General features: G+C 34.2%; 4 protein-coding genes, 1 long non-coding RNA gene and 1 pseudogene across 10 annotated transcripts; 2 read left to right on the top strand and 4 right to left on the bottom strand.

Annotated features, from left to right (window-relative positions):
* Positions 1 to 6966: 6966 nt before the first annotated feature.
* Positions 6967 to 12850, bottom strand: LOC147410166 (dehydrogenase/reductase SDR family member FEY-like). Its single transcript, XM_086432406.1, has 8 exons — positions 12592 to 12850; positions 11236 to 11353; positions 9897 to 10014; positions 9613 to 9749; positions 8991 to 9092; positions 8669 to 8767; positions 7905 to 7953; positions 6967 to 7406 (listed from the first exon to the last, which is right to left on the bottom strand). The coding sequence occupies exons 1-8, from the start codon at positions 12795 to 12797 to the stop codon at positions 7204 to 7206; spliced, it is 1032 nt and encodes a 343-aa protein (XP_086288532.1). The 5' UTR covers positions 12798 to 12850; the 3' UTR covers positions 6967 to 7203.
* Positions 12851 to 41171: 28321 nt separating this feature from the next.
* Positions 41172 to 61606, bottom strand: LOC147410165 (putative disease resistance protein RGA4; annotated as a pseudogene). The gene is made up of 5 exons (XR_015175651.1): positions 58389 to 61606; positions 56884 to 56936; positions 51225 to 56117; positions 49609 to 49739; positions 41172 to 41904 (listed from the first exon to the last, which is right to left on the bottom strand). The product of XR_015175651.1 is annotated as a putative disease resistance protein RGA4 (transcript).
* Positions 61607 to 68285: 6679 nt separating this feature from the next.
* LOC147410164 (guanine nucleotide-binding protein-like NSN1) lies at positions 68286 to 77978 on the top strand. Its single transcript, XM_086432402.1, has 9 exons — positions 68286 to 68457; positions 68598 to 68842; positions 69597 to 69705; positions 69822 to 69995; positions 70666 to 70901; positions 74328 to 74592; positions 75690 to 75869; positions 75982 to 76193; positions 77386 to 77978. Exons 1-9 carry the CDS (start codon positions 68439 to 68441, stop codon positions 77773 to 77775), a joined length of 1830 nt encoding a protein of 609 aa, XP_086288528.1. The 5' UTR covers positions 68286 to 68438; the 3' UTR covers positions 77776 to 77978.
* A 438-nt stretch (positions 77979 to 78416) lies between these two features.
* Positions 78417 to 79296, bottom strand: LOC147410163 (uncharacterized). The gene is made up of 2 exons (XM_086432067.1): positions 78963 to 79296; positions 78417 to 78880 (listed from the first exon to the last, which is right to left on the bottom strand). The coding sequence occupies exons 1-2, from the start codon at positions 79294 to 79296 to the stop codon at positions 78417 to 78419; spliced, it is 798 nt and encodes a 265-aa protein (XP_086288193.1).
* A 6286-nt stretch (positions 79297 to 85582) lies between these two features.
* Positions 85583 to 108311, bottom strand: LOC147410162 (uncharacterized). Of its 3 annotated transcripts, none has more exons than XR_015175655.1 (4): positions 108059 to 108308; positions 107839 to 107976; positions 102221 to 102323; positions 85583 to 85718 (listed from the first exon to the last, which is right to left on the bottom strand). It is a non-coding gene; the product is annotated as an uncharacterized LOC147410162 (long non-coding RNA). The 3 variants fall into 3 exon arrangements; XR_015175657.1 differs by lacking the exon at positions 85583 to 85718 and adding an exon at positions 100003 to 100185 and having other exon boundaries at positions 108059 to 108311; XR_015175656.1 differs by lacking the exons at positions 85583 to 85718; positions 102221 to 102323 and adding an exon at positions 103255 to 103331 and having other exon boundaries at positions 108059 to 108296.
* A 2990-nt stretch (positions 108312 to 111301) lies between these two features.
* Positions 111302 to 120545, top strand: LOC147410161 (25.3 kDa vesicle transport protein SEC22-1). 3 transcript variants are annotated; one of them, XM_086432404.1, is made up of 7 exons: positions 111302 to 111502; positions 113048 to 113225; positions 113391 to 113620; positions 113795 to 113955; positions 114085 to 114231; positions 118183 to 118259; positions 120087 to 120545. In XM_086432404.1, exons 3-7 carry the CDS (start codon positions 113433 to 113435, stop codon positions 120168 to 120170), a joined length of 657 nt encoding a protein of 218 aa, XP_086288530.1. In that variant the 5' UTR covers positions 111302 to 111502; positions 113048 to 113225; positions 113391 to 113432; the 3' UTR covers positions 120171 to 120545. The 3 variants fall into 3 exon arrangements, with proteins under 3 accessions (XP_086288530.1, XP_086288529.1, XP_086288531.1); XM_086432403.1 differs by lacking the exon at positions 113048 to 113225 and having other exon boundaries at positions 111304 to 111502; XM_086432405.1 differs by lacking the exons at positions 111302 to 111502; positions 113048 to 113225 and having other exon boundaries at positions 113365 to 113620.
* The last annotated feature ends 783 nt before the right edge of the window (positions 120546 to 121328 follow it).

Here is a 121328-nt window from a genome sequence, read left to right as displayed (position 1 = left end):
CAATCCTTTGGGTTCTACTTGTTGGGTTGCTATATTATCTTTATCTTGGTCTTCTTCGTCATCTTCTGAATCAGAAAGTTCATTCAAATTTGATATTTCTAATTCATAAAGATATGAATCATCTGATTCTTCTCCTTTTTCTTCACTAACAAGTTTATGGCGTTTTGTTGATCTTCTCCTCTTTCTAACTGTTATGAATATTCAGAATCAAGAAAGAACAAAGTTAATTATAAGAAAATTAAATATAAAAAAAAGTTACAATTATATCAATAAGAGTACAAAAAGAGATAAAACAAATACAAAGTTAAAAGAGATTGAGTGAAATTTGTTATTACCATGACGTTTTGATTTCTTAGACAATCTGCAACCCATCACTTTCACGGTGCTCTCAACAAATAAAATTCCAATATATATGTCCAGTAATGGAGATGAGAGTATAAAGTTGCTATTTTGAGTGAGGAGAGATTCTTTAGCTTTGTTGCCATCTTTGGGATTAAACTTATTATAGGAGGTTTTAGATTTCATTTTAAGTGAGAATGCAAGTTAGAATTTATTCAATTAATGCTTATTAATGAGAAAATATTAACTACGAGTTATTGGTTTAGGAATATTGGTCGATAAATGGAAAATAATTAAATAAATACCATGCACAAGATTTTAGTCGAACCCGACTTTAAAGGAACCCATTTTAAAGTAATACACGCGTTCATACTTTTAAAGTTATTTATTATTAGGGATCAACTAGTTGCACACTACCTACTACTAATTGCACTCCATCACTTAAAATTTTCACTTTGCACTCCATTTGGTTTATTGCACTCAAAACAAAAATAAAAATATTGCACTCATTTTTTTTTTATTTTTTATTTATAATTATTGTCGGTTCAATAATTTTTCTAAGAAATATTTGATCACATAACAAGCACGGAAGACGAAGTAACGATACCAATAATGAAGTGCAACTAGTAGATTAAAAAAGAGGGTTTAAAAAATAAGGTTGTTTTTTAAGTTTGGTGTGCAACTAGTTGGCCCATTATTATTATTAGTCTGAAGACAAGTGCATTAGGGCATTTTTCATTTGTAATGATCGTGTATACCACAAGCATTCATCATGAAAGGACTGAGATATCCCAAAATCAACACTACCAAATTGAGAATGGGAGGCTTCATTCAAACAAGAGCAATTCAAAATGATTTTCATGTTTTAGTGGTGAAGACCCAAGAGGTTGGTTCTATCAAGTGGAGCAATTATTCTCTTATCGTTATAGTGATCTCGATCAACTCATAATAATCATAATCTCCTTCAATTTGGATATAAAAGTAGTCAAGGTCCAAGGGAGGGTTTCAAACTAAATTACCAATCTAATTGAAAAGTAGGGAACTTCGATCGCTATTTCAAATTATGATTTCCATCTTGAAATCCAGAGCTATCATTGTATTTATTTTTCCTCCCCGTTCCACGCCACGCTACTCCCCGCCCTACCTCTTTCTTGCTAGCAACAATGGTGGGGACTATGAAATCATACATTCCCTCACCAATACCCCCCAAAACGATAGAATGTGTAGGACCCATCGTAACATTTTGACGATGATTGAACAAATTAAGACTGTGATTACACAATAATGTTTTTTTATGTTTGGATATTAATACATCCATTACAGATTTAAGATGTTTATTAAAAAGGAATTGATTGGAACAAGATTAGACCTTGTTCTAATCTAATATAATTTATTAGATCAAGTCCTTATGAAGTTGTTTTAGGATTTCCTACTGATTTTAACCAGTAACAATTTGATGCAACTCTTTTTGGTTAATAATATCATGACATGATGGACCAAGATAAGCCCACTAAGCCCATGATCAGGAATAGTTTATTAGCTTTTCGCCATGTTCAGTCCAATAAATACATTCAAAGGACTCCTGAAACAGCTGTTGAAGGAGTAAGCCCATACATGGTCCATAAAAGAGGCACATTTCAAGGAACTGTGTTAAAAGAGAGCCCTTGAAAATAATCCTTCAAGGAAATAAAGAAGCCCATAAAGCCCTTGAAAATAATCCTTCAAGGAAACAAAGAAGCACCAAGAAATGGGTCAACCTAAACCTTTCTAGAGTACTCAAGAAAATAATGGGTCAATTTTCAAAGTTTCTCGCTTTCTTTTGAAAACAAGAGAATTTGAAACTTTCGAAAGTTTTTTTATTCACTTTTTTTTTCTTTTATAGTAAGTAACTAAGATTTAGAAGTATTTAATCTTTAGTGAGGCAAGTTTCTTTTATATATAGTTTGGATTAAATACAATTTATAATTTTAATAAGATTATTTTAAGTCTTTAGTGGGTACAATTAGAAATTTCTCATGCTTGAAACCTTGGAGTTTTGGGTTGAAATTTATATGCTTTTAGGTATTTTGAAGAAGTCTATAAATATGTAAATGGGAAGGAATAAGAATATTAGCTTTGGGAATTAATAAAAAAAAAAATTTCTTCTTATGAAGAAACCCCTTCACATGGGTTATTAGCAGTTTATATCACAATTCAATCCGAAATTGAGCGGATAGGGGATCGGTTTGAATCCAATAACTTATTTGATTGGATTCTTACCATATCTCAAATTTGGATCCAACCCAGTAACAATCAGATCTACTCTAATCTAACAAACAATAAATACATGAAATGTGTATATTTATATATTTGAACATAATTTATATATTTTGCAAAAAATAATCAGATCGTGCCATTACATATTGAATAATGGTTGATCCAAGACCATCCGATAAGATATCAAATTGGATCTTTATTAGATCCCAAATCTTCAATTGAACCCTAAGTTCTTTGATTAGGTTGAATCACATTTTATGGTCTATTTAATATAAAAAATGGTGTGACACTAACAGAGAAGACTAATTTACCAGAACTGTACAGTTTTCGAAATTAATTACCAAAACGATACATTGTAGCAATTAATTCCGAAAATGGTAAATTAATCGTTTTCGGAATTAATTTTTTTTACCAAAACAGTAAAAAGGTAAATTTTTGTACCGAAAATACCCTTTTTGTTTTAAGTATGCATTTACAATTATAACCTTCACAATAACTCAAAATCCAATAAAATTTTAGGATTCACTCTCTTGGTCGACGGTAAAAATAGGAAAAAATCTGAACTTCATCTTCTCCATCTCCCAAATCCACAAAAAATCCAACAAAATTTTAGGATTCACTCTCTTGGTCGACGATAAAAATAGGAAAAAATCTGAACTTCATCTTCTCTATCTCTCAAATCCAAAAAATCTAAACTTGGATTTACTCGTCTTCTCCGTCGACATAAGGATCTTGTTTGACAGCATTTTGTCTTCTCCATCTCTCAAATCCAATGGAGAGAGAGAGAAAGAGAGAGAGAGAGGTTGCATACCTCTTCGATGTCTTCGATCTCTTGCGGAAGTTATTCGAAGGAAAATCCATTACAAATGAAACCAGAGAGATATTTATGAAAAAGGAGAAGATTGATTCGTAATTTCAGTCAAAATTCCAAATTAAGAAAATGGTATTTTCGGAAATTTTTTTTTTACTGTTTTATCGATTTGGTAAAAAAAATTAATTCCGAAAACGGTAAATTTACCGTTTTCGGAATTAATTGCTACAGTGTACCGTTTTGGTAAATTTTCGTAATGTTGTGTATATTTTCGAAATGTTATGCATGTTTTTGAAATGTTGTACATATTTTGGTAAATCTGCCTTCCTTTTAAGTGCCATTGTGTAAATGGATTTTTTTCCCCCCTGAAATAATTGAGTTTTGGTTTACTATCATCAAATACGGCTAATGAAAATTACTTAACAACCAACACGAGATTATGAAATCAATAGTTGATTCTAAATCCTAAATTATAAAATTAGTTAACAAATGATCTCTTGTTAATGTCATTAGCATATTTAAGTTAAAAGGGACATACAAAGGGGAGAGGTCTTGAGTTCAAACCCTCTTGTCTGGCACAAGGATTTATCCCAACTTATTTGGTGTATGTAGTTTGTAAGGTATGGCATGTACTCGGGAGATTTGAGCAAGATATTATGCTCTAATATTGTGTTTGGATTGAGAGAAATGGAAATAAAAGAAAAGAAAATAAGAAAAAATAAATGAGTTTCTCTTCATTTTTCTTGTTTGGATTGTTAAGTGGGGAGGGAAAAAAATGTGAATTTTTTTTCTCTCCAGAAATGAAGAGAAATCCTTTTAACATATTTGATAATTCTATCTCTGACTCTAGATTTCTTTTAAGATAATTTAAAATTTTAAAATTGTCCCAAGTTCTCTCTTATCAATTCAAACATGATGAAGAGAAATTAAGTTTCTCTTCTCTTCACTTCTCTCAATTCAAACATAACCTAAGAGGTCGATTGCCTCACCTTGGACCTATGGGTCTGGGTCATAAAAATAATAAAATAAGAGGGACATAGATATTAAAAGCCACACAAAAGAAAATCATGGTTCGAGCATATCTTCGATACAAAAGTCTGAAAGAGCTGACTGGGTATCTATTCAACTATTTGTGGTTAAGATAATGGAAGATAATCATAAAAGGAAAAAAGATGTTGCTAAGCATTTAGTGTTTTATTGGCTTGTGTTTTTTGTCAACAAGAACATGTACTAAAGACCATGCAAGCCACTATTGGTTGAATGTAAATATAATATATGGAAGATTGACTTTATCATGATTATGAAATATAACTAATTGGGTATCTGTCAAGGGTTGTGGATGGACGAGTCTATTATAACGACTTGATACAGTCCACGGTATTTGGCTTTCAATAGATTTGTTTTGAATGATAGAATATGCTTTTTGAAATTTTCTGTACTTTTTACTCTGATGGGAAACTTTTGTTTGACATTTTTTTGGAGGATCGGGAATATCCCCACGTCTGTGAGACTAAGTCTCGTAGGTGCCCTCGTTGAAACTGCAACCCCTTGTGCCAGTTTTATTTAAGCACTGCACTTAGTTTCAAACTCACGATCAAAAGGAGAAAACTCTTTTCGCTACGTCTTACTGCGGAGCCACACCTTTGGTGGGTAGTTTTGTTTGACGTGAAATGTTTGAAATCCAACTTTAAATGAAATTATGCTCTTTTTGAACGAAAGAACTGTTGGATTTTTAGAGGATTGAATTTGAAAATCACATTTTAATATTCATTCAATGGGTATTGATGGTATTGTTCTTTTCCTTTATGCTCTAATTGATTCGAGTACTCTCTTTAAAACGTTGATCGTTGTATCTCGGAGAGCGAATGCCTATAGATTGGAGTATTATATCAGAGATGAAATTCACTTTAGGACAGTGCTTTGTACGTGCCTTAACCTCTAATTTACAGTTAAGTATTATTTATTACATTCAAATCCGAAATCAAGAATTTATCAATCTTCTTCTCTTTCTTTTCATAAGAAACTAGTACCATTTTCCATCAAGAACGCATAAAATGAAATTATGCTCTTCTCATCATCATTCTTAATTGTCCAAAAATTCCTAATTGAGGGATGATTGGCAAAGTTTTTGGTTGTACGAATCCCCATCATTAAAGCTAAAAAAAAGTTGTTGATTTAAATAAGTGTTGCTTTAGACTTTTTTAAGAATGGTGGGGACACAAATAGTTTGGGGGATGTCCATATCACGAGAAATCATGAAAGAGAAATGCATACAAACATAGAAGAAAAATAAGGAATGGTGTTTATTGATGAAGTTTATCTTCTATGGCTACATCTATGACCAAAGATTTAACGATGTTAATTTACTAATCTCAATTGCAGTACGAATTTTTCTCATCGTACTTTGGTCTATCTCATGATTTTAAAATTTTTAGAGACTATGAGATCATCAATTGCATGATTTTATTGTTAAAAAAATAATGTTGCTTCGTTGGACTCCATATTAACCTAATCTTTGTTATAATAATAATTACTTGTTCAATAAGGTGATGTTGATGGTGCACCGGCCTATAATTGCTTAGGTGACTTTCAAAGTAATTATTGATTGATCAATGATTTGGATGTATTGTCAAAAAAACAAATATTTTTAAGAGAGTGGTGATAAAATCCATCAGAGATTAGCGGAGATGGCAAAATTGAATGGATTTGCTCTTCAAGTCATGAATTCAAATCTTTATATCATCTTTCATAAAAGTAGTGACTATTTCATTATTGTACCTGTGTCGGATGGGATGGAACATGTGGCCCAGAAAACCAAAAAGGTGTGCACCCGAACCAATGAGATGAGATCTCGCCATCCTTGTAGGGGATTTTTTTTTTCCCTTGGAACTCAAGTCTAAGTTGGTGACCATGACCCGCTCCTTACACCCAGATTGTGTCATCCCAAAGTTGCAAGTAGTTCGTGAATAAGGTAACATTAAAGAAACTTATAATATTTAAGCAACTCGGTCACTCCTTATCCCTAAAATCATGAGGCTATCACAATCCAAATTAATATACCAATAATCCCATAAGAAATAGGAATTTAAAAGAACATACACAGAGTGAAGCTAATTATAAGAAGCAAAATGCTGCAGTAACATTGAAATTGACATTGTTTCACACATTGCTGATATGGATGTGTGTTCAAAACTATTGATACTTTTCATCGAGATATGAGTAAGAAGCATCTATGGTTCTGTGCACACCAATGTGTGAAACAATGTCAATTTCAATGTTACTCTAGCACAACTCTTAATTATAAGAAATGATACATTATTCTCTCTCTATCAAACCTCTAAGTAGGGGATCGACGAATTTGGTGCAACTACCCACAAGGCATTCGTGCACAAATCTCAAGAAATTCATCAACGAAATTCTGAATCCTCAAGGTGGATCAGAAAATTGCATCCACAACGCATTTGGTACATTGGTTATGTTTATATCAAATGGCATTCAAGGCAACATCATATCTTGGATTAGAATATTGGAAGAGACCACTTGGAGAATACAAAAAGAAAGATACAAAAATAAAAACCATCACATAGTGGGCTTGGCTAGGTTAACCAAGTGTATATAAAATTGAAGACTTTAAAAAATTAAAGTTTAAGAACTTTTAATTATACAAAGTACTACATTTATTTTTATTTTTTTTTCTTTTTTGATATCGTTGGTATCCCCACCCTCCAGATGGGACTAATTCCATGGTCACACGCACCACCCTCTCGGAAAATAAAAAGTAGTACATAACTGAGCTGTTAATTTAGCACATTCGACAGATAATTAGGGTCTAATTGCAAAATCTCTAATGTTTTCTGCAAGACCTCAAAACAAGCATCCATGTCGACAGCTTTGGGTGATATTCTATCTGGCTTACAGGTAGATGTATAATATGCAAAACCCTTAACCAAGTTGTTCGTCACGTCAGCACTTGTCGCACAAAAGATGACGCTCCTTGCTCCTGTCATTAAAAATGTGTACCAATATCAGTTCAATTTGAACACAATTGGTCTAGTAAGAATCAAAATTGGCTGAATTGAGTTTGTCAAATTTCAATTTGACTCAGCATTGTAACTCGTCTTAAGTGATTCATTGAGTACGAGTTTTGGAATTGTATTGAGTCATAAAAATTGACCCAGTTACCCGGTTGTATTCAATATTTTTTCTAAGAGAATTAAAATACTTTTTTATAAGTTATGGTGCCTAGCACACATGCATCCTCTTTGGGGTTAATAGGAGTATAACAAGGAAGGCGATAAAGTTAGAGAAATATTAGACACTAAAGAAAAAGATGAAAGACAATAAAATTTGAGGATTTTCTCATAGAGAAAAGAAAAAAAAAACACAATAAAGTTAAAAATTATTTTCAATATGCATTATGAGATTAAATCTCAACTACTCTTTGTGGGGTTATAAAGATGGGGAGAAAACTTTATTGCCTTATTATATAGCTTATTACCTTCAACCGCATCAAACATGAACAATGACTTCTTTGGCATGCCAGGAACCTGCAAATATAAAGACAACATGACATTCTAAGCCTTGAGGGTAGATTCTAAAAATATATATATATTTAAAGAACTGTATGGAAAATTAGAAAAATTTTGTGGCAGTTGGCTCTACCATGCCAAAATAGAATAAATTTCCTTTTTAGAAATGGTTTTTAGGCCAAGTGGCTTAGAAAATTTTCCTTGGAAATAAATTCTATTTTAAAGAAATGTTTTGTTTGGAAAAAAAAGTTATAAATTTCAATCGAGGGACCTAATTGACTTTTTTTTGTCAAAAGAAGTTTTACACTCTATAGAGGCCTTAATGAAGTAGTTTTAATTTTTTTTCCAAGTTTTTAAACTTTTATACAGAGAATAAAAAGGAAACTCATTGATTTGAAAATTCTTTGAAAAATCATCAAAAGAGTAGAAATTCACGTCTAGGTGCCAGCTAAGTTAGTTGGTAAAGTCTTTGGGTGATGATACCAGAGACCTGCGTTCAAATACCATTCATACATGACATTAGTTTAATCGTGCTATTAACGTGTATTATAAGGGCACATGATAAATTGCATTTAATGAATCTCCAAAGTATTGTTTTCTCTTAACAAGGAAACACCCTCAAAAGATTATTTTGGAGGTGCATTAAATTCACCTTAGCATATGCCCTTAGTACACACGTTAATAGGAACTTAATTTATGCCGAAGAGAATTTATGAGTTTAACAATAACTGACTATGTTGGTCGAAACAGCCCCGGGATGTACTGCAATGGTGTGGATGGAGTCCTTCTTTTGTTCTAAAAGCTTACTGGCTAGGGCTTTGAGAAACATGAGCTGCATCAAAACAGTAAAAAAACAAATAAATATATTAAAAAATAAATATTGATTGAGAGACTATATATTTTTTTTATTTTTTTTTTGCTTTGGTGGACCGCACATACCAACCACCCTAGCACGCGTCAAAGGAGAGACTATATATGTAGTGTATTAACGTGTATAAAATTAATGTCAATCGTAAGAGTTATTAATATTGGGTTAGATGTAGAAATGCTTTTACATGTGCAAGTTTGCTGGCCCCATAGGCTTTCATTGCATTGAAATTGTGCTCCTCAATCTTGCTTTTCCAAGAATTTGGCTCCACTATTGCACCACGATGAGCCTATATGAAAATGGATGAGAATTAACAAGAAAAATAATTACATTAGTAATAATTCAAGACGAAAGAGAGGAAATTAATCAAATAATCTGCAATGAAAACCAAAAATAAATAAATCTTGTTTAGGAAATTTAATTTTATACAAATTTATTTTTAGGAGATTTACTTGTATTTCCATACCAACATATTTTATCACACACCAATTATTGAAATTATGTATAAAACATCAGATAAAAAAAAAAAAGGTGTTAAAGAAAAGAATAAAAGGGAATAGGTGATGGTAATTGCCAACTTTCGATTTCTCATTGATCAATCTCATAAACGATCTCTTTAGAGCATGGAAACAAAAGCTCAAATTGAAAGGCTTTTCAAAGACGAAGAAATTGAAGAAAAAAAAATGTAATCTTTGAAAAAAAGATTGTTATTTGCTTTCAAACACTACATTAATTTTATTGTTAGGTGTGTTATAAGAAGTCTATTAGTGCGACATTATTAGATTTGTAGGGAAAATGGGTTCAATTACCACGGAATTGACATTGATGATACGCGATGAGGGAGCTTTGAGTAAGGAGGGTAAAAGGAGAAGGGTTAGCAATGCTGGAGCGACATGGTTCACATGAATATGTTGCTCGAGTCCATCATCCGAAAACTTTTGTGGCTCTGCACAAACCCAAAAAAAAATTAAAAAAAAAAAAAATTGATTGAGAAATCAAAGTATTTTCTTAAAACTTAAATGACAAAATCAATGTCCAAAAATACAATTTAATATACTATATAGGATTGAATTCTTGTTTGTTCAAAATGTACCTCCTCTGAGGTAGATTCCTGCATTGTTGATTAGAATGTCCAATGGCTCTCCACGGTTCTCCCACTCCGCCGCGAATTTTCGAACAGAGGAGAGAGAAGAGAGATTTAGCTCCATGACCTGCTTATTTTTTCAATTGTCAACATAACACAAATAAAATAAATTCTAGCATCAAAAGAGGTTCAAACAAATCGCTAAAATGGGAGGGTACTTGTAGGGGTTTCGATTGAGTCCATCGGGTGGCTAGCCAAACCGCTTGACAAAACAAGGCCAAGGGCCTTCATATTGAGCCCGCAAAGGTAGGGCCTGACTTAGTAATTGTTAGCCCATTAAATCAGGGTTGGGCTAGGGCTTTATAGTGGCCAACCCGGCCCACCACTTAATCTTATAGAAATATTTATAATATATTTTAATAAAAGTCAAATATGGTATTTAATTAGTATTAACTCTCATACATATAACCTTTATAGGTTAATAAGACATTAATTTTAATTTCAATTGGATAGACATCAAACATGTACAAAAATAAGATTATTTAAAAACACAATTTCTTCATTAAAAAATATTGAATTTTAGTCGTTCAATTTGGCCCGAGTCAAATCCGAGCTTGTTAGGGCTAGGCTAGGGTTTAGTTGACTTAGACCAGATACTAGTGTAGCGTTAGTCTCGGTAGAAGTTGCCTTTTTAGGGATGGATTAGAGCTCAACCAAACCTAATCCAAACCCACCCATTGACATCCCTAGGTAAATTTGTCTAAACTACATACTATAAGAAAGTTTTTTTTTTTTTTTTTTAAACCCTATTACTGAAACCTTATAGTGACAATTTTGTCTAGCAATCGCTCTATTGATGTTGTATCAATGTCTCTGTCTCTAAAGGTTTATGTGATGGTTTATCAAACCATTGCTAAAAATGAATGTTGATTCAAAATTTAAAAACCTACACTATAGATGTTGTTGGGATGAAAAAATAAATTATCACTATAAAAAAATATTTATAGTGACGATTATGGATAAATCATCGCTATTAACTTTTAACTATGAAAAATTAAAATCGTTGTTAATTATTATCAAATCCGTTTGCTTATAATAATAGATGATAATTTGGTGTCTATTATGGACTTTTTAACTACAATTTTAATATCGATCATTAAAAGACAAGTTTCTTGGGGAGATAGATTCCTAAAAAAATATAATTATCTGTGTTTGTCTTTCCATCTCAAAACTATGTTTGATATTGTCCTTAAAATCTCATTTGAGGTTTTAAAAATTCCAACAATATTAACAAATTGTGACATAAATAACCTTTCTATGGATTATTGGTCATAGAGGTGCAGGTTACCTCAACATTAGGGATTTTGCTATTGTGCGCCTCTTCTCTCCACGAGTACGCTATCTCATTTGCAGCCTTGGTATTTCTGCAGGCCATAATCACGTGGGCCCCTGCCATAGCCAGTTCCCTGTTGTACGGACAGATTTTTTTTAAAAAAATTCAATAGTTGTTGACTTCTTCGGCACGTAATAAAAAAACAGTTCTGTGATAATTATGGCATATTATTTAAAAAATTTTGAATACTTCCAAAATGTTATTAATGTTGAAAAGGAATCGTATAATGTTGATAATTTAATAATATTTTATTAATATTATGTGGTAGCAGTGTCAACACATGTAACACTTTCGAAAATGGGTACCTATCAAACTTTCATATACCTTTCAAATTTAAAAATTAAATTAAATGATAAAAAATAATTTTTTTTTTTTTTCAAAAAAACTCATAGAATTCCATCCCCTGCCATCATGTAGAATTGGATCATGTTTTTGAGCCCACATGATTTACCACAAAGACAATCCCACAACAACTTTCTAGATTTCATGAAAAAATTTAAATTAAAAAAATAAAAATAAAAAATATATATATTTTGAACTTCATCAAAAGTGTTAAAAATGAATGCAACTAGCAAATTTAAAATTAAATATCTAAAATAAAAATATCATTTATTTGACAATTTAAAAAAAAAAAAATTATTAGAATTTTGTTCTATAGATCTTTGTGGCATCAGAGATACAATGTGAGCCTCTATATTATATATTAGATAAATAAATGCAGTATAAAAACAACCAATTTACATGGATAAGGGTTAAATAGATCTTCATGGGCTTTCAGTCAAGAGTTTGAATTGTATGTATACACCCAGTGATAAGCCTTCAAACTCCATTTCAATTCCACACATCAAATCTTGTCACATGGATCTCCCATTTGAAGAAAAAATTTCTTTTTTTATTAGATTAACTGAGAGATCTATGTGGTAAGATGCGAGATTTGGGTATGGGATTACAATCATTCTTTTAAAAATCCGATTGTTCGATCGAGTTCAACTTGATTTAAAGATGGTTTTTGAGAATTATCCTTTTATATATAGGTATTTTAAGAAAAATGTATAAATAACTTTAAATAAATTACATTCATCAATCCAACCCATTTGAACCATGGTCAGATCAATTCGGCGAATATTCGGTCTAATCACCGATTCAGCTTTTAAAACATTATTGGTTTCAATTGATATTTCTTTGCAAAACCATAATATTAGTACATATTAAACATAAGTTGATAAATCACATTTTTTTTTTGGCTGTTAATAGAACAAAATTGAGAAAGAAACATATATATATGGGAGAGAGAGAGAGAGAGAGAGATACCTTGCAGTCTGGAGTCCAATTCCATTGGTGGCACCGGTGACTATGATAGAGAGACCGGACCAATCGGTGGGAAGAAGAAGAGAGGTAGGGAGATGGTAAGTGAGGAACTTCTGGCATAAGAGGTCTCTCATTATCTCCCAATCACTTAATGACTCAGACGAACTTAACATCTTCCAAAACTTACTTACCCATGCCCTCCACTCCATTTTCTCTCTCTCTCTCTCTCTCTCTCTCACTCTGTGTGTGTGTGTTTGTGTGTGTGACACTCTGATCTGTTAGTTTTATACTAGTTTTCTTGGTTAAATTGAAAACCGTTTCACATTAAAAGAACATGTGCAATCTTGTTTTCTACAGGAAATGTTGGTTGATGTTTTAAAACTCCTCAGGTCGACTTTACTGTTTGGCAAGTCAACTGTATTTCGAGTTGACTCGGTTATTAAACTTATTTTAATTTCTAACCACTTGCCTAGTCAACTTGAAAACTCAAGCAATCTGTTGGATTTTTTGTAGCTGAGGACTTTGGTTGGTGGGGTTAGCAATGAGTCGGGATGTGTAATTTTTACCCAATTCGGACATGTTTAACAATCGTGTAAAAATCTTAAACCAAATCTGACCCGTTTGATAAACAAATTGGGTTGTTGTGTCCATGAACACAACACAATTACCACCCGAATATGTATACATACGTTTATGGTTCGAATCGAACATGAATACAAACACATCTACAGCCCAAAAACAGTTACCATTCGTGTCCACCAGACTACTACCCACATAAATTATCTTGAAACATAACTTTCACCACCAAAAAATGTAAATAATGATTAAATGGATTGTAAAAGGGTCGGGTTGTACGGGCCATCTACAAGACAAATTAATGTCATGATAAATAAATGGGTCAAAATGATTAAACAATTGATGCTCCTAACTCGAACAAGTCTTGTTAATAATCAGGTTAGATAAATCAACATGATTACGACCCAATTAAAAACGATTAGCCTCAATCCATACCCATTGTGTCGTTTTCAAGTCGTGCTATGAATTGCCACCCCTAGTTGTGGGTATTTTGATTAAGAGAAATTCCATTGCCATGCCAATTTTGGCTAATATGACAACAACATTTTCAAATTAGATATATATGAGTTGTCAAGATATGGATGGTAAGATATGTTGGGATTTCATTTATAAAATCTGTGTTTGTTTAAATAATTTTTTAAAGGGTACAATTATTGGTTTCTTTTATGGATAGTTACAAATATTGAATTTACATGAATGGATATACTTATTGGCTTTTCATAAAGAGACATTAAGAGTTCCTTAATGGAGAGACATTAAGAGATATATCAGTGTTTGTTTAAATAATTTTTTAAAGGGTACAATTGTTGTTCAAGTGTCTTTTATAGAGAGATGTTTAAGAGTTCCTTCAATCTCTATAAATAAGATTGGCTTTTAAGAAAAATCAATCAAGTTTTTTCAACAGCTCAATCAAGTGCATTATTTTCCCAAATTATTAAGTCAAAGATTACATGTTTCGTAGGAGAATTCTCATGTTTGTTGCTTGCAAATTCTTATCGTGGCTTTGTTATATCTAGGAGGCTAGTTTGTTGGTAACCGATAACAAACTCTTGTACGAGTGGGGACAAATACAGTCTTAAAGAAAGCAAACTTTCACGGCTCAAAGTCCCAAAATTCAATTTTTCTATTTTTTAAGACTCCATTTTCCTAACAATTTTAAGACTTTATTTTCACTTATGGAGTTAGAATCTAGCATGACTACAATCAAATGATGAATTAAGATCTGGTGAAATTAGATCGATTTTGTGAAATTAGATTGATTTGATGATACTAATTTATCTCGTTGGCAAGACAAGATGATGTTCCTCCTTACCGCCCTCAAGATCTCATATGTTCTGGATCTGAAATTCTTAATTCAAAAATTGATGACATTAATGAGATTAGAGAAGATAGGAAGAAATGTGAAGAACATGAACTTCTCTATCATTGTCACGTCATGAATACATTATTCGGTCGTCTCTATGATCTTTACACCGACATCAAAAGTCCAAAAGAAATATGGAGTGCTTTGGAGTTCAAATAAAAGGCTGAAGAAGAAGGTACGAATAAATTTCTAATTGCCTAATATTTTAATTTCAAGATGGCTGACGATAAACCTATATTTGAACAAGTTCAAGAGTTACAAGTTATTCTTAACAAGATTCGGACACTTAGAATTATCCTTCCTAAAACTTTTCAAGTGGGGGAATTATTGCAAAACTTCCAACCGCATGAAATGATTGTAGGAATAAGCTTTTACATAAGACAAAATATTTCACCTTAGAACAAATTCAAAAGCATCTTCGAATTGAAGAAGAACATCATCTTAGAGATAAGAAAAAATATGTGCAATTTAGTTCAAAAGTAATTTTGGTGGATAAAAGCGACGCAAGAAATAAGAATTAAATTCTTCAAATTAAGAAGAATGAAAATTTCAAGAAGAACTCCAACAACAATAATCAGAAGAATAATGGTGCATGTTATGTTTGCGGTAAGAAAGGGGACTATGCCCGAATTTGTAGAAAACAAGTAGATAAAAAGAAAAAAAAAATGCAAACATAGTAGAAGAAGAAGGGTTTGTGACCATGCTAATCAAAGTTATGAACGTGACAGACTTACTGTCTGCTTGTTAAAGACAATGTACTATTCAAAAACTATGTTACTGATGGCCAGGAAGTAAGAATAGGAAATCATGATCGTGCAAAGGTTATTAGTAGAGGAACTGTTGAACTTGATTTAACCCTCCAAAAGAAACCCATCCGTGTTAATGTACTCCACTTCCCTGACATAAGAAAGAATTGAGTTTCAACTTTTTTGGTGTGTAAATAGGGATTCAAAGTTGTATTCGAATCCAATAAGATAATCTTGTTGAAAAATGATGTTCTAGTAATGAAATTTTCAAATTAAGAATGAATGAAAATGTTCTTCTTATGCTGTTGAGTCATCTTCTCTGTGTTATGTGAAGTTTGTATTAGATCCAGAAAGCCTATGAAACATTTTCAAAAGTCGAAAGATCTTCTAATACTTTGGAATTAATACATTCTAATATTTGTGAAATGAATGGTACGTTAACTTGTGGTAGTAAAAGATATTTCATTACTTTTGTTGATGATTTTTCAAATATATATATATATATAAATCAAAGATGGGGCTTTTAAGATATTTAAAAGATATAAACCTGATGTAGAAAATCAACTTGGAAAGAAAATTAAAGTTCTCTGTAGTGATAAATGTGGAGAATACTTTCCAAATTAATTTATTTATTTTTGTGAAGAACATCATATTGTGTATCAATGTAAAGTCACATATTCACCTTAACAAAATGATTTAACCGAAAGAAAAAAATCAAACTCTTGAAGAAATAGTAAATTCTATGATTTTAAATGCAAAATTGCCTATGAATTTGTGGGGAGAAGCATTGTTAACTGCTATTATGTGCATAATAAAATACCATCTACAATTTTCAATACATGTCTATATGTAAAAGTAGAAAGCCAAATTTGAAATACTTGAGAGAGTGGAGGTGTCTTGCTTATTATAGAGTTCCAGAACCTAAAAGAAGAAAGTTAAGTCTTAGAGCCAAGAAAAGTATTTTTGTGGGATATGCAGAAAGAGTCGTGATAATCTAATGTTTTTTTTTTTTCAAACGGTTCTGTACGCCCCCATCCCAGAATCGTAGATCCTTTGCTTCGAGATGCACAAGAAAAAGATTTGTTGTTCTGTAAAAAAAAAGCAACAGATTATCATTAGTTATGCAAAAATTAATAAAGCATATAAACTTCTAGACTTAGAGTCTAATGTAATTGATGAGTCTTGAGATGTAGAATTTTTTGAATCTAAAATTTTATTTGGTTTTAAGATTGTAGATTAAGATCCTCAATTTCATGATTTTAATGTGCACATAGAGAAAAATTATCATAAAATAGAAAGTGAATCTTCTACTCGTCTTGAAGTGCTTAGAAGAATTCAAAAGCAAAAAAATAAATAAATAAAATTTCTGTCAAAATTTTATTTCTTCCCAGTCCATAATTTTTCACGATCAGGAATGGAAACTTTTCCTTTAATGAACTCGAGGAGATCTTGGCTTTCAATCAATGATAGGAATTGAGTTTCCTATAGTAAATGATTTGTTTGTGTTAACTTCAGTGACACAAAATTTGCATCATTAAGATGTGATGGGTATGGATATGGTGATAAGGAAGAAGAAGAAGACATGATGTATAGAAGATTTGGGAGTATCTTGCAAATCTGAGAAGATTTTCTTGGTTACTACTCTGACATAATAAAGAAACCTTAGAATATGTGAAGTTCCCTATTAACTTCTAGGGAGAACATGGGCTTTCATTAAATAGAAATATGGGATCATGTTTGTTACAGCAAGATGAGTTTCTACTCTAACAAAAAGATATAAAGATCCTACACGTACATAGATTAAGTCAAAAGAAAACCTCAAGAGATTGAATCAAATCCTTGATTTTAGCATTGTGTGAGTTGTTGACTCAGTGACATAAGGTATTAACTCATCAACATATGTTATATGGGACTGATCAAATTGGTGCTGATCTAATTCGCCTGATCTAGAGGCTTTGATACTAGTTACCTTCTTTCTTCTTTTTAATATTGATGAATCATCTTTGGGTAATCCGGGCACATCAGGTCTAGGTTGCATTATTAAAAATGAACAAGGCGTAATAAGAATTCTAATTTTATTAATTCTTGAATACTCCTATCATTACAACATTTTTTATCTACAGCGTTGGATTTTTCCGCCGCTACGGGGTATTTTTTTTCATCGATAAAAGCTATTGCGACGAATGAGCAACGGAACCAAGATTCGACGTTTTTGCCTCGATCGCTAAATGTAACAGCGGATAACTTGTTCCGCTGTTGCAGGTAATACCTTTAGCGGCGGATATTATTATACACTGCAATAGATAAATTTTTTCATAAATAGAATATAATACATATAGCGGCGGATATTAATATCCGTTGCAATAGGTCAATTTTTAACAAATAGAATATAATACATATAGCGGCGGATATTAATATCCACTGCAATAGGTCAATTTTTAACAAATAGAATGTAATACGGTTTGAGTTAAAGGTATTGTCCGTTAATACTTGAGGCAAAAGGAAAACAAAATGATATCTCTAGCATTAATTCCATAAAATTATGGACAACGGAGAAATAAATGGTACATTTAAACCTGCACATTTGAATGGTTTGAAGCGAGGATATGATTTGACTAACTTATAGATCAATATATCTAAAGGCACAACACAGTTTCCATCTCGCAACCATGGGTGAGCTGACAACATAGAAGTGTTTGTTAATTTCCAACATGCCATAAATAGGCCATACCCAAATGGTGCCACTAACAATAGATATCCCGAATGTTCAACATTTAGCTGAAAGAATAATTAAGACCAAGAATAATATGTTAAACTTACAAATTTAAATAATTAAGATGTCAAGTATCAAAACATAGCAGATAAACGTTACTACTCAGTGTCAATAGAATTATGGAACACTTTCAAGAAGTGAATTTAATAGTAACGAGAATCATATAAAAGCAGGATTATAACTAGAAGAACTAGGAACTTCATTTTCCATAGTTTCACCGTTAAATTTAGCAAAATACAACGTTCAATCAACGACTAGAGTCATTAGAGAGTACAAAATCTTGAGACGAAAAGTAGGGGAAAAAGTATAACTACAATTGAGTAAAGATATGATAGTATGAAGAAAGCAATAGCTAAAAATCTGAAGAAAGGGACAACAATATGAGAAATTAAGAATTATTCATGCATTTAAGTAGAAGCGGGTAGCTTACATCAGCGTGGTGTTCTAACAAAACTTTCACAGTGTCCTATTGTCCATGGCCACCAACCCAAATCAGCGGTGTACCCGCATCACTTTGCAATTCCACATCAATCCCTTTGGAAAGTAAATATCTAAGCAACTCAATGTGTCCTACAAACATGATGGTTTCTTTAGAACAACGAGCATGAATAATAAGATTATAAATAGAAATAAAACAACAGAAGAAAAACAAACTTAAAATAAAAGGTTAAAATTGACATGAAAGAACAGGAACACACAAACACCCCAATTTCCTAGATGTGATGTACTCGTCATTAGTCGTTAGTCTTTCTTCAAGATGAGTATTAAGAATAAAAAGTTCCTGATATATTGTGTGCCTTCCATTTAATATTTAAAAAATAATAAATAAATAAAAATAGAAAGAGTGCCCACAATTTCCTTACTAGATTTGTTCAGCAAATGCTTAAATTAATATCATTGTCATAGTACACGAAAGATTTTTAATTTATAACTGTCAAACAGATATGAACTTATTCAAATATCAATTTTCACCAAAACATAATCATAGTATAGGACCTATGCATAACAGAACAAAATGGATAAGCCTTTAAACAATAAGGAAAGAAACATTTTCAATTATCTTATACCTTCAGAGTCCACGTAATAATTGAGCAATAAGCATTCAACTATTTGAGCACCTATATGTGTTATAACATCTTCTATAGGAATGCTTACTATGAGAAAGTATTAACAATAACCCAAAAAGTACTTAATTTAGAGAAGTTCAAGAATGATGGATCACGAAGTTCTTTTGATATTTTATGCATTAAAGCAATCAACATAAGCTTCAATTCCACAACATTAAGCCTTCAACTAATAACTGACAATTGGACAAACTCATAGTTGGAAAAGCATATAAAAACACAAGTAAAATCCAATAACTACTATAATCAACTAAAAAGATGGACATACAAAAAAAATAAAGAATAATGGACTTTTAACATAAATTTGTTGGACTTTAAAGCAGATTAATGACAGAAACTAGACGAATCTAAAAAGAATAATTCACTTCACTTTTAGTCATCCAACCCAATATAAAACATCATCTAAAATAGAAATCAGTTTATAATCTATCAGAAATCAGAAAAAATAAAATAAAATAAAATAAAAAATATTTTTCATCGCTATATTAGGTATCCAGATAATCACACTTCAGGTTGTTCCCTATATTTGGTTAGATTTTCTGTTTCAGTCTTTTAGGTTTTCTAAGCTAAATTACGTAAACAAGCATAAAAGCTTTCAATCGCATAAAAAAACCATAAAAGGAATCAAATTATTGCAACTCTACAATGTCAATGTTAAATAAATTTTCATGGTAGATGAATTAACTTGATTTGTAAGTCAAAAAACCTTGGTTTCTAAAATCAAATAAAAACATAAATCCTAATCTATCAATAAAATCGATGCAAAGGGGACAACTTGAAACTAACCTCATTCTCCAGAAGATTGAAGGGGTTTCGAGAACGTAGTTGTAAATCAAGTGAGATGGATTCGGGCTTCCTCACCTTATTAACATCTCCACCTCTTAAAAATGAGTTTCCCATGGATACTTACAAGAATGTTAAACTTTTTTCTTCGAATAAGTTGGAACTAATATGAAAAACAACAATTCTTTGAATCCAAAATTAATAAAAAATAAGAGTATATCAACATCTTTTATGAACTTAAAAAAAATGAAAAAAAAATAATTCTAGACTATAAACTATTTTAATAAAAATACAAGAAAATCCCTTTATCCCCAATCACTAACAATAGATTCCTGCAAAACTAAAAAGATCCAATCTTACTCAAATATGAAATTAAAAATGGAAGAAAGCAAACCTTTATAAGCAATTCGATAGAGAAAGGAGAAAAATCCTAGGGTTTACTTCTATGGAGTAGCTTAATACCCTTTGAAATCGCAGAAATCCCTTTGATAGAAATTTACCCTTACAAATTGCGGAGTTTCTGATCAAAAATCTTGAAATCGAAGGGTTTCTACTTGAAATCGTTGAGAAATATACCTTTTGGAGGTGATGATACCCCTTGTAAGAGCTCCAAACGAAAAACTAGAGAGAGAAAGAGTAAATTCTTTTCTTTATCAACCTTCGAATCAAATTTCTTTGAAGCTTTGTAACAAGATCGAACCATCGATCTCATCAAATCAAGCTTCCAAAAATCTGACAGCTTATAGCACACAAACCACGCCATCAAACTTGAAAATTTTCATGTAGTGAGAGAGAGAGCAGAGAGTAGAGAGAGCAAAGAGTGAGCGAGCGGAAAAAGAGAGAGCAGAGAGACAAAAAAAGACGTCTCTAAACAAACTTTTCATATATAAAAAAAAATTAAATTTTTTAGTGGTGGATATGTTTTTCTGCTGCTCTATGTACATAAATCAGCAGGAAATTATTTAGCACAATTTTTTTTCACGGGTCCTGTAGCAACGGATAAAATTATCTGCTACAACAAATATGCCTATAACGTCGGATAAAATTAGCTGCTGCAATAAATGTACTTATAACGTCGGATAAAATTATCCGCTGTTATAAACTGTCGTTGTAGATAAAAAATGTTGTAGTGATAGCTACAAAAAATATAATCCACTGTTATATTCAATTTTAAAAAAAAAATTGATAGAGAGAACTTACTAAATTGAGTTTTTTATATAGATTGTACTCTACAGCTATGAAAAATATAATCTGTTGCTATATTCAATTTTTTTAAAAAAATTGATAAAGAGAATTCACTAAACCGAGTTTTTTATATATAAAAAATTGATTTTTTTAGTGGCGGATATATTTTTCTGTTGCTATATGCATTTGAATAAGCAGGAAACTATTTAGTGTGAATTTTCTACGTATGCGCGGGTCCCTATAGCAACGGATATAATTATCCGTTCAAAAAAATATATCTATAGATGCGGATAATAGTATCCATTGCAATATATATAGTGTAGGATAAAATTATCCGTTGTTATAAACCTGTAGACACCCCATTTTTGCACTCGCCTGATTAATCAATTCGTCAACCCAATTGCAATGATTCCCAATGATAGATGTTATTTTCATTGCTTTATTTTGTTACCAGAAATGTTTCAAAAATTCGGATGAGGTATCTCGAATTGATAAAACCTTAGAAACCACGCTACGCTAGGAAAATACGACTCCCGAAACATAGAAATCATCATCTTGCAGACCTAAAAAAAAGTTTCACGATAAAAATCACTAAAAAATTGACCAAATTATCAAAATACCCCTAACATCAAAACAACCCTAGAGCCTACATTACGCTTAGGAAAACTCTTTCGAACACATAAAATAACAAATCAGAACTAAATAAATCATTTCACCAATTTTCATAGAATTCGATAAAATTATAAAAATACCCCTCATAAAGTTCACGACCATTTCACACAAAAAATTTCATAAATAATACAAACTAATATTTCCATTGAATTCGTTATGAAAAATTGATTCTAAAACATCCTATAACATTAAAAATCGACTTAAAACGTGAAAAGTCCTCTTCGGGGGCAAAACGATAATTTCACAATTTTCATAATTAAAATTTTCGAAATTAATAAATAAAAAATTAAATAATTAAAGTGAAACATTAATAAAATTAATTTAAAATTTTGAATTAAAAAAATTGATCAATCGGACTTTCAAGTAAAATTGTTGAGGGTTCGTGAGATATTTCTTTAAGGACCCCTCCATTTGGGGGTCCAAAGAATTAAAGATATTTTAGAGGGGGGTTCTCCAAAAATTTAAAGTCAATCAAGAAAGACTAAGGTCAAGGTATTAAAGTCAATCAAGTGAGACTAAAGTCAAAATTAAAGTCAATTAAGCAAGACTGAAGTCAAGATATTAAAAGTCAATCAAGTGAGACTAAAGTCAAAATATTAAAAGTCAATCAAATAAGACCAAAATTCAAAATCATAATAGAGTTCTAATTAAATAATAACTCTATTAATAGAGTTCTAACTAAAAAATAATTTCACCTAAAACAATTTTAATTAAAACACAACCCTACCTAAAACAAGTCTAACTAAAACACACCTCTAATTAAAAAAAACTCTAATTAAACACTAACTCTATCAAAATCAACCCCTAAAAAATTCTATAAATAGGGGTGCCCACACCCTATTTTCGATTAAGTCATAAACCCGAAGAGAAATAGGTCTAGAAGCCCCCCTAGCCTCCCATAAACCCTAGTTTTGGAGCCCCAACTCCTTACCTAACATCCCTCCTTTGATTTTAGCCTAAAGAACACCTAAAAGCCTTCCAAAAACATCTCAAAATCCATAATAAACTCGAAGAGTCCAGATTCAAAAATAAGGAGATACCTTGCCTCAGAGATCCGAAATCAAATCCGGAGACAGAATGAAGCAAGGGAGTACGGTACAAGGAGCTATTTTTGTCGGATCTGAAGGAACAAAGTCTTTGCTATCGGAAAGGTATAACTTTTTTATTTATTTTTATCTAGGTTTTTAGCAATGTAATTTATTTGGGAAGTTAGTAGAGATCGGCTTTGGTCGGGCGGGGTTAGTGCCTAACACCTTCCAACCCCGTAACATGATCCCCGAATTCAATTTTTTCTGTTTTAGATTAGTCTCTTATCTATTTAGAGTCATTGAACGGTTCCTAGACCGTAATGACTAGGTGGCGACTCCCAAACCTCAAGGGTCAAAAGCGGATTCGCTCACCCCGTGGATCGAGGGCGCTTTCAGTGGCGACTCCACTAGGGACATTGAGGATCAGACTTGAAAAACCCCAAGTATGGGAACATTGCCAAGATGACCTAGTTTTTTTTATTTTTATTTATTTTTATTTTTTTAGTTCAATTTATTTTGTTTGTTTATTTGTTTAATTTTCTTTGGCTCGATTATTGATTATTTGCGTGGACTTTGAGTGTTTTGTTTTGGCATGCTATTTTTTATGGCTCAATTAAGGGTTGTGTAGAATGACCCTAAATAATTAAAGAGATCAAGAGGTTTAATTGAGGATGGAGTGATGACTAATAAATTTTGCAGTGTTAATTTTATTATTTTTGGGTTCTATTTTCAAGCATTTTTTCTTTTTTTTTTTAAAAAAATATAAAAAAAATGAAATTTTTATTTAAAGGGGTGCGATGTGTCTTTCAACAACATTTTTTTTATTATATATATATATATTTGTTTTTTTGTTAAAAAAAAAAATAGAAAAAATCGATTTGTTTTTTAAAAAAAAAAAAAATTTGTTTAGGTGATGATGTCCATTGACAGCAAGGAAAACAAAAAAAAAAGTAATTAAAAAAAAAAACAAAACTTTCATTTAAGGGTGTGCCATGTACTCTTTGATAACTTTTTTATATTTTTTTTTTTTTTTTTTAAAGAAAAATTAGCTTGTTGTCCATTGACAGCAATAAGGAATTGACGAAATTGTAAAAAGAGAATGTTTTTGAAGGGTCTGTCAACAGCAGTAACGTGCTGATGTACATGGTGTGCCTTGAATAAGTTGTTTTTTTTTTTGTTTACACCACATGATGATGTGTTTGGTGTGCCAAACATAAAACAGCTTCTTTTAAAATTAACACATCGTCTTCTTCCCCATTTAATTCTGTTGGCCTCAACAGAGAGGTGGGAAATCAGCTCCCCAAGGGTTCTTAGCCCATGTTTCAGTTTGTGAAGATCGATGGAGAGATCTGTTGGGTGAGTTGTTCTCATCCTATTGCTCCTCGATTGAATGGATAAACGATGAACAAAGAGGACAGCAACCACACGTTCACAGCAAGAGAATTTTAGACGGAGAGAGAGAGAAAGCAATCGAAGCTTTTCTCTGTGATCCGGAGATCCAACGTTTGCTCATCAAACGAATTTGATTCTCCCTCACATAAATCGTCTTCTCCGAAGAATCGAGATGTTTTGAATCTCTAAAACATGTGACTATCGTTCTAAATTTCCACACGTTCCTATCTTTTCCAAAATCGGTTAGCTTCATGTATTTAAATTTAGTACAAACTGATTTCTACGATTTGTTTTGCTGTTTGGAAAATTCCTGAACTTATGGTCTTAATTCCAAGAACAAGATGGGTTTAGATTTGAGATTTGGCCATGTCGTCCATGGCTGTTTTTTTTTTTTAATTTGAACCCACGGACTCCATCTCCTTCGCCTCAAAGATTGATGGTGGGGGAACTTTCTTGCTTTCTTCATCATCGCCGATGAAACGTGTTTCGAATTTCAATGATGGAGGATCCGATTTGGGTCCAGTCTGGTATGGAAGAGGCAAAGATTTTAGTAGCTCATTCTTCTCAATATAGAAATCAGAACTCTGATCTTGTTAGAAAAAAAATGCGTGTGTTTTTTTTTATGTTCTTTTTATGTGGAATATTGGGTAGTTGAATATTCTGAGTTTTTTTTTTGGAAATCTTGGGATCGAAATTAGGAGGTCAGTTGAGAAATTACAATTAAATAAACATATTTTTTATTAATCTTTGTGGTCGATTTGGTTGATCTCATCTTGGGCTAATCTTAACCCGTCAATTTTTATTTGCAATATACCGGTCCGTATTTAAACGATTATTTATTGGTATGTTGTAAATAAAGGTGGGGTGTTAATAATTGTTTGCTAATCTCGATTTTTGCAAAGGACATAGCCCTCTTTCACTAAAGGGATCGTTTTTTTTTATCACGTCAATTTTTCTCTAAAACTCATCGGCATTTGTTATTTATAGAGATTGATGTGGCAATAACTTTTAGAAAAATTGTTTTTGAAAGAAATCTCCCCACCCCCAAACATCACTCTATCTTCAATTTAATGTCTTTTGAAATCCTAATTTGTTTTAGGATATTCCGGATTAAACCTTGATTGGGCCATATAAATTTTTGAGACTTGGAACTGTGGGCTTATTTCAATGATTCGGACCATATTATTAGTTTATGTTAATTGCCTATCTAACATCCCATAATCTTGTTTGAGATACATGTTTGATGTTGATCATAATGTTGATGTAATGGAATGTGATCGGATTGGTATTTAATATTCATGTGATATCAATGTTGTAATGGTTTGATCAGGGCCATCGGCCCATTTGTTGGGAAAAGGCCCTGGGCACACCCCACCCTGTTTTGCACACACCACATGCACGTTTACTGTTTTGAGCACTTACACGTCCCATATAGCTAACGTGGCACTAGTGCGTGGCCCGGTCTCTTCGGAGATGCGACGTCATTCATGAAAACCACAACTCCAGTCACGTATCTTAGGGTATATCAAACTGGGGCATCAATACTGTCTAATCAGGTGATTCTGAGAGGTATATTGATGCACCCAGGCTGGAGCGACCTGAGCCTTTTACCTATTGTGAGCCACACAGTCACATGTCCCGATTGCCAACGTAATACTAGTACGTGGTCGATCCCCTCGTGGGATGCCAAACCATTTATGAAAGCTACAACTCTTGACTCGTACCAGTAGGTATAAAAGATAATCTAAGTATATCAATTGCACTTCTTGGTCAAAACCGGTGCCTAAGCAAGATCTTGCCCCGATGTACCCTACTGTACGAGGGGGATAGACTACGTCTATTCTAGACGAGAGGTATTTAAGTAGGCCCTTGCTCTGTATTGTGCGCTACCTCTCAACTAGAGATCAAACTGGCTGTTTTTTACTTCAGAGAAGTGAATTGAGGTTTTAGATTATCACCTATACGGTATATCAAATCAAGTCATCACGTATCGAAAGGTATATAGGTGTGCTTGGGCAAGGGTGGCCAGATAAAAATGCATTGCACGTAGTAAGCTTAGAGTCTAGAAATCTTCCCTATAGGCCACGACTCGAACTTATCGTGGGTGTTCCCGGGTTGTTTATTGAATGGAACCTTTTGATTGGTGAATGTATGCGAATGATGTGAAGGATGAGATCAGAGTGTATGATTGCCCTCAAGGATCAAAAGTGTTGTTTTTGAAAATTAAAATGGGTGCACCGACCTAATAAAGAATCCATTCTTTTACAATAATGACCCAGTCCATCCCGATCCAACAGTCATGATGGACCGGGCCATTTAAATCAAAATGAAAATCGAATTTTAAAGAAGAAAAGGAAAATATTTTCCAGAAAAGAATGTTCTCCAAAAGAAGTGTTCTTTAAAAAAAAATGTTTTCCAAAAAAAGTGTTGATCTCTAGAAAATATATTTTCTAAGAAAAAGTGTTTTCTAGAAAATATTTTCCATAAGAACAAGATTTTCCAAGAGAAAATGCTTTCCAAATAAAAAACTATTTTTCAGAGAAAAAATATTTTTTTCAGAAGAAAAAATTTTCCAAAAGAAAAGAAAATGAAGGAAAAATGATTTACAAAAGATCTATTTTTGCATGAAAAATTTTTGAAATATGTTTTTTACCAAAAATTTATTTTTCGCATGAACCTTATAAAATTATCAAAATATGTTTTTCTAAAAAGAAAATGATTGCAAAAAATAATCAAAATTGTGAAAATTGTTATTCAATAAAAATATTATTTTCAAAAGTGCAATAAAATTATTTTCCTTCTAAATAATCATTGAATGGATGAATTGTTTAATGGATTGGTGCACAGAATCCAATAAAATCTCAGGGTTCATTTAAAATATTATCAAGGGGGTGACACTGAAATTGGTTAAATTCACCTTCAAAGAGGTTTAAGGGTTATCATTGTATCTAAGCTCAATCGTCCATCGTCTAGCTAGGGTTGTAAATCCGGTCAGTTAGAGTAAACGTCAATATCAAGTCAACAGTCAGAAATGACCTCAAAATTTTTAAACATCGTCCAGTTGTTCTTTGAAGATTATAGTGCTTCAATCCTACCGGTTGTAAGCAATATCTCAGTCCTCAGTCCTAATCAAACTCGTGTGGGTACTTGTCTTGAGTTTTCGTGAGTCATTTGAGTTAGCTTGAGTCCTTTTTTCCAGCAAGGTCATGTCTTCCTTAGATTGAGTTTACTCTTTCCTATTGAGTCAAGATAGTTCGTCGAGTCTATAGAGGTGTCTGTCGCCCCTTCTGAATCTGATTAACGAATTAACTAATAATCTAGCTTCAAGGATATATTTTTCTCCTAAACAAGAAGATGAAAGTTGGGCTCAAGAAAACAAAGGTCATTGACCGTGGAACATAAATTAAATCCTAAAGAGATTCAAATAGAAATCATCATATCCCTAGAGGAACACAAGAGGATAATGAATTTTCTTAGAAATTTCAAAAGACTTGTTCGCTTGGGCCTATGAGGATATGTTAGGTGCAAGTTTGGGTGTTGTCTGACACGGATTATATATTGACTTGATAAAAGGAGATCAAGGAAGAGGTTATAAAATGTATTAGTGCTAGACTTCTCAACATGGTAGAGCTCCCAGAATAGATTACATTCTCAGATTAATGAAATAGTTGAAGCGGTATTAATATTTGATAATGGGTTGTACATCAAAACTTAAGTTGTTACTCTATATTTAAAGTTTAAGATCCGGCATCGCAAATCATCTCCCTACGTTCTCAGACTAATGGAATGGTTGAAGCAGCCAGTAAAAAATCTCAAAACAATCATCAAGACAATGCGTCAATCAAACCAGGATTAGTTAGAGAAGTTACCATTCACACTAGGGGAAAATCATACTTCAATGCAGTCTTCTACTAGAGTTATTCCCTTCTTTCTAGTATATGGCATGGAAGCAGTCTTGCTAGTTGAAATGGAAATTCCGTCCCTTAGGGTCTTGTTGGAAAGTTAGTTGTCAGAAGTAGACTAGGTTCGTCATTGGGTATGAAGAGCTAAACTTGATTGAAGAAAAATAACTTAGAGTTCTGTACCACATGCAAACTCATTAAAAAAGAGTCACTCTCACGTTTGATAAGAAGGTTATGGCTCATTACTTACAAGTCGGGGATTTGGTACTCAAAGAGAATCGGGCACCTATCTTTGACCCTAGAGGGAAGTTCAAACCAAATTGGGGAGGTCCGTTCATCATCAAGGAAATACTACCAGGAAAAGCTGTCAAGCTTCAAGATCATGATGGAATCGAATTACCAGAACCAACCAACCTTGACCAAATCAAACGGTACTACATTTAAGGAGGCCATCTTTGGACGAATCAATTCTCTTATTACCTAGTTCAATATATCCTCTCTCAACCCCTTTGCAGCCTTTAAAAAAAAAAAAAAGGGAATAATATATATATACTTTTCTTTCTTAGCCTGATTACCTAACCTAGGGAAGGGAAAATTCGAATTACGTTTTGGTCTGATCCCAAAGATCTGGGGCACGTAGGCAACCTGAGAAGTTACTTCAGGCCCGACCACATCAAAATAAAAAAATAGATTCCTCAACAAAGAAAAAAATCTAAAAAGAGAGAAATTCAAAAGAAAAAGAAATATCTTCAAAATGGGAAAAAAATTCAAAGTAAAAGAAATGCCACACAAGGGGCATTCGGGTTTTTGAGCCTCAAAATCCCTTTCTTTTTATACCCAGTCCTAAGCTCACCCATGAAAGTCCTCCTAAGTACCGTGCGAAAATTCAAGGAAGATAGCAAAGCATGATCAAACAACAACTCCAGAAGTTCAGATAGGAAGAAAAGAAAATGAAGATAAAAAAATGATGAAGCCTGCTAAGTTGAAAACCTGAAAATGGTGACTTAAGCAAAAATTAAGACAAGCTCGCAAGTTTGAAAATCTGAAATGACAACTTTGGCAATAATCAGAGTCAGAAAAAAAAAAAGTTCGCTAGATTGAAAACCTGAAAAGGCGATCTAGGCAAAAGTTAGAGCAACAAAAAAAAATAGAAGAAAATCCCAAGCTGAGAGCAGTCCGAGCTGAAACATCAGAAGTCCGAATAATCAAGTTCAATACTTAGCTTAAATCAGGCATAGATTCAGAAGCTACAAGTACCTTGTCTACGATCGATCCGAAAATTCTTACTTCCCCAAGTGAACCAAGGGAGAGAATGATGAATTCTATGATGAGTCTCAAAAGGAAATATTTTGTTCTTTTGAGCCTGACTTAAAATCTTCAATAAAAAGTCAAAATTAAAAGTTAAACCTTTATTGCGCTTGTGGTAATCAAGGATTTCAAACTTTCATAACAAAGGCACTTCCTTTTTCTAAAGAGTATAGTTTCCCCCCTTACACTAGGGGCATTTGTTTTCATATTATATTCAATTATCCCTAGTGTAATATTCCCTGTCAAACTAGGGGCATTTTGGTTCTGAAGCCTGGTCAATTTCAACCCCAAAGGATAAGGTGAACTTTGAATTAAAGGTTACCTTCTTGATAGCAATTTTGAAAACTCCTCAGATTCAAAGAGAGTTAAAATGTTTACCAGACCTTCATAAAATCCAACTTTTTATTTAAAAAAAATATAAATTCAAATGTGAGGGTAATCCCCTGTTTGTTTCCCAAAATAATTAGTTCATTACTCTTTCACCCTGGGCAGGTAGAGTAGGACTCTCAAAAAGCTTAGTTCATTACTCTTTTACTCCGAGTAGGTAGAGTAGAACTTTCCCAACAAAAAAAAATTAGTTCATTACTCTTTCACCCTGGGCAGGTAGAGTAGGACTCCCAAAAAGCTTAGTTCATTACTCTTTCACTCCGAGTAGGTAGAGTAGAACTTTCCCAACAAAAAAAAATTAGTTCATAACTCTTTTACTCTGAGTAGGTAGAATAGAACTTTCCTAAAAAATTAGTTCATAACTCTTTTACTCCGAGTAGGTAGAGTAGAACTTTCCAAAAAAATTAGTTCATTACTCTTTCACTCCGAGTAGGTAGAGTAGAACTTCCAAAAAAAATTTAGTTCATTACTCTTTCACCCTGGGCAGGTAGAGTAGGACTCCCAAAAAAATTAATTCATTACTCTTTCACTCCGAGTAGGTAGAGTAGAACTTCCCAAAATAATTAATTCATTACTCTTTCACCCTGAGCAGGTAGAGTAGGTGTAGACACCCACCCCATTTTTGCATCCGCCTGATTAATCAAGTCGTCAACTCGATCGCAAAGGTTCCCAATGATGGATGTCTATTCCAATGCTTTATTTTGTTACCAGATATGTTTCAGAAATCCGGATGAGGTATCTCGAACTGACAAAACCTTAGAAACCACGTTACACTAGGAAAATACGACCCCAGAAACATAGAAATCATCATCTTGCAAACCAAAAAGAAGCTTCACGATAAAAATCACTAAAAATGATTAAATTATCAAAATACCCCTAACATAAAAACAACCCTAGAGCCTGCATTACGCTTAGGAAAACCCACTCAAACACATAAAACAACAAATCGAAACCAAGTAAACCACTTCGTCAATTTTCACAAAATTTGATAAAATTATGAAAATACCCCTCATAAAGTTCACGACCATTTCATACAAAAAACTTCATAAATGACAAAAACCAACATTCCCATTGAATTCCTTACGAAAAACTGATTCCAAAACATCCTGAAACATTGAAAAACGACTTAAAACGTAAAAACTCCTCTCCGAAGGTAAAATGGTAATTTCACAATTTTAATAATTAAAAATTTTGAAATTAATAAATAAATCATTAAATAATGTAAAGTGAAACATTAATAAAATTAATTATAAAATTTAAACCAAAAAATTGATCAATCAGACTTTAAAGAAAAATTGTTGATGGTTCACAAGATATTTCTTTAAGGACCCCTCCATTTGGGGGTCCAAAGAATCAAAGATATAATAGAGGAGGGTTCTCCAAAATTTTAAAGTCAATCAAGCAAGACTAAAGTCAAGATATTAAAGTCAATCAAATGAGACTAAAGTCAAAATTAAAGTCAATTAAGTAAGACTAGAGTCAAGTATTAAAGTCAATCTCATAAGACTAAAGTCAAAACTCCAATCTAAAATAATCAAGTCAATCTCATAAGACTAAGGTCAAAACCCTAAATCAAAACCCTAATCTAAACTAATCAAGTCAATCTCATAAGACTAAAGTCAAAATCCTAAATTAAAACCTTAAAGACTAAGTCAAAACCCTAATTGAAACCCTAAAAGAAATCCTAATCAAACCCTAATGCTTCTAAAAACTTTATAAATAGGAGCCTCCACACCCTATTTTCGTATCAAATAAAAAAACCCTAGGAAAAGTAGGTGAAGAAGCCTCCACAACCTCTCCAAAATCCTAATTTTGGAGCCTCAACTCCTTACCTAATACCCCTGCTTCGATTTTAACCGAAAAAACATCCAAAAACCTTTCAAAAACACCCCAAAAATCCACAACAAATTCAAAGCATCCAGATCCAAGAAGGAGATACCTTACCTCGGAGATCAGAAATCAGATTCGGAGATAGAACGAAGTAAGGAATACGGTACAAGGAGCCGTTTTCACCAGATCTGAGGGAATAACACTTTTGCAGATCGAAGGTAAGATTTTTCATTATTTTTTAATCTAGGTTTATCATTAACGATGTAGATTTATTTGGGATAAGTAGAGACCGGCAATGGCCGGGCGGGATTGGTGCCTAACACCTTCCAATCCCGTAACATGATCCCCGGATTCAAATTTTCTGTAGTAGATTAGTTCATTATCCGTTTTAGAGTCAGTTGGTTCCTATACTATAATAACTAGGTGGCGACTCTCAAACCTCAAGGGTCAAAAGCGGATCCGCGCACCCCGCGGATCGAAGGCGCTTTCAGTAGGACTCCCAAAACAATTGGTTCATTACTCTTTCACTCCGAATAAGTAGAGTAGAACTTCCCAAAAATAATTAGTTCATTACTCTTTCACCCTAGGCAGGTAGAGTAGGACTCTCAAAAATCTTAGTTCATTACTCTTTCACTCCGAGTAGGTAAAGTAGAACTTTCCACACAAAAAAATTAGTTCATTACTCTTTCACCCTGGGCAGGTAGAGTAGGACTCCTAAAAAATTAGTTCATTACTCTTTCACTCCGAGTAGGTAGAGTAGAACTTCCCAAAAAAATTAGTTCATTACTCTTTCACCCTAGGCAGGTAGAGTAGGACTTCTAAAAAGCTTAGTTCATTACTCTTTCACTCCGAGTAGGTAGAGTAGAACTTCCAAAAAAAAAAAAAGTTCATTACTCTTTCACTCCGGGTAGGTAGAGTAGAACTTCCAAAAAAAAAAAAATTAGTGCATTACTCTTTCACTCTGAGTAGGTAGAATAAGACTCTCAAAAAAATATAAATTCATTACTCTTTCACCTAGAGTAGGTAGAGTAGGACATTTAACTTTCTCCCAATTTTTGCTCAGATTTGTCTCAAATCTCATTCAAATTTTCTCGAGTTTGTTTTACTCAGTTTCACACAGTGCACACATTGCACATTTGTTTCATCAGTCAAGAAGAATTTTCTAAAATTCAAGGATCTGACACTGTCAGTGAGAGTTTGTACTCAAGGACCTGACAACCTTTTAATTCGGGGAGAGCTTTACCCTCAAGGATCCGAACACCCTGACGAATTGCTAAATCAGGCTGCAAAATGAACTGTCACTAGCTTTGGCATTCAGATATCGCACTATCTACCAAAATAGATTTGCTATCTAGGTTGCTTCAACCCTCTCCCAAAGAGGGCATCTGTAGACACCCCATTTTTGTACTCGCCTGATTAATCAACTCGTCAACCCGATCGCAATGATTCCTAATGATGGATGTTATTTCCATTGCTTTATTTTGTTACCAGAAATGTTTCAGAAATCCGGATGAGGTATCTCGAATTGACAAAACCTTAGAAATCACGCTACGCTAGGAAAATACGACTCCCGAAACATAGAAATCATTATCTTGCAGACCTAAAAAGAAGTTTCACGATAAAAATCACTAAAAAATTGACCAAATTACCAAAATACCCCTAACATCAAAACAACCCTAGAGCCTACGTTACGCTTAGGAAAACTCTTTCGAACACATAAAATAACAAATCAGAACTAAATAAATCATTTCAACAATTTTCACAGAATTCGACAAAATTACGAAAATACCCCTTATAAAGTTCACGACCATTTCACACAAAAAAATTCATAAATAACACAAACTAATATTTTCATTGAATTCCTTATGAAAAAATGATTCTAAAACATCCTATAACATTAAAAATCGACTTAAAACGTGAAAAGTCCTCTCCGGGGGCAAAACGGTAATTTCACAATTTTCATAATTAAAATTTTCGAAATTAATAAATAAAACATTAAATAATTAAATAAAATATTAATGAAATTAATTTAAAATTTTGAATTAAAAAAATCGATCAATCGGGCTTTCAAGTAAAATTGTTGAGGGTTCGTGAGATATTTCTTTAAGGACCCCTCCATTTGGGGGTCCAAAGAATTAAAGATATTTTAGAGGGGGGTTCTCCAAAAATTTAAAGTCAATCAAGAAAGACTAAGGTCAAGGTATTAAAGTCAATCAAGTGAGACTAAAGTCAAAATTAAAGTCAATTAAGCAAGACTGAAGTCAAGATATTAAAAGTCAATCAAGTGAGACTAAAGTCAAAATATTAAAAGTCAATCAAATAAGACCAAAAGTCAAAATCATAATAGAGTTCTAATTAAATAATAACTCTATCTAATAGAGTTCTAACTAAAAAATAATTCCACCTAAAACAATTCTAATTAAAACACAATTCTACCTAAAACAAGTCTAACTAAAACACACCTCTAATTAAAAAAACTCTAATTAAACACTAACTCTATCAAAATCAACCCCTAAAAAATTCTATAAATAGGGGTGCTCACACCCTATTTTCGATCAAGTCATAAATCCTAAGAGAAATAGGTCTAGAAGCCCCCCTAGCCTCCCATAAACCCTAGTTTTGGAGCCCCAACTCCTTACCTAACATCCCTCCTTTGATTTTAGCCTAAAGAACACCTAAAAGCCTTCCAAAAACATCCCAAAATCCATAATAAACTCGAAGAGTCCAGATTCAAAAATAAGGAGATATCTTGCCTCGGAGATTTTAAATCAAATTCGGAGACAGAACGAAGCAAGGGAGTACGGTACAATGAGCTATTTTTATCGGATCTGAGGGAACAAAGTCTTTGCTATCGGAAAGGTATAACTTTTTTATTTATTTTTATCTAGGTTTTTAGCAATGTAATTTATTTGGGAAGTTAGTAGAGACCGGCTTTGGCCGGGCGGGGTTGGTGCCTAACACCTTCCAACCCCGTAACATGATCCCCGAATTTAGTTTTTTCTGTTTTAGATTAGTCCATTATCTATTTAGAGTCATTGAACGGTTCCTAGACCGTAATAACTAGGTGGCGACTCCCAAACCTCAAGGGTCAACAGCGGATCCGCGCACCCCGCGGATCGAGGACGCTTTCAGTGGCGCTTTCAAAACCGCCGCTGTAAATCAAAAATATTGCAGTGTATAGCATAGTAATTACGATTTTTAATGTGATTCAACAACTTTAAAATATTAACTTTCTTCTTCTTCTTTTTTTTAAAAATTTTTGTAATTGTTAATTGTTAAAAATCTTCTGGTAAGATCAAGTTTTCACTTGAATGAATCATATTGAGATAAAAAGATCACAAGATAGATGTAAGGATGTATTAGGTGTATTCTTGATGGCTTAGAAGTTTTAATTTTTATTTCAAGACTATTCATTTGTTTCTTTATATGAAAATGTGGAAAACTTGAATATTTACATAGTTTATGTCAAATCTCTTTTACCACAAGTGTTTCTTATTCATTTTTAATTCAATCCCCATAGATTGGCCTTGGACTCCCAAGTGTTTTACTACTCTGTTACACACTACACCATTGAAGTTGTAGCATATTCTTGAGAGATAGAGAAAGATCCAACCCATTTCCTTTTATCCAAATGATTTTCTTCAAAAGAAAGAAATAAATGAATTTTTGTAGAATTTCATTCATTGAGAAAACTTTAAATCTATTAAGAGAGATATCAAACCCATTTCTTATCCCAAAATTACTATCTGAATGTTTCATTCATGGAGGACTTTTGAAATCTAAGGAGTGAGAGAGAGAGAGAGAGAGAGAGATCTTAGCTGTTGGTGAAAATTTAATTTGAGGCATTTTATCTCAAACAGTTGCAAATTGTAAATTTTAAATTTTGATCTTTAAAAATATTTGAACCTTTGTACAGGCAGTTACAACAATTGCCTCTAAACATCATATTTGTGGTGGTTCAAAAAAAGTGTCATCTATTGTGATATTTTACTGTAGATACGTAGATTTCGTCATTACGACGGTCACATCTACTAAAAATTGGAGTCGCCATCATTCATGTTGTAAGTAGATGTGAATGGTCACCCGATATACATTTTTGGCATTTTAATGACTCACGATGGATAAGGGATAATCAGACCTTAAGATTCAGGTAAACGGCTCGGTTGGAGAAAAGGGAAGGTGTTAGGCACCCCTTTCTCCCCGCCATGTGGCGGTAACTTCAAATAACTCGATCATTTTGATTTAAAAAATTTTAAAAATAAAGTGCCACATGTCGTGTATTTTTACCCTAGTAGGGATTTATTTTTGGCTTGATTATAGAGTCATCCCATTGATGGAGATGACCTTTTTAGATCCTTAGCCTTGAGGTTCATTTATCCTAAATCATCTAAAATAAAATGAAGTGGAGAGGGGATAATAGAAGAGAGAGGAGGCGAGGGTAGAGAGGAGAGGGGGTATGAAGTTTTGAACCCACCTTGAAGCTTCTCTTCTCTTTTTTCTTTCTTCTTCTATGTCTTCTTGAGTCATTAGTGATTTAGAAAGATGTAATTTTTCTTTGTAGAGGATTGGTATGAGATTGGAAAAGAGATGAGGAGAGAAGATGATTTTTTTTTTTTTGTAAGACTTGGTGAAACTTGGTAATCATTTTTGGAAGGAGGGGAGGGGTATTTATAGGTGTTGGGAGAGTATTTGGGGGTATAATAGGGTGAAAGGTTGAAAAGATGGATAATGGCATTTGTTTTAAAGGGGAATCGTATGAAATTTAAAGTCGAGATGAGGGTAATTGTGTAATGAGTGGAATGAGTTGTATGTTAATCCGAATGATTTGTATTTTAATCAAATCCATTTGGGTAGAGTGTTTGGTGGGGTGAGATGAGTGATGGTTGATGAGGGAATGAGGGTGTAAGAGGGTTGTTTAAAGTATGAGTGTTAGGTTGGTTGAAGAGGTGAGGTGTGTAGATTTAAGAGAATGTGTTATGTAAGAGGTTGGTGGATTGGTTTTTGGGAGGATTAAGGGGATAAAGACATGTGGCAATCATGGTGAGAGGATGAGGTAATGAGATTGATTAATTGGTTGATGGTGATTATTTGATTAAAGAGAAGGGTGTGGGTTAGTTAGTTGATGATGAGAGGAGTATGGGTTGAGGTGATTTTATTATAATGTTTTAAGGAAGATGATGGGTAAAGATATGGGTTGTGATGTGGGTGGTTGATGATGATAGGTTAGGGTATGTAGAGTATGAGTTGTTGATGATGTTAGAGAATGGAGATAGGTTAAGTTAGGGTAGGGTATGGGTTGAGGTGATTTTTGAGGGAAGTGATGTGGGTTAGATGGATTGTTTAGAGGATGGTAATGGGGGTAGGTGATTAGATGAGGGAGGTGAAGGGTGGTGATGACATGTGTCATCTTTTGATGTTGAGAAGGTGATTGGTTGATGTGGGTAATGGATAATGGGTTAAAGTTGTGGGTTGAATAGTGAATTCGATATGGGTAGGATTTTATAGGCTTTGAGGTGTTGGGCTTGGGTTTTGAAAGTGGTTTTGGATTTTAAGAATTGATTGGGGTTATTTTAGAAATGATTTTGAGAAGGTAGGTTGGTTTTAGATTTTAGATGATGTGGGATCGATTTTTAGGTTAGAGGTAAGGTGAGAAATTGATTTAGAAAAGGGTTGAGGGTTTGTGGGCTTTGAAGTGTTTTAAGGTGTTTGCGGATTCGGAGGTGGAACAGTGGAAGGTAAATGAAGGGTAGGCATCCCCAGTCTCACATTTTTTTCATTTTTTATCATTTTAGGATTTTTAGAAATTATTAGATCGATTAAAATGCCACGTGTTGGCGAATCGGGCTTTTTAAGCCCGTTGGAGAATTTCATCGAGCGTTCGATTTTTCTTGGATATAAAGAAAGTGCGGTGAGGTTGAACACGTGTAGGATGGGTCACAACCCTTTTGTAGGTCCCCTAGACCATTGGGAGGTCTTAGGAGCCTCGGTTTGATAAAACTGTTAAATTTCGATGCTTAAAACCTTCAAGGCCCGTTGGCCCAGTTTATTGGAAAATTATTGTTTTTGGACCCTTTCGAGTGAGGACCCGTTCAAATTGGGGTGTCTACATTTACAAAATCAAAGTTATTACATTCAGGGGCGGAGCTAGGAATTTGCCCACGTAGGGACAATTAAGAAGGGAAAAGTTATTTGTGAGAACAATTAAGAGGGTAAATTTTTTGGGGGGCAATATAAGTTGCAATGGCTCATAATTTTCTTGACTTTTAAGATTTTTGTGTGGGTGGGGAGCGGGGGCAAGTACCCCCACCGCCCCCAATGTAAATCCACCCCTGATTACGTTAAAATGGCCCTTTTTAGGTGGTTTTCAAATCGTTGTTAAATAAAGACACTTTTAACTCACGTGGAAAAAGTAGATGTGAAAAAAATCATAGCAAAAATTGTTAAAAAGCGTATTATATATATCGTCATTGATTATGTATAATATAACCAACCATCTCTAAAGTGTGACTTTTAATGACATTTTTCACGTATCCCCTAAAAGATGCAATTTTTGTACTGAAGCCATTACGGAGGATTTAAAGAATGATTAAGTGATTAAAGTTATAAATATATAATAATGATCAAGTATATTATTATCATTGATGATTTGTCAGTAACAAAGTTGACTTATTTTATAAATTGATATGTATGCATATATCATGAAGTTAGGCATTGACTGATAATATGTCTATTACGTGAGATTTAAACTAGTTGTGATTAAGCACCACATATATGATCGCGTGAAACATGTAAACTACCCTACAAATCATTTTGTTTGAAGACTTCAAACCATTGTAGTAAGGTTTGGGATAGCGCCACCTTTCTAGGTTGATAGTGATATTCGTGATTCGATATTAAAAGATATATCTTATAAAATTACTATTCACCATTAACAGATATGGAGTATTTTTTGCTCACAAAATTTCTCGTCACAATGCTCAGAGACTCTCTAGCATGTGCAACGTCAAGCCTAATGAGAATAATTTTGTAAATTTGAGATGCCTTTCTATACCTCATGTGAGGAAACAAATCTTTTGTTGGACACGGTACCTGTAACACACTTTCAAAAGATGAGAGAGGTACTTTAAAAAAAATTAACATCTCAGTCTTTTGCATTCATGACTTAGATCTGATTTTTAAAAAAATTAAAAATAAATAAATTTCTATGCAGATCCATCTCTTTAAAAATGAACTGCTACTGAACTCCCCATATTTTAAGCTGCGTGATCTAATCTTCTTTAACCATTAAAAGTATGTTACAGGGTTACTATAGGAACCATGATGGGTGTCCTGAATTATGTGAGCACAATGAGCAAAAAAAAATTAATGGGTGAGTCGACGTAATCGATTATAGTGGTAATTGTTTATATGGTTTGATTGAACACTGAAGATTTAGATTGAGTTATTATTTGATTTAAAACTACAACGACGTCAACTTAAGAACTAGATATTCAATATTTGATATATTTAGAGAAAAAAACTGTACATTCATAATTTAAATTATTAAATGTAGTTTTAAATATTATTAAAATTAATATATATTTCTTTGACTTTTTCCCAAGTCAACTCACAAATCATCGATTTGCAAGATTTGCTGATTATAACAAGCCAAGTGGAGTTTCGAAGTTTCTAAACCAGGTTTTGCATGGAAATTGACCTTACTTACCACGTGGCACGTCATTTTGACCTAATTACACGTGTAATACTATTACTTATCTTTAACTCAGCCACATAAAAGACTTACGTACCAAAATTCAGCCTCATTACAGAAGGAAATCATTTCTAGTAAAATGCATTATTAAATGGGCTGTTGGTGAAGCCCAAGCCCAAGCCCAATTTGAAATTTCTTGAATGATGAATCTAACGTCAAAAATCAAAAACATTCTTCTCTGGATGGGCATTTGGATATTTTTCATTATTCTATTAATAATTAAGATTGTGCTTAAGGGAGGTATATTTTTCATAATCTTCTAAAATTAGTCGTAATCTTCAAACTCTAAAGTAAATAAACTTTAATCTATTTAGCCCTTTCTTTAATCCATGGTTTTCTACCTTAACCCATGTTAGAAAATCCTAAAAAAAATTCTACCAAAATTTCATCATTTTATACTTTTGAAGAAAAAAAAAACCTATATCTTACCTTGAGGTTTGAAGTTTGAAAGATAGAATCTCAAACTAGAAGATTTCAGGGTTGATCGAATAAATATTAAAATACACTTACAATAGAGGTTGAAGAGCTTGAAGATGATTAGTTTTAGTAAGAAAAATAAAATAGGATTTATGAAAAGTAGAAAATAATGAAATTTTGAGTAGAAAAATCTAAGAGTTTTTGCAAAGAATTAATATTGACTTGAAAACGATTTAGCGGGTAAAGTCGACTATACTCAAAAATATAGAACAGGGCAGGGGTGGAACTAGTAAGGAGCTGGTGGGGGCAATTGCCCCCACAAAACTTTTGAGTCGCCTATATTTTCAACTAATTACATGCCCCATTTGTCCCCACTCCCTCCCGCTCTCCCCATTTGCCCACCCAACCCCCTTATTTTTTTTTGTTGATGACATTGCCTCTTGACCGGCCTTCTCATATACTAATTGGAAATGACCTAAATGTCCTTTTCTCAAAGATATGATGAAAACCTATTATGATCTTTAGGAAAATTGTGTTTTCCCTCCCTTTTACACATCATAATGGCAATTCTATCAAAAATTCATTAATGTAAAAGGCGGTATATGTTAAAAATATTGGCCACTATTGTCCCCATAAAAAAATTTTACTCTTATTTGCCCCTACAAAAAAAAAAAATCCAGTCTTAAATTGCCCCCGAGTGGTTAAAATCCTGACTCCACCCCTGGGTAGTAGCTTAGTCTTGATCGAACTACTATAGTAACTCACCACTTGAAAATGCTTGATATTCAACGGTCCAAAGCCATCAAATTCTAGTATTCAACGGCCTTGCACATCAAATTAGCCTGACTAATTGGTCCTTGTTGATAATGTAGTTGACGGCTCTAAGGCTGTCAGGCTTGGACCATTGAATTATAAAAAAATGGCCGCTTTGGACCATCGAATATGTAAATTCGACAGCTCTCAACCATAGAAATCTGAGAACTGACGATGAATACGATGGCTCTAGGTCGTCACAATTTTGTTGGGCAGAAATAGAGTTATTTATTTGTCAGGGCTATGCCCAAAAATGGTCTTCAACCAGCACCTGCCAAATCCCTATATACACATCCAATCTCATCCACTCATACAATCGCATACACACTAATTAGCATTCAATCCATACTATGAAAGAATAATAAATAAAAAAACAACAATCTAATGTAACATAAAGGTTTGCCACATCACATCCAAATCCCTATATTCATATCTAATCTCATAGACAACCATATCCAATCACATCTACACTAATTAATATTCAATCCATATTATGAAAGAACAATATAACAAAACAAAATAAAATGTAATGCGTTACATAAAAGTTTGCCTATTTAACTAATATAAGTCAAAATTACATATGAAAATGTATAACAAAAAAATTCACAAAACAGGAATCTTAAAAGACACCGCAATGACCCCTATGTTAGAGAATAAGATGCATGAGATACACTGTATCATTGTTAGTGTATCTCATCACAAATGGAAGGTTGTGATGGAGGATATTCTAGAATATATATTGATAGTTAGAATATATTAATTAGGATATTCTAGAATATTTATATTAGGAAGTTTTTATATATCTTGGTTGATGTAATGTCTATAAAAAAATCGAATTCTATTGAGATTCTTGAATGATTAGTACAAAAGCCCCAGTAGGGTATTTATAGACATTACATCAACCAAGATATATAAAAACTACCTAATATAAATATTCTAGAATATCCTAATTAATATATTCTAACTATCAATATATATTCTAGAATATCCTCCATCACAACCTTCCATTTGTGATGAGATACATTAACAATGATACAGTGTATCTCATGCATCTTAATACAATGCATCTTATTCTCTAACACCCTAAACCATCTAATCACCTCACCAACAAGAATATCACCTAATGTACCCTTAGGACCATCTCTATCCATTAGAGTCACAAAACGATCAGAATTTGAAGCACATGTACTAGACGAGCTCGGATGACTATCTCGTGTAGGAGTCGAGGGTGTCGAGTTTTCAAAATCCTCCATCGACGACATAATTCCTGTATGGAATAACATTAAAAAAAAAAATAGTATAAATGTTAGAAAGCAATAATATTAAAAATGAAAGCAATAAACCAAATATTGAGTTAAATAATAATCAAAGCAGAAATATTACACAATATCGACAATGAAATAACAGTATATCATTACTATTATGACACACTAGTTTTCTAGTGGGTGACGGGCATACTCAACTTTGGCTTGGCACCATTGACAAAGCCAAAACCAGCCAATAAGATGGCTTTGGCTTATAATATGACTGCTTACAACCATGACATCAGAGAGGAATGCACCTCTCCAGGCTTTTTCCCTATGTCCTATACAAAGTTCCTAGATTTCATTAAGAGTTCATTGCCAGAAACCAGCACTCAAGCTGAATGTTAGTGTGCACCATATGGAGGGGTCAAATGCTCAGTTTGGTATTTTCATCTTCCTCTTGAAGTTGGGTGATTGAGAAAGAAAGGATTTAGAGAGAGAAAGAGATGGCAGGCTCTTCTCTTCGTCAAGAGTCATGAGACTAGAGTAGTAACCCTTGAGACTTTATGGTGAAACCATTGTTAAATATTTTCAAAATAAAATAAGGTTTTTTATGATTTATTGATTTGTTTTTTCTTAAGTTAGTTTTTGAGATTTTTGTGTATATAAGATTTAGTCCCACATCGCTCACAAGTAAGAAAGTGGTGTACCTTATAAGTAATAATCAACATAGTTAATTGTATTTGTGTCACACCTTTAGACTTTGATCCAGTACTTCGAGGTGGTACGACGTGCGAAAGGGAGATTGGGCGTTTAGGATGCATTGGGCGCTTTGAGGCGCACTTTGCACTTCGCACGTACGCGAGGAGCTGTGGAGCCTTAAAATTTTCGGGATACGAAACCATCCAACGGTTGTGGTTGATCCGTCATGTGTGATGGATCGGGTGCGATCAGCACCGCACGATCAAGTTAGTATCCGATCGGATACGATGGATCGAAATAATACCGGATCGAGAACGATCCGATACGTTGGATCAAGGTAGTACCTGATCAGAACGATCAGGTGCGATGGATCAATATAGTACCTGATCAGAAACGATCAGATGCATTGATTCATGATTGTACCCAATCATAATCGATCAGGTGTGTTGGTTCATGATTGGTATCCGATCAGGAACGATCGGATCCGTTAGATCAAATGGCAACTGATCGGACGCGATCAGAGCCACTAGATTGAATAGACTTAACGAAAAGGTGTTAGTTAAAAGGCATGAGACACATACCTTCGATAAGGTGCAATCTGGATCGTTAGATCTCAGATAAGACACAATCTAACGGCTATTAGACCAAGAGACATTAAATCATGATTCTTGATCAACAGACACAAAAATGACTATAAAAAGCCAACCAAAATTCAGATTTTTTCACTGAAAAATTCTGTATTCTCCTCTCTCTAAACTTAAGATCTAGGCATCATCAGTTTCTTATTTTTTCAAGTGTTCTAGGCTAAATCAGATCGTACATAATCTGACTTAGTAAATTGAGTTAAGGCTTCTTTGTATCCTGAAGGCATTTGTTCATCGATCCCTTGTGTACTTTGGTTCAACCAGTAGGGGAGAATATTTGTCTAAAAGAGATCGAATCTTTTCGAGCCTAGCAGTTATTTTTCTTCCTTCATCGAATTACTCCCGTTAATTTTTTTTTCCAACAGTTTTAGACAAATATCCTCTTATTCGATGGAGGCTTCGACATTTCATTCTCTCCAAATGATGAATCAAGATATGTCACGTCTTGATCGTTTCGATGGACAACACTTTACTAGATGGCAACAAAAAGTGTTGTTCTTCTTAACTAAACTAAACATAACCTCGTTCTAGATGATAATCTAGACAGTACGGAATTGAAATAAAAGCGTAAAAAACAAAAGGCGGATGATTTACTATGCAAAAACTACATTCTTAATGCTCTCTCCAATTCGATTTACGATATCTACCGTACAGTTAACTCAGCTAAAGATCTCTGGAAAGCATTAGAAAATAAATACAAAATAGAAGAGGCAAGTAATCAAAAAAAAATTATTAGTAATTATTTTGAGTTTAAGATGTCTAACGACAAACCGGTTCTGTCACAAGTACATGAACTTCAATTAATCGTTGGGGATCTTAAGATTGTCGGAATCGATCTTCCAGAAGATTTTCAAGCAAAGCTTCCTCAATCCTAGAAAAGTTACAAGAAAAAGATGAAGCATGAGGAGAAGAAGTATACTTTGGAATCACTACAACGTCACCTTCGTATAGAAGAAGATGTTCGTAATAGAGAACATAAAGATGAAGAAATAGAGAAAATCAAAGTTAACTTGATTGAGAGTGATAAGCCTAAGAAAGTTGATTTTAGGTTAAAACCTAAGAAAACTTCCTCCTTCAAGAAGAAATCTGATAAAAACAAGAAGAAAAACAGTAAGTGTTTTTATTGTAATAAGACTGGTCATTATGCACAAGAATGCCGACATCAAAAGAAGGAATTCAAGAAAGAAGCAAATACAGTAGTGATAGAGGAACCAATGGTTGCAACAGTTTCCCATACTAGTTCACTTGCAAATGTTGTGTCAAACAAAAGTGGTTGGTGGGTTGACACTGGAGCAACATATCACTTCTGTAATGATAGAATTCTCTACACAAGATATGAACCTTGTGGTAAAGGTACAAAAGTGAAAATGGCAAATGGTTCTCTTTCCAACTTTTGCGGAGTTGGGACTGTAGGTCTTAGATTCACTTCTGAAAAAACTGTACTTCTTTTCAATGTTTTCCATGTTCCAGAACTCTCTAAGAATCTCGTGTCAAAAGACTTGCTTAATAAATCAGGTTTCAAGCTTGTGTATGAATCGGATCGACTTACCTTGTCCAAGAACAATGAATTTGTGGGACATGATTATTCTTGTAATGGCATAATACGCCTAAATTTATATAATGAAATTTCTTCTGTTTTGTATATTGTTGATTCATTATGTTTGTGGCATGGTAGATTAGGACACGTTAATTATGATTCAATTAAACGTATGATTAATCTAGAACTTATTCCTAAGTGTAACTTCGAGAATATTTCTAAATGCCAAACATGTGTTCAATCTAAGGTAACTAGAAAATCCTTTAAATCTGTTAAAAAAACTTCTACTATCTTAGAGCTTATTCATAGTGATGTATGCGATCTTAATAGTAAAACACGTGGAGGCAATAAATATTTTGTTACCTTCATTGATGATTATTCAAAGTACGCATATATTTATTTAATGAAAACTAAAGATGAAGTTTTTGATAAATTTCGAATCTTTAAGGCAGAAGTTGAAAATCAACTTAACCATAAAATTAAGATTTTACATTCTGATAGGGGTGGTGAATACTATCCAAATGAGTTCATTAAGTTTTGTGAAACTCATGGCATTATCCATCAAGTTGCGGCTCCTTACACGCCGCAACAAAATGGAATTGCAGAAAGAAAGAATAGAACCTTAATTGAAATGGTAAATGCTATGATTATTAGTTCAAGATTATCTTACTCGTTAGTGGGTGAAGCAATTATTTCTGCTTGTTATATTTTGAATAGAATTCCAACAAAGAAAAATAATGTTACCCCTTATGAACTCTGGTTCAAAAGGAAGCCTAATCTTAATCGACTCAAAGTGTAGGGGTGTCTTGCCTATGTAAGAAAACCCAGTCCTAAGAGACCAAAGATAGGAGTTAGAACCTACAAATGAGTATTTATTAGTTATTCTCAGAATAGCCTAACTTATCGTTTTCTAGATCTGAAAATTGGTGATATCATTGAATCTGTAGATGTAGAATTTTTTGAGAATTTGACTAAGTCAAATCCTCATGATCCAATTTCTGAAAATTCTATTCCTAAATAGATTCATCAACATGTTCAAGATAACACTAGTGGTGACCCAAGTTCTGATCAACAAGATCCTGAACTTAGGAGAAGTAAGAGAGCTAGAATTGAACGCACATTTGGACCTGACTTTCTAGTTTATCTTAGTGAAGGAGATAAATATGAAGTCAAGAATATTACTAGGTTCTTATTAAATGTAGAGAGAGATAAACCCTCTACATTTTCTAAGGCTATGAACTCTAGAGATTCATTATTTTGGAAAGAAACCATTAATTATGAGATGAATTTGATTATTTCTAATCAGACTTGGGTTCTCTCATATTTACCCCCAGGTGCGAAACCTATAGGGTGTAAATGGATTTTTAAGAAGAAATTGAACGCAGATGGATTAATAAATAAGTTTAAAGCTAGATTAGTTGCTAAAACCTTTAAACAAAGACACGGGATAGACTATTTTGATACATATGCTCCAGTAGCTCGGATATCATCTATTCGACTACTTATTTCTCTTGTTTCCATTCATAAAATGGTTATCCATCAAATGGATGTAAAAACAACTTTTCTAACTGGTGATTTAGAAGAACAAATTTATATGGAGCAACTGGAAGGTTTTGTTAAACCTGGTCAAGAAAAGAAAGTTTGCAAACTTATTAAATCTCTTTATGGTTTAAAGCAAGCTCATCTTCAATGGCATGAGAAATTTGATAAAATAGTCTTATCTCATGGTTTCAAAGTAAATGATGCTGACAAGTGCATTTACTGTAAATTTGAAAATAATGTTGGTGTCATTATTTGTCTCTATGTTGATGACATGTTAATATTTGGAACTAACATTGAATATGTAGAAGAAACCAAAGATTTCTATCTACTAATTTTGATATGAAAGATTTAGAGGAGGCTGACGTAATGCTAGGAATTAAAATCCTAAGGAAAGACAATGCAATGGTTTTGTCACAATCTCATTATATTGAGACAATTTTAAAGAAATATGGTCATTTTGATCATAAACCAGCCCCTTCCCCTATGGATCCTAGTATCAAATTAATCAAAAACACTCGTCGTGCTAAAGCTCAATTAGAATATGCCAGTGTTATTGGGAGTCTTATGTATGCTATGCATTGCACAAGACCTGACATTGCACACGTAGTAGGTGTGTTATGTCGTTTTACTAGTAATCCAAGTACCGAGCATTGGAATGTTGTATCTAGAGTTTTAAGGTACTTGAAGGGGACTTTAGACTATGGACTACATTATCAAGGATATCCAAATGTACTTAAAGGGTACAGTGATGCAAGTTGGAATAATGTCGAGTCAAATTCAAAATTTACAACTGGCTGGATCTTTACGTTAGGTGGAGCTACTATTTCTTGGGCATCTAAGAAGCAGACTTGTATTTCGGACTCTACCATGATATCAGAAATGATAGCATTGACAAATTCATGTAAAGAGGCAGAGTGACTTAAAAATCTATTAATGGATATACCATTATAGAAGAAACCCACTCCAGCTATAATGATCAATTGTGATAGCCAGGCAACATTGTACAAAATTAAAAGTAAAGTGTACAATGGAAAATCAAGGCACATAAGCCTTAAACACAATTTTGTGAGACAATTACTCAAAAGTGGAGTAATTACAGTCGACTATGTGAAATCCAATAGGAATTTAACGGATCTTTTAACTAAAGGACTTCCAAGAGATATGATATCTAAAACTTCTAAAGGAATGGGGCTAAGGTCTATAAAATAAATCAATCACTTTTGATGGGAACCCAACTTTTGTCTTGAAATAGATAGACAAAGTTCAATGGGTACAAACAAGTCAAATAAGTGGTTTAGCAGGACACTAAAACTAATTTACCCCACTTTCTAAATCTAGTGTTGGTTTCTGCAAGATAAAGGATAGATGCAAATCCTTAATAAGTTCTAAAATTTTAACTAATGACTCGCAGAATCACTTAAAGTGAATTTACCTATATGAGTGAGGAAATCAGGTCGTTTCCTATGAAAACTAGACCGTTTCTAAAAGCACTCATGAAAATAGGATATAGCGCATGGACATTAATGTGCAAAGCAAATAGAAAACTCAACCTCATGGAGAAAAGTATGTGTGAAGAATCCGGCTCGTCTCTAAGGGTCATTGGTTCAAGATACGTTCACCACAGCACCTTGACAAAGCTCTGAATATTTACACTAAGTGAAGATTCAAATCCAAAAGATACCTCTCATCTATGTACTAATCTCTACGATGATGCCAATTTTTTCTATAAACTGATGTAATCGTTTAATCGTTCTTTAGTTGTAAGAACTACAGAAGCTTGATCCCTATTTGGGTACGTAGGCAGCCACTTAAGTGGTGCAGCTATTTTATATTATATTTATATATATATATATATATATATTTAACTATTTATATTTTGAAATAGTGGGGGATTTGTTAAATATTTTCAAAATAAAATAAGATTTTTTATGATTTATTGGTTTGTTTTTTCTTAAGTTAGTTTTTGAGATTATTGTGTATATAAGGTTTAGTCCTACGTCGCTTACAAGTAAGAAAGTGGTGTACCTTATAAGTAATAGTCAACATAGTTAGTTGTATTTGTATCACACCTTTAGGCTTTGATCCAGTACTTCGAGATGGTGTGAAGCACCACCCGCGTACGCGCACGTGCGAAGGGGCGATTGGGCGTTTAGGATGCATTGGGCGCTTTGAGGCGCACTTTGCACTTCGCACGTACACGAGGAGCTGTGGAGCCTTAAAGTTTTCGGGATACGAAACCATCCAACGGTTGTGGTTGATCCGTCACGTGTGATGGATCGGGTGCGTTCAGCACCGCACGATCAAGTTAGTATCCGATCGGGAATCGATCGGATACGATGGATCGAAATAATACCGGATCGAGAACGATCCGATGCGTTGGATCAAGGTAGTACCTGATCAGAACGATCAGATGCGTTAATTCATGATTGTACCTAATCAGAAACGATCAGATGTGTTGATTCATGATTGGTATCCGATCAGGAACGATCGGATCCGTTAGATCAAATGGCAACTAATCGGACGCGATCAGAGCCACTAGATTGAACAGATTTAATTAAAGACGTTAGTTAAAAGGCATGAGACACATACCTTCGATAGGGTACAATCTGGATCGTTAGATCTCAGATAAGATACAATCTAATGTTTATTAAACCAAGAGACATTAAATCATGACTCTTGGTCAACAGACACAAAAATGGCTATAAAAAGCCAATCAGAATTCAGATTTCTTCACTGAAAAATTATGTATTCTCCTCTCTCTAAGCTTAAGATCTAGGCATCATCAGTTTCTTATTTTTTCGAGTGTTCTAAGCTAAATTAGATCGTACATAATCTGATTTAGTAAATTGAGTTAAGACTTCTTTGTATCTTGAAGGCATTTGTTCATTGATCCCTTGTGTACTTTGGTTCAACCAATAGGAGAGAATATTTGTCTAAAAGAGATCGAATCTTTTTGAGCCTAGAAGTTATTTTTCTTCCTTCATCGAATTACTCTCATTAATTTTTTTTTCCAACAACCATAACTTCCACCTCTAAAGAAAAATATTCAACATTGTTTTGAGTTCAGATACTAGATCGCATTCAGTCGTACTAGAATCAGTTATCACAAAAAACTCTAAGCATGTAAAAGTCACATGCTTTTGCTATCAGCGTATGTTCGAACTTCAAAACATATCATATCATTAATAATATAAGCTATCCTTTCTTAAAGACTCTATAACGTCAATCATGATGAATAATGAGAGGAAAAGAGTTCAATGTGGAAATAATGAGAATTGTAAACAAATTGAAGTAAATAATACCTGGTGATAAAGTGGTGACTGAAACTTAAAATCCACTAAGAAATAAAAGTCACAAGCTCTTGGAACGAGTCTGGACTAAATTCCCAAATGTCAATCGAATGGTTGAATAGACTACTTTGTGACATTGTTGTCTGCAAATAATACAAATTGAAGGATAGGTTTGCAAAAGTAGTATTGTCAATGAGAGCAACCATCACCAAAATAAACTGATACACAATGTCTATTAACCTTCAATAAATAAAGAAGGGATAGATTGTAGTAATATAAAGAAATTTTTTTAAGCTAGCTAACAATTTATTTTGTTTTTCATAATTTAAATGACCACTAAAGAGTCTCAAAGAGAGAAATGGGCAAGATAGAGAAAGATGGATAACTTTGAATATAGTTTTAAAGGCGACCAAATCCTAAAATCCTAATCTGATAGCCTTAAAAGTGAAATGCTCTATATGAGATTATCTTGTAAATGAATCAGATCAGACCCAAAAATCTGATCCAGTCAATCAAATAACCCCAGGTATGGATCAAGGATTTGGGTCTGATAAGGACTTGTTGATGATGGATTTAAAGTATAAATGATGTTTATTTTATGTTTTATTTAAATAAACAATATGCAATATACTTTATACATACTTCTATCAAATCACAAATACTGATTTTCTGGATCAGTGGCAATTTAGTCGAAGGCTACATATACATTTAATATTTTTATTTTAAACTTAATAGGAAAGCAGATTAATATAGTTGACTTAATTCCTCAATATACATAATAAATTTTCACGGCATTGCACATTAGCAATCTTATCTGCAATATCAATTGAATTGATGCCACTTCTCCTTGCTCTTATTCAATGGATTAGGTCCCATTATTAGTTGAATAAATTACAAATGATAAGGAAAAAAAGTCAAGGATGTAAGACACTTCTCCATCCTTCCAGATCAGACAATTGGAGCCCAACACTAGATAATGGGACATTCTTCATATGAATAGTGCTGAAGTGACCTCAGGCTGGAACCTCATATCACACTTCTTGACGTGAAAGTGTATGGGAACCATAGATGATTTTCATCAAGATACGGGTGAAAAAGCATCTATGGTTCCTATTCACTTTCACGTCAAGAAGTGCAATATGAGATTCCAGCTTGAGGTCACTCCAGCATGACTCTCTTCATGTAGGACCCTTTCACATCCATTTTTGGCATGAGAGACTTTTTAGATGACTCTCCCAGCTTCTCCATTGAATTTAGTGCAAGAATACAATTTTTCAAACAGAGATGATCATCTACATTGTACGCAGTGAGAGTAAAAAAAGTTGGATTTTTGAGACTTATGTGCATTTGGGTTCTTTGAAAGTTTTATTATGATGGGAATCAAACAGAGATGATCTTCTATATTGTGTATTGAAACTTCATCACACTTTCGTTCATTTCAAAATCGACTTACTTACAAGACACCCTTACATACCAAATATAACCTAAAACACTTGGGTTCTCTTTTTGTATAGAACATTTCTGCATATTTTCTATCGTCATAAAGCAGTGCAAATTGATTTTGTGAAATCTCTCTTCACTAAGCATAATTCCAGCCTTACACTGTTCTAAATCAGACAAAGAAATACCTGATGCCTGAATGAAGCCAATCTTGCTTATAGCATGCCTTTCTTCCTTTGAAATCTTTGGCAATCTCTCTGAATGGAGCCTGATGTTATCCATTGCTCAATGCAAGAAACTATAAGAATTGACATGAAACCATAAAAATTATATAGGGGAAAAAAAATTCTACAAAACCTTTACTATGATAATTTTAAATGAAAATGTGAGAAGCACTTTCACTCTTATTTGGAGATATTTCCGTAGAGAAATAAGAGAATAGCAATGGCACCTCACAAGAAAATGAAAGAAAAGATAAGAATTAAAACAGAGTTTGGAAACAACAAAGGGCCTTTTTTATCAGTCAAAGGCCTTAAATAATAAATAAATAAATAAAAACTTATTTGACATCTAAAAGCATTAGAATGTCTGTCAAATAAGAGCCCCAACATACAAGGAAGCTATGCCAATGCAATTTCTAAAATAAGCAATGATGGACTGTGAAGCACCAGTTTTGGAGATGGAGGAGTAGTATCCATTAGTAATCCTCAATGATTCTATTGCATATTTTAAATCAGAAATATTCTCTATTACAAGGAAATGCTTTCTAAAGTGAACCAACTAAATGCTATTACTTCTATAGTTGATGATAAAAGGAGATGATAATTTTCTTATAGAAGGAGTATGTAAAAGTTGGATATGAAAACTAGTACAATCTAATTAAGTTTTTACCTTGATTCTACCACTGTTCTTGAACAAATCTAGAAAAATACAAGTGTCATTTGAATAATCCTCCAACAATTCTAGGAATAAAGTCAAAAAATAACCAAAATAAATAAATAAAGGAAAATAGAAGATAAATCAGTAGAAATTATGGTTAAAAAAAAAGTATAAACCGGCTCAAACTAGAAGGGACCTTTTACTAGTTGCAAATCAGAGGCTTAAAAAACTCTTCAAATAGTTAATAAAGAAATATATAACTTCAAGCTTAGAAGAAAATTCTAATTATTTTATACTTCCTATTAGAAAATGCTATCAATGATAATCTTGAATTGAACATTTTAATTGAGGTTATACCAACTCAATAGAGCCCCCATTCGACAAAACTTGCTATCGTGGTGATCATGCACACATAATGGTACAATCCAACTCATCCACCTTAGTATCTACTGATTAATGTTGGATCTTCAAGACTTTTTTTTTCTTGAAACAACAATAAAGTACCAGAGATAGATTATATTGTTAGTGTTTTTTGGGATTCTTACTGGAATTTTATTTTCAATCTGTTGTAGCCATTTGTACTTCACTTCTTCTTATGCCAAAATAAAAATATGATAGATTGAGAAACCTTAACATACATATCAGGAATACTAAGGTGTCTGTAGCTATGATTTAAAAAGAGTCTCATGATCATTTCAATAATTAATTTACCTGAAAATTATACTCCAGCTGGACAATCCTATAGAGCTCTGACATGGTTCAGAATCTTTGATAGTAGAACTTGATTTTAAAAGATTGTTAAAGAAGTATACAGGATTAGAAAGTATTGATGTAGAAATGGGATCCATTGATGTAACTGTCCTACGAGAATCTAATGGGTAGGATATGGGCAATCCCCCTCTATGTTCATATCTGTGGGAATCCAAAATGTCATGGAATCCCAATATAGAAGCCTGTAAATATGAGAGTATCTACCCTTACATATCCTCATGCACTTAGTCCAATCAATCAAAACAAAGCAAAATACAGTAACAACCAAAATAGAAAAAGTACATGTAATTCTTGTTGTGTGTGTGAACACCTTAGTGAAGCTCACTTAGTAATTTGATCAAACACTTCCTGGATATTTCACTAAACACCTCTTATGCCACACCTTCCAAGACCTTGTTTAACAATGGCAATAAAGGATAAACTCAATCTATAGTAGCAAATCAAGAAAAAAACAATCACCTAAAGAAAGAGTAAGAACACAATACCCACAACACGAGAATTTACGTGGTTCACCCAAAGGTTACGTCCATGGAGGTATGAGCATTGGAGCTCAATTTCACTATGAAGAAAAACGGGACTAATCGATACAAGGAATCACCTCTATAACTTAGTTTCGCTTTCTCCTAGATCTCAATCTTCTCAAACCTCTCATCTCTTGAATTTTCTTTCTTTCTCTACTCTCTCCACTAGAAAATACTCAAGACTTCTCTCAAAAGAAAATAAAACCCTTCTTTTTAGTTCTCTTTCTATCTCTATTTCTACCTCTAGTAAGAATGTAATTGTTAAAAATTTATAATAAAAATGGCACACCAAAGAAGTAAGGATCACATACCTAGGATCAAAACCGTGCCTTGATCTGCACAAGTACAAGTACCTCCAAAAATATAAAGAAACATAGCATTAATCTTACCTAATGGATAACAAGCAACATTTCCAGAAGGTCCCTTCCGCTTTGTTACAGTTTTGAAGTCCCCAAGACACTAATTCACATATCATATATTATTGAATAAACAGGAGATTAGGTCCCATAAAAACCAAATAAGAAGAAAAATAAAAGATGAGAACATGCCAAAATTTACCCTAAAATGAAAACTTGTACAAAATACCATGTGTCTAGTGTCCACAACTGAAAGTGGAGTTGGAGCACCACGGAAAGAGGGTTTTTTAGTCAATTTAGAAAGTTTTTGGTGGTTTATTTCTCAATCTGCAAAGATATAATATTAGAAATTTTCATAAATTTTCTCAAAGTAATGTGACTACCCTCTCATACCACTCCTTGCACATCTAGGATTGTTGTGCTTTGATCAATCTACTTTTTCATCAAGTTTCTTTCGAATTCCTGTAGTGGTATTTCAGATACCACTCCATAGTTGTAGTGTCTTGCAACACCTTGGTAACATCAATTTTACAAAGTTGTTCAATGTAAACTGGTCACCCATCCTTTGGTTCTTCCTTCAATAAACAACCACAAAATGATCAATAAATCAAACACATCATCTTGTTGTGTATGTGAACACCCTTGTGAAGCTCACTTAGTAATTTGATCAAACACCTATTGGGTAGTTAACCAAACACCTTATATGCTACACCTTCCAAGACCTTGTTTGATAATGGCAATGAAGGGTAACCCAACTAATAGTAGCAAATGCAAAGAAGATATACAACCACACAAAGAAAAGAGTAAGAACACAATACCCACAACACGAGAATTTACGTGATTCACCCAAAGGCTACGTCCACAGAGGTATGAGTGTTGGAACTCGATTTCATTATGAAGAAAATAGGGCAAATTGATACAAGGACTCCCTTTATCACTTAGATTCACCTTCTTCTAGATCTCTATCTTCCCAAACCTCTCAACCTCTCCTCTTTTGGGTTTCTTTCTTTTTCTACTCTCTTCTCTAGAAAAGACTTGGACTTGAAGTTAGACTTATTACAACAAAAGAACAAAACCCTTTTAGAAGCACCACATGAGTGGGCCACTTACATAAGTTACAAGCACAACCCAAATTACCTTGGACCGACCCAACAATACACACACTCGGACTGGGCCTAATTGATTTTTAAGCCATACTTCAACACATCTAAACCTTCTCCCTCCTCCTTTATCCGGGCTTGGGACCGGCAATGTAAAACGTTAAGTTTTACATTGGCGAGTTAAAAAGGTTTTTACCAAACAAAGAAATAATAGTTACTAATTAAAACTAAAGAAAAATATACTCTAAGTTCTATACAAAGATTAAAAAAAGTAATAAATCATGGGCAAGCATAAGTTTAAACAAACAAGCATATAGAAAAAGTCTGATTCTGGCATTTCAACTGGGATTGACTAAAGGGGTTGTCTGGTTCTGATCCTCATTGTACTCGTCTCAAGTCAACCCCTATATATTCATAAATAGGGGACTCCTATAGTGCTTTAAGAGAGTAGTTTTTGGGGCCTAAGTACTGATATGAGCTAAGTTTCTTCCCTTCTATTATTTAATTTATTGGTATTAGATACAATATATATTTGCTAAGAAGGCAAGGTGTATATTATTATAAAAAAAAAAAAAAAAAGGCAAACCCAATACATCACTCTCAAGTTTGGGAGCCCAATCAAGTCTCCCTTTTAAATTTGGAAGTTTAGTAGCCATCCAATTTCTTTACCTATAATTGGCTATAGTACATTATTGGTGGTGAAACTTAGTTTTAATTTATGTTTATAGACATTGATTTATAGTTTTGTGGCTTTATTTTTACTAATGGTATTTATTTTTGGTGGTGGATATAGAACTTACTTTTTTTCACTTAAGATTAGAATTTTATTGAACGGGTAACACGGGTCAGGTCAAGTTACCTATTTAATAATTGTGTCAGATTCGGATTTAAGTTTTTGACATCATTATTACCCATTTACCGTTGCCTCAACACAACACGAATAGAATCCGACCCGACCGGACCCATTGCCACCCCTACTTGTATGCTGGGAATGTGCGATATCTTAGGCCAACCCAAGATATTGCACATAGTAAACCCATGGACCTAGGAAATAAGTAACAAGATTGAATCACAACAAGATATGTGTATCAAACAAAGAGAGTTGTACCACCCATAACTTTAAATTGTTCAATTTATGAGTAATAAAACATAATCATGAACGAAACTCAAAACATTCAACAAATGTGATTCATGTTTGGGTAAAATTCACCATGCATACTTAACAAATTATAAACTAAAACAAGCACTACTCACCATGCATACTAAACAAATTAAAAACTAAAACAAGCACTACTAGTAGTAGAAATGATCTTTAATTTAATCCTACTACTTGATCTTTATAACTGCATCGAAGTCCAAAAGTAGCAAGAACATCAACAGTTTTCATATTTGATGATTTGAAATCAGAAGCTCGACATATTCGTAATTCTTGAAGGGGCTCTTTAGTTGACAACCTGTAGAATTCAAAGGTATTCAAGTAGTAAAAACATAATAATTGAAAATCACATGACCTATTTATGGATGATCTAGGACATAAGAGTTAGGGTCGTAACGGATCAGATTAACTTGAAGGATCGAGCTACCCAATCTGGTCGAGGATCTATTCAGGTTAAGAATTTTGGGTTGCCGGATTGGGTCAGGTCAAAATTACCTATTAGATGTTAAATGGGTCTAGTTGGGATTATGAGTTTCCAACCTGACCTGACCCAACTGAGTGAAAGAATGGTGGGTCAGGTCAAGTAAGTTTTGGGTCCTAGATTGAGTTGGGTTTGGGTTGTGGGTGGCAGATCAAGTCAGGTTCAAATCATGGGTTGAGATAGCCAAGAAGGTTAGAGTTGACCCAGACCTAGATTCAGTCAGAAATCACCTCATTTCCAACATTAGTTATTAGTGTTTTAAAAAGTGGATTGAATCAGTGGTCAACACAGTGATCTCAATCCAGTCCAAATAGAACTAGAATTTTTTAAAGGATTGTTGATTTTTATCAATGGTAAAACCATTGTTCCAAGTGAGGATCAATGAATCACCAATTTTTTGTGAACATTTTAAAATATAAAATATAAATTTTCATCTTTTTTCCCAAATAAAATTTTGGGAAAGCAAACTTAATTTCCTTAATGAAAAGATCCTTCAAGAATCAAACTTCAATAATGCATATTTGATGTTCTACATTTATGAAAATAAGAGAAGATAACTTAGGGCAAAATTGAAGCAGAGTACCTATTGAGAATCACTTGAATCATCACTTGTAGAGGTAGCATCATGAATGAAGCCTGAAAAAATAAGTTATTAGCTAATGCATGACTATGAACATACATGCAAAAGTTATTGCAAAATTATAATTTAATGATATGAAAAATTGAGAAATTCAAAAAAAAAAAAAAAAACAAATTCTAATAAGACTTGCTGCCATCAACAAATCAGTTAAACCTACTTATACATGTTTTACTTCCCTAACTTATGCAAAGAAGAGTACCTTTAAACTTGCTACCATGCATCAACACACCAGTTAAACCTTTTTCAAAAACTTGAATCAGTAATAAAAATAAAAATAAAAAAGAAGAAAGAAAAGTACTGCTAAAAGTAGAGAGGTTACATTAACACATCAATTTTTTTACTTGTAACACACCAATCTATATGTAGAGTGATCAGACATTCAATTTCAAAAGGATTGTTGTGTTGTAAGTAAAAGTTGGTGTACCAATAGAATCTCTCTAAAAGTACCTGTTTATGAAAATATAAAAAATAACAAATAAGATAATTTAGGTGGACCAGACAAATACCTATTGGGGAACCAGTTGCATCATCATAAAATTTCAAATTCTCTTTTTTTTTTTTTTTTTTTTCCCAAATAAATATTTGGGAAAGCCAAACATAATTTCCTTAATGAAAAGATCCTTTAAGAATTAAACTCATTAATGCATATTTGATGTTACATATTTATGAAAAATAATATATACAATTTAGGTAAAAATTAAAGCAGAGTACCTATTGATCACTTGCATCATCATAACTTAAAGAGACATACGTTAATTTACCCCTGAAAAAGAAAAGATCCATGTTAAACTGACTCTAAAATAGATACTCAAATACACTCAATTGACGTGGCCTGTCACAGAAACATAGATTTTTTCCTCGATATACACAAGGAAAAAAATCCATGGTTCTGTGCACATTTCACCTCAGTTGAGTATATTTGAGTACCTTTTTTTGAGTCCGTTTAGTACTATTCAAAAGAAAATTATTAGCTTCAATTGTAGCTAATGACATATATACAAACATATATGCAAAAGTTATAGAAAATTATAATTTGATGACAAGAAAGTTATCTGGTGTGTGTATATAATAATAAGACTTGCCACCATCAACACATCAGCTAAACCAACTTACATGTTTTCTTCCTAAATTAGGCAAATAGAAAAGAATCTTACACTTACCCTAAACCTGTTTAAAAAACTTGAATTACTATGTATTAAAAAAAAAGTAGGCTGACAGTTGGCTTGATCAACGTTTTAAAAACCGGACTGGACCAATGCTTCGACTGGGTCAGACTAGAATTTTAAAAAAAGTCGGTTCCACCAAGGGTATAGTCAGTTCTCAAGAACCGATTCTTAAAAAGACAGTCAGTAGTCCTACTCCTAAATTATGTGCTGGAAATACCTCCCAAATCCCAAAAAATAATAAGTAAATACATAAAATAAAAAACAAAGGGTAAAGAAAGATACCCGCTATTGTAGAATCACAAAATCGTATGTTGGGGATGTGCGATATCTTGGGCCAATCTTCACCACTCTCCTCTTGGCACCGTTGTGTTAGCAATGGACATCTGGAAATGTTGAGAGATTGAAGCATGGTGGGTAGTCCCTCCTCTGGCAAGGTTGCTAGTCTTTTACATTCCGTGATTTCCAAGTGCTTAAGGGAGATGAGGTTTTTCATTCCATCTGGTAAAACCATGAGTTCAGGACAACCCGATATGTGTAAACTTTCCAGAGAGTGGAGGTCTTTCCAATCTTCATCATCATCCTCTACCAATGATACCAACTCATGGCACCAAGAAATAGAAAGCCTTTTGAGCATTTTTAGGTTCATGAATGTCCCACTGGGAATGATCTTTAGATTTTCAAAGCTCTCAATTTCCAAGGAGGAGAGACTAGTCAAGTAAGACAGAGAACTTAATATACTCTCATTGCATTCCTTCAAATATAACTCGCAAAGAGATGTCATAAACCTTGGAAGAGCAATCAAACTCTCGCAATCCATAATAACAAGTTTACGAAGGCAAGGAAAATCTTCTTCTTTAGCGCCACCACCCCATTCTACTAAATCTGGGAGTGTTTCCATAGAAAGCTCTTCCAATGATGGAAAAGCAGGCTTAGTAATCATGATGCCATCAGCACAAAAAACATAGCTCACTTTAGCCATTTCCCCTATTGTAAGTATCTTGAGGGAAGGTAGCAGCCAAAGAGGAGGGAAGGTTTGACATGATTCACAGTCCCACAACTGAACATTCACCAGTTTGGAGAATGAAGGATCCCCAATCCAGCTTGGAAATCTTTCACCATTGTAACTCCAGATACTTAGCTTTCTGAGATTGGGATGAGGTTGGAGCCTTTCAAGTATTTCCTCCGCAACACTTGCATCGCGATCATCATCATTATCATACTTCCATGACAAACACAACTCCTCAATGTATTGTTTATTCTTCAACACATCTTCTTTTGCATTGACCACATTTTGGAGTCCTGAAACATGCAGCTGACCTCTAAGATTAATCAATCTCATCAGCTGTCCTATCTCACATCCACTCTCTTTACCAACAGTGAAATCTGACAGTGTCCGTAAACATGTTAATCTCCCAATTCCCTTCGGCGTTATAATTGGACAATCGAAATCATTTCGTACAATAAGATGTCGTAGGTTAATCAGATTTTGTGTATTCTTGGGTAACTCAACAAATCCATCACACCACCGAACATCTAATGTCTGCAAATTAAAAAGTTTGCTCGTCGATTCAGGCAATCTTTTGAAATTTTCAGAAGAGAGGGCAAGGTAACGCAACCGTTTCAAATTGCCAATTGAATCAGGCAATTCTTTGATTCCATTTCCAAGATTTAACTCCAACACGTGGAGGTATATTAATCGTTGGAATAGATTATTGTGGGTGGGGACGATTTCAATCTTAGCTCCCAGTAGAGTATGTAGCCTTTCGCATGTGAGAACCTGCTTAAAGATTTCTGGATCAATTTCTTTATGAGGGATGGATAATGAATATCGAGCCTTTTTAGAAAAAGTAAATACTTTATCACCATCCATTCTAAAACATTCACCTTCTGAGACTGATTGTGCCAGATCATGAATCAGGTCATGCATCTTATACGTCAAATTGCCATATTTATCTTTCTTACACTGAAAGAATGACCTCCATAACAACTCCTCAAAGTATTCACAACCCACATCTTCTATTTCCCTTTCCCCCACCTCGAACGTGATAAAACCTTCTGCCATCCACAATTTGACCAATTTATCCTTTTCAAATTCATGATCCTTGGGAAATATGCTACAATACATGAAACATTGTTTTATTTGTGAGGGCAAATGAAGATAACTCAATCTCAGAGGAGCTAAGATATTATCTTCTCTTCCTTGTGATAGTTTCCATATTTCACTATCCAATATTTCTTTCCACTTTTTTTCTTCTCTTCTACCCTGTAAGAGACCTCCAAGAGACTTTGCTGCTAAAGGTAAACCCTTGCACTTTTTTGCAATTTCCTTGCCAATTACCACTAGATCTCGATGCTCATCCCAATCCCCATTTGGAAATGCTCGTTTTCTAATCAATAACCAACAATCACCATCCGATAAAGTTCCCAATGGATAACCATCGATAGTTCCCATGACCCGTGAAACTTCTTTACTTCGAGTGGTAACAATAATTTTACTCCCCTTTGCTCCAAATCGCAAGGGAGCACTTAAGAGCTCCCACTGATGGAAATCTTCGTTCCAAACATCATCTAATACAAGTAGAAATTTCTGCCCACTCACTATTTTTTGAATTATTTTAACAAGTGAGGTTAACTCCTTATGATTAGATATTTCCTTGGAAGTGTTCTCTATAATTGCCCTCGATAGTCTTTTTAAATCAAAATCTTCAGTTACACAAACCCATGCTCTCATATCGAAATGCTTCTCAACCCTCTCATCATTGTAAATGAGCTGAGCAAGGGTTGTCTTGCCGAGTCCACCCATACCAACTATGGAATAACAGAGAGTTCATTTGCAACTGACCCATCAGATACCAACAAATCTATTAACTTCTTTTTATCGTTTTCTCTACCGAAAACATCTGATTCATGTATCAAGGAGATGGTTTCAGGTCTCTTCCAACGTGAGCCTCCTCCATCTCCTTCACGAAGATGGAGATTATTTCGTTCTTTTGCAATCTCATCTAATCTCTCATTAATCTCCTTTATCTTATGAGTTATCTCACATCGAAGTAGAAGTGACTTTAAACCAAAACAAGACAAGCAGAAATCCCATACCTGCTTCCACTTGCTAGTTTGATTTTCAGCTTCCACTTTGGATCGCAAAGCTTCGGTTGAAAAATCGTCCAATACGTCTTCAGCATCATAAGCGGCATCTTTAAGCTTTCTCATCCAATCTCTCACCTGGCGAGAGTGGATTTGCTTTTCCTCGGCATCTTGGAGCACTGATTCAATTGATGACAAGACACTGGACAATTTTTGCAAGTCTTTCTCAAGACCCCATAATGATTCAAACTCTGTTACAATTGAAGAGCTCAGCTTCCCTAATGCAGGTTTGAGAAAAGCAGATACAAGTGATTCTGCCATGAAATGGCTATTATGCTATCTCTCACACTCAGGGAAGGTGATCTGATCTCTAAAACAGAACGCCCCAACACTGAAATGGTTATACTTTATAGACTACAGACAGTACAGACTCTACAGAGAGACTAATGTGAATGGTTTTAAAACTCGTCCGAGACCGAGACGTATTTCCCGAGTTAACTCGGTATCCAAGCTGAACGAGACCAACTCACAAGTCAATTTTTTGACCGAGATTTAATACCTCACGTTCAATTTTTTTATTTTTTGAACGAGACATCTCAAACATATTGAAAAACTCATCCGAGACGACTCGATACTAAACCTGAACTAAACGAGATGTGAAATTGAGTTTTAAAATCATATGTAATATTAAGCAATAGCAAATTAATTTCAGAGTAAGGATCTGTAACGGTCTCTCATTCCTAACCAAGGTCAGGTGACACCCCATTTTATGGCACATGAATTTTTTTTTTTTTTTTTACCCACTCACCATGGGGTCCATCCCTTGGTGAATTTACATACAAAACATCAATTTGATTGGTGATGTGCATCTATTGATTATAGTATTGTATTAAGAATGATTTCTAATCACTAGATTTAAATTCTTTTTCAATAATTTAATTCTAATCCATACTAATTATTTTATACTATGATTTTTGGTATGTAGGTCTACCAAGGGATGGTTTACATATTCATACAGTCAATGGGTCTCAAAAATGCCACGTAGTATAAAATGAGATGCCACTTGACCTCAGTTAGCAACGGGACGCTGTTCGGATCTCTGCTCTTAGTTCAAAGGTCCCACACTCTTGTCAAAGAGGACTTCTCTAGCTAGCAGCCTCAATAAATAAATAAATTAATTAATTAATTCTAAAGCGGTCCACATGTTTTAAAATAAGGACTTTTCTACCGACCTCAATAATTGAGTGCCCGACTTTAAAGCGGACAGGCCTCTTCAAAATTTCAAAGAAACCCATCTCGTTACAAGACACGAGGGGTTTTGATCTATTTAACGGTCTTACATTTCCGTTAAAATTAAAATATTAGTGAAAATACCATGTGTAATTTAATGAAGAGGCTTTCTTCAAAATTTGGAAACTGCTTGTCTGTGTCTTAAAAAAAAATTTCAATAATTAGTATAGGGGAAAAACTTTAAAGTGGGTAGTTGGCTTCAAAATTTTGAAGGAGCCCTCTCCATTGGATTACATGTGAAAATTTTAAAGGTGGTATTTAAAATTTAAGTGAAGATATAGGAGCATAAAATAAATTCAAAACGCCATATGTCTTGTAACGAGGAGGATTCCTTCGTATTCTAAAGTGGGCGGCCCGCTTTAAAGTCGGACTTATATTATTAAGTCTCAATAGAAAACACTAAACTCTATAAAAAACAAATGAGTCCGACTTTGAAGCAAGCGGTCTTGTTCAAAAAATTTGTAAAACCCTCTTCACAACATGACACATGTCATTTTGTATTTATTTTACATCCCTACTTCTTCGTCAATATTTGAAATACCACCTTGAATATGCCACCTGTAATTCAAAGAAGAAGGTTCTACCAAATTTTGAAACGGTTCGCTTCAAAGTTTTTGCCAAAACGAATATGTCATTTTTCTAGTTTTAATAATAATAATAATAATAATAATGCAGATTTAATATTATAATGTAATGTACATTTCACCCATTAGATAATTTTAAAATTAAGGAATATAGAGAATTGTTTAAGGGTGTATTTGATTATATGAAAAATTAAGTAGAAATTGAAATTCCGTGAAAATGGCAATTATTCAGTGTTTGTTGGGTCAAAAACTCTAAATTTGCACAGAAAATGATTTGCCAACACTCCTGATTTTCCTTCATTAACAGCAAATCATTTTCTTACTCTATCCCCTTTGAAATTGATTTGCTAGCACACGACAAATCAAATAAAATCAATATTTTTTTAAAAATGAAGTTAAACAAAATAAAAGGCACACAAAAAATGAATCAAACAAATCATAATTTTATTTATAAAATAAATATTTAAATTGTTAAAAATTAATTATTTTTATTAAAAAAACTTATCTAATTTTTTTTTTTTGTAAATTTCTGATTGAATAATTAATTATAAATTACATCGATGTTTGTTTTATAAATAAAGTTATAGAGCTGTTATTAGCACCCCAAATTTTATTGATTACACCCCAATAAAAAAGAAAAATAATAGGTGAAAGTTTAGATGCCAAAAGAAACTATCTTATTATTTGCTAGATTTGATATTCTTTTTTTTGTTTAGGATCTTAGATGAGCCAAACGATAATTGTAAACAACTATTAAAAGTGCTTGAACAAATGTTATAATTAGAGCCAAACATTTGCAATGTTTGAAGAATGTGTTTTAATCTTTAATTGGGTTGTGATAAATAATTTAAGAAATTGGGGTGGAATAACTAAAACGTAAGGTTACAATAGTAACTCTCTAAAAAAATTGGGGTGCCAATAGTAGTTCTCTAATAATTTAAGAAATTAGAGTGTAATAATTCAAATCTTTCCCAAAAAATGATTTTTATCATTGTTTTTTTATAATTATCAGAAAATTCAAATTAAAATAATATTTTTTATTTTTTTATACAATTTAAATAATAAAAATAATTTTTCACAAAATTTTTCATGTTGTATCCAAACAATAGAAAAGGATTTGCCTGACAAATGGCAAATCATTTGTCAACTAATATTTTCTTTGCAATCAAACACGACATCAAGAGTTTTTGGAAAATTATAATTTTTGGTTTGATGATGATCATGAGTTGATTCACAGTTAGTGAGTTATTTGATCAATTAATCAAGGAAGTTGAAGAAATTGGACTATGAAATGGAATTATTTGCACCCAGTGGTGCTATTTGAGTTGTAAATGTAATGGAAGCCCTTCTTACATTTCTAAGAGATAAGAGAGAGAAAGAGAGAGACTTTATTATGATTCTCTGAGAAATCCTAGAATCAATTTAGCCTAACTAACTTAGTAAGATTTCAAATCTTAGTAAGGCCCGTTGGACTCACATAGATTACCACATTGGTTATCCAATACTACAACCTCTAAATTTCATGGAAAAACTAAGATTAAAAAAAAAAATTCATTTTATTTTTTATGTTTTTTTTACTTGATCCAAGGTTTAATTTTGAAATTGAATGACTATCATATTCCAAAATTTAAAATTAAAATTTCAAAGATGAATAAGGAAAGCTTTCTTGAATCACCTTGTGGCATCTAGAAACATGATTCAATGCCACAAGAATGTCATTACATGGAAAAAAAAGGGATTAAATTCAATCGATCAAATTTGGGCGGATTATGCCCAAATTCAACGAATTGTGAAGTTGAATTTTCCCATTTTTTCAAGTAATGCGTAGAGGATAAATTTTTTTAGAATTTCGAATTTACAAATACGATAGTATAGTCGATAAGAGAGTTGAGGAACACACCAATATAACCACCTCAATTATGAAAAATCGATATTTCAAATCACTATCAGTGTGAAACTCCATCATTTACATCTGATTTTGTGGTTGGTCGATGTTACCATGCTTAATTGGCTATATATCCAGCTCATAATTGACCATTGACCAAGGTCCAAATACTCAAACTAATTACGTCAATCATTTTTTTAACTACTACAGACTAATAATAGTCACTAACTATTCTAGGAGTGAACTCCCAGCGTCTAAACATATCAAAGTGCAATACATGTGAACATCGATTATCTCTATGTTATACAGATATTGTCTTTACACACAAACGCCCCCTATACATATAATTTGTTTTTATAAAAAATACAAATATTGGTAATGCCCTTCAGTCATTTATGTCAATACATCCATCCATCTATCAATACATCCACCAATCAATCATATCTTTGGAGTCATAATCGCATTCAATTAGGGGGGAGCTTAAGTTCTCACTATCCATCCATTCATCAATCGATCAATCATTTATTTTCTTGAGTATCAATCAAAATATATATTTTTTAGAAGATATTTATGATTCAAACGTATCAACCAATTCTACATGATAGTCTTGGTTGAGTAGGAAAGAATCGAAAAACACGATAAAAAAATACATAGTTAAAGTTGTGAAAATTTGACTAATGTTGAAAAAATAAAATTTCAAAGTTCTTTAAAATGTAAAACAAGTTTTTGAAAATAGAAGTCTTATAAATGATATTTGATATTATATAATTTTGAAGCTTAATTCGAAGGGAGATTAGAGAAAACGAGGATTGAAACTTTTGCAAAAATGCCGAAGTTCACATTTTATTCTTGAATCCAAAACAAAGATTTTGATTTTTAAATCATTTTCATTATTTTCAAATGGGGGTATTCCCTTATTTTTATCAAATATCTTAAAGTAAATAAAACATTTTTAATGAAAATAAGCTGTATGAGTTTGACATTATGCTAGAATGTGTCTGATACTGTGTTGAAAACATGTTTGACACAAAATATAACGATTTTGATAAAAACAAATAGTAATTTTGGTAATAGCAATTTTTTAACGTAACGACCCTAGTTGGTAGTGTTGAAACCATGGTAATGATGTGGAAATGCATAGTTTTACCACGATTTTCAAGTTGTGTCTGCTTGGGATTGAAATATTATGTGGGTCTCATTAAAAAGTATTATAAAACACAGTAAAAATGACACTTTTTATGTGCAGAAAACTTTACCGTGTTGGTTGAACCTCCTCACTCTCTCAAATCCAACGTAGGGTCTTCTTCATCTCCTTCTCTCTCTCTCTCTCTCTCTCTCTAAATATCCACATCACCTTCTCCAATCTCTTCAAACCCAAATCACATCTCTCTCTCTCTCAAAGAACAACTATGGTGGTGTCCTCTCCAAAAAAAACAACTATGGTGCTGTGTCAATGGATATAATATAAGGAAGGGGGAAGAAGAAAAATGGTTTTTCTTGAAAAATAAAATTTTGAGCTATTTGATTATTGAGCTACCTTAGTTACCAAAAAGCCTATGTTTTGTGTTGTTCATGAGAATTGGTGATGATCACACTAGATTGGAGCCTAATCTTCAGAATCTTACCATGAGATCTAGTACCAAATTCAAGTACAGGTAAGCGGGCACAAACAATCAACACAAAAGTGTAAGTGAATTTATCATGAACAACACTAGACTGGACCATAAATTTATAAAATGAGATTGGTTCTTAAAGAAAAGTGCTTCTAGCATAACCTTTTGATCATGGTGTTCCATATGCACATATCTGGGTAGTTAATTTAGGTGAAAATTTTGATGGAGTAATTGAGATCTGAGGATTTGGAGAGAGCGAGGAAGGAGATGAGTCTGCTTACAAAGATGAATTATTGGAAGATGAGGAGGAATGAGTGGGCTTGCTTGGTTTTCATGATAGTGGTGCACTGGTTCTTCAACTAATTTAGGAAGAGAGGTTTGATCATCCATTTTGAAGGAGAAATCATTACTCATGCCCTTGTTTTTCTTAAAAAATAAAAAAAAATAAAAAAAAATTGGAGGGTCTATGTGATAGTAAAGGAAAATGGTTTTTCTTGATATATTTTTTTTTTTTTTCAATTTTGAGGTATTAGATTAATTTTTTGTGTGTGATGGATTTGAGGTATTAGGTTATTGAATAGGTTTCAAGGATGTTTAACATTTTTTTTACGATTTTTTTACATTCAATGCGTAACCAAACAATTGAAAAGTTTTATATTGACCATATAAAGGTCTACCAAGCATTGTAATTGCAAACAATCATGAAAGACAGATAATGCAAAATGTTGCATTTTCTTGTCTTTTACTAGATACCAAGAAGGGCCAGTAATTTGTTGACAATAACAATTTTGAAGTTGCTATTATAGCGACCAGACCACTATAACAATCTAAGGGGTGAAACATGTGATCTTCGGAATTTCTTCTTGAATTTTTTCAAAACTAATTTTATGCTATTTTCTTTTCGAAAACTTATAAGAAAATATAAAAACAACTCATTTAACATAAAAAGAAGCAAATCTATTGAATCAAACATCTAAAAATGTATGATTTAGAGTGAAACTATCCTGAATAAGAAATCCTAACAAAATCCATTGGATAAATCTATGTTTCTTAGAAAATCTAGCAACTAAAAAGTAGAAGGGAAGATTTTTTTATTGTTTTGCATCTTCTACGGTACGTTTCTATAAAGATCAACTCCCAACAATGCTTCTTGTTTGAAGTCTCAAATTGATATTTTGTTTCCAACAAAATCTATTTGGCTTAAATTGAAGATTTCGACAAGATGAATATTTTTCTCTTCTTCGTGAACTCTTGATTTTCACTTTCGAGCGGTTAGATCGTCACTTGAAGGTGTAGGGTTTGGGTGACTTACCTTGGTGAGGAAAGAAGAAAAAGAACGAGAAATTTGAATTTCTCTCTTAAGTTTATTATTTATGTGATAATTTATATAATTTTTTTTTAATAATTTAACTCTCAAGATTTTGATTTACGCAAATTTATAATTTATTTTGAATAATTTTTTGATACGAATCTAATAGTGTCCTTGAATTTTATTGAAACGACTTATATAAAAAATTTATATTTTAATAAATTATTTGCACGTTTAACGAGGTATATACTAATTTTTTGTTTGAACTCTAACTCTCATATATTTATAATTTGAAGGAGGGGGTGTAACTTGCTCGCTTTGAATTAGTTAGATGTCAAATTAGAATTGAACCCACATAAGTTGGTTCACTGAATAATAAGAACCAGAACCGAATCAAATTCCATAGCTGAACCAACCTAAAGCGAATAAAAGTTATAAACCCTATATAGCCTAAAGCCTTTCCAGCCTCGCTCTTTCCCTGCAGTTGACCTTTCACAGTTGACACAAAAACCCTAAACTGGTCACAGAAACCCTAATTAACCAAAGTTTCTCACAGAAACATCAGACATGGTGAAGAAGAGCAAAAGTAAGCAACTCACACTCTCTCTCTTATATATATATCAGTGGATTATTTTCTTGTATATTTCCATGATTTCTTCGGACATATTTATAGTTTGGAGTTAATTAAATTATTTATTTTTTCTTAATTTCTTGAACTAAATGTAGAGAGTAAGAGTAAGAGAGTGCCCTTGAAGAAGAAACACAAAATCATAAAAAAGGTGAAAGAGCATCATAAGAAGAAAGCCAAAGAAGCAAAGAAGCTCGGTTTAAATAAGAGGCACAACGTTGAGAAGGACCCTGGTATACCCAACGATTGGCCCTTTAAGGAACAAGAGCTCAAAAACCTCGAAGCTCGCCGAGCCCGAGCAATCGAGGAATTGGAGCAAAAGAAAACCGCCCGCAAGGAGAGGGTATGGTTTTATTGTGTTAATTTTGTTGAATTTTTTTTATTTTATTTCAATAATTAAATTAGGTGGATTATGTGTCTGATTAATCTTGATATTTTCAGAAATTTGGCGATATTTTAAAAAATCGTAATTAAATTGATGATTTATGGATTCTCCCCCCCCCCCCCCCCCCCCCCCCTCTCTTCAAATTGATAATTTTTGTCACATAAGAGTATGGGAGCTGGTGTCAATTCATTTTTTTTAATTGATCACAATTTTGCATTGGTATTGTTTTCTTAGCTACCCGAAGTTTTAGGAAGCAGCAGGGGTGTCATAAAAAACTAGAAATAGAACTATTTTATTTCCAGAAGTAGGAGTGGGATTATGGAGTGGGGATGGCATGTTGGGTACAAGATTCCTGCTACTAGGATGGATTTGGAGTGGGGACACCATCATCATCCACACCTTATCCCAAAAATTTGGATTTAGGGAAACATGTTCAAAGAAATATGGATTTAAAGCTTTTTCCCATAGGTAGCCAATATTAATTCTCCTATTTTTTTTTTATTAGAAAACATGTGGATAGGGTTCTATTTTGAGTGGAAGTGTTGGAAGATGGTTAAATGGGGAAGGAAACATTTGGAAAAAATTTCAAATATTTGGTAAATAAAGCAATTGAGAACTACATGTTTTCTTTCATTTGTTTTACTAACAATTAACTTGCGATTTCTATTTTTATTTATGACCATCAAACGTATGGGACTTCCTATGTTTACAGGCTCAAAAGAGAAAGTTGGGGCTGCTAGAGAATGATGATATAGCCAAACTGAATAACATAGTAGATCGAAATGGTGGTGAAGGACTGTCAGGAATTGCTAAAAGCCGGGGTAAGTTGATACAATGTGCATGCTAGGTTTTCTAACTGGATGAGAGCTTCATTTTCTTTGTCATGTTCCTTTCCTTCTTTTCATTATTTTTAACATTTTTCTTGAAGTGTTTACAGATAATTCAGAGAGGGCATTCTACAAGGAGTTAGTCAAAGTCATCGAAGCGTCAGATGTCATTGTGGAAGTTCTTGATGCACGTGATCCTCTTGGTTCTCGCTGTGTTGATATGGAAAAGATGGTGTTGAAATCAGGCCCTGATAAGCATCTTGTCTTACTTCTCAATAAAATAGGTAATGGCTCTGTCGGTTTCCCTCTCTGAATAGAAAGCACATTTATTAAATGTAAGCTCTTGTATTCACATGCTTGTTTTATACCTTATAACATAGTATCTATGTTTGTCACCAAATGTTACGCTATCTAAAAGTACTAGAGTTTGCCCGTGCCCTAGGCATGAGCGTCCTCTTTGGGGTTCATGGGGTAAAAGAGGAAAGATCGTAAAGTTAGAGGGGTGTTATTGACAAGGGGGTAAAAGAGGAAAGATAATAAAATTGGGGGGATATTATTAAAAAAGGGGGTGGGGGTGGGGGTGGAGGTGGAGAAAAGACAATAAAGTTGAAGGGTGTGAAGAGGAAAGTCAATAAAGTGAAGCAGTGTGAGCCCCACTCCACTATAGCTGTAGTGAGACATTTGTCCCCCATAAAATTGTAGTAGTGGGACCCACATTTGTGTTTTGTTTTATAGATATACAGAATGAAAACTGCATAATCTTTGTAGAAATGAATAAATACTGCTGATCTCAGTTTTTTTTTTTTCTACAAACCACCAATAAGAACAACATGAATTAGCAGTTCAGTGGACATTTGTTTTAATAAAATGTATCACAATTATAATGCTTACAAATGCTTCACTGTCTTGATTGCCTCTTATTTTACTGATTTTCTATTGTATCTTTTATCTCAGATCTTGTTCCTCGAGAGGCTGTTGAGAAATGGCTCAAGTATCTTAGGGAAGAATTGCCTGCAGTTGCTTTCAAATGCAGCACCCAAGAACAGAGGTCAAATTTAGGTTGGAAATCTGCGTCAAAGGGCACGAAACCGTCAAAGAGTGCAAAACCAAGCAATCTTTTGCAAACCAGTGACTGTCTCGGAGCTGAAACTCTGTTAAAATTGCTTAAGAATTACTCAAGAAGCCATGAGGTATGTTTACAATTATTTTGGTTTCCTTCATTATATATAGTAATTATGCAATTGATTAAATGGATAGCTATTGGGAGATCCCTCATGATGTTATTATACATTTTTATGGCTCTTTAATGAAATGCTAGGCCTGAAAAATATTTGTCCTGTTCTTTTGTGTTCTTGTGGCCTATTGTTTTCCTCCCAATTATTCACAAAGCCTTATCCCTACAATTTGAGGTTGACTAAATGAATCATGTTTCTCCATTCCACTTTGTCCAGGGCCACATCTTCTATTATTGAAAGTTTGTTTATATGCACTTTCAACATCGATCCACATTCTTTTGGGTCTTTCTCTCTCTTTTAGAATATTGAACTTGAATGTTTCTTTTAACCAGGGTTGTAATCGGCCGTTGAACATCCCCAAACCATCTCAGTCAATTTTCTTTTAGATTTATCGCCTATTGCAGCTACTCCTACATCTCTCTCGAATGCTTCATTCCTAAAAGAATTGAAAAGGCCCATTCATGAACAAGAAATTCAGGGAAATGTAGTAGTAGCTCAATATGTGATCCACTAAGAGAAAATTGAGGGTTTGGACATGTTCAGAGAACGCCAATTATAGCCCCAGCCATGTAAATCCTTTTTTTTTGTCATAGTTCATTAGGATACCTGTCGAGTGCTGTCCTTTGAGCTTAGTTGAGTTTATGGAAGTAAAAAAAAAAAAAAAAAAAAAAAAAACATAGGCAAGTTGATCATCAATCCATTCACTTGATTAAAGGGCTCACAAATCAGGTCGATCAACTCAAGCTAACCTTTCCCAAGTCCATAAATTTCTAGGAATTTACGGAACTGCATCCAATAATGCTTATAAGAATGTTACAACACACATGAAGGCGTACTCCAAAATCCTTCTAGTCATGCTAGATGCTACTCTAAAGAAAAATCAAATGATCAATATACACACTAATGGATATGAATAAGGGACTTTCAAAAAGTCGTGCACGTGTACTGAACCACATGATTGAGAGACAGTTAGACTTGCATATGCAAGTGTTATTGAAATTGAATGTTTTACTTATTAAGCATTAGTTGAAAACTTGTAAAAACAAGCAATTCTAAAATTTACTTCCCTGTTCCGTGATTCCTATTGCCTATTACATAATTCTATGTGGATATGAGAGACTTTTTTTTTGATAAGTATGGATATGAGAGACTTAAATATTCTTCTAGTTGTTCTATGCACATCTGCTATTGTTGGTTCATGTGATTTTGATTCTAATCCTAGTTATATGAGTTATTGTGCATACATTTGCATTTGACTTGTTTTTGAACTAAAAAAAATTGTTGTCTAGAGAAATCTTAGCATCGTTGAGTTCATTTGTACATTTAATTTAGGATTTTTGGAGAAAATTTTGTTTCCTAATATTTATGTATGCCTTATCTCAAAGTTTCATAAATGTTCATAGGTTTCCTAATTTATATTGTATCCTTCAAAGACAACTATTTCCAGCATTTTAAGCCTTACATGGACTCCAGAATTTTCATCGAATATATATATATATATATAGGGTAGTGTTTGGTAGACAAAATTGTAAGCAACTTTCTAGACAAAACGCTTTGTTTAGAATTTTGTCTCTTGAACCCGACCTACATGTATGGAAGCATTTGGCGGCCCTAAAGAGAGCCAAATATTGTGGCAAGCATTTTTCAAAATAGGGCTAGAAGTTTCAGAATGGACTAATATTTTGTGAGGATGATCACTATGGTGAAGAGATCATTCTCACCAAAAACCAGTTCATTCCGGAACTGCTAACCCTAGTTTACAAGATGAAAAATCGTGGACCGTCCGATTTTTGTAAACCACTTTTGATGTGGTTAGAAGTTTCAAAATAGGCTGATTTTTGGTGAGGATGATCTCCTCATCATAGATATCATCCTCACAAAAACCAGCCCATTCCAAAACTTCTAACTCATACATTGAAAAATGTTTGATTCTCTTTAGGGCCTCGGAATGCAACCCATATATATACAGGTCCGACCCGAGAGAAGCATTGAAGATTGAAGTTGGAACATAAAAATAAATTGTGCAAAAATCCAAAGCTTCATATTTTTTTTCTCCCTTTTCTAGATTTGGAAGAAAAAAGAATGAAGAATAATTAAGAAATGATAGTTCTATACAATATCTCATAGGAATAGAAATAGCCCCTGTTCCTATTGTTGTTGATTTAATATTTAAAAAAAAATATTGATTTCAAATCATATATATAGGGAAATGTTCAACACCCAACCATTTACCCAACATGTTTTGTCCTACATGGGTTAGAAGTTTTGAAATGGGTTTGGTGAGTATGATCTCTACGGTTAGAAGATCATCCTCACAAAAAATCAGCCCATTCCAAAACTTCTAACCCCATGTTTACAAGTTGAAAAATTGTGAACCGTCCATTTTTTGTAAACCATTTGTGATGGGGTTAGAAGTTTTGGAATGGGCTGATTTTTGGTGAGGATGATCTTCTCACCATAGACATCATCCTCACCAAAAATCAGCCTATTCCAAAACTTCTAACCCATGTAGGACAAAACTTGTTGGGCAAATTGTTGGGTGCCGAACGGGACCTATATATATATGGGGAGCGTTCAAGGGACATAAGTAAAAACATATACATATGTAAAAAAAATCATTTTTCAAACTATGGGTCAGAAGTTCGGATTGGGCTGATTTTTTCTGAGGATGATCTCTATGATGAGAAGATTATCCTCACAAAAAATCAGCCCAATTTGAACCTTCTAACCCCATCAAAAGTGATTTAGAATGTGGACCGTCAATTTTTTACCAATAATTTGTAAACCACTTTGGATGGATTTATAAGTTTCAGATTGGGCTGTTTTTTGGGAGGATGATCTCATCATAGAGATCATCTTTACAAAAAATCAGCTCAATCCAAAACTTCTAACCCATATTTTGAAAAAAGATTGTTTTTACATATGTTTTTACTTATGTCCCATGAACCACCCCCTATATATATATATATATGTATATATCATCTATTTTCACTGCCCTAAAAGATGCTCTTCTCCCGTCAAGTATTTAGCATTCTCTCTTATTATCCTTTTATGTATCAAGAGGGTCCAGACTTCCTCTTTTTGAAGAGTGCTCGTTTTCACTTCAGCATTTCTGAAAGTTTATTCTGTTTTCATCGCTTCTTCCGTAAGCATTCCTGTGATATTGACTTGAACTTAGGTTCTGATTTGCAAAGCAGTGATTCATCTTTTGTCCTATTAAAAAGAAGAAAGATCTGATTTGTCTGTATACTTTCTTTTTCATCTTTGTGCGGTCTTCTTGACTTTCTGCTTTCTTGTTCTTGTATCATTTTCCCTTTGCTTTATAATAAATCTTACACTTAAAAAAAACTTAAATTTATTGGGTACCTCTGTCTTTGGCAGATAAAAAAGTCAATTACAGTGGGTGTTATTGGGCTTCCTAATGTTGGTAAGAGTAGCCTGATTAATAGCTTGAAGAGATGCCATGTTGTCAACGTTGGTGCGACTCCAGGATTAACAAGATCAATGCAAGAAGTTCAGTTGGATAAGAATGTCAAATTGTTAGACTGCCCTGGAGTTGTAATGCTCAAGTCTGGAGAGAGTGATGCATCCATAGCTCTTCGAAATTGCAAAAGAATTGAGAAGTTAGATGACCCTATTGGCCCAGGTAATTGAACTCTTCTGTTCTTTTTTTGGTATAAATAAATTCATGGATCTTTTTTCCTTCAACTGTTGATGTCTTCTCTCTAAAATTTGAAATTAAATGATGCAAATATAATACAAAAAAAAATTATAACTTGGTTAATCACTTTTTTTTTGTGTGCTTTTTGGGCTTGGGCTATCTGTTTGCATTTATTGTCTTCAATATTACTATATTTCATGCTACAGTATTTTGTGCTGGGTTGGTTTATGTTGAGGAAGGTTCTGTGATGTTGGAAGCTCTTTGTTTGATGTTTTAGTGCCAAATGCATTGGCCATCTGTTTGAAGAAATTGATTGACTTGACTACCTAAGAACTAATGTCAGTTCAGGATGGTGTGAATAGAAACTTCCTTCACTATTTTTTTTTTTTTATTGCACTACAATTTTCTCTGGTATTAAAAGTTTCTTGTTCACCATTAATATTTATTTTTGGTAGGCCTGGCCATTAAAATTATTAATGTCATGGGGGTCTGTTTTATTAGAACCTGGTTATATTGATCTTGCTTCAGTGCCTTTCTGATAATTTTCAAACTTCCATTGTATGGTTATGTGCAAACGATTGTTGTTGTTAAAAGTATCTTAGATTGTACCTCCTGAATGGATATGACCCTTTATATATTTGTATTTAGTTGGTTTGCTTTGAAATCAAGCTGATGTACAAATTTGGATACCATCTTGTTATTATTTTAGTAGCTAATGTGTGTTGTATAAATTGCTTCAAAAAAGAGATTTTCAAGAAGCAAGGATACTCCAACTTAACATGAATTGTTTGTCAAAATTTGCAGAAGACATTATGGGAGATTCAAAATTGAATTAGGGTCGTAAAGACGATTATATGATTTAACTGAAGCTTTTCTAAATATCATTCCTTTTTCATTATTAAATAACAACTAGTGTTACAACAGTGATCATTAATGAACTCTCATAATCAGTGTTATGGGTCTTTTTATTTGCATCCAGTTTTGTCAAATTTATTAATAGAAATAAGCAGCAGTACTAATCTCAGAGACCAACTTTCCAAAAGTGGATAGATACTAAGTTAGCTTATTTATGAACTTTGCAGTAAAAGAGGTTCTCAAGCTTTGCCCTGCCAAAACGTTAATATCTCTATACAAGCTCCCAAGCTTTGATTCAGTCGATGATTTTCTCCAAAAGGTGGCTACTGTTAGAGGTAAGCTAAAAAAGGGTGGCGTTGTGGATGTTGAAGCTGCTGCAAGAATAGTCCTCCATGACTGGAATGAAGGTATATCTATGAGTGTTGGTAGAGTTAACAGTTCTAATACGCTGAAAAATGAAAAAGGAAAGAAAAATAATGCATCTCGTGCGACTAATTCTCTATACTTGATCCGTTTCAGGTAAAATTCCATATTTTACAATGCCCCCATCTAGGAGTCATGGAGAGAATTTGGAGGCAGCCATCGTATCGGAGCTTGGGAAAGAGTTCAATGTTGATGAAGTCTACAATGGTGAATCTTCTTTCATAGGCAGCCTTATGTCTGTTGAGGATTTTCGTCACGTTGAAGTTCCACCTAGTTGTCCTCTAAATTTTGATGAGCAGATGCTAGAGGTTTGTGCTTTCCGTACTCATCTTTGATCGTTTGAAAAGAATCCTGGATGTCGAGTCTGTTTTGTCATGTTTGAGCTCATTTAAACCCGCCAAAACAGTTCTCTATGGTTTCACCCAGAATTTTTCTTGAGAAAATCTACACAAAAAGACCATTTATGCTGTTTGTGGTGGGAACATTATAGAATTTCGGTGGGCAACTATTGTATCTGGCCCACCCCTGACCCAACAGCAAAAATTTTGTGAACTATTTTGGGTAGTTTCGAGAAAGGAAATGTTTTCCGGCCCTATTACGAGAATGACATATAAAATAAGGCTCTGTTTGTTTCGCATCATAGGCTTCGTGTAGATGGCAAAGTTTTTACACTGGCCATGACCTGCGATCTCCCCACTGCCCCTTAAACTTGTTAAAGAAACATCACATAAACGTAGTTTTCACTGCAAAAGGTGTATTTTCTTCAATGATTAAAAATACTTTTTAGCATGGTTGAAGACACCGTTTTGTTTATTTATGTTTTGGCCGAAGCATCTCGGTATTTTGGTATTTTAGAACAAAACAATGTAACTTATTCCGTACTCATGTATTTTTCAACATGCTTCTATCTATAGGTTGTGAATTGTCCGGTAGTATTGATTTGTCTTGCTGTACACAGATACAATCAAAATTAATTCAATCACTGTCCCATCTTCAGAAAAAAAAAAGCCCAATAGAACATGAACCATGCCCAAACTGTGATTACGTCAGTTTTTTTTTTCGAAATGTTTTTATTTCTTCTAGGTATTTCTGTGGGCTCAGATAGATTTAGACCCTGCTTTTAGACCATATATGCTGCTAACCAAATAGATACCAAGTGTCATATTATGTGATTCTATTTCTAGAAACTGGGCCTCATTATATAAAAGTTCTCCATAGAAAATGTTATTTTCTAAAATATTTATAAACTTTCATCCATGCCAAAGTTGAGGATATTTTCTAAATTAAGCCAACTGTATTCTGAGTTCTGTGCATTTAGAAAGTTCCCACTTTGTGCCTTGTAACTTATATTTACATAATGACAGAAATGTGGTCATTGCCAACTTGACATGAAGTCGTATTTATTTATTTATTTTGTGAATGTTTTCCAAAGAAATTTTGTGATATGGATTCTTGTTTCCCTTCCAGACGAGTCCTTAATATCATGTGTTTTGGCTTTAGGATGATTTACAGCCCAAAGCTCTAAATCAAGACGATGAAAAACCCAAAGAAATAGCTGAAGATGGTGGTGATGAACTCATGGTTTGTGATGAAAACAACTCGAGCAAGGCCAATGCCAAAACTAGTACTTGTAGGCAAAATGAGAAGCTATATACAGCTGAAGGAATACTCAATACAAAGCTACATAAAGCAGAAAAGAAGAGAAGGAAGAAAGCTAACAAATCATCCTCAACAAAAGCTATGGATGCTGACTATGATTTTAAGGTAGACTACACAAATAAAGGATTTTCCATGAACTTCGGTGATGAGAGTGATGAGGCTGATGATGATGATGCGGAAGATCAGATTTCGGGTGAGGTGCCAATGTCTGGCATCGAATTGGGTGAGTAAGGTAGGGAAGATAGTGTTGGCTGATTGTGCCAAATTTTTTCCCTGTCTCTGGTTGTTGTCATGCTTTACTTTTATTTATGAGCAATAAATAAAAGATAGGAAAGTACTGGTTTCATGTGGAAATTGGTTTTATTAAAATCATTTAAAAAGAAAATTTTGGCAGCTGAATTTGGGTTTGATGTTTAGAACATTTTAATTTGTAATTCATTTTTGATAGGATTATAGGTTTCATGTTTTGATTGAATTTGGTGAGGATCTCTTCATTCACACACAAAATTAGTTTTGAGACACATGAATGTTAGGGTATGTTTGGTAACACTTCTGAAGTCTGAAGTCTGAAGTCTGAAGTCTGAAATCTGAAGTCTGAAATCTGAAATCTGGAATCTTATTCTGGAAAAGTTGTTTGTTTATAACTTTTAAGAGCTTCTGGTTACAAATAGAATTTTAAAACATAATGGTCATTTTGACAACATTACCCTTTTATAATTCTAATAAATTGTTTTTACCAAAAACCATAACATGTTACGCATAATGAAACTATCAACATATTTCAAATTAAATAATCCAAAAGTATTGTTTTTAAATTGAATTCATACTTGAGAAATTACATTCTAACAAAGTAATACTCAAACAATAAACAATCATTCATTTTCTAGTTGAATTGCAATTTGATCACGTAAAGTGATCATATCAGCTTGTGCTTGCGATGAGAATATGTCATTATAACATGGTGGATCATGTGATGGTTCGGATTCTACTAAAGAATTACTCTCTTCGTCGACATCAACTTCATATTGTCGAAACAACTCATCATGGAGAGAAACACGACGTAAGAAATTGTGTATTGCCATGCATGCAATAACAATGTCCCGTTGAGTGTGATAATCATATGAAGGCATTCTGTTCAAAATTGGGAATCTTTTTTTCCATACACCAAAGGTCCTCTCAATGACATTCCTTAATCGAGCGTGTGCATGATTAAATTTCTCCTTTCTACCCATTGCACGCGTTCCTCGATATGTTCTTAGCCAATAGCGTGTGTTACGATATGGAGTCATAAAACCTCTAGTGTGTGTGTATGCAGCGTCGCATAAATAATACATATCTGCAACAAATATAAAACATATGTAAAATTTATATTATTGATTATAAGATTAATTTCAAAAATATAATTTGAAAATACATACCTAGAGGAGGTATTGGAAAATTGTTAATCGGGTTACGCAGTGTTTCATTTAATACCCTCGAGTCATGTGCAATTCCTTCCCATCCAGCCATCACATATATGAACTTCATATCAAAATCACACACCGCCATTACATTTTGAAAACATTTTCCCTGTCCCCTTCCTCTAAATGGGACTTGTTGATCAAGCGGAATGTGCGCATCAATTAGTGTGCCATCTAATGCACCGACAGCACCCTTAAATGGCCCTTCTCTCAAATGTACATGAGATCGAATTTCTCCCATTGGCTTGTCAAATGCTGGGGGGACTATTATCTCTCGTGCAAACTGTATCATTGCATCCAACACTTCATGAAAATACCTACTTACGGTTTCTCCAGAATGTTGGAATCGATATTTTACTAATCGATTCCGACAATTATGACATATTGTCATAAAAAACATTGCCATTTTCTCTTCTACGTCTATATATCTACTATCATTTAACCAATTTTTATCTCGAAAATATTGACATAATTGTACAAAAGCATTCTTCTCCATCCTAAATATCTCGTACATTTGTGTTGAAGATCCTTCCAAAAGTTCTCGCACATATGCCTTGCCAGAAAGTGATGATGTGCACAACCTTTGTCGAACATTCATACGATTTTTAAGTTTAAGCATAAAAAGTAATGTTACCAATCTCATCAACAACCATTGTTTTGGCGTCATTATCACTAAACACAATGAAAAATTAAAAAAAGTTAGTATTAATTGAAGCTGTAAAAAAAGATTTTTCAAACATGCAATCTATTTAGTAAGTTAAAACATGCATATTCGATTAGGTAACAAGATAATAATTCCAATTAAACAATCAAAAATTTCATAATATCATCAATGATAATAACTCCAAAAAATCATCTATATTAACTATAAAAAAATATCAAAATTTAAAAATAACCATCCACAGTAACTATCCAAAAATATCAAAATATCAAAATAACCAATACATCATTGGTTTTTATTAAAAAAATGTTTGACTTCAACTAATTATTTACAATAAACTCCAAAAATTGAACCCTCTCTGCTTCATTATCCAAGTCCATAAATGCGTATTCCAATTTCGGTAGTTGTGCAAATTTCAATATAGCAACATGATAAGTATGAATACTTATCACTCCTAAGTTCTTCAAATCCTTCATAACTTCATTCACATCTTTAAAACAAGGTCCCTTGTTAGCCTCTTCTTTATTAATCTGTTCTTCGATGACATTAATAAGCCTTTCCAAGTTTTTTTCAATAGTGTCACCACTATTCGAATTCCTACGTTTCTTCTTCATCGGACCTTGTGATGTATTCTCTTCAAGTGGGGTATTAGGGGTGCCTTCCACACTTACACCTTGGAAGTATGTATCCCCTTCTCCTAAAAATGAGTCACCATAAGTGTCTTCAGCGTCCAAATTTGTGTACTCCATAGGTTCAGGACCATTCACATCGCTATCAACAGTAGGGCGTGGGATCGATGAGAAGGGGCTCCATGCTTTATCGCCATTTGAAAGAGTACTTTCAAATACACCCATCATCAATTCAGCATCTACAAGAGGTTTGTTCCTAAACTTCTTAGCTTCGGGAATTCTCTATTTCAAACAATAATATAAAAATAATTAGACTAAGTCTAGTTAATCAAGTTAAAAATATGTACGTAAGATTAGAGACTTGCCTCTAAGACATCATCCCACTTCTGCGGAGGCCAATTTATAGTATTGATATCCGCACTAAGCCCATGCCCGGACAATCCAACAAGTTTTCGCCATATGTTGTAATCAGCCCTCAAGTAATCATATTGATTCTTGAACACTTTATGACTAAAATTCACTCCCCATGCCTTATTGAATTCAGATTCTAATCTTTTCCATGAAGCACTGGTAAGAGATACTCCTCTGTACCCTTCCTTGTTCACCTCACTTAAGCACAACTCAAGAAAGTGTTTCCTTTTCGATTGGTCTGTAGAAAAGTCTGCTCTATCAACACTCTTTTCTTTATCTTTATTTTTGTGAGCCATATCTATGAATAACAATGAAATGGAAGTATAAATCAAATGGAGCCAATACCACAACAATATATCTAATGACCGAGCTTTATGCAAGAAGAAAAACAAAAAAGAAAGAATGAAAGATGTTAAAAAGGGTTCGATTTCTACTTTTTATTTGATTTCTCCATAATAAGTTCGGTTGGTTGTTTGAAATTTGGGATTTTGTTGAAATTTTGATTTTTGTTATTGTTTCATTATTTCACAATTACAAATCTTAGAATATTTTTATTTTTAATAGATCTTTGTTTTAATTTTTCATCGTAAATTTATATATGTGGGGAGTTCAAACTTTAACATGATGATCTCAACAAATAATAGATATTGGAATATAGGAAGAATCCCAATAATATTCAAATTTCAGGATTAATTTATATATGTGAGGAGTGTAAACTTTAACATGGTGGTCTCAACAAATAATGATATTGGAATATAGGAAGAATCACAATAATAGACATGCACATTATCATAGATGATTTTCACCCATATATTAAGAAAACACATATGTTTTCTATGTATGGCACGCAGCCCATACATATGTCAAGCCGTTTTATATGTATGGCACGCAGCCCAATATGTTTGTTTTTCCAATAAACACTGGTTAAAAAATCTAAAACTATGGTTACAAAACCTGAACTATGGTTATGGTTAAAAAATCTAAAACTATGGTTAAAAAATCTGAAACTATGATTAAAAAAATCTAAAACTATGGTTATGGTTAAAAAATCTGAAACTATGGTTAAAAAATTTGAACCAATTCTTTTTGATTGTTTTCCAATAAATACTGGTTAAAAAATCAAAACTATGGTTAAAAAATCTGAAACTATGATTAAAAAATCTAAAACTATGGTTATGGTTAAAAAATCTGAAACTATGTTATGGTAAAAAATCTGAAACTATGGTTAAAAAATTTGAATCAATTCTTTTTGGATTGTTTTCCAATAAACACTGGTTAAAAAATCTAAAACTATGGTTACAAAACCTGAAACTATGGTTATGGTTAAAAAATCTGAAACTATGATTAAAAAATCTGAAATTATGGTTATGGTTAAAAAATCTAAAACTATGGTTAAAAAATCTGAACCAATTCTTTTTGAATTGTTTTCCAATAAATACTGGTTAAAAAATCTAAAACTATGGTTAAAAAATCTGAAACTATGATTAAAAAAATCTAAAACTATAGTTATGGTTAAAAAATTTGAAACTATGGTTAAAAAATTTGAACCAATTCTTTTTGGATTGTTTTCCAATAAATACTGGTTAAAAAATCTAAAACTATGGTTAAAAAATCTGAAACTATGATTAAAAAATATAAAACTATGGTTATGGTTAAAAAATCTGAAACTATAGTTATGGTTAAAAAAATCTGAAACTATGGTTAAAAAATTTGAAACAATACTTTTTAGATTGTTTTCCAATAAACAATGGTTAAAAAATTTGAAACTATATGATTGAAAAATCTGAAACTATGGTTATGGTTAAAAAATATGAAATTATGGTTAAAAAATTTGAATCACTTCTTTTTGGATTGTTTTCCAATAAACATTGATTAAAAAATCTGGAAATATGGTTAAAAAAATCTGAAACTACATGGTAAAAAATCTGAATCAATTCTTTTTTGATTTGGTTTTCTCAATATTAGATTCACATGGTGTGATTAATCAAGAAAGAACAATAGAGTGGTGGTAGATGCACATACCTGCGTAGGTCTTGACGGCCGAGTTGGAGAGGAAGGAGATGAAGAAGAGAGAGGAGGTAAGGGTTTAACGTTTTTTTATAAGGGATAATAAATAGAAATCTATTTTTTTATAAGGGTATTTTAGGTAAAAATATTTTTTTAAGAAATCAGAAGTATCCTCCAGCGACTTTCTATCGCTGAATTTTTTCCGCTGAAATCGACCTCTTTTTCTAAAATCTGAAATTTAACAAACAAGTTTAACAAAGCTGAAGTCTGAATTTGAGCGGTGGACCACCTCCATTCAGACTTCAGAACTGTTATCAAACACAGTCTGAAACTATAGTTATGGTTAAAAAAATCTGAATCAATCATGTTTTGATTGAATTTGGTGAGGATCTCTTCATTCACACACAAAATTAGTTTTGAGACACATGAATGTTAAACATTTTATTATTATTATTATTATTTTTTCTTTCGGATTTTAGTCATTTGAGGCAAGCAAAATTTTTCTCCCATACTTTCGCCTCTGTTTGTCGGACCGAGAATGATTAATAATCAAAATTCACAAATTTTCAATGTCAATTGTGTAGAGGGTCTCTTTTATGACTTGCAATCCAATGGACACTGTCCAATGGTTCCAAATCCTGTGATGAATTTCGAGTTTCCAATGATAAAGTACAGGTTGAAATCATGAATAAGTTATTAAGAGAAATTAGATAGGATACAAACATAATTGATTTTTTTTTTTATCATATGTAAAAGATGACATTAGACAAATTCACAAAGTCCATAAGTGGACCCATGATTTGTCCGTAATTGTGATCCATGACCCAAAGCCAAGTCTGACCCCACAAGGATTTGCAAAGAGTGAATGAGACAAATAAAAATAAAAATAAACATACCTTTTATGTTTTATTGAATATTTGAGATAGCTGACTTCAACTTGATGACAAAAGCCCTTGACCTCGGTTTACATTGGAAAGACCAATAAAAAACAGATTAAATACCCTTATTTGTCCACGTCTTGCCAACCCCCTTGACCTCTCTTTTTTTTTTTTTTTTGGGTTAACGGGGGTATCCAAACTTACTTCTGACTAGTGGAATCAGGTGAGCCAAGGTGTGGACCAAGGCATATGGGTCTCTCCTCCGGGCACATGCAACACTTGCACATCACACGCACCAGGTAAGTGAATGTACACCCTCGCGGGTGGCCTCGAGGAGCCATTGCTCATACTGGGCAAATCCCCCTGACTTGTCTTTCAAAAATATGCGATCTTTATGGTCTTGAAGCTCTAGGATACATTACTTTGAATTTTGTTCAACCTCATTTTAAGTCATTGTATGAAACCTCTTCAATAAAACCCTTAATTTTTATTTTTTTTCTTCCAAAAGTATCCATCATCTTCTACTTCCCACAAATCCTATCTTGTCCGTGATGTTTGAAAGGTGAAGGAGATAAAATCTTAACTTTGAGGACTATAGAGGGTAAAAACAGTAAATAATTTGAGCCCTACATATGTTCGAATAAGAATGAAAGCCAGAGCAGATTAGAGGAGAGTCTACTTAGAGTGAGTGGTAAACAAGATCTGCAGCTCAACACTGTCCAAGTAAATCCAAACGTTAGCTCTGCCCAGATGTAGGTTAAAGTTAACATGGGTGTCTACCTTGCGTACAAGGCAGGCCAGGGCTGAGTCTACAAATCCAAGTCTGTCTTTTACTTTACTGGAATAAGGGATAGATCCTAAGAATCTATGAGCGATTGATGGATTCGATTATGTTCCTTCTAAATCAACTTAATTACCTTCTTGGTGAGGACTTTCCATTATCTGATCCTTGGATTGAAGGGATCGAGGGGAAATCATACATAAGGGAAGAAATCGATAGAGAAAAAGGGGGCTTTTCTTGTAAGGCTAGAGTTTAACTTACTAAAGGATTATTTCCATTATGATCTAACTTGGGTGTCAGATGATTCTTGGCTACCAGACAACTGGAGGAGCAAGGATCTATCATTAGAGTTGCATATCGAGTTGTTAAAGGTAAGCCCAGAATTACCTTTACATCTTTTGCGCCATCCTTTGGAAATCAAGAAACAGTAGTGAGATCCACATGTTTTGGTGAAACCAGTCAGATGTTACCCCCACCCGCTGCTTATGCCATCGAAACATTGTTGATGGCTCATATCGCAAAGATGAAAAATGGGCAGAATGATATGCAGTTTAGGATGGATGATCTAGCCATTGAGAATCATACTTTGAGTTTGGAGGCATAACAGAAGTAGAACAAGATCCATTGTTGTGCCAAGTTGAAGACGTGTATGATCATATTTCTGAAGGAAACAATGACTAGGTCCACTAAAAAATAGAGGAAATTGAGATTGCTATCACAACATGGTCAGGAAATGGAAAGAAGTGGTGAAAAGCATCGAGGTGGGGTAAGCAGTAGCACAAGCGGTTAGAGGAATCCAAAGATCCCCTTTGACAACTGAAATCTTTGCAGTAGAGATGCCAATGAAGTTTGTAGTGCCACAATCCACCCCTTCAGTGGTACAAAGGAACCTGATAGAGTCAGCTACAATTAAAATTCTAACTAAAGAAAATATTCATTGATTGTATTCTTTCCCACAACTTTTACAATCTAAAGATGTAAAACTCAATGGTTCCTAGCTCTACTCCTCGATAGAAGGGATGAGGTTATTGACTTAACAACTTCTCCTGATACACATGAATTGACTCAACAGAATTAAACATAATGACTCAACAGAATTGAACTAATCTAAGGGGGCAGATGACACATGGCAATGCATAGCATGAGGATCGTAACATTACACCCTTGTGGTTTATCTGACTTGTCCTCAAGTCGTGAAGTGTGGGAAACAAACTACAAAATCGTCATAGATTTCCCAAGTTGCATCCTCGGTTGACTGGCCTTCTCATTGGATAAGTAACTTGGTGACTGCCCGATTGTGATGTTTGAAAATGCCACTGATAAGTTCCCAATAAGCTGATTTTGGGACTGTAATTCCACAAAGATTTTCAATGTATAAGTGTTAGTCCCTTTAAATAATAGTGAACTATATTAAATTATCAAATTAACGAAGCTAATCGGAATTCCTTACTATTTGCAGGTGAAAAGGGTACATTTGGAAACTAACAATTTATGTAACAATCTTTTATTACAACATGCGAGCAAAAAGAGAGCAACCAACCAAAGTTGAGCAGCAAAATCTGCCACGTCACCGCGCCGCGACGTTACCCTAGTGCGCTGCGGCCTTCTCGAGGAATCATGCCTTGAGTTTCGAGCTGTAATTTCAAATGCTTTGATCGTTGTAACAGAAGGCTCTTCTCGAAATAAATCAAGCAAAAATCCGACCCAACAATTCGATTAAGAAAGCTATAAATTGAGGGGTTGTCCCAAAGGAAGGGTGCCTCTCTGTCCATTCTCCTTTTTGCAATTCTCTGTAATTCTTTTGTTTGAGAGGGAAAATCCTTGAGTGTAGTGAAAACATCAGAAGTGTTTCTCTCATCTTTTCTTCTTTAGTTCTAATTGTAGCTCTATTGTGAGATCATCTAAGAGGAATCAAAGTGCAACATAGTTTCTTCATCTTCCTCTCTACCACGTTCTCTTTCTTTTACTATTGCTGCAACTTGCTCTTTGCGATGATTGACTAGATTCTCCTTAGAGACATCAAGGATATCGGAGCAAGTTCATCTTAATATTGTTGTTCTAATTCTATATCTCTGCTTTGAATTGTAATATTGTGAAGCCTCTTAAGATGAGATCATCCAATTTGTACCTCTGATTCAAGCTTTGATGATTATTTCTCAGATAAGTTCAAGAATAATCATGCTCTGTGATGAATTGAGATATAAATCGGGAAATCTCTTCAAAGATCAAGATTCACATGGATATTATTTGGTTACAATTAATTTTTAATTGATTTATCTTTCGATCCACGAGCAATGACTTGTTACGTGGATCAAGTTAAAATTATAATTATTCAGCAATATGGATGACTTGCAATGGTTGATTTGAACTCTCTAAGTCCTTTTTCATTATTTTTCAATCTCTATTATCTGTTTCAATTTCATTTACAAATCAGCTATCATTTTCTATTTTATTTTTACAAATCTGTTGTCAAACTCTATTTTGATTTTCAATTCGAATGAGCATTTGAATCACGATTGTCCCTGTGGAACGAATCCTACTTACCCAAGTTTTATTCTAATATTTGTTCAATCTACATACTTGAAAATTTCTACAAAAGTTATATCGATTAGCCACGGTCTAAAATTCTAGTCGGTTGCCGCTTTTATGCTTCTATGTCAACATGTGAGAAATGGTTTGACTGGTACTAACGGAGTTGCCCACCTTTCTTTTCAATAAAGAGATGTGAAAAACTGGGTGGATTCGTGATTTTAGTGGTAACGCAAATTTGTAAGCTACTTGTCCAATGCGGCCAATGACTTGGAATGGCTCATAAAAATGTGGGGTAAGCTTGTAAGCCTTGTTTTTGCTCATTGACGGTATGAATGAAGCTTTAGAAAAACCCAATCATCCACATCAAATGTGTGTTCTGTGTGATGCTTGTCAACTTGCATTTTCATTCGATTCTGGGCTGAAAGGAGATTTTCTTTTAACATTTGAAGACCCGATCTTGTAGTGTTGTATCCACCATGTGGACATTCATCGTACCCAAAATATATGTATCAATTGTTGGCGGAGTACGACCATAGACGACCTGGAATGACAACATTTTAAGTAAGTTATGGTATGAGGTTTTGTACCAGAATTCTGCCCAAGGTAACCACTTAGTCCATTGGTGAGGGTGGCAATTTACAAAACATCACAAATATTGTTCCATGGAGCGGTTTACAACCTCGGTTTGACTATCTGATTGCGGATGATAGATGGAACTTTTGCATAATTTTATGCCTTACAGTTTGAAGAATGCCTCCTGTAGACGCGTGATTTCGTCATTACGACGACCACATCTACAATGGTTTGGAGTCGCCACCATTCATATTATAAGTGGGTGTGAATGGTCACCCGATGTGCATTTTTTGAAAAAGTGACATTTTTGACGTTTTAGCGACTCTCGATGGATAGGAACTAATCGAACATTTAGATTCGGGGTAAGCGGCTCGGTTGGAGAAAAAGGGAAGGTGTTAGGCACCCTTTTCTCCCCACTAAAGAGTGGTAACCTCAACTAACTCGGTCATTTTTTATTTAAAAAAAAGTGTGAAAGATAATGTGCCACGTGGGTGTATTTGTACCCTAAATAGGGGTTCATTTTCGGCTTGATCATAGGGTCATTCCATTGATGGAAATGACCCTTATAGACCTTTAGCCTTGGGGTCCATTCATCCTAAAAAATAAAATGAAGGGGGAGAAGGGTGATAGAAGAGGGAGGAGGAGAGGGTGTAGAAGATAAAGGGGGGGGGGGGTTGCTTTGAACCCACCTTGTATCTTCTTTCTTCTTTTTCTTTGAGTCTTCTTGAGTCCTTAGTATTTTAAGCAAATACAACTTTTGTATAGTTGAAGGAATAATAGAGGAGATGATGATGTAGTGGTTTTTTTTTTGTGTGAGACTTGAGGATGATTAGTGAGAGAGAAGTGGTAATCTTGGTGAGAATTGGTGATGGTTGTTAGTAAGAGAGAGTGTTGGGGAGAAATTTTGTAATGAAAGTTGGGGGCCATTTTTGGGAAGAGGAGGAAGGTATTTATAGATGTTGAGGAGTTATTTTAGGGATATAATGGGGTGAAGTGAAGAAAAAGAGTAGAATGGTTATAAGTTTGAGAGAGAAGTAGGTGTAATTTAGAGGAGATTGGAGGGTATTTAGGGAAGGGGGTTTTAAATGGGTGAGTTTTGACCTAAATGGTTTGGATCCTACCTAACCCATTGGGTGGGTGGTTTGGTGAGGTGAGTTTAAGATGGTGGTTGTGATTAAATGGTATTGATTTAAGAGAATGGAGGACTTAAAGAGGTGGTTGATGATATTTTGGGAGGGTGAAGAAGATGATGCCATGTGTTAAAGTGGGTGGAAATGAAGGGTTGGGATAGGTTGATGGGAGAGGTTGAGTGTTTGACTTGAGAGGATGGTGTAGGTTTAGGTTGTAGATATAGGTTTTGTAGGGAATGATGAGGGTAGATTAGGGGAGGTATAGGTTAGGGGTGTGGTGGTAGATGTGTTTGATTTGAGAAAAAGGTGATGGGTTGATGTGTGGGTAGATGGGATTTAAAGCAAATTAATGGGGTAGGTAGGTAGTTGGGTGAGGGAGAGTGAGATGTGGGTGATGACATGTGTCATCTTTTGATGATATAAGAGTGATTGGTGATGTGGTTGTGGTTTATGGTTTAGGGTTGTGGGTTGGATAATGAATTGGATATGGTTAATGATTTGTGGGCTTTGTAGTGTTGGGCTTGGGTTTTAGAAATGGTGTTTGGGTTTTAGGGTTTGGTTGAGGGTTATTTTGGAATGGGTTTTGAGGGTATAGGTTGGTTTTAGATTTTAGGTGATGTGGGATTGATTTTAGGCTAAGGGTAAGATGAGAAATCGATTTAGGAAAGTGTTGAGGGCTCATGGGCCTTAGGTGGGCCTATGGTTTTTTGCGGATTCGGAGGCGGAGCGGTGGTAGTAGAGGAGGGGTAGGCATCCCAAGTCTCACATTTTTTAATTTTTTTAGATTTTTGCAATCATTAGTTTGATAAAAAATGCCACGTGTTGGCGAATCGGGCTTTTTAGGCCCGTTGGTGAAATTTATCGAAAATTTGGCGTTTTTATTTTGGAAGTGGAGCGGTGAGTGATATTGGGAAGACGTAAGGTAGGCCGAGTCCTTTTGGTAGGTCTCCTAAACTATTGAGAGGTCTTAGGGGCCTCGGGTTGGTAAAAATGTCACTTTTCAATGACTTGGGCCTTTATGGCCCGTTGGCCCATTTATTTATAAAATCGATATTTTTGGGCCCTTTCGAGAAGTGGCCCGTTCAAATTGAGGTGTCTACACCTCCCAAATTTGATTGGTGAAGATTGGGTCGCGGTCGCTAACAATTGACCATGGCATGCCTTGTAATTTAGCAATGTCACGCACAAATGTTTTGGCCACACTAGATGCTGTGTGAGGATAAGCTAATGGTGAGAAATGTGCATACTTACTAAATCAATCAACTACCACCATCATTGGAGACATACGACTAGAGAGAGGAAGTCCATCAATAAATTCCATCAATATGTCAACCTAAACTTCAGCAAGAATCAGTATGGGTTGTAGCAGTCCAAGTGGAGCCATTGTTTCGGCTTTCGCACGTTGACAAATATCACATTCAGCCACATACTTCTTTGTTGCTTGCTTTAGTCCCTTGCAATAAAAATTTACAGAAACTCGTTTGTAGCTAGGAAGGAACCCGGAATGTCCTCCCATCGGGCTAGTGTGGAATTTGTGTAGGATTTTGGTACACCATGAAGAGGTTGGTTGAAGTATCATGATCGTATTTCTTTTAAAGCGAGGTCGTGCGGCACAAGGGGGTCAAATCCACTTGCAAGCTTGTAAATAAGATTGTACACACCAAACGTAGCTAGCAAACAAGTAAACGAGGCAAAGCCCGTAGACAAATTTTTTGATATAATATTGATTACACGGGATAACGTGTTACAAAAATAATAAGGTGCGTTACAAGTAATAGATGATCCTATGACATGCAGGACTTCCACGGAGTTGGGCTTGAGGGCTTCAGTCAATGTGGGTGTAGGCCGAGGATTGGGAAGCACTAGACACCCTTCCTACAAAGAGTACGCCAAGTCTTTCCTAGGTTTTCAGAAGGAAACATCAAAAGTGGAGGTTGGTCATACTCCCTTATTACAGAAATGCCACTAAGTTAACAAGTATGCCCTGGTACAGGGCTGACATGTACCTCTAAGCTAACAGATATGCCTTGGTACGGGGGCTGACATGCTTCATAGTGAGCCTTACATACTGTTACATGGGTGCTCCCAGGTAGCTCCGGGGCGAGCTTACACCTAACTCTAGGTGACAGATGTTATGGTCGTTACAGACTCCCCCACCTATTCTGCAGACGTCTTTGTCGCATTGACCTGGCAAACTCTTCAATCTTCTGCTTGAAAGGTTGTAGGTTCTCTGCACTCTCTTGTGTAGCTTCAAATTCTGGCATGTTCTCCTGTATGACGAAGTACTCCACGTGTTGCTGTTGCTGGATGGAACTGCTGTTGAATTGACATCTTCGAGAATTTTGTCGACAACACGTTTTGACTGAATAGATGAATGAGAAGATGTATGTGTAGGAATGCTGCACGCGGGATCTCCTGGATCTGCATGGTACGACTTGAGACTTCTTGCATGGATGACATAGTGAGTGCTGTATTACCTGTACGGTAACCAGAGTTTATCAAACCTATACGTCATTGGTCTGTGTCTCCTATAGCCTGAAACAATAGTATGAGAAGTTAAACACTGTTGGCCTGTGATAAATTCAAAACTACTCTTGTTGGAGAAAGAGTTCTTCTAAAAGGTAGAATTGAACAAATTCGCCCAATTCTCATGATCGGCATTGGCAAGATGCCTAAAATACTTCAACGCAGAACTAAATTTTTTCGTTGGCCAATCTGATTGCTGATGTCTACTGGTTGGAAAGTTAAGCTGGAATCCAAGTAATCTGCACGGTCCGTCCCATAACTTTCCTGTGACTCTTGAATCTCTAACGCTGACAATACTCTTGAGCACATCCCAATTCTAGTTGACACTCTGATGTAGTACCTGAGGGGCTTCTTCTGCAACTTGAATCTGACAGTAACCTGATCTCTGACCCAATCTTGAAGAGTACTTGACTGTCCCAAGTTTATCATACAAGTCAAAACCGAATGGATAGGATACCTGTTCTTGATGTTGATCTTCTTTGATGCTCGACAATTGACACAACATCGCAAAGACCCATACTGTTGCTTGTTCAACTCAGCTAGTCTTGGAGGATTCCTGAAAGGCCTCTCTATAAGAGGTCTGGCAACATGTAGCAATTCATTTTGATGATTTATCGACCTACGTGGCTGCAGTATCTTCGGAAGCTCATTCGATATCTCGTCATCAACTTCTGCTAAAACCTGTGTAACTTGCGTGGGAGTTGAACTATGGTCCTATTCTTCGAATTCAACTCTCAAGGAAGCAATGTACAGTTGCTTACCTTTCTTCAACTGAATGGCTGAAATCAATTTTTCCTATTCCTTGCCTGTGGAGGCGGGAACAAAACTTGGACATTTACCTAGTATGCCCAAGGTGTTGGAAAATGGCATCGGTACAACCTTGTTCTATCTTATAAAATTCATCCCAATGACAACTTTGAACTCATCGAGCAGAACTACGAGTAAATCAAGCTTACCCTTCCATGTACCTATCTTGACGGATACTGACTTGACCGAACCTTGGATAGGAGTGGCTTGGGAGTTTACAACTTTCATACAGCTTGAACCCTTATTGAGCCGGATATTGAGGTGCTTCGCCTCTGTAGGGGTAATGAAGCTATGCGTTGCTCCTGTATCAACCATTGCCTGGGTGGTCTTGTCACCAACTTCAATATCGATATACATAAGACCCTTCCGTTTTTTATTATTTTGAGTCTCAGATGTCTGCTTCATTGCATTCAATAAATGCAAGGCTCCCATGTGAGAATAATCTTCATGATCTCGCCCACTCGTACTCTCGTGACTAGGATTACTCTAGGATGCTAATAGTGCAATCAGTTTGGTTCGTTGTAGGCACTTAAATATCTTGTGAGGCTCACCACACAAAACTCATACGTGTTTGTGACGATGCTTGACTGGCGAGGTATTTCTGCTCTGTGAAGGGGAGGAATTCCTTGAGGATCTCGGATTAGAACTCTGTCTGTGTCCTCCATTCTTACCATTCGAGAACTTCTTTGTGTACTCAGATTGCTGGTACTAACCTTTCGATTGAGGGTATACATCCTATTGACTCCCTCCCGCGGGAGTATAATTAGTCAACCACTTGACTGTTGTAATTGCAGATGCGAGATCTTCCACACGTTGTCGTTGGAGCTCTGTTTGAACCCAAGACTTGAGTCATTCTTGGAATGAGAACAACTTGTCTTTCTCTGACATGTCACGGATATCAAGCATCAAGGCGGAAAACTGCTTGACGTACCTGAAGAAACCTTGCCACCTTACAAGAACAGATTACAGAGCTCACTACGAAGGTAGGTTTCCTGGTTCTAGCCGTCGCTAATGATCGGCCTACCAGTTTTGAAGCACCTGATGAGCAATTTTTTTGATGTTATCATCTTTGGAATAATTTGCAAGAATGTCCTTCGTGGAAGTGAAAATTGGAGTAAAGATGGCTAACAGCTTGGGTAGGCGTGAAAGGGCATCAGCAATAGTATTTTCCTTGCCCTTGTGGTAGATTATTTCGTAGTCATACCCAAGTAGTTTTGCCCTTGCGATAGTTTTCCATGGTGGTCAGTTGTTGGTCCATAAAATATTTCAATGTTCGATGGTCAGTGAGGACCTTGAAATGTCTGCCCAATAGATAATGACGTTATTTAGAGATAACAAAGACTATTGCAAGCATTTCTTTATCATAGATCGAGAGGTTCTTGTGTTTTTCGGCTAAGGATTTACTAAGATAAGCTAATGGTTGACCGCCTTTTGTGAGTACCGCCCCAATGCCCGCACCAGAGACATCATACTCGATGATAAATTCTTTAGAGAAATTAGGCAATGATAGTGTAGGAGTAGTGGATAAAGCTTTTTTGAGAGTCTCAAAGGCTATTTCTGCATTAGGTGACCAGTTGAACGAGTCCTTTCGTAACATGTGAGTTAATGATGCAGCGATCTTGCCATAATTCTTGACAAACTTTCAGTAATACCCAATAAATCCCAAAAAACCCTATAGTGCCTTGAAAGTAGACGGTTTAGGCCACTGCTTCATGGCTTCAATTTTTGAAGGGTCCACCTGCACTCCATTGGCTGAAATTATATGCCAAGGTATTCAACTGAACATTGGGAAAAATAGCATTTTTCCCTCTTGACAAATAATTGATGTGTGTGTAAGAACTGAAATACTTGTTTGAGATGATCTAAATGCTCCGTCAAACTTTTGCTGTAAACGAGGATGTCGTCAAAAAATACCAACACAAACCATCGAAGGAAAAGCCAAAAAATCTCGTTCATTAGACCTTGAAAAGTGGTCGATGCGTTGGATAAGCCAAAATGCATGACGAGAAACTCGTAATAACCTTCATGATTGCGGAAAGCAATTTTTGGAATGTTGGCTTCAATAACCCTTATCTGGTGGATCTAGATTGTAGATTTAGCTTAGATAATATGGTAGTTCCATGTAGCTCATCGATAATTAGGATGGGATATTTGTCTTTTACAGTAATTTTGTTGAGAGCGCGATAATCCACGCCCATTCGCCAATTGCCATTCTTCTTTTTGACTAAGAGAATCGGAGACGAAAAATGGCATGTAGTAGGCCGAATAATACCAGAGTCACGCATTTCCTGCACGAGTTTTTCAATTTCACTTTTTTAGAAATGCGGGTACCGGTATGGCCGAAAGTTTGGTGGTGAGCTGCTTGGTAATAGTGGTATGTGGTGGTTGTGACTTCTAGATGGAGGTAACCCGTGTGGCTGCTCGAAAAGAGTTGAATACTGCTGGATCAAGGAACAAACCTTTAGACATAGCTCTTGTTGTGGGGTAAACTGAAATTATGTGAGGTGGATGTAGAACCCGAGCGTTTGCTGTAATACTAGTTGATGAAACTCATTTGAGTTCTTCACTATACCAACAGTAGGTGTTATACCAGTGAAAATGACTTATTACTTGCCTTAGTTGAACATCATCTTCATTTGATTAAAGTCCTACGAGATCACTCTAAGTGAACGTAGCCATTCAGCGTCTAACACAACATCATAACCACATACAGGTAGTAGGTAGAAATCTAAATAGAATGTATGTCCTTGTAATCTTAGCATGACACAATTACAACGACCAAGACTCTTCTCCGTAGTACCATTGGCTACCTGAACCGATATAGGTTTGGACTATGTGATCTCCAACCCACAACGCTTTGCAAGCTTTGGGTGGAGCAAGTTATGGGTTGCACCAAAATCAACCAGAACCCTTAAAGAATGTCTTTTGATATTGCCCAAAATACACATAGTTTCTGGACGGTTGTTGCCATATAAGGAATGAGGGGAGATTTCCACAGTTGACTCTTTCGCTATGCAAGTGGTAAATGCATCGAGGAAATTAGCATTATCATCAACTTCTAAGAGTAGCAGTTGGGGCTTTTGATAATGGTGACCAGGACGATATTGCTCATCGCAGTTGAAACATAGGTTTTTGGCCCGTCTTTCTTTTTTTTAGCAACACTAAAGCGCTTAACTCTAGGTGGAATATTTGTTAATAGGAAAGGAGTAGGATTTGTCCACTTCGATGGGGGTTGTGAGAGTAGTTGTGGAGGTGTTTGAGGAGAGGATGTTCTGTTGAATGACATGCTGTGGCTTTGCCTTTTATAAACAGCATAAACTATAGCATTGGTGGCCTATTCTTGTTGTTTGGCGATGGTATAGGCTTGTATCAATGTGCGAGGGTTCAAATATTTCACACCAGCTCGAATATCATCATGTAAGCTAGAGATAAAACAACGGATGAGAAAGAGCTCAGGCAAGACGAGACTTCGGTTAGCTAACCGTTCGAATTTAGCTTGCTAGTCTTTAATAGTAGTGGTCTGGCGCAATTTAGCTAACGACCTTTTTGGATCCTTATCATCTGTTGTCCTGAAGCTCGAGCACAAGGCTCAATTGAAATCGATCCAAGTGGGTCGTCCCACAGTTTTGGCCAACCACTGGTACCATGGAATGGCATCCCCAAGCAGGTGTGCTGACGCTAATTCCACTATATTTTCGCCAGGGATTCCATTGAGACCTTAGAATTGTTGGGTGCAAAAAACCCAGCCTTCCGGGTCAGTGCCGTCAAAGGTAGGAAGATCCAGCCGCAAGGGTTGCCCTTGAAAGTTGTTGAAGGTATGTTGATTTGGGCGTGGTGGTTGTCTGGGAATTTGAAGAAGGATTTCAACATGTAGCTGGGTTGTTGAAAAAAATTGGTGAAGATGGCTTGAATGGTAAGAACAATGTCTGTGAGTTCCATCATTCTAGTGCTGAGATCGGCAACTTCTTTTCTGTGGGATTCTAATTCTTTTTGTAAGTCATCAGTTGGGTAGGGATTTGGGTTTGCAAAGCCTGGTGGTGGTATATCCATAGTCGCAAGGTCGATGCTCTGATACCAAAATGATAGAGTCAGCTACTATTAAAATTTTAACTAAAGAAAATATTTATTGATTGTCTTCTTTCCCACAACTTTTACAATTTAAAAATGTAAAGATTCAATGGTTCCTAACTCTGCTTCTCAATAGAAGGGATGAGGTTATTGACTTAACAACTTCTCTTTATACACAAGAATTGACTCAACAAACTTAAAGATAATGACTCAATAAAATTGAACTAATCTAAGGGGGATGATGACACATGGCAATGCATAGCATGAGGATCGTAATCGAACCAATTGAGCAATTATACCACTTTCGACAGATTTTAAACTTTGTGGGAAAGGAATGAAGCTTTGATGCGTAGACATTTCCCGTTTAGCCTGCAATGTAACGCTTTGACTTTGTTCCATAGACTGCCTATCAAGACTATCATTTCCTTCTAGTAGCTCTACGTGGCCTTCGCTACACAATATATCACCAACAAAAAACATGGCGGGGATGTCGATACTCTGTTCAGCGTGAGGATGAATTAGGGAAAGTCTCTCAGGGACTTTACAAGAAGATTTCAAGAGGAAGCAATGGCAATGGAAAGTTATGACTAGAAGACAACCGTGGCTGTGAAAGCGCATTCGATCCTTAGGATGTGTGAATCCGTTTTTGATTTTTGAGGTTTGGGAGTCGTCACTTATTTATTGCGGTCTAGGAATCGGGCATTGACTCAAAATGGATAAAAACGACTAATGTACAAAAGAAACTAAGTCCGGGGATCACGTTACAGGGTTGGAAGGTGTTAAGCACTAACCCCGCCAGACAAAAGTCGGTCTCTACTATTTCCTAAGAAGATTACATTGCTAAAAAAGACCTAAAATAAAAAAATAAAGCAAATAAAAAAATAAAAAAAAAATATACCTATACGATCGCAATAAGTCGTTTCCTAAGAACTGATAGAGTTGGTTCTTGGTAAGATATTCCTCGCTTCTTTTCTTGTCACTGGATCTGCTTCGGATCTCCAAGATGGAGTACCTTTCTTAGATTTGAGTGTTTCCTAAATTTTGAGGGATTTTTGGGTATTTTGTGGAGAATTTCTAGGTGTTTATGAATAAAAACTAGGGTTTGGATGATAGGTAAGGGGTTAGGGCTTCAAAATCAGGGTTTTGGGAAGGTTAGGGAGGCTTTTTGACCTATTTTTTCTAAGGTTTTCTTTGACCTACGAAATTAGGTTGTGGAGGCTCTCTATTTATAGAATTTTTGGGTAGAGTTAGTGTTTGAGTAGGTTTCTTTTAGGGTTTTAATTAGGATTTTGACTTTAGTCTTATGAGATTGACTTGGTCTTTTTAGATTAGGGTTTTAATTAGGGTTTTGACTTAAGTCTTATGAGATTGACTTGGTTTCTTTATATTAGGATTTTAATTAGGGTTTTGACTTAAATCTTATAAGATTGACTTGGTTTAGATTTTTAAATTAATTTTATTAATATTTTATTTATTAATTTTGAAATTAAAAATTTTAAAAATTAAAAAATTATCGTTTTGCCCCCAAAGAGAACTTTTGCGTTTCAAGTCGGTTTTCAATGTTCCGAGATGTTTTGAAATCAATTTTTTGTAAGAAATTCAATGAGATTATTGGTTTGTGTTATTTATAAAAAATTTTGACGTGAAATGATGGGGTATTTTCGTCATTTTATCGAATTTGGTGAAAATTAGCGAAATGGTTTATTTGATTTCATTTTGTTGTTTTATGTGTTCGAATGAGTTTTCCTAAGCGTAAGGGGGCTTTAAGGATGTTTTGATGTTAGGGGTATTTTGATAATTTGATCATTTTTTAGTGATTTTTATCGTAAAACTTCTTTTTGTCTGCAAGATGATGATTTCTATGTTTTTGGGATTATATTTTCCTAGCGTAGCATGGTTTCTACAGTTTTGTTAGTTTGAGATACTTCATCTAAATTTTTGAAACATATCTAATAACAAATAAAGTATTGGAATAATCATTCATCATCTGGAGTCGTCGCGATCAAGTTGACGAGTTGATTAATCATGTGTATACAAAAATAGGGTGTCTACAGGCTGCATTTCGGAATGCCATACTACCTAATTCAGGGTTATATAAGTCAATGGTGAAGATGAGACCTGAGAACTTGGCAGAGTTGGCCGAACGGTTAGAGAAGTACATCAAATTGGAAGATGATCCACATAACTCAACACACAAGAACAAAACTATAAACATGGTTACAAAGACGGAATTGCAACAACAGAAGAAAAGGAAGGTGCAAACACAACAAATCAAAAAAACAAAAAGAAAGTGAATATGTACTTTTCCGTTTCTCTAAGTGAGATCCTTCCATTGATCCATACCGAGAATGGCCCCGACTTTTCCCCAAACATAGGTAAAGCTAGAAAAGGACTAGTGTGCATACCATAGAGTCCAAGACCACATGACCAATATATGTCAAGCACTCAAGAGTTTTCCTAAAAAACTGGCAAAGCAGGTAGGGTCACTTTAACAATTTTGTAGGCAGGACCAGACCAAACAAGGGACAAGATGGATAATACAAGAAAGAACAACAACATGAACAAGAACATGAAGGAAAGTGAGATAGAAATGCCGCAGTGATCCATATTGTGATAAGAATGGGTAAAAAGACGTTGGAAAAAAGTTGAGCAGACAAGAGAGTGAGAATGCATCGAGTTGAGCACATGACGCATGTGTATACTACTAATAATTGGCATACTGATCTGACCACCGTCCAGGGCGGACACATAGTGGCATTTTCGAAAAATGACCTAAAGGAAGTAGTCTAGACTTATTATGATTCTTTGATCACGACACTTTAAGTAGGAACTTTCACCTTGATAAGGATTCTGATGGACAACTATAGCTCAGTGAACATTTTGTACACCTCTACATTCGAGAAAATGGGATTGAGCAGAAAGGTACTCATGACACCAAGTACACCATTAGTGGGATTTGATGGAACCTCTAACTAGCCTTGGGGGGAGGTTGTCTTACTTGTGCAAGCAGGACATGTTACGTTGATGACCAGGTTTACGGTGGTGGAAGCAGCTTCCCCTTACAATGCAATTGTCACACCCTGAATTTTGAATCTAAGGACCCAACTCAATTTCTCGGTCTAATTCAAATATCCAAAATGTAGATGTGATTGACATGACATTTAATTCAATTTAATAATATTAAGTACATTAAAGTCAAATCAATAAAAAATAACAAATTAATCTCTAATTGTTAACAAGTTTGGGGATGCCTACGACTTTGAAAAATCATAAATCAGTATAGAAAATTCATATTGACATCTTAATACTAAAAAATTTTAAGAAACCTATTAATACTAAAAAATATATATGTTCATGACTCATAAAAATACTAGACACCTTTAAAAATTATAAAATATATATTTTTCTAACTAGTTGACATTTAATAAACTCAAAAAAATCTAATTTGTATGATTTTTAAAGAATTCGTTATAAATCCAAATCAAAGTAAACTTGAAGTTTATATTGAAAAGTAAAAGTTAGGGATTCTAAAAATAATAAACAAATAATTTAATATATATTGTTTTCAATGAGAATATATCAAAATATAAGTTTTAATTAAAAATTCACACGTATTGTGATTCCTGATATGTGTTTAGTGTAAAAATCATATAAATTTCATTTTCTCAAAATTTTTAATGAAACAAAAATGATGTAAAAATAGATAGAAAACTCATCAACTTTCATGTTTTACACTTTTTCAAAATATGAATAAAAATAGGTGTGATTTTTATTGGAAATCAACAATACAATATTATAGTACAAAAAATAATCATAAATTTTCATCAATGATAAATACATTTAAAATAACAAACAATCGAGATAATTCTTAAAACAATTCTTACAACTTCTTACGAATATCATAAACCTATGATAAAATTTTTCAGTAAAAATCTTATCTGTGGAGATCATGAAAATTATTGAAATATAGAAGAGTCAAATGATTCCACCAAAACTTTATTTATTCATCAAATCAAATTCTTCTTAAAAATACTATCAATGCATAAATCTTCACTCAAATTTAGAAAAGAAAATTACATCTTAAAATATAAACAAATATATAAAACTAACTAAAAGATAATAAATTCCTAAAATCCATTCTCCACTCTCGTTACATTAATCTCTCGAGTACATATAACCTGAAAATGTTAATCGCAAAGGTGAGTTTGATAAATCTAATACATTTTACACAAAATCAATTAATCTTAGTATATTTATTTACAAAGCAATCAATGATGCAAAAAAATATGAATGCATTAAGTCTATTCACCCAAATTGACTATTTCCTGGACCAGTCAACTGTTAAATATGGTCCGATCACTTACTTGGCTCGGCTAACCGTTAGGTTATCTCCATACAAAAGATCTTATGTACATGATTTTATCATTTCTAATTTTTCTAACTACAACTCAGTCTTATCCTTGTTGCAATATATGATTATGATATAATTCATCATACTTTATACACAAGTATGATTGTTCACGAATTAAATCACAAATTTATATTAACAATAACAAGCATAATTATTTATGTAAAGTCTTGGGACAAAATCGATATTTTACCTATTGTTTTGATCGATGATAACTTAATCGTCCGAACTCCAAAAGTGACGAATGAACTCTATTTTATCTAATTTTTCATTCTGAAACTAATGGTATGATAAATTTCTACAAATTCTGTCTCTAACAAAAATTTACATTTTTGGCCCAATGGGACCCTAAAATTGGCGTTGTTTTCATTTTTGATGATAATTTGACTTTTTGGACTTCAAAAATGATAAGTAAATAGTCCATATTTAATAATTTTTCGTTATGAACCCAATGATATGATTGAATCTTAATAATTCTTTCTCTATCAAAAATTATTATTTTAGCCTGATTTGATTCGACTCAGTAATCGAGGATTTTGTAACTTTTCTATTCGGACTCACATTTGAGTATGCTTACATGTTAAAGTATATTTTTTGATCATTTTGATTCCAGTGGTAAGGTTATATTCTATTAAAAATGATAAAAAAACATCTTAAAGTTTTATCCTAAGTCTCACTTTCAGGATTTTCTCAAAATTTCACTATTTATTTTTTCTCGAGATATGAATAAAAAATTCGGGGTTTTACAACAAACATATGGCTTGTTGAAAAATTTTCAGTTAGAAAAAGCTGAGGTTGACATCAAGAGAGCTCTTATAATTCATCCAAATAACAAGCTTGTATATGTGATGAACTAATAGCTATTGTGCCCAAAAGTATCAAGTTATGTTCGCTTCCACATTGATTCTCCTATTAAATAACCATGATGATGTTTGATTCTTAGTCATACTTAATGTTGTTCTTATTTCTTCAATTGAATTTTTCTGGATTCTCAATACAAGAGCTTTCACATACATCAATATGTATATCTGCAATAGTTTTGTCACTCTGAATAACAGATTGCTTGAGTAATCAGTATATACAGTTCATACTATATGTTTATGAACATGGGTTAAAATGATCATATAAAGAAGTTACTTGGCTTAGAATTCTGTGCATTAACCTCTGCATTCATGGTTCAGGTTTTACATAGCAGAGGCTCTTCTTGCTTTGGAGTATCTACATATGCTTGCAGTCAATATATTGAATGTAATCAGATGGATTTCTTTACTATGCATTCCATTTGTCTTCTTGCAGTTCCAGGCAACACACTGTGTTAGTTCCGATGGTGAAGTTTTTGGATGATCCCCTATGATTACATCTAATTCTTGTCCCATCATTGACGATAATATCTCATCCAACTACTTGTAATTATGATATGGTACCTATAATTTTGAGAAGTAATACCCTATCTCTTTCTCTCTATGCTTTTTTATTTCTGTTGTGAAGTTCCAAGTAGTATTGTTGCATATATATTTTTTCTCCATTAGTTCAAAAGGGCATCTTAGTGGAAATGTACTTTGATACATGAACATGTTGGTGACATTATGTAGCAGCCGCATCAACTCTGTTGTCATAGTGCCAAGTACATGTCTTTTTTGTTGATGATGACGTGACCACCCTAATAGACGAGATTATTTAGTTGTGGATGATGCAGCATATACTTTGTTTCATTGTGAGTTCTTCTCTTGTCATGCAAGTTTTGTTCATATATAGATGGAAACTACATCAAATAGATGCAATTAAAATTAGCAAAAACAACTTACCTCTCTAAAATGAAATTTTTGGATGGTCTTATGTTTCTTCTGTCCTTGACATAGAGCATTAGGGCATACTTAATGTGGTTCAATGCAGGAAGGCTCGCTGAAACTGGAGAACAAAACATCACAAATGTTGTTAGTGGAAGCCACCCTATTTACACAGTTTTAGTTTGTTTATTTTCATCAATAACTGGCGGGATAAACTACCGCCTCATACGAGTTGGAGCAAAGGCAACTGATCAACCTATGTAAGTTCACTAACTTGATACTATTTGATTTAAAATTGTTGTGTGTTACATCTTCCAATTTTTTTTTTGTTTTGGCGGGCCGCACATACCACCTTAGCATGTGTTCAGCATTTAAATGTAGTCACTATTATGTGGAGAGGCATATAGACGATAATGAGTGAAACTCATTGTTTTTTACTAGCATTTCGAGCCATAACTAGCATATATTTACACTATACTTCATTAACAGGAAAGAATTTAATAGTCTTAATTTTTCACAGTAAAAAACAATGAGTTTCACTCATTATCGTCTAAAAGTTATGAGACATGATTGGGTAATGGTTTATGTTGGGTTAAATTTATGATTGGTTTGCTTCCAATGGACTTACGGGTTGGGTTGGATTTGATTATGTTAGGATATGTGTAGGATTGGGTTGGGTTGAGAAGTGAGGTGGTGATAGTTTAGGTTCATGGTGGGAGGTGGCCTCTTCTTAGCTTATGGGCCAAGTAAAGAGGCCTTAGCCATTATTTGAAATAAAACAAACATTTTTTTTAGGGGTATGGGCTTTTGAGTTCATTTTGATTTTAACATATTTTTTTGGACATTTTTTGCAAGGAGGCTTATTCAAATTGGGGTGTCCACAAAATTATTATTGAACTCGACACTAGTTAAAATAATAAAACCTTGGTAGAAATAATTATTTTTACATTACTGTTGAGTTCAATAATTAATGAATAAATTACTGTCGAATTCGATACTTTAAATAATTCATAAAAAATAATAAATATATACTTACAAAAAATACGTAGTCGAAATAGTGTCACATCCGAGAGTTGTCAGGATACATGTTCTCATTTTCTTTCATCACAGACATGTACGCATTAATAACCTACATTCAACCAGATCATATCATAACCTACATCGCTGTTATAAATATTGAGTCATTATATATTTTGTATACTCATTGCTTGCCTCATCATAAATCCAACATTCTAGGGATAATTTATCAAAACCTTTTGTAGACACCTCAATTTGAACGGGCCACTACTCGAAAGGGCCCAAAAATACAGATTTTTCAAATAAATGGGCCAACGGGCCTCAAGGGCCCAAGTAATGGAAAAGTGACATTTTGATCGAACCAATGCCCCTAAGACCTCCTAATGGTTTGGGAGTCCCGCAAGATCACTCGGCCAACCCTCCACTTCCAAAATAAAAAACGCCAAATTTTCGATAAAGTTCACCAACGGGCCTAAAAAGTCCGATTTGCCAACACGTGACATCTTGATTAATTCAATAATTTCAAAATCTAAAAAAAATGGATAAGACTAAAAATGTGAGACTTGGGACATCTATCACTTCCTCTATCTTCACCGTTCCACTCTCGAATCCAATTACCCTAAGCCCACTTAAAGCCCGCAAACTCTCAACTCTCACAAATTACATTTTTCACCTCGCCCCCTAACCTAAACTCAATCCCATATCACCTAAGATCTAAAATTAACCTACACCCTTAAAAATCTAATCCAAAATAACCTCCAACCAATTCTTAAAATTCAAAACCATTTCATAACCCAAGCCCAATACACTAAAAAGCCCACAAACCTTTATCCATATCCAATTCACATTCAACCCATAACTCTAACCCATAAACCACAACCCACATCAACCAATCACTACTTTTATCATCAAAATGTGACACATGTCATCACCCCATCTAACCTCCCTCATCCAACTACCTACCCCATTAATTTTTTTTAAACCTCATTTACCCACACATCAACCCATCACATTTTCTCTCAAATCAAACACATCTACCCACACCCCTAACCTATACCTCCCATAATCTACCCACATCAACCCATCACCTTTTCTCTAAAAAATCTAATCTACCCACACTCCTAACCTATACCTCCCCCTAATCTACTCTCATCATTCCCTACAAAATCCACATCTACAACCTAAACCTACACCCATCATCTCAAGTCAAATACTCAACCTCTCCCATCAACCCATCTCAACCCTTTATCTCCACCCATTTTGACACATGGCATCATCTCCCACACCCTCTTAAATTTTTTTTTTTGATAAATAGTATTCTATTCATTAAACAAAACCAAGACGGTCGAGATGACCAACTTGGGAAAGCCTTACAACACAGAGCTACTCGCGAATAGAGTAGCAAATACTATCCCACTTGAACAAGAAATCCTCAAAAAATAGACCCCTAAGCTCCTTATACACTTTTGACCAACAAAATATAAGACCCAAGATAGACATAATTACATCTGGGCAATCCTTATGTTTTCTTTCAAAAATGCGTCTGTTCCTTTCGAACCACACCCCCAACAAATTGCGAAAGGCGTAATAGTCCACAACATCCTTTTTGAACCTCCAAACGGGTGACCAATAGACGACCAACCCATGAAGATGTCCTTGACCGACTTTGGTAAATAAGTTGAAATCCCATAAAACTTAAAGAAGTGAGTCCAAATACCATGAGAGAATTTGGAATTGAGTAGAAGGTGATCCGATGATTCTCCATTGTCCATACATAACATACAACAACTCGCCCCATACCATCCGCGCCTCATTAACAGGTCCGTCGTTTGAATCCTTCCTAGAGCCGCTGTCTATGTAAAGAAGGCAACTTTGTTCGGCACTTTTGGTCTCCAAATTGATGCATGAGGAAATGACGAGTCCCCATTATTACACACCCTCCTAAAATATCATCAACCACCTTCTTACACAATCCTTCTTTTAATTAAAATTCCATCCCTTCAACTCACTTCACCAATTAATTACTCTCTTACACAATCCCATCCTCTCAACCACTCTCATTTATTTTATTCCATCTGATACTCAACTCAAACGGGTTGAAAGATCCAACCATTTGGGTTGTAAAACAACCTATTTACCCTTCTTACACAAATGCCCTTCAATCATCTCTAATTTACCCCCACATTTCTCTTAAATCCCACACCATTCTACCACTTCTCTTCATTTTATCCCATTATATTCCTAAAATAACTCCTCAACATTTATAAATACCCTCATCCTCTTCCCAAAAAAATCCTCTAACTTTCACTACAAAAATTCTTCCCCCAACTCTTACTACCAACCACTATTCCCAATTCTCACTACAAAAAAAAAAAATACTACCAATTCTTTCCCCCAAGTCTCACAAAAAAAATTATTATACTCCACTCATCTCTCTTATCATCTCTTCTCTACTCCTTCAATTACATAAAAAATAATATTTTCCTAAACTACTAAGGACCTTAGAAGACATTGAAGAAGAAGAAGAAAAGATAGATTGAAGATTCAGGGTGAGTGCAACAAAATATCCCCCCTCTCTCTCTCTACCTTCTCCTCCTCCCTCTTCTATTATCCCCTCATTTCTTTGTTTTATTTCAAATGGATTTAGGATGAATGGACCTCAAGGAAAATGATTCATTAGGATCATTCCTTCAATGAGATGATCTTATGATCGAGCCGAAAGTAAATCCCTACTTAGGGTACAAATACACACACGTGGTACTTTATTTTTATTCTTGTATTTTCAATCGAAATGACCGAGTTGAGTTGAGGTTACCACTATTTAGTGGGGAGAAAAGGGTGCCTAACACCTTCCCTTTTCTCCAACCGAGCCGCTTACCCCGAATCTCAAGATTTGATCCGTACTTTATCCATCGAGAGTTACTAAACGCTAAAACGACAATTTTCTAAAAAATGCACATCGGGTGACCATTCACACCCACTTACAAAAATGAATGGTGGCGACTCCTAATCTTAGTAGATGTGGTCATCGTAATGACTAAACCACGTATCTACACCTTTCTTGTATCCTTCGAAATGCAAATATTGAATCTTTTCAACAGTGATGGTATAATCATCAATATATCCTATAATAGGCTTACAAAATACAATAATCTTATTAATTAATATTATGAAAACAATGTACTTTGAAATTATTTAAGTAATTACAAATTTATGTTGATGAAGATGGTTCGATGATATTCCACAACTCATATACTTTTCTGATTTAAGTCATCTTCAAGTGGTTTCTTTACTTTAGGTAATTGCTATCAAGGAGAATTTATGTAAACTATGTTGGGTCTTGGAACTTTCTTATCCAATTGAACATGATCTACATAATCTCCATTTTCTAGAGTGCAGAAGTCATCAATTTCTACTATCTTAGAAGATAATAAGGGTATTTGGGGCCTCCTGATCCTCCTTCTCCTTGGTGACCCTATCATCCCTAACAACATCATTTTCCACCCTATTCTTCTTAGCATCACCTTCACCACCATCCCTATCCCCCACATCCTCATCCTTCTTCTTATCATTTATCTCCTTACCCTGCCATGACCCATCATTCTCAACATCACCACCATTATCTTTCTCACTACTACCATCTTCCACCCCATCTATCCCAAAACCACCATCTTTCTTAGCATCACCACTACCATCTTTCTTATACCACCACCATCATTCTTAGCATCACCACCACCATCTTCCACTCATCCATCCTAGACCTCCGTCCCCATTATCATTCCTTCTTCTATTCTCATCTTTTTTATTTTCTTCAAGTAAAAAATGTTATTCCTTAAAAAAAGAAGTCACTTTGTCTTTTAAATCATGAATATTTTTTTTAAAAACTTACTATAAGTTTTATGAGGCCCCTCCTTGCATAAGTTTTGAGTCTCTTCACCTCCTCCTCCTCATCATCTTTATTCTTTCTCATCTCTTCATCTTTTATACTCTCCCCAACCTTTTCCTGAACCCTCATCTCCACACCTCCTTGAACCACCTCTCCACAACATCCTCTTCAACCTTCATATTCACCATATCCTCCTCAACATCCTCCATCTCTTCACCAACAATATCCAAAATCCTTCCCCTCCCTCTACCACCCCCTTATTATCGCACTACCACTCTTCTCTTGAACTTCATTCGCTTTCGCTTTCACTCACTTTGTTTTTAATCTTCTTCTCTTTTTTCCATATATGTATTTTTGTTTCATCTCTAGAAGATTTTAATTTTTTCATCAACCTTGCTTCATCTTCTTTTCCTTGTGTTTTTTGCAAATATAAAGTATAAGAAATTATCAAAAAATGATAAACAATTTAATTTAAATAAGTTGAACTAACAAGTTAATGTAAACAAGTCATTGCTACTTACCCGATATGTCTTGACACGTTTCGAAGGATCGTATGTTGTAATTAATTCATCATCAATTGAATTGTATCTAAATTCAAAACATCCTTAACACATTTGTTTTTCTTCTCAATTTCTGTCAACTTCAAAATTCTTAGAACCCGTGTGTAAAATTTTAAATTCCATTCAACATTTAAACAATAAAATAATTTCATTAAATTAAATATATATTTTACCTCATATTCTTTTAGACTGTCCTCAACATTTTTATTCCACAAATATGTTGTGGATTCCCATTTTAAACATCTGGGTCACGCATCCTTATTAATCACCTTTCCTGTCTTCGGGGTTGAAATGTGCTCAAATGCCCACACCTGTCACATTACAAAATATATTTAATAATTTGAATTAACGAATGAAATAAAATATTTAAATGCAATGGTTAATAATTTTTACCTATAGGACATGTATGCATCTGTAGATATTATATGTAGCCCTATCAACTACTTCTTTGAGTGTTATCATAGCGTGTCCCAAATCTTTGTACGTCTCCATTCCCCAAGGATATTCATTGAAAGTATCGAAATCGTTGACAGCTCAATATATATTGGAAAGATGGCGTCGTTGACAGTTGGAAGTAAACAAATACTGATAACATAGAGCAAACTCAACCTGAAAAAAATCATCACCAGAAATCCCCAAAGTCTCTAATGCAACTAAAACATCCTTGGTAAGTATCTTCTTAGAAGTAGGAAAATATGTCTGCTTAATGGTTTTCTTATCCTTCTGAAATGATCAAACTACAACCTCATTATCTATTACACATCTCAATTCTAATATAAGGGTAACATCTAACATGGTAATCTTTAAATCATTATCACCAAAAGAAAATGTCCAAATTGGTTGATGTTTTTCCATCAAATTTGTAATGAGGGTTTGAAGTTGTGTAATCTTCATTGCCTTCAATTCGTATAATTTACCAAAGTACGTACCTTTAAATGCCTTGGCTTGTTCTTAAGTTAAACCCTCAATTTTTTTGATAAGGTTACCAATACTCGAGTGGAGTGTTCCTTTCCTCTACAATATTGGTAAACAAAATAAATAAGCAACAAGAAAATAAAATAAAATATTTAAATTGACATATAAAAAAAAACACGTAATACATACCATATTTCGAGTTCAAAAAATCTTTGACTCCAATACCACAAGATAACTGCACCATTATATACAATAATCAAGGATTTTTAATATAGAAAAATTATTTAGTTAAATACATTATAGTGTAGTCGAGTTCAATAATATTACTATCAAATTCGACGATATTACTAAGTTATACTTTTTGTGAAGGCTTGTTCATAGTATCATTAGCATCAAGTTCATATGGTAATTATATTACAAACGAGTTCATAATTTAATTACATATGAACTCGATGGTAATTATATTACAATTGAGTTTGTAATTCAATTAGTACATATGAATTCGATAGTAATTTAGTTACCATCGAGTTTATAATATTAAGACTACTGAACTCAACAATAATAAAAAAATGAACCCAAAGTTGTAAAAAGCGAACAGTCGTCTTCTTCAACAAGAAAATTGGAAAAAAAAAAAAAAAACATAAAACGATAAAACCAAACTCTATTTTCATTTTCAAATCAAAATGAACCATAAATATCGGATTTTTTATGTTAAAAACGATCCAACTACCCAATAAAAACCTAAATCAAACACATCTCTTCAAATCGACTAATAAACCCTCCAAAAATGTAGATTCAAGCTTCTTCTACCTTCTTCGATGCAAATGGTGGTTTTTAGGCACCAATTGGATGTTGAAAATCAAATTTTTTGATGAAAATAGTGATGAGTTCAAAAATTTGGGTAGTTTAGACAGTTCAAAAAAAATATTAGGTGAAAATGATCTTCAGGCACCATTTAAAAAGAAAAAATTTACTAAGGTGGTGTTTGTTTGCGCTATTTTTCAGCGCTTATTGCTGAAAAAAATTAAATTCAGCACTTTTGTCAAAATAGCGCGTTTGTTTACTCGTGCTTATTGCTGAAAATAAGTGAAAAAAATTCAGCACTATTTTGATGCTGAAAAAAAGTGCTGAAGCGGTAAGCACTTCCCTTTTTTCAACACGGACAAGTATGCCCTTTGTTTTTTTGAGCATGGACAAGTATGCATTTATTCTTAAAAGAATATTACCTCTTATATCCCATGGATAAGTATATAAACACCCTATAAATTAATAAATCCACACCATAGCTAAATTATTTTGTCTTATATGGGTTAAAAGTTTTGGAATGAGTTGATTTTTGGTGAGGATGATCTCTACAATGAGGAGATTATCCTCACAAAAAATCAGCACATCTTAAAACTTCTAACCCTATCAAAACAAGTTCAAGAACCGTAAATTTTCCATTTTTTTTTAAAACTATTTTTAACAAGTTAGAAGTTTCAAAATAGGCTGATTTTTGGTGAGGATGATCTCTATATCATATAAACCATCCTCACTAAAAATTTGCTCATTCCAAAAACTTTAATCCATATAAAACAAAACAAAAAATGGCTATAGTGTGGGTTGCCCTTATTAATTCATAGGGTGCTTTTATAATTATACATCCTTCATTTCCATCGAATATTATTCATCCAAAATTAAGTTCTTTTAAAATTGATTTCAAATTTTGGTGACTTGTATGACATTATTATTTTTAATTTGACATTGTGGACTTTTATAAATAGAAATTATTATGTATAAATTGAAGATTTGAGTATTATTTATTATTTAAAAATAAATTATATTTTAATTTTATAAGAAATAATATATTTTATTGTGTTTGATAATAAATAAGCATTTGAAACATGTAAACAATGTATAATATGATTGTAAGGGTAACAAGACAATTTATCAGTTTCAGCAATGTGTAACAAACATGATTCAGCATCTAAACAAACAACTTTTTCTGCACTTAAATTCCGCGCTTATAAGTTTCAGCGCTTAATGCTATTCAGCACTTATTTTTTTCAGTTTAACAAACAACACCTAAATGTCAAGTTCAACTAACCCTGAATACTCAGGGACTATTTAGAAAGAAGTCCCTCCGCGAGGTCCTTTAAGTAATTTTCCTGACATTATCGTATGTATTTTATTTAAATATATAATATATTTTACAAAAGGATTGAATTAGAACATATCCAAAAATATTGACTTCTTCGATCAGATAAAATTGGACCAAGAACAACAAACATTATATTGGTTTGGATCTGGAACTAAATGTGACAGATTCGGATCGGCCCAGATCTGGCTCGGATCTTGTAAATTACTTTCCGGATCATTACCAATTTAGTTCCAATCCGACCCATTGACAACCCTAAGTGGACATAGCAATATGAAGTTAGCTAATGTTAGCTAACTCTTCGAGTTCGAGTACAGTAAGTTGTCATTTAAAGTATCCAGAATCAAGACCCCACTTGGACAAATAGTCAGACACGTCATACGCGGTATATACTTAGGGAGGACGTTCTCCTCAGGATGACTGTTACATGTGGAGATGGGACAGTATTCATAGAGATTCATTCACAGCGTCAAACCTACGGCTGAGATGGGATAGTATGCATAAAGATTCCTAAAAATATCAATTAAACTCTTTTACAGATCTCTAAGAAACTTTTGATTTTCCTTCCATCTGAGTCGTATTGCTCGTATATATATACGTCCGATTTCTTCTCTCTCTCTCTTCTCTTCTCTCTATTTTCTTACAAATTACAATCTCTGCAAAACCCTAGAAATTCTCTCTTTCTTTCTCTGGTATAATTCTACTATGTCAATTATCAAACCCTAGAAAGAAACGAAAGAGAGGATCTGCAAGAACAGACAGGCGAAAAGATCGAAGCAAGAAAGGTATCTATTTCTGCTAAATCATAATCAGGCTTTTGTTTTTCGTAATTTATGTGTTTTTTATATTATTTTTAGTATTGATTCTCTAAATTTAACATTGAAACCATGAATTAAAGAGGAAACAAACGAAGATTGGATCAGACTCTTGAAGATCCCCTAAATGAGTGGATCCCATCAAATGATGGATCTGATGGTAACTCCGCTTCAACATTAATTTAGATTCTGTCCAAAATCAAAATAAAATCCTGATAATTCTAAATTTCTTGAAAATATTATGAAACTTATCTAAAATTTGTTGAAATTTCTAAAATTTCGATCTCAGAATGAAATGAAATATCTGAATTTCTACGAAATGCTCCACCCTTGTCTTCTGAAATGGTCGCAAGAGAAGTACATTGGCTAGATAAGTGTTGAATTCAATTTCATGAAAAATCTAATAAACTGACAATAAATTAAAAAATGCAGCAGTGTTTATGGCTAGAAGGAACCCATAACGAACATGTGGAAAATATTTAATATCATTAGTTTTAGGTAAAGAGTTATGGCCCTAAAAACAGAGACCAAAGCAAGTGTTTGATTCAAAGATGGCCTTTTATTAACATAAATAGTTGCAGAAGATCCAACTGAACTTATCTGAACGACTAAGGAAATCCTAGTGTTATTTATTACCTTCGATTCATGAATGGTTTTATGATTTATTATAACTCTAGCCATAAGCAGCAGCACTATTGCGATACTTGCTGGAGCCGTTCCATGTCTCTATGAATCTCATAAAAAATGAGGTTATTGGCGTTGAAGAGTTTGCAGACATCAATATGTTAGCTGGTGCTTTGGGTTGCAAATTGCTCTGGTTTCTTTTTAAGTATCTTGGTCTTCCTATGGGCACAAATTACTGATCCAAAGCTCTTTGGGATTTGGTGATTGAGTGCTTTGAAGGTAGATCAATGGCATGGAAGTAAGTTTATCTCTTGAAATTTGGTAGGATAATTCCTATAAGGAGTATGTTGTCAGGCACCCAATCATATTTCTTTTCCTTGTTATCTATTTCAGCTTTTGTAGTGTCGAATATTAAGAAACTAGTGAGGCTTCTTTTGGAATGATAAAGATAAATAGAAGTACCGTATAGCAGATTTGAACAAGGCATGCAATTAGAAGGTTGAGTGAGGCCTTGATTTTAGACCGTTAATACTGATAACCAAGGTGCTCTTGGAGGAATGGCTGTGGACTTTCTGGAGGAGCCATGTAACCACTGAAGGAGAGGTTATTATTGGCAAATATTGTGGACACAACTGGTGATGGTACACAAGTGTGGCTATTGGCTAATTCTATTTATGGTGTTAGTGTTTGGAGAGTACATGAAGAGGTCATTAATGTCAAATATGGACACAGCTGGCTACTGCTATTTGTGGTGTTATATGTTATCTATAGCTTTAGCTCTATTGCTATTCAACGACTATGGTCATTTGTTGGATCCTTCTTTGGAAAATATTACAAATTGACTTATTGTACTCTTGACCATAAAACCCAAATATGCTGATATCTTGGCAGAATCATGACTTGTCACCTTGGATTTGAACCTGAGGAAGCAAGGGCTATGGTAGCTATAAAATCTTTTATTCGTACATGGACGGTTTTGTGTGGACGAATGAACTTGTCTTGATGTGACATAGGAAATAGTACCATATCAAGCCTGTTGCAAGGGCCGATCATAATTTATAGTTTATAGGTTAGAAGCTTTGACATAAAGTGTTTTAGTCAGAATCCTTTGTTTTGGTTCTTTTTAAATTTAACTTTTCTATATTGAATATGCTGGATAATTATATCTCCAACTGCCAGTCACCTCCACCCAATACTTACTATATTAGGTGGATCCTTTTCTTATTTGGCACAGTTTGATTGGTGATCATATAACTTCAGAAGTTATATAGTGAAGATGGTGAAGCTGACAATGATAGCTCGTGTTACTGATGGCCTTCCATTAGCCGAAGGATTGGATGATGGACGTGATCAGAAAGATGCTGAATTCTACAAGCAGCAGGCCAAGGCTTTGTTCAAGAACCTGTCAAAAGGCCATAATGAAGCTTCGAGAATGTCAGTTGAAACGGGTCCTTATGTTTTCCAGTATCCTTTAACCTATGATATATGATGCTTTTTTCCCCATATGAACATTTTTCTTACATTTTTTTTTTAAAACATTTATGGATCTGATAGCCATCATTGCTGTCATCCTTGCCTATATTGGTCTTGGTATTCAAAGAATGATATATAATGTGTTAGCTTGACTCAGAGGTACAGCTATATTATTGAAGGCCGTGTGTGTTACTTAACAATGTGTGATCGTTCTTATCCAAAGAAACTTGCTTTTCAATACCTAGAAGATCTCAAAAATGAATTTGAAACAGTCAATGGGAGTCAGATTGAAACTGCTGCCAGGCCTTATGCATTTATTAAATTTGGTATGTCCTCTTGTATGCAATTTGTTATTTGTTCTCAGCCTTTTCCCAAAGATTTTCCCTTTATTGCTTATTGCTTTTCTGCTATATATGTTCATTTTTGATTTTTTTTTTCTTTGCTTTGTTTGAAAGATACATTCATTCAAAAGACAAAGAAACTTTACTTGGATACCCGTACTCAGCGGAACCTTGCAAAGCTGAATGACGAACTTTATGAAGTCCATCAAATAATGACTCGCAATGTGCAGGAAGTTCTTGGTGTCGGTGAAAAGTTGGACCGTAAGCTCATCTTGATCTTCCTTTTTAATTACCTGTCTCATTTATTGCATGTAATTTGTTCATTTGTGGAAGGAAATTGTTTTAAATTAAGATTATTATTTTATTTTATTTGGATAGATATGTTAAATTAAGAATGTTGAACTGTGGAAGTGGACTATGTATTTTGACATCGATGCATGGAGTTTGGCAAAGACCCAAAGGTAGGAATGAATGCATTTGATATGGTTCATAAATATCATAGGCTTTGGACATAAACATACTCATAAAAATATTTAATTGAGATCACTAATTCTTCGTTATTGTAGAAATCACTAGGTTTTTCTTGCAATATTTCAAAAACTTGCAGAAAGACAAACAATTTTTGGTCAGATTTGAAGAAATACAGATTGCATCTTTTTTTTTTTTTTTTTGAGTAAAGATTGTTTTAAATAAAGCTGCTGGTTGAGATAACCAGCAGAGGGTACAACGATGAAAAGCCTTGGGAAAGAGGACCTGGGGACAAGCTAGTAAACAACAATCACCCCAATACAAACTCTGACCCATTTAAACAAAAAGTCCTCAAAAAGAACACCCTTAAATTCAATGGAATTTTACACCAATAAAATGAGAAACCATAGTTTTCTTTTTTTAAAAGCAAATATTCATTCATAAGAGCGAGGTCGGCCGAGATGACCAACCAAGCACGAACCAATACAAAATGGCCTATTCCATAGTAATACGGCAGACTCTATCCCAATTGCCCACAAAGTCTTGAAAGAAAATCCCTCTAAACTCCTTGAACACTTTGGACCAAAAAAATACGAGGCTCAAAATATCCAAAGACACTTCCTTACAATCCTTCGCTCTTTCAACGAAAGTGAGGCTATTGTGCTCTTTCCATATTCTCCAACAAATAGCAAACAGAGTCAATACTCCACAACAATCTCTTTGCGCCTAAGAAATAATAACCAATGGTAGACAAAGACCCAAAATGTTCTCTAACCATTTTAGGCATGCAAGTCGATACACCGAACACACTAAAGAAATGCGCCCAAATTCCAAAAGAGAACTTGCAATGGAGAAGAATGTCATTTGTGGATTCTGCATCACTCAAGCACAAAAGGCAACTATTAATCCCGCACATTAGATTGACACAATTAATTTGGTAACTTTGAGATCCTGTCCATCGAAAGAAAAGGTTAATTACCTCTGATTTGAATAATCAATCCCAATTTTCTTTGTATGATTTGATAAAAAATGATCCTCCAAAGCGCAATATCTACTATTCGTGGATCATTTTTCTCTTCCAACAATAGAGTTTTACATTGTCTGTTTCTCACATTGAGGTCATCCCTCACAATGTAGGTTTGGTGTGCTTGACACAGTTCTACAAAACCCGATTCACGATCAGTGACCCTAGCTGTCCCTTACTCATGTATTTATCAAATATAAACAGTTCTCTAAATACAATTGGGACACTAAGTTGACTTCAATTAGAAAACCAATTTTCAGAAAAAATATGAGTAAATAGCATTGGACGCCCAACTCATTGGTATCACTAGTTAAGTCAAAGCACAGGTCCCACTAGCTTGGACGTCCCACATACCCACATATTTGGCGAGCAACTTTTTTTTCCCCAAATATTTAGGGATTTGTCAAGCATTGGGTCCCAGGCGGTCTTAGACGTCCCATACTTTAGGGTGAGCAACTCTTGATGTCCTAAATTTTAGGATTGACTACTTTGGTCCTCATTTATTTGGGAAAAAGGATGAAGTTATCCAGTAGGAGAGTAGACACAGATTTCTTTGAGATATCCTATTGCAGACTTCCCAAAACCAACTAGTCGACCAATATTAGTGGGTTGTAGAATTGCAAGTGATGTGAGATATTATATTGTGACTGCATCCCTGGAGTTATATATTTTACCAAGATAGGTCCCTTGTATAAACTTATGATCAACTAGGTACTTGAATAACACAACATATCTAATGTTGGATATTCTCCGATTTAATGGGTATGGATTCCTTGTTGGAAACTTATTGTTATTTAAGCAGATCTTTGATAACCTAACATACCCCATTTCATGGATCAGCCTTTTAAGTGCAATCAACGCCAGCAAATATCCACTTAGTAACTAGCAAGCTCCTCTGGTCTAAGGGTCTTTTGACCCAAGTTTGTTGATGATAAGCTTTCTAAGTGATAGTAGGTTTTAATGTACAATTAAGCATCCAAGTGTTGCATGCATCACCATTACGATAGCTTGAGACTTAGTTACTAATCATTTAAGGAAAACATACCAACACCATGATATCCATATAACTGAAGTGCCCATTCTCATCCCTGGCTGTGACAATTTCAGGTATAAGGAACTGCTAAGCCAATTCTTCCATGTCAGCCTGAAGCCAATCTCTTAGCCAACCTTCAACATAGCTTGAGGACCTTAATGACATCTTATGCATCATTGACTGATCATCTCATGATCAACAAAAGAGAAAATGCCCTGTGCCCTGTAAGAGATAGCCCCACATCGCCTGCGTATCATGACCTTGGGCTGTATATAAACCTGGGGCAATCCTCACCTTACAAGCCGGTTATGTGAGAATGAGTTAGGCCCATGGGCTTCTACATGGTATCGGAGTGGGTAACCACAGGGATGAAGGAGTCATGTTACACGTGAGGGGGAGTGTAAGAGATAGTCCTACTTCGCCTGAGTATCATGACCTTGGGCTGCATATAAACCTGGGGCAATCCTCACCTTACAAGCTGGTTTTGTGAGGATGAGTTAGGCCTATGGGCTTCTACATGCCCAAATATTATGCACGAACTAACTTATTGAGTTTAAAGTAGAGTGATATACATCTCATAAGTTCATAAACGTAACATTATGTTTAACCAAGTAACCAACTTTATTAAATGAAGAAGGAAATACAAAAATGATTTTTCCAGGAATTATTTCCAACACTTATTTAACTTCGTTGGTGATTTTTATACATCCCTGCCACTAAATCCAAGTTTGCCCACTTTGTGTGTTCTCCCGGAGTCGCAATACCTCTGCCAGATCTTTGTACTCCTTAATGTACCCCTTTACCTTAATTTGTTTCTTCCGTCTGTTTATTAAATTTATCATAATTTAGTGAAGAGTCCTCATTCCTCATCCAACTAATCTTTGATGCTTGATATTTATGGCGAGACTTATAAAAATTAAGTTTTTTGGGAAGATTTATTTATTAAAATTCTTAGGCCTGAAATACTCATTCTGCCTGATCTTTCTCCCCACCACCGCCTTCCCGTTGCTCTGCTGTGAACCCATCCTTCTTGTTGGAGGCTCAACATCCATCCACCTCAGATTTTATGCATGCATGGAAATCGGTCCAAGCTTCATCCTCTTGTTAATTAAGATGGAAGAATTCTAATTTCTCTCCCACTAGATTCAGAAGAATCTGCACAACATATTATACTATTAAGTGGAAAATAAATCAGGATATGATCATTGATTAAATATCACTTGCTGAATTTTTAATTAAACTATGAAACACGCTAGTTCTTTATGCTGATTATTATTAACTTCAATTGCCAACTTCTCAAGATGGAGATGAACTTGAATTCAAGTTGGTGAAGTGGAATATGGTCGTACAAATATTGAGTTTGGGACCCTAAATTATATGACATTGGTACTATATTTCTGGATGTGATAGACTACTTTCTCTTGGTTTATTTCAAATGATGTTTTACTGATTTGTACTATACTAACTATATATGAAATGGATTGTACCTTTTACTGCTTTTCTGCCTTGGATGCACATTAGGTTCCATTGGTTATACCCTCTTAACATCTGTTTTGTAGCGTTTTTATTCAAGTAATTTTAAAAGACCATGATTCTTTAGTTTCTTTCTGTAATTTGAATATTTGTTCAACACATACCATTATCTTTGATTCAGTGATAACATCTCTCATTGTTTCAAATTTTGTAGAGGTCAGTCAAATGTCAAGCCGGTTGACCTCCGAATCTCGCATCTATGCTGATAAGGCGAGAGATCTAAATCGACAGGTGAGCTTTATTTTGTGGAAAGTTTTATATTTGTTCAAGTAAACCTTTTTGGTAAATTCACTGATCGAAGATGTTAGATTTTGTGTTTCAAAATGATCTTGGGAAAATGAAAGTGACAAAAGATTTCACTTGGGAACATATACCATCTTTAAGTGGTGTAGAGGTTAGAGGCCTGCTGCCACCTGGGTTTTATTTTATGGGTCTTGGTTTCAATTCTCGCTATCTGCCTACATATAAGGAACTTCTATACTTTAGTCCCATGGCAGATAATCACAAGAGTGGGAGGTGCACACACATACATCCATGACTTGACCTTTTTTTTAGTTGATTCATCGAGTGAGAGTCGACTCAGTGAGGTGCTACACAAGTGGCACCGAGCTAGGCCCTAGTCTAGACATGGGCATGGGCAGGAACACAAGGGAACTTGAGGTGTTCTTTGCAATTTCTGACTCTTGCAAGTTTTGGCTCCCAAGGTACCACCCCTTCAATATCCTTCTTGGCCAAGGGCATGGCTCTTGGATTTTCTCCATGTGGAAGTTATCGAGGGTGGTAAATCATAAATGGCCGGCCAAATCCCAATGTAGGTCTGTCTGTAGATCTTAACACTTAGTTCTCTTGCAATGGAGAAATTAAGAAATTGATATCTGTTGGAGGAGGTTCTTCTTGCTCATCTATGAATAAAAAGAGGCCCCAATTCATTACCCTGGGACTGGAAACTGTGTTTCTTTTTATTGGAATGAATGTTCTTTCATTGGATTGAATTTCATGTGACAAACTCCATACAATGCCCTTGGGAAGGGGTTCCAACCTAACCTTGTTGAGACTCGATTAAGTTCGGTTAGTTGAATTCTAAGTATAATATTGTTAGGATTCTCTAGTTTCTTTGAATCCTGACACACCCACCCATTGCACTATGCCCCTTTTACTACTCATTTTATGATCCATTGTTTTGGAATTTGAATTCAAGTTGTAATAAAAAATCCACAACAGGACTTGTGTTAGGGAGGTGTGGGACTTACATTCTTTAATACCTTTTCTGTTTCTTCGATAAAACAATTTACCCATCAAAAACTAGTAAAATAATGTGGTTGACTTCCTCTCTTGCATTGCAGCATTTGGTGTGGTGCAATTGTTATTTAATTAATTGGTTTTTGAAGAAAACAAGCATTAAAGTCCCTTCAAGGTGTACATATATATATATTGGGTAGCGTTATTTTCACAAAGTCCAAGACAACATTCTAGACAAAGTATTTTGTCTTATATGGGCTAAAAGTTTCGGAATGGGCTGATTTTTTGTGAGGATGTTCTCTATTGTGAGAAGATCATCATCACAAAACATCAGCCAATTCTGAAATTTCTAACCCTAGATTATAAGTTGAAGAATAGTGAACCGTCAATTTTTTACCGTTAGTTTATAAACTAGGGTTAGAAATTTCAGTATTGGCTGATTTTTTGTGAGGATGATCTACTCACTATAGCGATCATCCTCACAAAAAATCAGCCCATTTTGAAACTTTTTAGTCATATAAGACAAAACTTTGTCTACAATATTGTCTAGGATTTTGTCAAAATAACCCAACCCATATATATATAAATGAGGTTCATACCATTTTCATGTAATTATATATAGTTTATTGCTTTCTGCATATCAGTCATGGTTTAATATTTCAATATCTCATGAACCAAATTTTTGTGCAATAACAAACTAGCATCTTTCCTCATTTTCGTTTTTTATGTTCATCTGTCTTTGATTATTCAATTTTCTAAAAGATTCTTCAATCACTAACCACTGATCAGTATCTGATTTCATGACTCTGATCATAATAGGCTCTGATTCGGAAGTGGGCCCCTGTTGCCATCGTGATTGGAGTTGTCATTCTCCTCTTTTGGGTCAGAAAGAAGATCTGGTGATTTCCCTCATACCCCCCACTGTTCCATTTCAGGTGCTTCATTGAAGCGCCTGGTGCTTCCCTCCTTGTCATCAAAGATTCCAGTAGCTTCAGTGCGGCGGGTCCCTCAACTACATTCCGAGTATTTGACACTTCAATCAAATATATAAACCAGGTGATGTAATTTTTGGTTGAGTGTGTCAAAGTAATTGAATTGGTGAGTTCGACTGGGGAAGACATTTTACAATGAGAGAATTGAACTTCAAAGATATTGCCGACTTTTTTTTTTTTTCCTTTCTTAAATCTAGTTAAAACAAGAACAAGGCTGTTGGTTGTCTCAAGCTTTGATTAATTAGAATTTTAAACACTTAAATTATATATACAACAGTTATGGCTATAGTTTACTTGACCACCATCAGATTGTGGTGACATGGATGAGGCCTGCCACCTAAACTTGATTGAATGAATCACGGTGTCAAGGGTCTCTTCAGCTGGTAGACTCAAACCCTCACTCCAAAACTGGTTATACCCCATTTGTTGATAGAACAGAACAGTGGTTCTAATGATTGATTTTTGGAGATCAGATCAGAGCAGCACTATGAGTTTCAGTGAAATATATTGAAAACGTTTCAAATAGATTTCAACATAATTCAAAACATTTTCAAAGATTTGGTGTTTTGGGGTCGATATATTGATCTAAATCAGAATGTTTAACTGAAATATTATTCAACTTATGTTCATGATTCTACCTTAAATTCGACCTTCAGGAAGCATGGATTGCAAGTCTGCAGAGATACCATCTAATTTGGTCTTCATAAAGCGTTCTCATATAACCACTCCGATATCAGAACATAATCTTAGATGGATTGTGTGGTTCTATGATTTTAAAAATAATAATTTTATTTATGGCATGATTTTATAAAGGATGATGTGATGTTTTTATTTTATAATTTGTTGGGAATATAATAACTCCAAATACCCGCTAATGACTAGGACCCATTACATTTCTTGGATTATAAAGAATGTTTTTATTAGGCCATTTTATTATTTATAACAACCATTACCAATGTAAATTGGGATTCAATACTGAAAATACTGAGTTACTATTGGCACACCAACTTTTACTTATTCTTCATCATTCACTTATTTTCTTTATTATTAATTGGGGAATAACCGTTTG

Source organism: Akebia trifoliata, chromosome 2 (genome assembly GCF_017979445.1).
Source record: "Akebia trifoliata isolate Shusen 1 chromosome 2, ASM1797944v1, whole genome shotgun sequence".
Taxonomy (NCBI): domain Eukaryota; kingdom Viridiplantae; phylum Streptophyta; class Magnoliopsida; order Ranunculales; family Lardizabalaceae; genus Akebia; species Akebia trifoliata.
Note: the sequence above shows the minus strand (reverse complement) of the source record. Positions and strands in the feature narration are given on the sequence as shown.

Coding starts and splice junctions, on each gene's coding strand:
- LOC147410166 (XM_086432406.1), bottom strand. CDS start 12,797: ATGGAGTGGAGGGCATGGGTAAGTAAGTTTTGGAAGATGTTAAGTTCG. Junction 7,954..8,668: donor GGGCTGTTTCGACCAACATA/GTCAGTTATTGT, acceptor TTATATTTGCAG/GTTCCTGGCATGCCAAAGAA. Junction 7,407..7,904: donor CATGTTTGATGCGGTTGAAG/GTAATAAGCTAT, acceptor TTTTAATGACAG/GAGCAAGGAGCGTCATCTTT.
- LOC147410164 (XM_086432402.1), top strand. Junction 69,996..70,665: donor CTTACTTCTCAATAAAATAG/GTAATGGCTCTG, acceptor CTTTTATCTCAG/ATCTTGTTCCTCGAGAGGCT. Junction 74,593..75,689: donor AGATGACCCTATTGGCCCAG/GTAATTGAACTC, acceptor TGAACTTTGCAG/TAAAAGAGGTTCTCAAGCTT.
- LOC147410163 (XM_086432067.1), bottom strand. CDS start 79,296: ATGATACAGTTTGCACGAGAGATAATAGTCCCCCCAGCATTTGACAAG. Junction 78,881..78,962: donor TTTTCCAATACCTCCTCTAG/GTATGTATTTTC, acceptor TATTTGTTGCAG/ATATGTATTATTTATGCGAC.
- LOC147410161 (XM_086432404.1), top strand. CDS start 113,433: ATGGTGAAGCTGACAATGATAGCTCGTGTTACTGATGGCCTTCCATTA. Junction 113,621..113,794: donor ACGGGTCCTTATGTTTTCCA/GTATCCTTTAAC, acceptor TCAGAGGTACAG/CTATATTATTGAAGGCCGTG. Junction 113,956..114,084: donor TTATGCATTTATTAAATTTG/GTATGTCCTCTT, acceptor TTTGTTTGAAAG/ATACATTCATTCAAAAGACA.